At 39.1% G+C, this 130511-nt stretch overlaps 1 protein-coding gene across 6 annotated transcripts; it reads left to right on the top strand.

Moving 5' to 3' along the window:
* Nucleotides 1-17049: 17049 nt before the first annotated feature.
* Nucleotides 17050-108581, top strand: ptprz1a (protein tyrosine phosphatase receptor type Z1a). 6 transcript variants are annotated; one of them, XM_041996776.1, is made up of 31 exons: nt 17050-17289; nt 45819-45881; nt 49123-49302; nt 51639-51790; nt 56648-56743; nt 60820-60886; nt 60982-61139; nt 64175-64325; nt 68053-68237; nt 69081-69207; nt 72988-73025; nt 73110-73833; nt 74764-75309; nt 79598-79733; nt 83493-83581; nt 86183-86271; nt 88053-88073; nt 91631-91757; nt 92577-92656; nt 93894-94028; nt 94270-94404; nt 94990-95153; nt 95236-95371; nt 96840-96986; nt 98529-98622; nt 98711-98784; nt 99386-99502; nt 104134-104289; nt 105255-105397; nt 105490-105625; nt 107708-108581. In XM_041996776.1, exons 1-31 carry the CDS (start codon nt 17229-17231, stop codon nt 107849-107851), a joined length of 4671 nt encoding a protein of 1556 aa, XP_041852710.1. In that variant the 5' UTR covers nt 17050-17228; the 3' UTR covers nt 107852-108581. The 6 variants fall into 6 exon arrangements, with proteins under 6 accessions (XP_041852710.1, XP_041852706.1, XP_041852708.1 ...); XM_041996772.1 differs by having other exon boundaries at nt 73110-75309; XM_041996774.1 differs by having other exon boundaries at nt 73110-75309; nt 91631-91727.
* The last annotated feature ends 21930 nt before the right edge of the window (nt 108582-130511 follow it).

The raw sequence follows: 130511 nt of genomic DNA on the forward strand, positions 1-130511 counted from the left end.
GGGTCTAAAACTGTGTAGGCAGTATCTCTATATGCATAGGGACAAGGATAAAAGTCCAACTGGATACTTTTGATCTTGGGGCCCCAGGCAGCATCGCATTAAAAACAGACCTGATTCTGTGAATCCACAAATGCAGGTTAAAGCTCTATCATGCAAAGAAGAAACCACATGTAAAAAGGATCTAACTGCTGTCTTCTCTGGGGTAAGATGGATGAAAATGTTTCTTTCTGGAAACCATGGACACCGTGTTCTGCAGACTGAAGAGGAGAGGGACCATTCAGCAGCTTCCACATCTGTGAAGCTCCATCAATGCTGAAAAGTACATGAAGGTTTTAGAGCAACATCTGCTCCCATCCAGACAACGTTTCTTTCAGGGAAGATCTTGCAGATTTCACAAGACAATGCTGAACCACATCCTGCATCAATCACAGCAGCATGGCTTTAGATGCACCCCTTCTCCGTTTACAGACAGTCGTCAAATGAAGAAGGGATGTTACACCATGCTGAACATCACCCCGGAACTACTTTTTACAGAAGTGTTGCTGCCATCAGATTCAAAACGAGCTAATATTTTCCACAAAATACCAAAATGTCTCACTTTCAACATCTGATATGTCGTTTATGTTCAGCAGGGAATAAATTATGGGTTGGTCAGATTTTGTAGTTCATTTAATTCTGTTTTATTTATTTTTTACACAGAGACCCAACTTTGTCTTTTGGAATTTAAGCCTGGTACACAAATAATGATTTTTTTAATCTTATGAGATTTTTTATCTGGTCGAGACTTCACACATTAAGAAAGAAAATCCGGCATTTAACCGTTTTAATCATAATGTGTGTGGTGTGCTCTGTTAATCTAATCACAGAACAACACACACATGACAATGTTGTCCCGCAACTGATCTACAATCTAGTCCTCTGAGCCGGACAAACGTCGAAACGTAGAAGAACCATAGCAACAATCTGTAAAAAAAAGAAAAACAAGACACACAGTAACAACGGGAAACACAACACACAGCATGGAAGAAGATGTATAGGACGAGGGAATGATGGCGGTCTTGGGACTGTTGTTAACAGAAAAAGCCAGAACTAAAAAAAACATAACAGACTGGAGACGGCGTGAGCACGGGCTGTTTCCGAATGTGCACCCTACTCCCTACCTTGTGCCCTATATAGGGGCCACGCCATTTTGTAGGGGTGTCCGAATGTCCAGAGAGAAAAAAGTAGGGCACTCAAAATTACCCACAATGCATCTTGAAAAGTAGTGAGCATCGATGGTCATTAGATGGATCAATAAAGACCACAATGCATTGCGGGCAGACGCTCAACATGGCGCAAGGAGGCGAAAAAACATTTTTATTGAATAGATATGCAACAAGGAATAAAATACAACATCAGGAATAAAAATAAAAATATTTACACACGACTTTGGATTGGATTCATAATGACATCTTCACGCGCATTGTGGTTGCCGTGATGATGGCTGGTAGTCACGTGGTTTGCTGCGAGGAAAAAATAGTCAGCTTTGTGTCCGAATCGCCAAAAGAATGAGTCACTATGTAGTGAATGAGGGGTTAGGGAGTAGGGTGGGCATTCAGACACAACTATGGACTTTATTTACCTTCTTGTTCCCCTGTCAGCTCGCACTCTGATTGGCTACATTGCATACGATGTCACCATCCACGAAATCACAATGCACGAGTCGTCGGCGTTCATCAGAAATCAGCTCTGAAATATTGTTGTTCAATATTTCCAGTTGTTGGCTATGACCATTTACTGTCCATGGTCAGGAAGAGGCAAAATTGGGACAAAAACAGCCAAAAAATTGTAATGTGTGTACCAGGCTTTAGTTTGTACTTTTATGTAAGAGAACCTCTCTTTTCAGGGAATTAACATGTAAAAAATATTTCATCTGATATATTAGTTTTTTTTCTCTTTATTAAAGCCACAAATTTTAATCTTCCATATGTACAAAATAGGGCTGAGTATAACGGTGAGAACTGCAGACGATCGGCGCTTCAACTACATCACCTAATAGTGCTATTAACTGCTCTCATTTTAATCAGTGTTTTATCAAAATTTGAAGGGGTTTTAAACCAGCTAAAAACAGACTACACTAGCTTAGATCTATAAAACAATGAAGCACAGACTTCCTGAGCATCAGGCCTTCTCAGATTTACCACTTGTAAAGTGGCATTTTGTCTTTTCTGACAACAAAATACAAACATAAGAGGCAGTTTTTAAGTAGTGAGTAATATTAAACCAGAATTTGAGAGAAAGAAATGACAGCTGTTGTCTTTCATTCACCATAATTGTTTCCCTGGTTTTGAAGAAAAATGTCTCTTCAAAAGGAAATTCAACAAAGTCTTTAATGGAGTGACTGCTGGACAAGACCTGAACCTCCACTCAGAGATAATGGATACTTGGTTTTGATCATTCTTTGTTAACCAGACTTTCCACTCAAGCAAGATCACCCCAACATAAAAAGGAGTTTTATGCCTTATTTCACACTTCTCCAGCACAGAAAACACCCATCAGCTGACGCTACATTCAGAGGAAGAGGTATGTATGAAGAGGGAAGATTATAGAAGCTATTAAGATGAGTGAGAGAGTAAAAGATGAGTGTGATCAGAAAATGATTCTGGATCAGGGACTGGTCTGTTTTATTTTTCCTTGCTTATGTTCTGCCAGATGAAATTGGCAGATCCTCCACTGGGCTCCACCTGCTGGTGAAGCATCCTGGTTTCCAGCTTTTCAGCTTGCACACCAGTTTCTCATCAGACCATAACTGATCCACACTTGAGGAGCAACTCAAACTCCACTCTGTGCCAGATTATGTGTTGTGTGTGAGGACCCAAAATGTAGCCAGGAGGCAGAACGGTGCAAGTAAAAGCGTTTATTCCTAAATGCAAGACAGGGAACCAGACACGACAGGAATAAACCACAAGAATCTGACAGGGAGTAACTGAAAACCCAGGACCTAAAAACAGACTGACAAATTAAACACAGGTGACTTGAATAAGCAATCAAACAGGTGCACAAATGAACAGAAACCAAAGAAATAAAAAACTCAAACCCTAATCACCAAGAATAAAAAGTGGAAACATGACCAAACGTAAAAACCATAGAAACTAGACCAAGATCATAACCCAACTAAACATGACAAACCAAAAACAAACCATGACATTATGTTTGCAAAACAACTCTTCACTTGTTGAAGAGCCTTTTAACGACTGATCAAGACTAATCTGCTGGATCCAAGCTGGAGTTTAGGAGCTTTAATAGAAGCTATTTTCAAATCTATATTAGGTCAAATGAAAACAGAAATAACTGCCTCTTACCGCTAGTGACCTGTGTCTTCTGCAGAGACAGCAGCCCTTATTGAAGAGGCCAACAAAATGACAGACCCAAACTAAAGTAAGTATATTTTTCAGCTGCAAGGGTTGTATGTATAATCTTAGTCTCAGAAGACAGCTGGGACGTGTGAGATTACTACAAAAGTGTCAAAATCAAGATATGTTTTGCTGTGTCTAAAAGAACAACACATTACTTTCAGTAAAAACCAGAGGATAGCAGCCTCATTCATCTAGGAATTAGTAAAGTGGTCTTACAAATGAATATCTTGGTCTTAGGAATGAATAATGTAGTCCTAGGAATAAGTAAAGGAGTAAGTAAAGTACTGTCTGATGAGGAACTGTGCTATAATAGAAGGTAATAAAGTGAACCTGATCAGTTTTCCAGATGTTTTAAAAGAGGTAAGAGGTGTTGCGCAGGCAAACATTTCAGGAACCCATCAGGTGATACTGATAATCAACACCTCTATCAATAGTCAGAGTCAGGAGAATCCAGGGATAGCCCCCCGATTCACCTTAGAAACACCATGAAGATCCAGAAAGAAATGAAGCTCAAGATAGTCTATGATAGGAAGAGTGAAAATGTCACTATAAAACATCTGTTTTCATTAAAACCAGCAGGACCTTCATGATATATTTAAAACAGAGTCAGAGGGGAATATGTTTTTTTTTTGTTTGTTTTTTTCCATGGCCAGAATAAAACTTTTGACCACAAAGCAGCAAATGTAAGACGCGATTTCCATGATGAGGCTGCTAGCCCTGGTCCCCTTGGATGGCAGGTGCCGGCTCAGGCAGGTGTATCTTTAAAGCAATGTCTAGTTCTGGCAGCTGGCTCTTCGGCTCATCTGTGGAAGTAAGAGAACAGAGGTGAGAAACGCAGAATGGCTTGTGGAATGATTTTGGCAGTGAGGAAATGTACAAATGGAAATTATAAAATCCTCACAGGAATCCTCTCTAGAGAGCTGCAGGCAACAGGTGAACAGGTGATAGGCTGGAATGCAAACTGGAGGGATAACCGGGCTCAAACACTCAGATTCAGACAGGGATTTCCTAAGGTCCAGTGTTCCTTTTAGCCATCCAAACAAAGGATAACAAGCTTTGTCCAGTCCAAATTCAATCCAATAAAACAGTCCAAGATCCAAAAAAAACATGAAAGCCACAAGAATAAGGAGGCAGAGATTACTGGGCTGGGGCAGGCAGGTACAAAAATCCTGGAAGGGAGGTTAAAAACAGATTGAGTAGGGATGGATATGCGCAGATGATAAGGAGCAACAGAGGTGGGAAGCCTCAGCAATCAGTGCTTGAGGAAAGATGCCTTCAGAGGCAGCTGGGAAGGACCAACCTCTTACCAAGAGCTTGACACATATTTACAGTAGCATCATTTAACTTTCCAAGCTTAAAAATAAGTATTTCTGACTCATTTTGATGGCACAGTGACATTTATTATGTACATTCTTGGAGCCGTTGTTGCCCTCCTGTTTTCCGAGGATTAGAAATCACACCACAGCTTTTTTTCCTGCATCACTTTACAGCTTTACAGCAGCATTTTGCTTCATGGCATTGATTGTTTTAAATGTGCACCACAGCGGATTCAGCAAAGAAATCCAAGCAGACATTATTGAAGAAAGAGAAGAAAAAAACAGATAAGACATGAGTCAACATCAAACTGACTTTTACTGGCTGCAGAGATCTCAGAGAAGAGACATAGTTATGAATCTGTGTCTTAGTTTGTGATTCAGCAACCTAAACTTCACTGTCACACTCATCTAATGCATCATCTTCATCAAGAGGTCCTGTGTCAATGGGGATAAACAACGCAATGATTTTAAGCAGATTTAGTATTTGCACAAACAAATAAAACCTTACTTTCACGGCTTTGCAGTTTTTGGACTGCAGCTCACGTGTGCTGGCAGCATGCAACTCACCATGTATTTCAAGATGTGCTTCAAATCCAGCCTGGATTGTGTGAACAATGTCTGAGTGCAGAGCTCATTAGTCCTGGAGACTGTTAGACAAGATTCATAGAAATAATGAAATAATCATAGAAGTTCCTGCCTTATTATTAAGGTGATCTGTGAATTTCTATTCCTCATAATAAACGGTTTTTCCAACTGTACCTGTGTGTGTTTGTGTGTATGTATGTATGTGGAGCAAATGTAGAGGCTAATGTGGAGCATACTGGACCTCTTCTCCAAAAAAGGAACTTGTCAGTTGAGAGACCACTTAGTGCTCTTATGCACTAAGTGGTGTGTGTGCAGATAAAAGTGAATCAGACCTGCTGTTTCCTGAAGCCTCCTCCACTGGAGAGGCTGAAGAGGAGTGTTTTGTTTTGACACTGGTATGCAGAGAGCAACGTGGATGCACAAAGAAGCCAGTAATAACAGTTAATCTTCGAAAGGGTTCAATGGCTGCCAACCAACCAGCCGCCCAGAGCAGCCGGCTGTGATTCAGACCCATCGCAACAATAGCAGCAAAACATCAAAGACGGCGGGAGAAAGAAGCAGCTGGTTCCCATAACCTAAATCAACAAGGACTCTGCAGAAAGTAAACATGTAGAGTTAATGGACGCAGCCACATTTATGTGGATTGCTTCTTTTCTTAAATTAATTAAGCACCACTGGAATTATGGTTATTTTTACTGTTTCATGTTGGTGTTCAGATCTGACAGATTTTCCAGGAAGGAATGTTTGTTGTTTTACCTGGAATCCTGTCAGTCTTCTTCTTCTTTGTGAAATTTATTAATTTGATGTGTTTTCAACATGCAACTCAACCTCCACTCCACAAAATTGTTGAACCCAGTACGCATGTCTTGGGACTGTGGGAGGAAGCCGGAGTACCCAGAAAGAACCCACACATACACGGGGAGAAAATGTAATGACCTGGGAAACTTGGATTCAAAATAAGCCAAGACTTGGACTGAGCAATTGAAAGTTTTATTTTACAAAGGTAAGAAAAGAACCTGGTTTGATCGAGAGACAGTCCGACTGAGATGAGGTGCACCAGAGAAGGGCAGTAAGTGGCAACTAGGGCTGCTCGATTATGGGAAAAATGATAATCCCGATTATTTTGATTGAAATTGAAACAGGTGAGAAGCATGAGAGCAATCAAGAACAGGTGGAAGCAATCAGGCTGAGGCTTGAACCAGCAACCTTCTTGCTGTGAGGCAACAGTGCTAGCTGCCACATTACTGTGTATCTTGACTTTTACATCCTCTTTATTAACACTTTGGACAGACAGATATCACCATGTAGGCAGTTGGTGAGATGATGCTGTATGAATGCGGCATTATGATCAATAACATGTGTGTTGATGCAGAACATCATATAGAAGTACATTACTGGCACTTGGGCATCTGAGGTTTACCAGTTAAAGGTCAGTTTACATTGAAAATTTCTTAAAATTTGATCGCTTATGTTCAGGGTGGCACCTAAAGGGTCAATCGGATTCTGAGCATGGCTCATGCCTCCCCCCCAAGACCACCCCTTTGGCACCACCCTTGGGTATGAAAGAGGATCCAGACTGTTAAAAGGCAGAAAAAAAAACTATTTAGCTTTGATTAAACAAGATAAATCAATACACCCTCCAAAAGTTCACTTCCACATGCTGCATTTGTCATACATGAATGCTCTGATGGGCTGACCTGACCTGATTTGTGATGCTTTCTGACTGTATCAATGTCGTAAACACACGAGTCGCTAAACATGCTGCTGCAAACTTAACCTGCTTAATAGATGGATCACTTCAATCCTCAGTGAAAAAAAAAACACTGTGTATGTTTGACAATGTTCCTCAGAGGATGCTAAACCTGCTGCTGACTGATACCAGGCCCACTGAGCTTGATCTCTGACCTCCAGAGCAGGGAGGGGTGGTAACACAAGGAGGGGACGGGAGGGGTCGGGTGGTAGGTGTTTAATGACACCCGCTCTATTTTGTGCAACATGACCTCAATACCTCAATTCATGTATTGATGATGGTAGGAGAGACTGTCTGTTGTGACGACGTATTTGACTGCGATGCTGCTGTTTAAAGGATCTGTTCCCCCGTAATTAAGTAGAAATGTGAACTAGTATTTTGACATCTCTGCATCTTAAACAGATTTTTTTTCTTAACTTCCCACACAGTGCCTATCCTATCTCCTTGTGTTATACATGTATAAATTGCATTTGGTTCAGAAAACTGCAGCATATCTCTTAACACAAACAATTAAGTGTGATCACACCTTCCTGTGGGCTCCCCACATATTTGATTTTTGGCTTTTGTTGTTGACTTATAGGTCCCTTTTTTCTCAACATGCCTCCAAAATTACTTAAAACTACTGATATCTTGCCTTTAGTTGACTAGTTGAGAGAAGAGACAAAAGTCTGCAGCTCAACCCTCTAATTTAAAGAACCAACTGCATGTTTGGCAGACTTTAACAACCTCTGTTTTTAACACATTTCTATTCTTTGGCCTTTAATTCTGTGTGTGAGTAAGTTCTCTTTTCTTTTGTTTATTATTTGTGATTCCATACATAACGTTTCTTTAATATAAAACTTTTTCCAACGGGATCATTGTTGTTTGCTTTAAAAAGTGCTTTATGAAGTCGGGTGGGGTTGAAACTTGCCTGCATCTCTGGATGGATAAAATAACAACAAAAACAAAAAATAAAGTCACTTATCTGATGTCCTAAAAAAAAAAAACCCTTCTCAATGGTGCAAGCTTTATCTCATGTAATATAATCTGAGGGAGGAGACTGATTTTGAAAGTGAAAAAGGATGTTAATTTTTTTATCTTTTTGTCTGAATGTTGACTGTAAAAAGAACCTGCATTGTTATTGCATCATGGATTTTGTTAGTACTAGTACTTTAAACTGGAAACCAAAGACTTGCAGTGACTAAAAGTGTCATTTGACCATCAAGTTCAAAATTATACAGGTTGACATTACATTTATTTTTTAGCTTTGTTTACTTCTGTTACTACTGTATACTGTATAAATATTTTTATTTTGATCTGAAATGATTATATGTGCATAAAAATCCAATTATTCTATTTGTTTATTTAATTGGGACAGTGCAGGTTAATGAATATCAGAACAGGAAAGAATGGCGTGAACATGACGTAAACTTAATTATAGCAAAGAACGTCAATTTCAATCTGTAGTCCCAAGGCAGGGCAAAGGACATGACAAAATCAAGACCGTACAAGAAGAGTTAAAAGAACAAAATAAAAACAAACATACAGCAGTTACATGTAAACAACACAAAAATTTTAAATCACCATAAGCTTGATGTCCCTTAAACCATTTTTTCTTAAATATACTTTAAAGTAGAAACATGTAAAACCCATTTGTGTAGATTATACCTGAATTTACTTACTTCATTATAATTTGGATAGCTTGTTGAAATTATGTCAAAATGGCACCACAAGTTTCCGCTCATGGTATCCTGGTACCACTGTCAGGCCTCTGTTTAATGAAAAGGTTATTTAAAGGAGGAGGAGCAAGCCTATGCAGAACATTTTATATATAAAAAGCTCATTTTAGATTTAAACAGTTATAAAATCTATGAATGTTACTTTTTTTTCTAGGACATTAAAATAATGAAATGTTAGTGGTTTCTTGTCAAGAACTTGGAGAGCTTTTTTAAAGAGTAATTCTATTTTATTATCTATCCAACGTGGGGGCAAACATCCCTGAGTGTAAATACATCTTGGCAGCACTGACAATGGCCCTATGTGTTTAGAGTTCTGTACATTTAATTGAACAACTTTGTTTAAACATGACCTTTAAAAGATAATGTGGTCCAGTACAATCCCAAGATAACTGAATTCATTTACCATGTGATGATTTAAAAAGCCAGTCCTGAACCTGATTTACAGCAGGTGTAAGAATTAAAAGGGCTTTTTGGACGTTTTCAGCCTAACGTTAGATTGAAAGATTAACATTTGTACAAATGTAGTAAATCATAAATGGAAGTGGTCCAAGAGTCGACCCATGAGGGACCCCAACAGAAGAGTCAATGTAAGGATTTTTGATGTCAATAATACATTCACATTGATTATTTTTGGATTAAATTGATTTTATCCAAAGAATGGCCACTTAAACAAATAAAAATGAATTAATCTAGAAAGGAAATCCTGGTGGTTGACTGTATCAAACATCTTTAAATCTAAAAAGACTACACCAATACAGTCGCTTTTTTTATCAAGCAAATGTTTACCTTTCTCCATAATCTTTTCCAAATTGGATTTTTCAAATAAGAATAAGGTGTTTACTTTAACAATATGGAAACGTGGCTAATCACTAAAGCCAACTAAACTGTGATTACCACTCAGTTTACTTGAGGCCAATTACTTTATGCTAACAGACAGACATAATATTAGTAGGCCTCCTAAACCTTAAAATAGTAGAATTTTCATTTTATTTTTATTTTAACTGTTGATTTGTACACACTGTGTCACTGTTGTAGTGATGTTGTTTGACTGCTGTCTGAATGTATTCTCTTGTGGTATTTATTTATTTTCTTTTAATAAACAGCACTTGAATTTCCCTTTGGGATTACTAAAGTTTCAGAATCTGAAAAATGAACTCCACAAGTCAAACAGTGGGCTTATGTAAGTCACAAAAGAGCAATTATTTCCTAAATTTTCTAAGCAAACTTAATAAAAGTGCTCAGAATAGTGAGATTACTATTCTGTAACTAATTGTTTTGAGCTAAAAAAAGAGTCTTTCTATTGAAATCCTGAATTATGTCACAAATTAAGGCTCCTGCACACTGAGTTTCAAGTCCTTTCCACCAAATGTAATTTCATTTAAACACTAGGATATTAAGAAATCAGGAATAATTCTTGTTAGTTTAATTCCGGGTCATCCTGGCCACAGGCCAAAGTCTCCTTGAGCAGCATACTTAACCCCACGTTGTCACTAGTGTGTGCACTGTATATAAAAACAAAGAAGTGGTGAATGTGGCTTGCATTGAAAAGTGATGAAAAGACCAGGAAAGTGATGTTGAAGCGGGGCTGATTTACCATTGTTCTTTTATTTGTATTTCATTATTTCAACAACTTTGTAGGAACAAATATGAAAAATGTAAAACAGAAATAATGCTGAAACTATAATTAACTGTTAGATCATTTGTTTATCTAACGTAACAAAAATGCTGCAAAATAAAGAGGTCAGAAGAACCAAACCATAGTCTCATATTTAGGAGGCGAGTCCATCTGCAGAGAGCCATAAGCAGTCTTCAGGTGGAAAGACAGAGTCCTCCATCCCAGTCTCTGTTCCCAGGAAGTCTGAAACAGGTTCTCTTTAACAGATTCACACTCCTGGTACTATCTATCAACTGTGACCAGTTTCCCACTTCCTGCTGATGGAAACACATTCCCTCAGCATGATGCTACCACTACCATGCTTCACTGATGGAAAAGTATTATTGGAGAGATGTGAGGCGTTGTTTGTACCTGACAACGTGTTCTTTTCTTGATGGCTTAAAAGTACAATTTCTGTCTCATCTGACCAAAGGACCTTCTTCCAGATGTGTGTGGAGTCTTCTCCATGCCTTTTGACAAAATCTTTCTCCAGTCATGTGTGGTTACAGCTCCTTTAGGATTACCTTTGTTTTCTTTGTTACCTTTCTGGTTAACACCTCCTTCGCCCAGTATGAGTTTTGCCAGGCAGCCCTCATTAGAGGGGTTGATGGATTTAATGGTGCTCTGTGGGATTTTCAAGGTTTTGATTTTTATGTTTTCTATAACTTAATCATTAACCTGCTTGAACAGCTATTTGCCCTTAGACTACACACATGGACTAATTATGTGACCTCTGAGGGTAATGAGAAGCACATGATATTATTTAGTTTAATAGCAAAGGGGTTAAATAGATGTATGCACTACTTTTCTTGTTTTTTATTATATCTGCCAAGTTGGAGGTTATGTTTTTGGCTGCATACGTTTGTCTGTCTGTCTATTAGCAACATAACTAAAAAACAAGGGACAGATTTTGATAAAATTTTTAGCAAATCTCCCAAATGGAATAAGGAGCAAGTGATTAGATATTGGGGGTGATCTGGAAGTTGCTGAACCATGACACCATTGGATTTCAGTGTCAATCCTCAAAGATATTTCTTGGATTTTTGTAGTGTCCTTTAAATATGCCAAAAAGTTGTGTTGTGGTTGGCTTTCATAAACATAGCTCCACAGACAACAACAGATCGTTCTTCAAACTACTGAAAAGACACAAAAGCCCAGAAAGATGTGGCAACTATCTAGCAGCTATCAAGTGTGTCAGTGCTGATGGTTACCTGGAAGTCAATATTCAAGCAAATATTAAAAAAATTCAACAGTTTGTTCAGATCATTTTGTGACTGGTGAGTAAAACATTTATTTTTATATTACTGTTTAAACATTATGGTAGTTTTTGTGTAGATGCCAAAATATACCATGAAATGGCCGGTTACAGTAACAACAGCAAACACCTGTTGGTGGTTTTTGTAAAGTTCTCAGTGTTTCTTGTTAGCAGCTCTTTCATAATGTGACAGCAGATAGACATACAATAAAAGTATTCGTTCAGTCCCACTGCCACTAGCTTCGCCTCATATCTTTTTCTAGCCTCGACACTGAGTATCAATATGATATTATGGAAAATTTTCTATCAAAAACCGATGGAGAAACGATAAAACTATAAGAACAAGTTGCACACTTTAACACGGATGCTGGTATGATGCAGGGTTTGGTTTCACTGGCAAGCTGTTCATGGGATAATTTTGACATTAGAGCTTCTAACTCTAAAACTAAGCTCACAATCATTGCAAAAAAAAAAAAAAAAAAAAAAATACATTGGCTGGATGTACGTCTGCTCTCACTGAATGCTTATTTTTTACATTTATCTTCATTATATTTTACATATTTGGGTTTTCCTACATTTCTTTTAAATGGTCTGTACTTATATTCACACTGATGGTAGAAGCTGCCATGCAAGGCGCTCAACCACAACCCATCAGGATCTCTTGCTCAGGGACGGGATCAAACCAGCAACCCTTGGGCTACGGGACGACCACTCTGCCCACTGAGCCATTCTGCAAAAAAGATAAAGAAAAAACAGGAAAAATATCAAGGGTGTGAATACTTTTGTAAACTGCTGTAGAGGCCTTTATGAAGACTTACAAATTGTGTGTCTTATTGTTATCTTATTCTGTAGGCCAGTAGAATTTTGTTCTGTAGGAAAGGTAACAGCAGAGACTGAGGAACATCTGATGAATGTCTGATGTACATTACAATTTACCTTTTGTAGTGCAAATATTAAGTAAAGGCCTATGCTCAAGAACTTTTTTTCTGCTCCACACTGCTTGGGAGGCAATTTCTGCAAAGTCACAGCATAAAATCTGTAAAATGAACACAAATGTAACTGCACCTTCTTGGCTTCCTTCATAATTTAGTGGGCTTCTTGGGGCTATGAAGTCTCTTTTCTTGTGCATTTTGACCTTTGGGTGGTGTTCTCTCTCATCCAGTCTCAGAGTTGAGTGATGAGCATGTGAAATATGAGTTTTCTACAGACTGTTTTTACAGTAAAATATATAACAAGATGGATGTTTTTGTTTAAAAGGTTTTAGTGAAGCATGGCCCACTTTGAAAGGTAATGTTGATACTCTTGTACTTGGACTTTATATGATTTATAGTTAAATGTAGTTGTATCAGTACATAGAACAAAATTTGTATACATTTAATGAGATCTGACCATAACTTGTTCATGTCTACTTCAAAGTCTTTTTCAGATGTGGTATCTGGATCCAGCATTTTGAAAAGTCCCAGCTGGAAATTATGTATGCAAAAAAAAAAAAGAAAAAAATTCAAAAGGCTTAACAAAAACTTTTAAATAGACAATGATTATAATGAAATCAGAAATTTAAAAACAATGCAAAATTTTTGTTAATTGTAATGGTAATTACAGCCCATGTAACATCCTAATTACAGACATGCGTTCAGACAAAAGCAGAAGCTTAATTTTTTCTGTTGGTTTACTCTTCTGAACCCTGTTGATGTCGTACACCATAGCTTAGGTGGTTATTTGCAGGGACTGCATTCTGAAAGGGGGGTTAGCGTTTTCTCCTTATGAGTCCTCAGCTTCAACAGCAGTTTTGTAGGATTGAGATTGCATGGGACGTGCAAAGGCCAAAGTCTGCAACTGAAGTAATGATGACAAACTAGCCGACAGGCCAACACAGCTATGAGTTAACAAGGTAAGCTAACACAGATGCAAAGTTTACAGCAGGTCATCTGGCACAGAGAAGATTTGGCAAGTTTTTCATGGGCACAACCCACACACTCAACTCTGCTGCTCATCCCACAAATACATGATCCTCACAAATGTGGTTCTGTTTAGAAGGGAAATAAACACACTTTCCAACAGTAGAAGATTTATTACCAAGAAACATTGTTACAACAAACAATATTAGAAAAGAAATGATCCACCAAACACTGATGTTCTTTTATTGTGTTAAATTTAGTTGTTTGCCTTTGTTCAGCTCCTGTTGTACAGTAAACTCATTTAGTATCTGATTATGTTCTTTCTATTTATCTTGCACAGCTTTAGTTCTGCTGCATTCTGTTGATTTCTTAGTTCTTGGTTCTAGTTTCAGAGTGGTTAAAGTTACCTTTCATTATTGCCACATCGGTTGACTTTATCTTGTCACATGATCGCCACGTAATCAGTCTGTCCTAGTATTAATTACTGACCTACATCCACTCATCTAATCTACATCCCAGTATCCCTACTTGGGCTTCATTATTTTTTAAACTTAAATGTTCAGTCTTTGGATTTCCTGCGTCAGCAGCACCCGTCGTTTGGCTTAAATAAAAGTTTCTTTTGTCCCAAAACACTTCTGCTTGTGACAGTTTGTCCCGTCTCACTTTGTAGATTGTGACTTCAATTATTTCTCTCTTATAATGTAGCCTGTGTAAAAAGAAGTTGTTTTTTTTTTTTGTTGTTGGTTTTGTTTTTTAAAAGGTAGACCACAATAAAAAGTCTTGGACAGTTCGGAGCGTAGTCAAAGGATAATTAAAGAATATTTGCTTTTTAGTTTCACTACTAATTCATTCTTGGAAGAGTAATGGAAATAAAATGTAAAAAGTTTTTTGTTTGTTTTTAGTCTTGTTCATATTTTCAAGTCTGACTATTTATTTGTTTATTTAAATATGTTTTTCTGCTTCTTCTGCCCAACATCATGACAGCAGAATGCCGTCCATGTTGTACCGAACAAATATGCTTTGCCAAGAGGAGCTTTGTGTAAGCCTTTCCTTTTGCTTGAGTATTGTTCTTTATTTTTGTTATTTTTTTCATTTTATGCTATACCTGACAAGAAGAAACAAAGGAAAGGGGAAGTGTGAGGAAATGAAAAACAAAATAAAAATACAACAGAGAGAACACAACATCAACAACTCTAAAACCAAAACTGGAAAAGCAGACAAACAGTTTCTACACCTGAACTGAAACTCAATATAAAACATTCTACAGCCTCTGTAAGAAAACGAAGCAGACAACCATCGGGAGCACCTACCTGAAGCCAAGAAAAAGCATGAATACAACAATAACACCCGCAGCAAACCCTCTAGCTGAAGACCTGCACAACGCCACCTAGGACAGCCATCCACTATACTGTATATTAAAAACTCCATTTAAAATAAAATTATCTAAATAATTAGAGTCTTTGTAACTAATTAATGTTGATAAATCGCATTTAAATCACATATCAATATTTGTGCTATTTTAGTGGACAACTTAATTAATTAACAGACACTATCAATATTGTAAACTCTTGCTTTAGTAATGCCTGCAGCAGCGCCCGCTGCAAAAGTCCCCAATAAAACCAGAAAAAGTCCATTTCTTTTTAATAGCGTTGCTAGATGGGTCTGAATACTCACTAAATATAGCGCCAAAGTTGCTTAGTTGTTAGCCGAGCTCTGATGTGTGCACCAGTGTAATCATGGAACATGCACAAGCTCTGTTTGTTTTGTTTTTTTTTTGTTATTTTTATTTATTTATTAACATTTTATTTTGTATTGATTTATTTCTTTTATGTTTCTGTTATATTCTATGTAAAATAATATAAAAAATAATCTACAGAAAAATTCAAAAGGCGGGACAAACAGCCATGGTAACATCACAGAGCCACGCATAAGCCTGCTGTTATTTTCATGGATAAAACATTTTAAAAACATAACCCCAGTACACCCCATGACATTACAGAGCAACTGATCACAGAAATTAACCGAAATGCAGCTGGTCAAAACCACAGGGCCCACGTCTTGAACCACAATGTTAGATACACATAGGTTGTCCTTTGAAGAACAGATAAAGAGAGTTGAAACAGAGCTTAAATAGTTCAAGGACACAAAAAGAAAAGAAATTTCTCTGTAGAACATCCCTAAAGCTATGTATGGCTTGAACTGCCATTTATATGATTATCACCCCTATCATGAGGGCAATCATCTGTACCATTATCTTCTGTTGTAGTCCATCTTTATGATTATCACCTGGAGACCTGGGGCATCCTTTGAAGAAAACAGAAAAATAACAGCATAAAAGGATCTACAGTGTTCAGTATTTCTCAGGGACGACTCTGGTTTATCTCTGTGTGGAATAAAGTCTTCTCTCCAAAACTGACCATCTACTTTTTTTGACTGTGTGGCACAAGAGATTGAAATATATATATCCAAATGAAACATCTCAAATTATAGTAGAACAAGAATTTTTGTTAGTACTAGTATTACAATCAATGATAATGATTATTATAATAATTATTTTACTATTACATAATTAGATATAGTGGTGTACTGTAGCAGTAGTGGTTTATTATTGTTGTTGTTGACATTTATATTATATTATGTTATATTATATTATATTATATTATTAAATTAAAATTGTGTGTGTGTGTGTGTGTGTGTGTGTATGTGTGTGTGTGTGTGTGTGTGTGTGTGTGTGTGTGTGTGTGTGTGTGTGTGTGTGTGTGTGTGACCATTACTTCATTGTTACAACAAAGAAATAATCCAGAAAATGCGGTGGACAGTGTAAATATAAATGATGGAATTTAGACTACCCGAAACATTGTTTTTTATGAAACATGAGTGGAGCTCCTGCCTTTTTTTAGCCCCTAAAATGTTTCTGCATGTCCTTGTTTCCTCTTGCTTTTGCGGCTTAATTACTTCTCAGCCTGTCAGGAATATATTATGATGATCATCTGATGTTAGATGAACGTGAGTAAATTCAGAAAACCTGGATTGGTTTACAGAACTGATTTCAGTAGCTACTGATTATCAGTTGTTTGGGTTTGTTAAAATTAGCTAAAGATGCCCAGAGTATGAAGAACTTGCTGCATACAGGCCACTCTCCCACTCTTTCTTGTCTTCTGTCCTTTCCCCTACCTCTCTTTTCTTTTATTCATCTGTAACTTTCCCTTTACATATTTTCTAAGTTGACAATTTATTCAGTCTTTGCACTTCATAATGAATTTGACGTTCCCTTTTTTCTTTTGTAAAAACACTAATAATTACAGAAATCAATTTAGAAATTGCATAAAAATATAAACCTACAAATGATTTTGCACTTGCATGGTATTATTCAAATCCCAAATATCGGTTGTGTTGTTGCTGAGGAGGAACCGTGAAATGTGGGCGGCGCACCACCCAAATCTAGAGGCTCCAGTTCGGTCAGTCAGTCAGTCTGTACGGAGGAAAGCGGACGGAGTGGAGCGGCACGCCGGGACCCGGGAATTCCAGGCTCCCCATACCAACACGGACAGCCAGACCCCATCTAGCAGGAGAGCAGCTCGGCAGCATGGAGCTGTGAGGACTGCTGGTCGACGGGATTTGTTTATTCACCACATCTGCGACTTTTCCCCTCTTAATATGGAGACTACACGCTGTTGGCTACTACTGACTGGACACTGCATCCTCATATGCCAACTAGGTAAGGTTTGCTATGGCATGAGATCATCTTCATGGTCAGATTTTGCAAAAAGGTGGTTTTGAACTTGCTGTACCAAGTTTTGCAGTGAATGCGCAGCAGCTTCAGGTGCGCAGCGAAGTGAAGTGCGCTGCTCCGCTCCAGACAAACTGAAGGCACCTGCGTGTCGTTGGCGGCCACTTAAAAATTGCGCAGGCTAATTTCCTGAATCAAAATAAGCGGAATCTTGCGCAAAAATGTGCGTCTTTGGAAACATATCCAAAGTGCGATTCTCTTTAATAATAATAATAATAATGATAATAAAGCGTTTGTCCTCCCCAAAATGTGCTCATATTTTCTGTTAATAACCACTGCGCTGGTCTGTGGGATCGCAGATTAAACGTTATGAGGCGTGAAGTTTTGGGGGGGGGGGAAAGTTTGGACACGGTGGTCTGTCTGGTTTAAATAAGCGTGTCAGACGCTCCAAATCTGGTCGCAACAGTAGCGCCAGACTTGATCTTCAGACGCTTCCCGGAGACAGACGATGACGCTGGGGTTAAATCATCTACAAGTCCTTCAGAGATTCATGGGTAAATTAAGACAGTAGGCTGAGTGATAAGAAGTAAAGTTTCTGTGAACGCTAAGTTCACATCGGACTGCACCGCGTGACAGACGTGTGTTGAACTTGGCTATGACGTCATGTTTGTGTTGAGACTCGAACCGGTTGTGGTTCAGGTGGAAGCAAGACACAGTGTTCTGCCTGGATTTCAGTGGTTCGATCCTGACTTCAACAGATCACGTGTAGAAATGCATTTGAGCAAAACACTGAAGTCCTGGTCGCCTGATGGATCCATCGTGTGTGAAGATGAGGTAGAGGAAGAGGAAGAAGGCACTGCAAGCCAACACTACAGAATAAGAAGTGCCACAAAAATGTGTGTGAATGAAATAATAAACTATGAAAACATGTGCTGGATCTTTGTAGGCTGTGGTGAAGCAGCCCAGATCCCCAACATCACTTTAATGCCAGAGGATTTCATTACCTGAATAAAAGACTCTTAGCCAGAGGAGTCACACTTATTCAGTCCTGATTCCACATACACTCACCTCCAGTGGGCCAGACCAGTAAAATGAGACCATAATTACCTAGAAATAATGAAAACTCTACATTTTTCCATTACATGTAGGCTACATTATCAACAGGTAATGAGATATATTTGTAGAAAATATTACAAACATGAAATTTCTGAAGAAAAATAGTAAAGTTTTAACAATATTTTTACATCAAACAGTATAAACACCCTACAAATATATGTGTATATGCAATGTATTTGGAAATACATTTTCTAAACTTCACACATTCACATATTAAAGATATTGTAGATTTTTATATATATTTTACATTGTATTTAATATGTTTATCTATTTTATGCCTTCATTTATTTTATTATTTTTGTTCAGGTCAGATCAAAATGGATCTGCAAAATCGCAAAACACATTCGTTATTCCACATTATGATCAGAGTAACTTTCAAGCTCTAAAATTTATCTAAAAGCAGATTTGTTGGCTGCACATCTATGATGAGAATTTATTGTTCCACCACATCCCAAAGAGTATCTGTTGGATTGAGATGGTGGCTGTGGAGGCCGTTGGAGTCCAGTGAACTCATTGTCATGTTCTAGAAAGCAGGTGGAGATGATCTGAGCTTTGTGACATGGTGCATTATCCTGCTGGAAGTAGCATCAGAAGATGCTTCACTGTGGTCATAAAGGGATGGACACGGTCAGCAACAATACTCAGGTAGGCTGTGCTGGTTAAACCAGGCCAAAGATAGAAGTTTACAGTCACTAAGAAAACAACAACAAAACAAACACAATTTCCAGACATTTCCTTTAAACTGTTGTGGTCCACGAAAAGGTGCTGGCAGAAGTAAGAACTTCCAAAGGTCTTCCTTCAGTTCTGACAAGTCTCCCTGTGCCTGCTGATGAAAAACATCCCCACAGCATGATGCTTCCACCACTGTGCTTCACTGGTATTCTTTGAGTGATAAGAGGTATTGGGTTTGTGCTAGATATGTCTAAAAAGTTTAAATGTAGTCTCATCTAACCAGAGGACTGTGTAAAAGTTGTTTGGGGAGTCTTCCACATGTGTGGACAGATCCAGAAGTCTGTGCTGTGTAGCTTTCAGCTCCATCAGGGTTACATTTGGACTCTTTGTTGCCTGTCTGATTAATGTTGTTCTTAGCTCAGCTGTAGGTTTAGCCCCTAAGAGACAGTTTGTGGTGGTATCATATTCTTTCCATTTTGTGATGATGGATCTTTCCGGGAAGTTTCACTTTCTCATTTTCTTTATTTTATTTTTATTTTCTTAATTTTTTATATAACCTGACTCAGACTCTTTAAGATGGGTGTAATGAAAGATCCTATCAGGTGTTGACATTATACATGCTGCTGTGTTTTAAAGTAGGTGTAGCTGTGGTTTAATCTTCTTTGGGGGGCCAAAGACCAGAGAATAGAGGTCAGGTGTGTCAGAGCTGCCACTTAAGTATGTATGGATCTAAATTTGTTTTCTTTAATCAGAGCTTGACTATTGCAGTAGAAGGAAAAGCACCCTTTTGTATAGAACAAGTTATAATGTGTAGATCTTTTTGTTTTTTTTTATTATTATTTTTTTAGGAAAAAAAAAGGAGACTGGTGGCAAAGTGTCAGTCATGAAATTTTCTAGTTTGCCAGAAAGCAAAAGCAAAATAATTAACAACAACAACAACAAAACCTAGTTATCTCAGAGAGTCGTTGTCAGAATTTCAGCCAGCAGGATGAAGGGTAATGTCATACTGAATATTGTCGTAATTACAAGTTTGTCTTTTGATGGTAAACACACTCCTACTGGGGGAAATAATTAAAAAGAAAAACGACCCACGGACAGAAACAGATTTTTATGTTTATTTGTTAGCTATTTATTTGTTCCGTAGCCCAGAAGTTGTTTCCTGTTTCATGTGTTGTCCAAGTGGCGATATAATGTTGTATGGGCTGTAGCAGTGCAGTGGCTCCCAAACTTTTTGAGTCATGATCCTCATATATTACATATTACATATGTTGGTGGTGTTCAGCTGTTTTTTTTTTTTTTGTATTTTTCCATTGCACTCAGCCATTGTGTGGATAAAAGGACTTGTTGTTTCCTTAGTGGTGGGCATGCAGCAATTTGGTGCATTACTGCCACCAACTGGTAGAAAGTGTGGAGCAGAATGCCAGATGCAGCGACTGAGTTATTAATTGTGTAATAAATAGTGGATCATCCTGTGGCCACCCTCTAAATATAAGGCTTGAAAGCTATTAAAATATTCATAAATAAGGAGAATAAAGGTGGGTTCACTGGTTCAATGCTGTGACAAGGCATCTAGCCTGAAGGCCCAAAATCAGTCACATTTTTTTATGTGTCATGAGTAATAGTATTGTTTTTTATTCTCTAATAAGCCCTGGTAAAAAATTAGCACGTTAAGAAACTAAATACGTTTAATCACAGTTTGCATTCCAAACAACGCAGAACGTTTGTCTGTGCACCATTTAACGATGTTGCTGCTATACTTAGCAAGTTTCAGACCCATCTAGTGACTCTATTTCAAAGAAACGACTAGCAACAAATCTAAGGATTTTTTCTGGTGATTTTGGAGACTTCTGTCGAATGACGTGAAGGTGTGTTTACTGGTTCACAGAGAGCAGTGGTGCTGACTCAGGCCCCTCCCTCATCCAGCAGTGCTCACAGCTGCAGACAGAGCAGGAAGCGTTCACCTCTGCTCCATGAACAGACTGAAAATAAAGTTGCTGCTGGCTGATCCCAACGTGGCTTATCGTCAGATATTTATGCCTATTAGCGAAGAGTGTGGAGGAAACATTTAAAACGTACTCTAACATGTTGTAGACTGTTAATTAGAGAACAGCCGGAGCTGTAAAAGTACTTAAAATGTCAAGTTAACTTTAGGTCTGTTCTAATTTGACAGAGGGATTGAGGGATAATTTCTATTTTTTTAAATCCTGTTTTATATTGAATTGCAGTTAAATGCATTTTTCCAGAGATTACTAGAGGTTGAATTTACAACATAAATGTTTGTGTCTATTATTTTCAGTCGTCCACTACAATCCGTGGTGTGTCCGGATGCAGCAGCAGCGGTTACCCTGAAATTGACATAGTGTCACGTAGGCTAGCTGGGAGAGAGCAAGCGACCCCAACAAGAAGTGTGACAGTGTCTTTTGGGTCAGAGAAATTTGGCAAATTAAATATTAAAATCTATTTCTGTCCGTGGGTCATTTTTTTAGTTTAATTTCTTCTAATCAAAAGTGAAAAAACAGCCTGTTCTTGTTTATTTTGTTTTGGGTTTATAAAAAAATAATGGAAACCAAGTTCATTATTTTATTAGTCAACAATTTTATATTCAGCTGTTCATTTGATTAAAATGTTGATGAACAATAAAAACACAACATAACAATAAGGCATTTATGGAAATTTTGAACACATTTGTGTCCGGGGCGTTTCGTACATCATAACCTGACTGATGGGATTTGTTTACACGTGCAACAAAGCAGCAGCAGCACAGCCCGTAACAGATGGTCAGCATCCCAGCTTTAAACAAAGAAAATGGGAAACAAACCTGATTTTCAGTGACATTATGAACCTTAAGAATCTGTTTTTTTTTTGTTTGTTTGTTTTTTCTTTTTTTGAAAGTCTAAAATAGCCCACAGTTTTTAGTTCAGTGTAGTTTGGATCTAGTTCAGTTTTAGATTTAAGAAGCAACCAGTTCAGATTCTGTTATTGAGGATTACCAGCACTGCAGTCACCTCAGGTGACTTTTGTAGCGTTTCCTCTCCTTGGTTTTAATTTCCTTCTGTTTCTCACCACTTTCTCTCCCTTTGTCCCTTTCATTCATTTTATCCCTCCTTCTCCGCCTGACACTGCTGCAACTTGGCAGACGTCCCTTGCTGCCCCACTGGTTGTCTGACAAAAAAAATCATTTGTGACCGAGGGGATATTTGATCACCAGATTAGTGGGTATTAGGCTCATCGGCGTTCATTCAGGCATAGATTGGGGCCACCGCTTTCAATCCTACAGAGTCGGCCCGCTTTTTCTTTCCACCGGCACTATGACGAATGAAGGCTGGGGTTACATGGGGAGACAAGCCAACCTGTCCTGCGTCACCTCCTCAGCTCGGGTAAATTATGCTGTCAGAGAACAGAATTGTTCAGTAACAGCAGTAAAGAGGACAACTCCAGAAAGGTGGGAGATGAAGCGGGGCAGAATGAGAAGGAAGGGTGGGGTGCAAAGTAAAAAAGGGGTGAAAAAAGAGGAGGGGGCGGGGATCTGTCACACTGGGATGTTGGACTGGAAGTGTGAGAGCCCAGTATGTGAGGGAGGGTAGATGAGTGAATCGTCTCCAGCAGCTCCTCCACCACCTTCAGCCTGGAGGCCTTACAGACCGATGAAGTGCAAGTTAAGCAGCACTCCTCTCTTAATTAATCTTCGTCAACGCCCCCAGCCTCGCTACCTCCCACAATTTCACTGTCTGCCACCTCCGTTCCCAGACTTGGTTGTTCGTTTGTGCTCTGCTAAAAAGTATCCTCCTTAATAAGTTGTTTGGTCTTAGATTTGGCCTGTAAACTTTCAACATTACTGGAGAAATTTATCAGGTTATGTCTGCCTCTGCAGAGTTCAGACAAGACAAGTTTATTTTTTAGAGCACTTTTCATACACGAGGAAATTGAAAGTGCTTTAAAGAAGTAAATAAATCAGTGTCATATGAAAAGAATTAGGAATCATATTAGAACATTTCCATTTTAGCACAAAAAGCATAACTGTGTAATATGTAAATTAAACCCTTAGAAGCTGTACAGTGCAGACATTTTTAGCATAACTGTGTCATGTTAGATTCAAAGTTTAGTGGTTAACAGTGGTCCAAGCAGTGACCCCTGAGGGACTCCACACGTCTTAGTGAGAAGCTCAGTTCACACCCACTGATGAAACAACAAAGCACTTATCTTCAAGATCAGATTTAAAACAAGGTTTACAGGTGTAAGATTTTATGTAATTTTATATAAAATAGTGTATATTTATATAAAATGACTAGAATATGTCATTTTTCTTATGTTCATATTGAAGTTTTAAAATGATTGTGTCTTTCTTTATGATAAAGTTTTGAAAACCCACTAATCATACAATTATTTCTTTTTTTCATGTCATAGCTTTTTGTTTTTGTTTAAAGAATTGCCTGAACTTCCAAAGTATTTATTCCCATATGTGCAAAATATTATTGTTTTGCAGGTCAGATCCCATTGCCTGCATGAAGTTATCTACATAATGATACAAAGCTCTATCACTTGAACATTTTTATTTTTTTTGTTAATGGATGTGACAGTGGTATTTTTTGTGTAGTTACGTGATGCTGTGGTAAACCGCACAGCTCAGTAGTGTTTTCTGCCACAATATGTGCCAATTGTATTTCTATTAACAGACACGTAATGACATTTAATACACCAGAATAAGATTTTCTCCCACCCCCAGCCACCTCATTGTTGACTGCAGTGATGCTTTGTCCTCTAAGGGTGTGTTATGTACAGTTAATTAAAATGTCAGAGAGAGAGCTCCATTCGATTTGTCAAAACACGAAACAGTTTTCCACTTTGCCTCAGTCCATTTTTAACTTTAGTCCAGAAAAAACTGTGGCCTTTTTTATTCATTTTAACATGGTTTCTGATTAGCACGGCTTAGCTTTGTCATTTTCCATAATGAAAATTTCATAGACAAGCTTGCTGACCAAGTCTGTCTCTTTTCTGCTGTGACCTCAAAATTAACCAAATGTTAACCTCCTCTATTGTCATCATGTTTATATATTTTTTTATCCCACAAATTAAGCAACTGTCTCCAGACTGAGTTCTCTAATACGCCCCCTAGTGGAATCCTCATATAACAGCAGCAGTACAATTATCTTCACAACAGAGTCGGTTGTCTGCAAAAATGCAGAGTTAAAAAGCAAGAATATTCTCAGCCCTAGAATGAAGAGGATGTGTTTTTATAGCAGTAAGAAGTCCCTTCTATACATTATTCCGGGAAATTACCAGAAGTAGACTATCCACCATTTTTGTGGTGGTACTTGTGCACTTGTCCAAAGTAATTGTGAAGATCATTTTCTAAACACTACCGCTTACTACTTAAAAATGTCAAGGAAATCTGGGAGACGCAGTTCTTGGTTGCTCTAACAGCAGTGGAAAACTTCTGTTGTGGAAAAATGCTGAATGCAAAGAATACAGACCTTTAATTCACAAAGACTGTCCCTGTCTGGGACCTGTTGGTTTACACAGACTCCCTGGACCAGCAGAAGACAGCGATGTTCGACAGATGTGAGTCAAGAATTTTAAGAAAGGATTTTTACTCCCAGCAACAGTAGAGTAAATTGTGGTGAAAAGTTGTCAATCCAACACAATATTCTGGGCATCCATGTTGCTGTCAAGCTTAAGATGGTGCAACAAGTCATGTTTATTATGCTAGTTATTGGTAATGGACTAAGAGACATGGGGCTGCCCTGCAGCTGAGCATAAATGACTAATTTGATACGTACTGTGAAATGTTACTTAGCGTAGACCTGCACACAAGGAAAAAATATTTGGACTTTAGTTCTAACCTCACAGATAAATTTATTGTATAAGCATGACATTTGCTTAATATGTTTTATTGTTTGAATGTGAAACATGAAAAGTATTTGTGTTTTTGTTTTTGAATGAGGAACCTGCACGTACAGCAGATCGTGTCTAATTTACTAAACCTGATTAGGTTGTACTTCATGCTGGGCTGAGACATGCAGAGATTCTGAATGATGATGTTGGACCCTAAAATCAGACATGTTGGCAGCTTTATTCTCCTCACGGTTCATATAAATGATTTTATTCTAGTTTTCAGAGACAGCTATGAAATTGGCATGACCTACATGCTGATTAAGAGCAACACACACACAGACACACCGTTTCACTGCCTACAGGCAGATGTTCTGAATTGCTTATAACTCTATGAGAGACCTGTAGGTTACATTTTGTTGCTCATCACAAGCTAGGTGGTTGATGAAATACTCTGGAATACCTATGAAAAGAAACCGAATGAATATTTCATGTATTAAGATCATTGGTCTGCAGTGAATGACTACAACTAAATGATCTAGCTAGTACAGAAGTATTACAGTACTTAAACTGAGATGAGGAGGAATGTCGAGTGGACTTTTTTTTCTTGTGTTTCTCCTTTCTCTGTTCTGATTATTGTCATAACCTCTACCTAATTAACATGAAAAATTAAATCATTTCCAGATTGGCAGGTGCATGTTAGAAGCGTCCCAACAGCACCTTGTCACTGCTCTCCGCTAAACATACGCACGGAGTCCATTTTTGAAGGAGCATGCATCCAGAATGCGTCAATTTGATCGATGGCCAACGTCAGTCCTTGAGAGCCACAATTCTGCAGGTTTTCCAAATTTCCCTGCTCCAACACACCTGACTTAAACTAATGCTGATCCTTATAGGCTGTTGGATCCATTTAATTTGAGTCAGTTGTGCTAGGGCAGGGAAATTTGGAAAACCTGCATGATTGTGGCTCTCGAGGACTGACATTGGCCACCCCGTTATAGATGTTTTAAGGCTGTAAAACCCCTCACTACACACTTTATACACTTTTCTCAGACAGGCATGAACATTTTCACACTTTCCTCTCTTGTTTAAACACCCTCAAAGTTCAAACCTTCCTAGAAAAATAAGTCCAGTGTTATAGAATGAAACGCGCTGTAAAAAAAAACATGCAAAATTGCACTAAAAAAATCTGTGAAACTGAGAAGCTGCGAAAGGTGAACCGCGTCATAGCGAGGGACCACTGGACACTCATTCTGATGGCTTCAGTGTTCTTTCTGCACATGCTTGAACCACGTGGGGGTTCTGTGATGTGATGAGTTTCAGAAAAGACTTAAAAAATGGAGGCAGCCAAACAGAACTGGACTTTTGTGGATACATTTTCATTGAAAACTGAAGAGTTTGTTGGGCATGTCGAAGAATAAAAGACTTGTAACAATGAATTGTTCACATAGATATTTAGAACAAGAAATTATTTTGAACAAATTTAATGAAATGAGTACATATTGCTCATGTCAAAAGCATTTGGATAATATTAAATCTTTCCATCATTTAAACACACAACTGATCAGATCATTTTATCCAACGTCCATGTATACATGTCAGCTGGAAAATGTGATCAGATTGATTTGAATTGGAGATAACATAATGTCTATTTAAACGTAGTCAATGACTCCAATCGCTTTATGTCCTTGTCAAACATTCTTTTCCAGTCTGATTCATAATAGCCATGTTTGATATCTTCATGTAAAGATGTCATCACAGGTTATGTAATTCTAATGTAAGTTTGTCTCTAAGTTATTGTGCAGCCCACACCGGCCTGCTCTATAACACCCTGTAGCTGAAGTCCCTGTGGCCATCTGTTAACCTAGAGGCTGTGAACCGTTTTTATGTTAGAAACTTAGTTCTGGGAGCTTGGCAGTCTGGAATTATGATGTCAAGTCTTGTTTTTTCTCTTGCTTGAGCTGACATATTCTTTCTGTCCAGCTTCATTTCCCTTTTCTTTCCTCAGCTCTTAATCTCTCATATTTCTCTTTTTAGTGATTCTCTGCCACTGGCTGCACATCTTCTGTTAACCGTTGTCACAGCCTCATGCCTTCATCCTTCTACTGTCCCCTTCCCCTACCTCCCTTCCCCCCTTTAAGGAGGGGGTTTTTTAATCCTCCTCCTCATTATGGTCCCCTTTCATTTCTGGGCGGGTGGGCGATAAAGGGGGAGTCGTGGGGTTGTTTTTGGTTAGCCAACCATATTGTCTGCTGGTGTCCAACTGGTACTCTGTCACCACTGTCACCCCTCTTTTCTCCTCCTCCTCCTGTGTGCTTGCCACCATTCGGTGTGCTGTAATAGATGACTGGGCAGATCCGGGTGGCCTATGGTGCTTCTGAAAGAGGGGTCACTAACACCGGGGCCCATTGCTGGGGAAAATAAGTGAAGCTCCTGTAGAATATCTAGTGGAAGCACAACTGATTTGTACTTAACTTTTCTCCTCTTTTTCTACTCTTTTCAACTTCCTGTGAATGGATGGTGTCTCTTTGATACTGGATGTTGGATGGCTCGTTTCTAAAAGCTTAACAAGAAATCCTTAAAAAAAAAAAAAGGCGGGGGGGGGGGGGGGACATAAAGGTAACGTGGTGCAGTAAAAAGCCTTTGATAAAAGGCCTCGGGAGGCTTGGAAGACGTAGGTCAGAGAAAGTCCATCTCCATAAAAGGGCTGATAAGCTTCTTGTGAAAGGGATATAAATAGGTGAATGTTTGGCAGATGTTAACATGCACAAAACTATTCAGTGGGCCTCAATAGGGCTTTCAGTGTATTTAAAGAACATTTACATTTATATTTCAGACATTAGTCTGATCCTTTTATCCAGATCAACCTCAGATGAGTTCAAGCATTAGAATGAGCCCATAATCCTCACCTACATTACTTGTTAACAGTAGCTTGGGTTGACCTGCAGAGCGCTGTGTCAGGATTTAGGAGGCCTTAAAGCAATCAAATAACTAAGAAAAGAAATGGATATCTTGATTTTATTGACCCAACAAGGAAGCCTGAAGCATTACAGAGCCCATGGCATGGTTTTCCATGTTTTTTCCATGTTCCATCTGTTGTGTTAAAACAATGAATTTCTACCTTTAGCATTACTAAAGGCTTAAAAAACACACATCAACACACTGGCCACTATTCCATTATAGTTCCCGGATTTTCTTGCATATTCATATTTTCCAAGCAGTTTTCCCCTGCAAGATCAGGCATGTTATCCACCAAGTCATTTTAAAAGCGAAAGTTTTCATTTTGCAGATCATGTCTGCTGAATGTGATTAATTAGCATGTACTGTGAGAAATGAATAAAAGGAGAAGCTAGCAATGAGCAGGTACTAGCCATCAGTTACCAGGAGTAGGTCCTGCAGAGTGAACTATCATTAGCCAAAATCCACTTGGACACCACAGAGTGAGCAAACAGCTGATGGTGTCCAGGCTAGTTCACCTGGTCCTGTCCAGGTAGACTACCGCCATTCCCCAGCTGGCATCCACTTGTACAGGACCAAGTGGCCAACAGCAGCCGTTAACTAGCCCGAATGCCACTTCATGCTCACACAGATCAGGGAGCCCCAGCCAACCTTTCCCAGTTTCTGCATCAACTTAAAATTTCATGCTAATCCGGCATTTTAGGCTGTACAATTGTGATTCTGACATTATCTAACTTGGATCCCTGACAGAGTTGCTTTCAGTCATTATTCAGTGACTTTGTCAGTTGATTATTTGTTTAGTTCTTTGTGAGACACTTGGGTTTTTTTCACTATAAAGAAAATCTTTGTTTTGTATTTGATTATTTCCTCTGAATCACGACATTCCTGCATATAATTGGTTTTAACTCTGCAGGTCTCCTCATGCTACTGGCTGATTAACATCTAAAGTGGGTGCTGGGGTTACTGGGTGGGTGGTTACTGAATGGGAGGCAGCTGGTGGTACACCAAACCTCTGAGTGTCAGGAATTAATTTGGAGCAGTTCTTTTAGCGACAAATTATATTAATTGCTCAGAAGATGCATATCTGTTGGTGTGTTTTTTTCAAATATGTTTTATGTTAGGCCAGATCTTGAGATCAAAATAATCAAGATTTAAACAAGAAAACAAAGATGAGTTATTGGCTTGTCTAACGAGACAATGATAATGAGGGCATATCAGTGCCAATAGGGAAAATTCAGTATAAGTGTGTCAAGGTTAAAGAAGGACAAAACTATAAAATCCATAATTTCCTCTGTGCCCTACCACATGCTGCTATTTTCAATTAGGTCACTTCTTAAAATAGCCATGCATTCCCATCGCAGCACAACAAATGTCTGACTATTAATGAGCTATGATTGTGCTGATGATGTTCAGCCTGTTACACTGGAGCAGATGGCGGCTTCATGCATGTGAACGCGTAATTAGCTTTTGACTGCAGGTGTGCAGTTCCTGCTGCCACCTGGAGATGATGTAGTGCTGACAGTGTGGAGGTCTAGCAGACAAGGCAGGACATCCTGCAGAGGGACAGAGAGGACAAATGGCGGGTTGTCTGGATGAAAAATTAACTGCTGTTTTCTTTTTGTAACAAATTAAGTATTTTTTATTCTGACTGAAAAATATATATATTAGTACAGCCATGATTTACAAGATCAAGATTTGTTCAGACCTGGTTATGAGCTACAGTTGTCTGGAGGTCAAGACAGTAGTCAGGTCCAGTTATGTTAAAATCGCTCTTGCAGTGCATGTTATATTAAAGGAAATGTAGGAAATGTCAGTTTGAGGTGCTTGCTTGATAACAAAATTCAAAGACCCCCTAAGAACTTTTAAGAATATGGGAAAGGGTTGTAAACTAAAGAAACTGGCTGTTTCTTAGATCATGTCACAGCTGTTGTTTTTCCACTTCCATGGTTTTGTCTTTTCTTTGTTCATAACTGTTTCAGAGACCGAAACAGAATATCCCAAGAAAAATAATGTAGCCAGCTTTTTGATACTTGGCATAACTTTAATCCATACATTCAGAAAATCAGTTTTTATTCTATATTTACTGATGTTTAACTGAATAAAATTGATGCAAGTGATCAGAGTTTGTGTTTATAATAGACATCACTGGTCCAAAGAAACCAGTGATGTGCTGGGGGGTCTGGCCCCACAGGGAGGGGGGAGTAGAACTCTGATGGGGGGACCCAGCTAGGCTGTGTAGAATGTATAGTTTTTCCACTTCTAGCAAAACATGAAAAAATTTGTGAAAGGATTAATGGACAAACAACAATGGATCAACAACATTGCAACAATCACAGAAGAAAAGACAAGACAACAAAATATGACGAGACATACAGTATCTTGTCCTGGTTTTGATCAGTAAAATGGTGGGTAGGCCTAATGAAGAGAGACCACAAGGTGTCGTTTGTCTTACAACATTAGTAACTGACAGAATGAAGCGAAAAAAGTTACGACTTCCCCCTGGAAGCTTCTTATCCTCAACACAAAGAAAACCTTCTTGATTACTTCAGAATTAAACTACTCAGTTGTCATAAATAGCTAAGTTGTTTGACTAAAGCATCTATCTTGTCTCTACAGAAAAAGTTTGGAAACCACATTACCAAGAAATAAGGAATTCTGATATTGGTGTAATCAAGCTTATGAGTTCAACAGTTCAGGCTGCAGGAGACCAACCAACACAGGACCATTAGCTAACGCAGAGCCACTAGCTAACGCAGAGCTGTTAGCTAGCACTGAACTGATCTTAGTTTCATAAGGATCAGATGGTTATGTATGGGATAAGCTTTGTGCCACTGGGGAGCGAATCTGAATTCTTTATTTTTGAATTTGAATCATTCAATCTGAATCTGAATATGCCTGTTTGAATAATTGCTTCAAAAAACTGAATCCAAATGACCATATTTGATATTGAATCTTTGTTTTTTTTTTTAATGTGTATTGTGGTAAAGTTGAAACTTTTGTATTTGAAAAATTCAGATCTGAAATACAAACTTTTGTGCCACACATCCGGGACCTGACGTGAGGCAAAACTAGTCGATCGCAGATGGAGTAACGTCAGTTTTGTGCAGTTGTTCTCAACAGCTACAAGCAGAGGGAGGGCGAGGGGAGGGTGGCGGCGGGGAGAGAGAGAGAGAGAGAGAGAGAGAGAAATGGAGAACCGCTAAGATCAGAGGCCAGCCACTTTCGGCAGTTACCGTTTCTGCAATGGCACTTGCCGTTTCTGTAGCGGTAGTTACCGTTTCCTCAACGGTCTCAGCGGTTTGCCACGGTGGGCTGGTTGCAGACTTTTCTCATTAGTGGTAACTCCTAATACAAGAAAAATATGTGTAAGTTTGCACAGATTAATCTGCACCTCAAGTGACGTACATATGTGGACATCTATTCCTACAAGGTCCAGTATAATGTAAACTACAGGATCGATCCACATACCACCCTTTACAGAATACTTCCACATCTGATTCATCTGATCCAGAATGACAAGAATCTAAAAACAGAACAGCATAAAATCCTGCGCGATCAAAATGACCACCTGTGACCGAAATAGATCAAAACTGAAATCTACATAATACATTTTTTAAACTTGTTTAATGAAAATTCCTAGTTTTAGGGAAAGTCGGGGACCAGAAAAGCTTTATGATTTTATTTGAATGTGCAAATTTCAAAGATTTCAAAATTACGGTATTGGCAGTTCTGGTGTTAAATGCATTTAATGTATACAAAATAAAGATTTAGCACAATTATATTCACCACTACAGAACTGAACTGAAGGTAAAGTCAGCAGTGACATTTCTGTGAGGTGCTGAGTCAAAAGCTTTGGCAGAGTATCTGAATTGAAAAACAACAGGTCAGTGAGTGAGGTGATTAAGTGTGGTGGAGGGACGAGAGTCTGCAGGAGAAACTGAAAATCCTGGAAATTGTAGTGTTAATTGCACATTGCTCAAGTGCATCTTTTGTTTGACTACTGCTTAAGGGAAATTGACTTAAGAACCCCTATAAGGCATCTGATAATGATCTTATACTGCAGGTTTGTGTTCATTTTTTGCAAGTGAGGTCATACGATTCTTTAAAGTCATATTATAGCATTCAGTTATTCACATCCTTCTCCCAAACTGAGTGAGATTGCGTATGTAGGGTTTAACTTTGAAATTATTATTTCTAAAGTAAATTTTATCCAATCCAAAAATCAGTGTAACCCACCTATCAGAGTGGGTTAAGGTGGCATAAACAAACAAGACCATAAATATGGACTTAAGGTATGCTATTCTGACAGGGAATGCCAAACCGTCAGAACACTGGGCCTCCTGTGAGTGCTTTGGGACAGGGGAGGGGCTTACGGCAGCACCCACTGCTAATTGAGAACGGTAAATACGGTATGTGCTTTAATGTTAGTTTCAAAAAGTCTGCAAAACACTAAAGAAGGTAGCTATATTTGTCACTGGTCACTTTAAAAAAGATTTGCTAGAGACTCTAAATGCTTGCTAAATATAGTGACAAACTTGCTAAGTTAGTAACACAGCTTTAAGTGGGTTTGTGATTAAATGATCATCACAGCGCCCTCTGTGGCTGACTCTCAACATCACACTCAAACTGTATCTTTAAAGATGCTCTATGGACCTTTTACAGATTTCCTCAGTGAAGCGCCTCCTCCAGAAATGTACATAATAAATGTCACTCTGCTATCAAAGCAGTCAGGAACACAAAGGTTTTAAGGTTGGAAAGTTATGCAGTATGTCTTAGGTATTGATGTGAGCATGGTGTTAGGCAAGCCAAATGCTGTTAATGACTTTTCTAGAATGTCCAAATGGCCAGTCCACCTCTAGTTAACTGGACAGGTTTTAAATAAATAAAAGAGCTGAGATATTTTGTGTTTGAGGGTTTTTCATTCTCTTTTCCTCTAAATCCCTCACTTCTTGTAAACAAGTTGTGGTTTGAGAGCTCTTTTGTTTAAACATCCCACTTGCTCTGATGACTGACATGCAGTTAAACAGAGGGAGTTTGGAGATTTCAGCTGCAGGGTTTCTGGAGATTCATTCTTCAGCAAAGTCTGGCACAAAGCAAACTCTGGGCAAGTACCCAGCAGACATTTGGAGGCTGAAAAGGTGCTGAAGGGACAGCCTGCACCAGTGCTGAGAACTGCTGTAAATACAACAAAGAGAGTTAAAGTTAAGACAAAAACTGCTGTTCTGTTCATCTAAGTCCACCTGTTTTTACAACAAAAATTATTACTCTGTTTTTTGTGAAAGAGGGAGCACATATGTTTACAAAAGTAGTTTGCACCTCTAAAGTAGAGTTCTTACATGTTTTTATGATTTATATAAAGCACCTGTAACACATAAACTTTAACTTTCCAAAGTGCTCTTTAACTTTTTACACCAACTGGATTAAATAACGAAGCAGAATTTTATGACATTTGAAAGCAGATGGTTTCTTAGCCATGTTAGTACCTGTTAGGGTGACATGTCTGTTGGCTGGACCCCTGATTAGTCCAGACTGGAATACCTAGCAAAGTTTTGATAGACTGCTCTGAAATATTGACTTTTGTTCTGTAGCACCTTCAGTTTTATATGTTCCAGGCAGAATAATAATTCCTGGGCTCACTTTATTAAACACTTTGATTTGCAGAGATTCTGGTGTCTGTAATGAGTCTGAATTGTTTTGTTTTGTTTTGTTTTTTTTGGATAAAAGGAAGAATTTACAGTGATAACCATCAGTTAAACATTACATTAAATAAGCTTGGCAAGTAAAGGATATTAAGTTTTGACATTTTATTACAAATAACAGGCATCACAGTTTTACATGCCACGTGTTGCATACAGATGCACAAAATGGTACATTAGTTAAAATTACCCTGTAATGCTGCATGTATCATATTTGTAACATACAGTTTCTTAGACCTTTTGCATTATTTTATGGTAAAAACTTTGCTCAAAACCCTGTTATTCACAATCTGATACTTGTCTTCTGCCCCCTGATGCACAACAATAATTTTGATATATCACATAGTATTAAATGGTAAATATACAAATAAAAATATTTTTGTTATTTATTTCTTTTACATTTTGTTAAAGGGCCTAATAAAGACTTCAGATTTAAAAAAATAGACTTTTCTCCCCTTGATTCCTTCACACACCATGCAAAAGCTAGCTAATTGAGACCAAGAAGATCTTCACCTTTCAGGAACTGCATGCAAAACCTGGTGTGCAGTTGGACTTTGTGCATCAAGTTGAGTTCCAGGATGACAAACGACACAATGATGTTGGGTCGGGTTTCATCCTGGTATCACTGCCCGGTGAAGTTGCCATCAATAAAATGGTGACAAGTGCCTTGTCTGTGCAATACACCTGCCCAAACCCGACACTGTGCCACCTGTCTGTAGAACAACTGATAACATCTTGACAAAAAATGACCAGGACATTTTACCATTAACTGTACAGACACTTCCAATGATCCAACAACAGAAATTTCACACTATATATCCTGTTAACACCCTAAAATAAATAGAATAGTTTAACCACCTTATATGGTTTGCTTCAGTTGGTAACAAGTAATTGAATTAAGTTTTTCTAAGATACTTTTAATCAAAGTCAGAACGCCACAAAAATAAGACTATCCAAACAAAACAAAAATGTATTAATAAATATAAGAAAAGACATTGACAGTGTACAGTGTATTATTTTAAAGTTCTATTAGTTTGTGCAGAGATAGTCTTCCTACTGTCTGAACAGTGTTCTGTTTGCTGACTGTGATGAACAAATATTTGAGATGAGCTCAAGTAAAGAATAAAACAAACTAGTTCAGATTATTTACTTTTTAAAACTAGATTATTTAATTAAAAATCATTTAAAAATATGACCTTTTTAAATGTTTTTGTCTACATTAAAAGACTTTAATATCAGACTGTAAGCCAGGACGTGATCAGCCGGTAGCATCTTCGTGCATTTCATTTTCAGGCTGGTTATGGAGCAGAAGTTTTCTTCTCTTCCTCCTTCATCTCCTGCTCCTCCCGCAGCTCGGAGCTGGGCTGCTGCAGGAGGACGAGCCTCTTGTGAGCGCTTCTGGACAGGGGAGGGGCCTGCGGTAGCATACCTGACTCATTAAGAAGAGTAAATAAGTGTTTTCACGTCAGCCTGCCTAGCCAGCAGTGTCTTTTGGCATGATCCATGTAAGGTTAATTTTGGTTTGTGCATTTATATTTTGGTTAGATGTATCATGATTAAATGTTACTGAAATGGATAAACAGCTCAGGACATTAACTGTTAGGAATTTATAAGTTGTAAATGGTAAAAAAAAGTTAATCTTCATATTTTCCAACACAGTCTCACCTGATAAAATTGGCACCTAGAAATAAAAACATGCTGCCAAATAGTAACATATCAGCTGTTGCATCACTTTGTATTTAGGTTGACTGTAATTCTCAGCAGTCTTTCTAAACAGATTTTTCTTCTGTATTTGCAGCTGTTTTTGAATGCAGCTTCCATTTTGTTAAACTGGTTGGAAAATTCTCATCTAGGCAGCAAAAACAGACTCATTCAAAAGTAATCCCTCTTAATCATGTCACATGACCCACTAGAAGCACGTTTTGTTGTATTTTTCTGCAGCAATCCTGCCCTCTGCATTTGTTTTTGTGTTTTTTTTTTTTTTTGTTTGTTTGGTTTTTTTTTTTTCATTCTTTCTTTTTGGTCCTGTGGGATTTTTTTCAGCTCTAGCTTTGTTGACACCAGTCAGTCAGAGTTGTGCATGTAAAGACTGGTCAGTTCAAATTACTCCTTTCTTGGAGTTGAGTGTCAAGTGTGCATAATACCTGGTTACCACATGGATGTTTCAAATCCTTGTGTTATGTCACAATGTTTGACTATATAAACCAGATTCCCATAAGAAAAGTAAGGGCCAGGGTGTAATATCAAACCCATAGACCGATGTCTAAGTTAAACGGGACTACACGTAAATAAGTAGAGGTGTATGGCTGCAGCAGTTAAGTCCAGCTCTTTGGTGAAATCAGAGTTTGCCAGAGAGTAAAGTACTTTTAGAGGCATGGATAAGTGGACCATGAAATAGTCTTAGGACTTGCTGGAGGGGTAGAAGTTAACTACCCTATTTAGCGATCACTTCATTTGAACCTCCAGCTGGAATATTTGATGCTTGTTTACCTTGACCGGCCCACAGCAGAAAGCTGTGAGTGAAACCCAGATACTTCAACATCCCAGTCCCACGTTTGACATGTGAACTGGTAGATTTGTGAGTTAACAACTAACCAGTACACAAAGAGTCTAGAGAGGAAAGTAAGACTAAAAAAGACCCAAGCAGTGAAATACAGTAATTCAAAAAGTTATAAATATTTGTTCTGTCGACTCAAATCAAAATGCAGTGAGTGTGCAAGATAAAAAGCTATTTTATGCTATAAACCTCCTCAGTGTAAAGAGCTGCTTGTCCAAAACGCTAAATACTTCTGATACACAGTACATGTGATAATAATGAGCCTATTGCAAGTTCTTTACTCATGAAGATGTCCACGTAGTAATTAAAAAAGAGACAAGGAAAGATCTGAGTGATGGCATCGACTGACAAATATGATGTACAACAAAACTAGCGGCAGCTACAACAAGATGACATCATAGAGTCTGACAGTCCTTAGTGGTGGTGCAGATACACCAGTTCACAATCCCCTGTGCTGACAGTGTCTTAGACTGTGGCTCATGGAGCAATCAGTTCTCTGTACTTAACTTTTAAGCCTAAAAAGACGTCTGCATTTACCTGCCATTGTCAGGCATTCCTTTCAGCTGCTTATGGATAGAGCAGCTGATATGCATCTCCTCCAGGTTCTCATTTAGGTGGCGGAAATGCACAAATATGGATTCTTTATTCTATCATTTCTATATGTAAGACCGCTTGTCCACTCACCCACATCACAGAGAGTGAAACAGCTGACAGGTAGGAGATCCAGCATCACAATGCTATTCCAGTTCCAATTTAGACTTCAAGAAGGAAAAAGATATTAAAGCTGCAACCAGCAATGAACAGCCTTTGCACCTCTGTGGCACTCAGGTCTGTGTTGCGATGGAGGGCTGCAGCAGCTATTGGATTGATGAGTTCGGGTCCAGGTTTGTCAGTGATGTCACACAGACTGCTGCTGCTCTAAGTCCTGCAGCATTACAGGACACCCAGGGAAAAACAGACTGAAGTACATTAAATTATGTTCACATCGTGCTGATTTCACGGCTTCTTCAGGCTCACTGCAGTTAGCTTTTGCTATGGCTGTAAGTCGAGAATATATAATAATAATAATAATAATGATTGTTATTTAAAATAAAAAATTAAAGAATTATAATTTTATTATAATAACATTTTTTCTTTATTTAGTTACATTTATATTTATTTCTATTTTCATTTATTTATTTTTATTTATAGGCTATATAAGCATAGGCTGTATATTGTTTTACTTCCACGTCTTTTTACTAAACATGATCTTAAACCCTGATGCACAGCTGTTTTACATATGTAGAAGCTGTATTTCTATATTTATTATTATAAGTAATTAACAGTTACATTTAGTTTTTTATTATTATTATTCTTTTACATGGCATGATTTTAAAAAAAGAATAGGAAAAGTAAAAAAACAGCACCAAGGAGTTAAACATACTGATACGGTACCTCTAGTATGGCTTAAAAGGAAATAAGTCCACACTATCCTCAGATTAATTTGCCTTATCCCAAACTTAGCATTTGGTATTACACACACTACCCCCACTCTTTTCAGATTCTTGTCCCCATGGCATCAGGTGCGGAGGGGCAGGGATTCGGGTGAATGAAGGGTGGGAGAAGGATTGGGGGTTGTTACACATTCTGGCGTGGGCACCAGTTCTCACCCCAAAACACTGTGGATGTCCTGGTTCTTCCAGGCCTCAGCTAATCCTCTTATTCGGCGTCCGGCTGGGTGCTGTGGGGCTCCCACAGACTGGAGTACAGAGCATGCCACTCTCCACTAACTAAACACACTAACACAGTTGTGTTTTTTTCTCTCCATACAGATGCTGAGCAAGAGTTCTCACTATAATCTCTTCTTTTCATTCAGTCCTTACAGTAGAATGTAGGCACTTCTCCCAGCTTTTCTTCATCCTTTTCCGTTGCGGAAGAAACTTTTTTCTTTTACTTTCTTAGCTGGTCTCAGGAGTGTGTTCTTCAAAGCTGCAATGAACACGAACTTCATATGTTTTATAACCTCACATAGCTCCACAGAAATACCCAAACTTTTGTCTTGTTTAACTTTTTACTTGAGAATTTATATGGAAGAAACTGAACAATTTTAGAGCTTAATCAGCTGTCATTATCATTTTTATCTCCACTCCTCCCCGTCACAACTCTTCCACATACTTTTGTAGAAGCACCCACTCAAACCATCGCATTTTATGAAATGACTGCAAATCCCAGTTTGCAGAGTTAGATGTTCTGAATAATTTTTGCAAAATGAAAGCTTAGTTATTGTAAAAATTATCTTTATCTGAGTATCAACTTAGTCCAAAGAAATAAGACCCTGTTTGTTTGTAGTTTTTTACTCTTAAGCATTACATCTGATTCCATTTTAAATTTCTCCACAAGACAGAAAGCTTCCCAGAAGAAATAGTTCTAAAAAAAAAATCAAATAGTAATCAAATAAGGATCAAATGTGCAAGAAATAAAGTGTCAACTATCTTGTCAATAGATTCTTTTTAACATAAAGCGACAGAAACTGGTAAATGTAATAAAAGAGTTGTTCTCCAGTTTTCTTTTGAACATGGGTGAATTTCAGACTTGTAGTTGTTCTCTTTGTAGTCGTTACAAAGTCTCCAGAATATCTCATGTGTCAGGTCTTTTTACACCAGCGTGGTCTGTAAGTAAAACCTGTTGTACTGTCATATGACTCCTGTTTGTATTTCAGCCCTTTCAACAAATTAATTTAAGCTTGTGTTCCCATTATGTCAGGTTTAAGCTCAGATGGCTCATTCTGTACTTCCTTTACACCAGTGTTTTAAAACGCTGTCTACACAAACAATGTTGGTCTGTGTTGACTAAGATCAATGAGCTCTGGTCTTTGTCCCTCTTTGGAAAAGTTAAGTAAAGAAAGAAGCAATGGGAGTGGCACACTCCGTACAGTTAATTGTTGTGCATTCAGCACTCACGTGGATGAGATCCTCCGTCACTACTAGCTCACAGTTTCTCCATCTCTTGCTAAATTCTGACACAACCAATTTCATCTGCCTTAAACAGACTAATCAGACTCCTTAATTTCCTCCCCATTATCCAGCTTTGGTGACTATGTCTTGGAACATCAGGATCTCAAACCAACAGATCAGTATTAAAAACATCATGATATGTTATTATCAATAACCTTGTGCACAAAAAGACACCAAATGAGACTTTATCACTTGTACAAATGTGTGTCTCTGTCTCTGGCCAGCTAAGGCACCAGACACATGACTCTTACACCCATTCATCTATTTTGTATACCTACTTAATCCACTTCATGATGTTGGGAGTTCTGAAGCCTGTTCCAGCTGCCTGAGGGTTGCAAGTCCACCACAGAGCAAAGACAGACTACTCATGCTCAGTCCCAGAGCCAGTTTTTAGAATTGCCTGTTAACTTGCATGCATATTTTTGGATTGTTGGAGGAAGCTGGAGAACCCAAAGAAAACCCAGAGATGCACAAGTAGAACATAAAAATACCACACAAGAAGTCCCGAGGCTGAGGTTCAAACCAGGAACCTTCTTGTTGTGACACAACTGCATTTGGTTTTTCAGAGTATGAGGTAATACAACCCAATTCCAAAACAAGCTGGAAGCAAGTATTTAAAATGTAAATAAAGAATTGATGTCACAATGGTCACCCTTATCAATGTCCCTTGTGGGACGGGTGAATTCTGTCAAAATGGTCATTCTACCTAAGTTTTTATATCTCTTTCAAACATTGCCGCTTTTTGTCCCCCGCTCCTTTCTTTCAACAGCTGGACTCAGCTATATCCTCCTATTTATGGCAGGGCAAGCGAGCGCGTTTAAATAAAATCTGTCTCCAGAAATCTAAACTTAATGGGGGGCTTGCATTACCAAATTTCTGTTACTATTATTGGGCAGCCCATCTGAGGTGTCTTGCGCACTGGTCCTTTTATTATGAACAGCCTGATTGTCCTGACTGGGTTGCATTGGAGCTTTGTCCACATGATAACTTTTCCCCTCTGGCCTCCGCTGGTTCTGGGTTACCTCTTTCTTCTGTCTCCTTATTTAGTAACCCTGTGGTCAAACATTCCTTAAAGATCTGGGGCCAATTTAGGAAACAGTTCGGCCTTGGTAGTTTTTCCATTTGGAGCCCTATTGCCAAAAATCACCTTTTCCAACCTTCTATTATAGATCCGGGCTTTCAGCGGTGGCACCGGGAGGGTGCCACACGCTTCCAAAATCTGCTGATCGATGGTACCATAGGCTTATTTGCTCAGCTAAAAGAGAAGTTCAACCTTTCTGATTCACACTTCTTTCGGTATCTTCAGATTCGACATTTTCTCAATTCTCAATTGCCAAAAATTTCAGTTACTACAGAGACCACCACAGTGGACAAAATCCTGTCCCTAAATCCATCCAGTAAAGGCCTTATTTCTAATCTATACAACATTATGCTAGATCTTACTAGTCCTTCAGTGGACAGATTCAGGAGGGCCTGGGAGGACGACCTGGGCCTCACCATAACTGATGATGTCTGGGACTCTGCTCTTAGATTGGTTGACTCCTCTTCCCTTTGCGCTCGCCACCGGTTAATCCAGTTCAAAGTTGTCCACTGGGCTCACATCTCCAAGGTCAAGCTGTCCTCTATGTACCCTGAAATTGGTCCACTATGCTCCAGATGTAACGTTGTGGAGGCCACTCACAGCCACATGTTCTGGTCTTGTCCACAGTTGAGTAACTATCTAAAGTCTTTACCACTAGACTGGAACCAAACCCTGTTGTTGCCCTTTTTGGGGTTCTGGAGGGTCAAACCCATCTGAGTACTGTCAAAAAACGTTCTATAGCCTTTGCCCTGCTTCTGGCACGTCGTGCCGTCTTACTCAGATGGAAAGACGCCTCCCCTCCATCTCACTCACAATGGCTGCAAGATGTTATGTCCTGTCTAAAACTTGAAAAGACAAGATTTTCACTTAAACAATCCCTCGGCACCTTCGAAAAAGCATGGGGTCCCTTTCTGCGTACATTTCCGGCTCTAAAATGATGTACAATTGTAGCAACTTGGCTGCATGTTACATAATACAATCCGGGTCCTAGGTGTGATGGAGCGAACACAGCACTCTGGCAGTGGCAAGGGGTGGGTGTATTTTTTCAGGGCTTTAAAATTTTGTATTTGTTGTGTATTTCATTTTCACATATTTTGTTGCATTTTGAGTTTTGCCTTATCGCTGTCAATTCATTGGCTCTCTGGAAACTCTGTTCTGTAGTGCAGTGATATATTTGTACTTTGTTGATAACTTGAATTGTTGGCTTTTGGTGGCCCTAGTCCATATTCCTGTCACTGTATTGTTTACATACTTGTTTTACACCCAAATCATAGACATTGTGAGAGCCTACAATTTGCTGTTAAGGTTTTTCTACTATTATGTGAAAATTAATAAAGAAAACATTTTGATTAAAAAAAATGTAAATAAAGACTGAATGTGATAAATTCCAAATCTCATCAACCCATTTTTATTCCTGATAGAACATAACTTTAGCTCAGGAGGAGGAGCAGTCTTCTACCAACTAAAAAGTTGGTGGATCAATTCCAGATTAGAAACCAGGTTGGAAGTGCTTCGAGTGGTCAACATTACTAGAGAAGTGCTTTACAAGTACAATCCATTTACCAAACAACAAATCACATTTAAAACTTTGACATTTCATGGAAAATATGTGCTGATATGACATGATAAAGACGTCTGTAAGACGTAGTTCCAGGGTGATGTTTAGCGTTGTGTAGCATCTCCTCTGCTTCCAACAACTGTCTGTAAACATCTGGGAAGTGAGGAGACCAGTTGCTGGAGTTTTAGGAGAGGAATGTTGTCCTGATTCTCTGAGTCTTTTAATGCTATTCTACACTGTAGATGTCGGGATTTTCAGTCTTCATCATTTTTTTTAAATTGTTACATAACTTTTAGACCCAGTTTGTTGCAGATTAATAAACATCTGCCCATCTTTACATCTGAGACTCTTTCCAGTCATTGTTACCAACCTGTTATCAATTGACCTAATTAGTTGTAAAAAGCTCGACCAGGTAGTTTTTATTTGTACCAGATACTTTTCCAGCCTTTCGTTTCCCCTGTTGCAACTCTTTACAGATGTGTTGCTGCCATCAGGTTAAAATTATCTAATATTTTCCATCACATGGTAAGATGTCTAATTCAACATGTGATATGTTGTTTATGGTCTGCTGGAAATGAAACATGGCTTGGTGAGATTTATAAATTCATTATTATACAATGTGATATTATCAAAAAGTCAAATGGAGCATTTGGACGTTTTATGAGCCACTACATATCAAACAGAAGACATACATACAAACACTCTAAAAACAGTAGAATCAACTTTGGCTCTGTCCTCCTCCTATTTGTCCGCTTGTGACTTCATTCACCTGGTTCCGGACGGATAGGAGCCTTTGAGCTTTGGAAATGGAAATCAGAGTGTAAACAGCGGCTGACATGAAACACCTGTCTGCTCACCATCAGTACATCAGCGAGGCTTTAATAAAGTCTTTGTGTGTTTATGTTTGTCTGCCAGAGTGTGTTGACTTTACAAGGACTGTCTCAGACTTTCTGGAGGTTAATGTTAATGTTAATGATGCAGCTAGCCATAGTGCGCAGCTATGGCCAGTGGTAGTGTCATGTCAGTTTTATACTGTTTAGTGTGTGAGTTAAGTCATGCTCAACGTTGTAATGCTCCATTACAGACATGCTGCTAATTATTTTTATTTCACAATGTCTGAAAAAGGTAAAGAAAAAGTCTTAAAACATAGAAAATGGTGAAAGTGAGAAATTTTACTGCTTCATGAACAATGTTAGCTCATCTTATATGTGATGGCAGTTTAGATGGTCTCAAAAAAAGAAGGAGCAGAGTCATGTTTGCTGTTGCAGAGCATCCGTCTTTTATTAACAAAGACTTATAAACGTGCAGACTAAGGTTGCTAAACCTTTAAGAAAATAATTACATTCTTGTCTGATTTGGAAGTCTACCTTAACTGAAATCCTAGGGTTGGTTTCTTTTTGTTTTTGTTGTTGTTGTACTTTGTCTCCCATGATGCACCAAATGCTTTTATTTGGTAAAAGTTCAAGCAGGTCGTCCAGCAACTGAACACTTCAATATGAAGCCATGCTGTTGTGATATATGCATATATACATATATATATATATATATATATATATATATATATATATATATATATATATATATATATATAATATTACAAAACCTATGCCCATCTCTATCTGAGACTCAGCTTCTTTGTTGTGCTCTTCATTTACCCAGTCATGTTACTAACTTCTTCCCATTTAAACTAATCCAGCTGTTTCTTTTTAAAACCACTTACTTTTTCAGCTTTATATTTTCCCTGTCGTTTTTCAAGATGTGGTGCTGCCATCAGATTAAAGCAAATATTTTTAATGAAATGGAAAAATCACCTTTAGCAAATACTGTATGATGTTCACGCTCCATTATGAAGGTTATATGAGTTCATGAGATATGTAAATAATTTCATTGTGTTTTTATTTGCATTTTACACAGGATCCCAACTATTGTTTCATTGGGATTGTATTTAGATTTGTTGATTATTAATTAACTCAGATCCAAAGAACCTGTTGGTTTTTAGAGAAAAAATAAAACTTAAAAAAAAAAAACCCTCGAGATCGGGCAGGACTATTTTTGCCCTGGGGTCTAAAAGAGGTTAATCCCTGATTATAGAATAACTGTCTGTGTGTGTGTGTGTGTGTGTGTGTGTGTGTGTGTGTGTGTGTGTGTGTGTGTGTGTGTGTGTGTGTGTGTGTGTGTGTGTGTGTGTGTGTGTGTGTGATTAGTCTGGCAAAATTTGCTCTCTCTTCCTCCTTCAGTGCTTAGTATAAACAGGATTATCATCTGAGCTCATCTTTCTTCTCTCTGCGCTGGCTGGCATCCAGCCTGAGAGCCGGTGCTTTATAAGCCAGCAATGTGCACTGATCTGTACACTTTATATGACTCTGCGTCTGCTGGGCCGTACAAACATCTAAATATGTAAGACCTGCAGAAAACATGTAGCTGCTTGAAAGGTTTCTGGAAAATACACTGGTATCTGGGAGTGTATAAAGAAAAACAAACACGCCTAGCTTCACAGGAAAAAGTGAAATGATCACAAAAAATGTAAATGTTCTGTTTTACCACTGTGTAGTTAGTACTAGTGTACTATTTCATTCATGAGGAGCTGGACTGTGGCCCTTTGCTGCTACAAAAAAATATAAAACCATTGAAAAAAATGGTTAAAGCGTGTGTGTTGATGGTCACTGGTGATCTGTTTTGGGTTACTGTGATGTCACCAGACCAGGTGGGCTGCAGAAAGTCATCACAACAAGCCTGCTTTGTTGCATCTTGATTGCTTTCTGAAAGGAAACAAGCTTTTGCTGAGGAGCTGAGCTGTAACCAAAATGGGATGAATTTCAGTGCATCACATTGACTCTGTACTGTGGGCACTTTTCTGGAGTCCTGAAATATTGTAGAGATGTTTGGAGCAGTGTCACATGAAAATGAAAACATTTTCTCTGAACCTGATAAAAAAAAAGGTTAAATAAATAAATAAAACTGAGTAAACTCTTGTCTGGCCTGCTTAGAAGCAGTGTGTTTATGTGACTTAAGTTTGGTTCTAAGCTTCTCGGTGGTGTGGTGGTTAGCACTGCTGCCTCTCAGCAAGAAGGTCACTGGTTTGGGCCTCGGCTGGGAAGGGTTCAAACAGCCTTTCTGTGTAAACTTCAAGTTCTCTCACAATCCAGAGACATGCATGTTAGGTTAACTGGTCTTGCTAAATTCTGCCTAGGAGTGAGCATTAGTGGTTGTTTGGTTCTCTGTGTGGGTCTGTTGTAGACTGATGACCAGTCCCCGGTTTACCCTGCCTCTCTCCAGCTTCCTTGTGATCATGAATCAGAGTAAGTGGCATATAAAATAATTGAAGGAAAGTTCTGCTCAAGTCAAGGTCCATGACTCAAGTCCCCATTTCTGATGCTGCTTTCTGTTCATGCCACACTTTTGTGGATACACACAAATACATGAAGTACTCCTTTCAGTGCTTTCCAAAGCCTGATTATCTCACCAAGAGGCTCCTGGTTCATACTGACACTGTGATGGTCACTGCATAACATTTCCATAATTTAACTTACATTACATGAACTGTTTTGCCCATTTTACCTCAAATATATTCCTGAGCTGAACAGAATTAAAAGAAGAAAACAGGTTTTGTTTTTATAGAAGAAGTCTGCACACACCTATACAAGACAAGTTACCTGTGGGTTACCTGTGATCTGAGACGGCTGCAGCAAATAACGTGACAGAGTAATATGTGAAAGCTGACAGGTTTGTTTAGTCACATTAACGATGTAGCAAATCGAGTGATATCAGTTAAAACCTGTAAAAAAAAAAAAAGTTCTCTAAGACCCCAAAATTGATTTTTACTAAAGATTTTGTCGTTTTGGGTTCAGGTTTTTGGACTTATGATCTACAACTGTACTCTAAAGAAATCGGTGTAGATCCTGGTGGATAGTTACCTGGTTTGTAGAGACTAAGAATAAAAATAACTGCTTAACAAAGTCTTTTTGACTTCTGAAGCAGATTTTATGTTCATGATTTTTAAAAATGAATTGATAGCCTCTGGTGAAAACTCCAGTGATCATGTTTCTTTCTCTTGCAGTTGAAGGATATGCATACAGGAATCAACGCAAGTTCTCTCAAGACATCGACTGGTCGTACACAGGTGAGTCTCACACCAACATTTTCAGGTTACATACTGAACATGTTGAATGTTCTTAACAGAGGAGTCTACCTGATGATCTGCACTCTGTATCTGACAGCATCTGTGACTGCATGCACACTAGAGAAGATCACATTGGGCTTGGTGTTGTGCTTGTGTTTGATTTATTACCAGATCTGCAGAGATCTGCACTCTCTGGGTTACAACCTGGTCACAATGTGCACCATTTCCTGCGCATGGTCCACACTGTCAACCACACAAAAAGCAGATCAAGCTGAAAAAGTTGCATGTTAAAATACTTGTATTAGAAATTTATTTATTTTACCAGGTGAAGCATTAAGAACAAATCCTTATTTACAGTTACCAGTGTCCAGCAGGTTTTCAGTGTTTGCCTGCTCTAACACACTGGCCCAAGAGGTCCGCGGTTGGTCACCCCTGATATAAAACATGCAGGGCAGTGACTTGAGGAATGAAGAAATGCTGCTCTAAATGTTTGATCAGTTAGCCGGTTCGAGCTTTATTTTCAGCAGGTGGTTTTTAGTTGACCTACTGCCTTCATTTATGGAAGACCTGGATGTAGTTCTGGTACTTGTTTTGCTTCTTCTTCGGTGGTGTGGAGGCAGTCCAGTAGCTCAAAAAATGGACTCCTCACTTTCTGAAGCTAACTGATTATTTGGTTTAAATTCCATTCCTTTTTTTCTTTGGTGGTTTAACTGCATTGACACATAATAACTACCACATCACACAGCAGTGTGGCAGTTACCACCGCTGCCTCGCAGCAAGAAGGTTGCTGGTTCAAGCTTCGGCTGTGGAGGGCTTGAGCTCAGTGGAGTTTATATGTTCTCCCTGTGTATTCATGGCTTTTCTTCAGGTACTCTGGCTTACTCCCACTGTCCAAAGCATTTTAAATCAATTGGTTAATCACTCTAAATTCTCCGCAGGAGTGAGTATCTCTAAGTCGTTGTTTATCTCTCTCTGTTGGCCCAGCGATAGACTGGCGACCTGTCCTGTACCTGGATCTTACCTGCTACTTGCTGGAATAGGCTCCAGCTTGCCTTGACCATGAACTGGAATAAGCGATACAGAAAATAAATGAATGAAACATAAGTAATAGAGCGGACTGACGCTCAGGTGAACACGGCCTCTTCCATTGGTGATGTCATGGTTCACAAAGAAGAAACATTATTTTATTGGATTTTTATTCCCTTTTACAGTAGATGGGAATTACAAACTGGTTCCACTTGAGAACTGGTTCCAAATTTACCTAAGCATCAAACTCTGAACGCCTCTGAACGCACCAGTGCCTCTGATGATGCTGACAGATGCTGGCAGATGTGCTCTGATTTCTTTAGTGAGGCTCGAATAATGTGAAAAGCATGTGTACACATGGTCCAAAGAATTTTTCAGGTGCAATATTATCACCACACATTCTATAAATACTAGCTTGCATGTAGGAGGTGTACTCACATTTACTCTGTATGTGTGTGTGTGTGTGTGTGTGTTTGTAAGCATTGTTTGTGCATCTGATTCTTAATATTTAAGCACAGAATTGTGTATATGGTAGACTGTATTTCCAAAATTTTACCCTAAATGTCTATAATCTGTGGTGGTATCTAAAGGTTTGTTTCCCATCAGGTGAGTTAAAAGTCTAGTAAACTGGCCCACACAGGCCTGCGGTAGACAAGTATTTGCGTTTATTGTAGACGTGTAATTGCAATATTAAATTATTGAGCTGATAGGAAATCTAAACAAAGAGAAGTTTATCATTTAAAAAATTGTTTAGGGACAAGAGATCCACAAATTCATTGACTTAAGGAAACCTTGAAGGAAACAGGCCCATTAAAAGTTTTAAGTACAAACATAGTGATAAACCAGTGTTACATCATCATTATAATTTAAAAAATCTATATATGATCATTTTGACTCATTACAGTTACGTTGAAACTGTGATATTAAATAGGAATGTTAATATTTTCATCATAATTTTAATGTAAAAATTCTTAAAATGTGATTATTATAGCCCATTTTTTCAGGGATCCGGACCAAAGAAAAATACCTTTTTAAGTCTATGCATAAAATCAAAACTCTGAATACTAAATCTCACCTTCCTCTCCACCTGCCTCAGCATCTCGTCCCCTCTCTGAACTGCTTATAGCTGCCCACTGCCCGTAGTGATTGTAACTATGATGATGGGGCATGCAGGGGAATAAATCTGGTATGATTCTTTGTGATTTGTTCTGACAAATATATAAGGGATAATGCCTGATGAGGTGTCCATTATCAGAAATGAATGGACAACTCAGAGGCGTGAACCGTCTTCTTTAATGATAAAACCCATGTGAATTATAATTAAGCAGCCTTTCATGCTGTCTGTGTTAGCTCTGATGCTAAGTGATGCTAATATTTGTTTCTATTTTATTTATTTATATTTCAAATTTTATTTAACAGGGACAGCAGAGTGTATTTAAAAAAAACAACAACACAAAAGAACACTTTTAAATATGCCATATTTAGCCAAAGGGCTACACTCATTTAACTTTTCAAATTATATCACCCAGGCTGCAAGGAGTCAAGGAGCAATACTTTAATGCAACCTCGGGTCAAACAGTCACTAAAATCAGGTCATTGGTTTTAACTGACTTAAAAAAGTTTTTGTCTATCCTAACCTTGAATGTTGTAATTTATAGGTCTCAGGGATCAGTTGGGGCTCCCTCTTTCACCTCCTCTTTAGTGGTACAAAAAAGCATGAGCACAAGAAAACCCTGTGCATGTGAATCTTCACGCTGATGAAATTTATGATTTTATCACCACAGCATCACCTGACAAAGCCACCATTCAAGGAAGTTCAAGACAACATCTGTTCTGTGAATTAAAGCACGATGATCTCCCACAGATAATGTTTTCCTTCATAAAGTCCACATCATTATGGCATTATGGTTAATAACTTGCTTGGCTGGGTATACTGAGACAAAGATGGTATATTCCACTGAAACGCTGCAGGGTGAGCTATAACCGAGTGTGATTCAGCTGTGCAGGTGTCAGTGGTCACCGCGACGTGTTGTTGGAGAATTTGGTGCACATGGCAGATTTTAAGAACAAAAATACAACTTTAGTTTTACTCTTTTGTTTTCTGGGTTGAATAATCTGAGGCGTAATATTTCAGAGGCTTTTTGCTCAGCTTCCAGGAATCTGACTTGTATGGTGTCTGTTTTGTTTGTTTGTTTGTTTTCTGTCTGCCATCCAGGAACACTAAACCAGAACAACTGGGACAAGAAGTTTCCATCCTGCAGCAATGCCAAGCAGTCTCCTATCAACATCGAGGAGAACCTCGCCCAGGTCAAGCGGCAGTATGAGAAACTGAGGTTTGATGGCTGGGAGAGTCTAACGACGGACAGGACCACCATCAAGAATGATGGCAAGACGGGTAAAGATAAATACACACCGTGCAGGTTTAAGCATCTGATTAGATCCGACCCAGTTGTGTGATACTCATCCAGTGTATTTGTCTGTGACAAGTTTGACTTGTTCACTGTGTTCCAGATGATTCTGCATGTAGGATTTCGGTTAATGAACCATTCAGGGTTCATGTTTTATGTGGAAGATTTGGCTTGTATTGTTTCTCCATCTGTTGAGATCACTAACTAACAGTCTCACAGGTCTGTTCTTCACTTTCCATGTGAGCTTCATTATAGGAAAACCACTAAAGGAAGTTGTTCCACATTATTAAGACAGTCCCAGTTTGTAGTCTAGGGGAAAAAGGAGGGTTGGTGTTTCTGCAAATGAAAACAGTGAAATAGTTCAATGAAAACAGCAAAATTCAGGAAACTAACGGGCTAACGGGTTGGTTCAGATAAAGGCAGATAAGGAAAGTCTCAGAGATCCGCTGTTAAAAAGCAACTAATGAGCAGCAGCAGGCATCTGATGCTTCTCCATCAGGAAACTCCAGAGGCTGCAGCTGTACCTAAAGCTGTATCTGGGCCACCCTTAACCACTTCTCACTAAAACAAACATCTGCACTGGGCTAAGAAATACATGAAGACTTATTTTCAATCCCTTTTCTTCACTGATGAAGCAGTAGGTGGAGATGTGATGTTCCAGGCTGGAATGATGAGGAGTGGGATGGTAGGCTCCGTTAGGGTGGCTAAATTCGCTCAATTTAAAACTGACCATTTCCTGCTGTGCTATAAAAAGATGAAGTATCTTTAAAAGGAAGCTCTATGGTGGTGGGGAGCAGTAGACCTCCAAAGTGGGCAGGAACTATCGTGGCTTTCCAGGTTCAATGATAAGAGCTATTGAGGTGATCTCAGTCATCTCCATCTTTACATGTTTTATTTTGTGTTTGTTTTAGAAAAATGATCTTCTATGTAATGCAAAAAATACATTAAGTGAAGATTTTTGATTTTAAGTTTTCATCATTGGAAGTTTTGTTCTGAATAAAATCCAGATTATTATAAAATGTCATATACATTTTGGAAAATGAAAACTAATATCTGCTGTCGGTCACTCAGATTATTTAGGAGAAATGATTAAAAAAATGTATAAAAAAATAAGTTGGAAAATGTACAGTGTATATGATTACCAGCATTGGGTTTGTTACTCCAAAAAAGTAATTAGTTACTCGTTACTCATTATTTCTGTAAACTGTAATGAAATTACTTCACTAGCTTCTGCATTTGAAAAGTAACTTCAGTACTTATTACTTTACTTTACCATTTCTTAATTCACCGTGTAGACATGGACAAACATCATAGCCGAATCATCGCTGCCTGTCTGCAGAGTGTTTATTGTATATTGTAAACAAAATGGCTTTAAAACCATAATAACGTCCCTGTCTGTGGGAAGAAATGGACACACTTGTCTCATAATCATTTTATCTAGTATTTTTCTAAACCTGGCGATTCAATAGTCGACAGGGGGAGCATGTCTCCTACAATGAACCTGCAACTAGCTTGTTAATTTCTGTGTTACCAGCTGCTGCGCTCCAGGAAATGTTGAAAAAAGCTTAGCTTTTTTAGGCGGGTTGGCTGCTTGTTTAGGCGGGTCGGCTGCTTGTTTAGGTGGGTCGGCTGCTGAAGGACTCCTTCCACTGACCGGCGAGCAGGATCTTTCACCACCAGTTTGGACTGAAACTGGACTGAACTGAAAGAGATCGAGCAGCAGCATGCGCGCACCACTTAAAACAAATCGGAACTTTGCACATGGACAAACACGGCTCAAGTAACGCAGAAAAACGCGTTACTGTAGTCCAGTAAAGTAATTTCGTTACAGATATTTTAAGTGTAACACACTTACTTCGTTACCCAAAAACGTAATATTTTTATTTTGTAACGCTTTACCCCCAACACTATTGATTACTCCACCACGGTGGTGATCTTTAAACATTTTAAGATTGTTGTTTTTAGATTCTTTCTAGTTCAAGACATCTTGAGTAGCCAAAACCTTCAGAGTATACTTGGCTTAATAGGAATTATGAGTGAAATGAGCTGCCAACACCATGGCTGAGAAGTTCTTCCTTAGAACAGCATCACAACTAATTTATTTTAGATGTCAGATGGAGTTAAAATAACTCAGAATGGAACATGAGACCCTACAAAGACAACAGAACAGACAAACGAGGCCAAATTGATGGAAATCACAGGTTTAGGGTGAATCAGTCACCAGAAGAGTCCTTCAGTTGTAGGCGGATTTCTGAGTGTTTGTATGAAAATAATCTTTATTCCAACAATGTGCTGATAATGTTGGTTTACCCTCTGTTGTCAGTGGCGATTAATGTGGATGGAAACTTCAGTGTCAGTGGAGGCGGTCTAAAGTCAAAGTTCAAGGTGGGGCGCATCACCTTCCACTGGGGGAGCTGCAATGCCTCTTCAGTGGGCTCAGAACACAGCCTGGATGGAGTCAAATACCCTCTAGAGGTGAGATGACTGAAATGTGGCATGTTTTGAGTGTATATCTAAAGTATTTCTTTAGTGTTGCTGATTCACACAATTCTTTTGTCTTTCATAAATATTTGGCAGTTATCCATCCATCCATTTTTTATACCTGCTTATTCAAGTGCAGGGATGAGTGGGGGCTGGAGCCTATCCCTGCAGCTACTTAGCAAGAGATGGGGTCATTCAGTACTTAACTTCTCCTAAATACCTAAAGCTATACAAACATTCAAAGGTCACAATGTGCAGCTAATGCATGGGTGGTTTTACTTTTGGGAAGTCTGGTGTTTAAAGTTCGTAAGTTATTATTATTATTATTATTATTATTTTCTTTAAATTAAGCATTGAAATGAGTGGAAAGTCCTGATTAGTCTTTCTGGTTCATTTCTCTGAAGTCAACAGATCATGTTCAATCCCTTTACCTTCACAGAAGAGATCAACATGATCCAAGTGATCCACAAAAGTTTGGTGCTGGAAGTTTCATGGTGTGAAAATGCAAACCAGAAACACGCAGCACCAGAATATTTCTATCAAGTAATGGAGTTTTTTAAACGCCATAAGACCTCGGCACATCAGGGGGAACATAACACCACATGACATCAGCAGTGCCAGAACATCTGATTTCTCCATCCTCGGACCACAAACCATTCCCCAGTCATCTTCATCATCATCATTTACATAACTGTTTTGAAGTAGAAATCCTAGTTATTAGTCATATCTATTATAATGATTGCTAATGTAGTTCCATGCATATTTCATAGCAGTGGTTGTTAAATAAGAAGGGAAAGAGTACTTGTCACATATTCATGTGTACATTAATCTTTGGTCACATATTAAGAAAAACATTGGACTTATTTATCGTTTGAGGAACAATTTAAAGCCTTAATTCACACCTTATTTAACAGTATTTCTTTAATGTCTTCTGATCTGCAAGTCTGCAGACATTGCATTTTGAAAAAATTGAATTGTGTGTGTTTTTATGATTTTCTAGACCAGTGGTTCCTAACGTATCTTCCTTGGCGACTTCCTTCATGCAAATACTAAAACACCATGGACCCCCTGCCCCACTCCGTGCTGAAACCATGCTGGTTTTATGCTTTTAAAAGTGAGATTCTCACCATAAATACTGTATTCTGGCTGAATCCTGTCCTTCCATAAAGCCAAAGGGAAATTAACAACATGTAGCCCTACTTTTCTTTACTAAAATAGGGACAATGTGTGGACATTAATTACAATGGCTCTGAAAGTTCAAAGCCTCTGGGACCACTGTGCTCTTTGGGGGACCGCCTTGGGGGGTCCCGGACCCCAGGTTGGAAACTACTGTCCTACATCACACAATTCCCTAAAAAGGAACGGAAATTCAATTAATTGTTTAACACCTTAATACCTAAATTTATCTACAAATATATAAAAACAAAGTAAATATGAGGAAAATCTGGATTTAAAAAACAACAGAAGAAGAAAACATAAAAGTAAACATGGTTAAATATTAAATAAATTATTAACTATTTATAAATGAAGATAAATAATTCATAGAAGAATAAGTACATATATATGAGTGGGTAAAAGCAAATAGATAAATAAAATAAATTAGTTTAATGAAAAGAAATAGAATAAACAAATGCTAAGTTAAATATTCTTTCTCGGTATTTTAAAAATTGTATGTAAAACGTAGACTATTTCATTTATTTTTTATATCTATTTTATTTATCGATATTTTTTGAGGCAAATTAATTTCATTATTATTAAAAATCTCCATTTTTTTTACAGCATTTACATCTCAATGTTTGTTTCAGTTGGCAACCTCTGCTAGTCTTCCATGAACATAGTCTCACACGTCTGTATTTTCATAACCAGACACTCTGAGGTAAAGTTAACATATTTATACAAGGTAATGCAGAGAAGCACTAGGATTTGTTGAAGTTACATTAAAGTTGCATCTGTACCGGGAACAATCCCTCCATGACTGAGTGGGTGGATTCTCTTTAATTCAGCTTTATTTGTATCACGCCAATTCACAACAAAGTCATCTCAGGGCACTTTGCAGAGATAATCAATTCAAGCCGACTCATTGTCATCCAATTCAACAAACCCATTATTATTCCAGTTTATAATAACTGTAATTCATACTTACCTAGCTAAGGAAACTAATGGGTTGCATAAAATCGTGCCTGAGCATGCGTGGGGCACCAGGCATTAGCGGAAAGGAAAAAAACTCCCTTTAAACAGGAAACAGAACCAGGGAGGGTGGCCAATGGAGAGTTAAAGAAAAGGGATCAACAGGCCCCACATCTTTTAGCCAGCGATACCTGCTGAGAGAAGAGGAGAAATACAAGCTAATGATGCAAATACTGTCATGAATGTATACGTGGGAAATAAAGAACAAAGAGATGAAGATGGAAGGAAGTACTGAGTGCAACATGTGATGTCCCTTAGCAGTATGAGCCTATGGCAGCATAACAAAGGGATGACTAACCAGCCATAACTTTTATCAGAAAGGAAAGTTTTAAGCCTGATCTTAAAGGTAGAGAGGGTGTGTGTTTCCTGAAGCCAAACTGGGAGCTGGTTCCACAGAGAGGGGTCTGATAACTGAATGTTCGGCCTCCCGTTCTACTTTTAGAACCTCTAGGAACCACAAGTAAACCTGCAGTCTGACAGTGAAGTGCTCTGTAGGGAATACATGGAAATATGAGATCTTTGATATACAATGGAGCTTGGTCATGAAGGGCTTTATATGTGTGGAGAACTTTTTAAATTGTCATTCTCTGTATTCTCTGTCAGTTCAGGTAGCTTCTATGCCCCCACAGTGTGAGATATGGGAAGCCTTCAGGGACATATTTGTGTGGGCTGTGGACTCTGTGTGCCTCTGGAACAAGGACATGATAATTATGCTGTTTTTCAGACGAAGGCATACAGTTAAATCTTATCTAGAGAGAATCTACAGTACTGCATAACTGTTTCGTCATTCTTTCACTTTTAGGTCAAACGAATCAAAGCAGCCTCATACTACCCCCCCCACGCCCCACCCACCCACCATAGGGTCTAAAGTTGAAGGGGAGGGGGAAGAAAATGAACATATAGACTCAGAAACTGTCTTTTAATTTGAGGATAATGAGCTGTCCTGTGAACAGCAGTTGGCAGGTAGCACCTCACATCGGGGTTCAGCCAACTGTTTTGCTGAGGAGATTAGTAGGACAGCCAAGGTTCTGGATGTTGCCCCCCTGCCCCCCTTTACAGATCTCTCTGAGTTTGAAGAGGATGTGAATGTGCCTCCAGAACCACCTTCTAAAATGATGTGCAAAACATGCAATCATCATCATGTCAGAAACTTTCCAACATGCATGAGAAGGAGCGGATTGCTTCGGGGAATCACTCCCTCCAGTGGACCAGCCCCTCATTCCACTGATTTTCCCCTTTAGCTCCTGTTTTGCCCCAGCTGTGGAAGCCATAGTTTAGCTATAGCAGGAGAAAAAAAGATGATAAACAGCTTCTAGGGCACAGAAGTCCTCAAAATGCACCCCTTCTTACTAATAATTATTGTCAGGGGAAGCTTTGCCAGCTAGCCTCCCCTCACCGTAGCTATATGGTGACCTGGGACATGTTTGAAGAGATCTGGCTCAGAAGAGTGTTGGCACAATGTCTCTTTTCTCAGAAGAACAACCCTATGCCTCTAGGCTGCTTATGGGAGTACATGGCCCCTAGTTCTGCTCTCTGCCTTTAGTCCTTTTACAAATCCTTCTCTGAAGAGTGACAGTCTAGTCTCACACACAGGGCATGTGAGAATGGGCAGACTGGTTGGAGATGAGAGGAAGGCAACAGGAAGTCAAATCAGTGCTGGTTCCAACCAAGATCTGCAGAATAGCATCTCTGAACACACAACATGTCCAACCTTGAAGACCACTAAGAACAGGAAACTGAGGCTACAATTCACACACACTCACCAACACTGGACAATAGAAGATAGAGAAACGTTGCTGGTCTGATGAGTCTCTATTTCAGCTCCACATTCTGATGGCAGAATTTGTTGAAAACAACAAAAACGTGGATTTATCCTGCCTTGTATCAACGGTTTAGGCTGCTGGTGATGGAATGCTGTGGTGGATATTTCTTGGCACACTTTGGGCGCCTTAGTACCAACATGGCCTGTTTTAACCACCACAGCCTGAGTATGGTTGCTGACCATGTTCATCCCTTTATAACCACAGTGTAGAATCTTCCAGCAGGAAAATTCACCATGTCACAAAGCTCAGATCATCTCCACCTGCTTTCTTGAACATGACAGTGAGTTCACTGGACTCCAACGGCCTCCACAGCCACCAGAACTCAATCCAATAGAGCAGCTTTGGGATGTGGTGGAACAGGAGATTCTCATCATGGATGTGCAGCTGACAAATCTGCGTCAGCTGCGTGATGCTGTCATGTCAATATGGAGCAAAACCTCTGAGGAAGGTTTCCAACACCTTGTTGGATCTGTGACACCAAGAGTGAAGGCAGTTCTAAAGGAATAAGGGTTTCAGCCCGGTAACAGAAGGTGAACATGACAGAGTGAACAATGAGTGTATATAACATTCATAATCTGTACTGGGAGAGCAATGTCAGTGAGATCAAGCTTTTAACCATGTACAGCTTTGAAGATTAAATCCTCAATTTCATTTTTTCATTTTTATTTTCACTCTTTGAATCTGGGTGATTTATCGATGTGACCTAAATTGTTTGTGTTGCTCAAAATCAACTTGTTTTATTCCCTTCTTCATGATCAGATTTAAAAACTCAAAAAAAAAGGGGCGGTTTCCATCATAACAGGACTAACAAACATTAAGACACTTTTCTTTGCTTCCATAGATGCAGATCTACTGTTATGAGCCACATCAGTTTGACTCTGTGGATGAAGCCATCAAGGCCAGGGGCAGAATCACAGCGCTTGCTGTGCTGTTTGAGGTATGTATACACTATAAGGCAGAAGATTGAGCACCTTCATAACCCTTAAACTGCTTTATAGGTTGCATTTGATGTGATGTGTGACATTTTGGGAACATTTAGTCAAGTGCAGAGGTGAAACAGAACTGTGAATGTTTAGACATTGTCTTGGCAGGAAAAACCTCCTATGCGATTACAGCAAAGCTAAAGAAGCCTTTCACTGAACACACTTTATTTGATTAAAATGTTTAGAGCCTGTGAAGTGTCGTCCATAAAGGTTAGCAGCTCTTGAAATGTTGCATGCAGACGTTTGTCTAGAGGCTCCAGATCAGTCTCCCTCACCGAACAGTCTGTGTCATCAGCTTCCTTAAGTCTCTGGTTCTGATGCTGCTGCTTCAACAGATGACTGCAAAGCAGATTGAACTTTCTACCACTGACTTATTGTATATAAGTTATGCGCTTGCTGCAAACATTGAAACACCTAAGCTGCCTAAAGAAGTAGAGTATGCTCTGTCCTTAGTGTGTTTTCATTTTTTAAGTAAAAAGTGGTGTGTCAAGAAGGGCATCCGGCGTGAAATATGTGACAAAGGAATGTGCAAATACAACCTATGACTTCCATACTGAGTCAGATGGAAGTGGATGATTTGCTGTGGCGACCCCTGAAGGGAAAAGCTGAAAGGAAAGGAGTAATAAATCGACCCTGAATGCACCATTTGTTTTAGATTCCATTAAGAGCAGTTTCTGTCAGATGAATCATAGTTTACATTAATAAAGTGATGTCTAACTAATATGAAAAACAGAACAACTTTGAGATCTCCATCTAAGATAACCTTATCAAGTAACTGTGGACCAGTGTATATCATCATTGGCCCAGATGTCCATGCAGCTGTGCCAGATTAGTCTATAAGAATGGCCAGTTGTAGCAATTTATTAAGAAGATACAAAGAAGATAACATCTCTTCTGCAAAGAAACCCTGTTAGTTAATTGTTAAGTAAACTAGAGGGACCTCACAGTTTTAGTTAATATACCCTATCTGCAACAACTAATTTTAACCAGTCTTGTAAATGTAAGAATTAGACTGATAGCGAGACTCACTATGAAGCAAACTGCTGCTGATTTAAATGTTAGGGTAATCAGCTCTCACTCCACCCATGCATTTTCCCAGGCAGTGAAAAACTGACCTGTGTTTACCTGATAGGATGTCAGAGCAGCACTGCGCCAGTAAAAGAAACTGGTTCAGTCTGACATGAGAGCTGTTGGAGCTGTTTAACTAAGTTAACTTATCTGAGCCATGCCAGTGCCAGTCAGTTACTGCAACATCCCTACTTTTGTCTGGCCAATGAGAGGCAGGCTGTGTGTGAGAGAGAGAAAGAAAGAGAGTTTCTATGGTAATGCTAAATTTGCCTGGAAACTTTCTCACCTTTTCTCAGTGGTTCCTTTTCATCCATGTAAATTTGTGGCCCCTTTCTTGCATTTGGTAAACTTTTAGGATGTTTAGTGAGATGTGACCACATGATTCCTCAGTTTTAGCACTGTTTTAATGATCCAAACATATCTACTCATTCTAGTTGAGCTTGTTGATAGTTGATCTTACATTTGTCTACATGTGTATCACTGTTGCCTTTTTTCTATAGTTTCTATAACTTTTTATCGGTCTGGATCTGGAAATTCCACAGGATCTTAACTGTGAATATTCAGCTTTAACTGTAGGACTTCTAAACTCAGCACAGGTGTTCCTGAACACCAGTCCAGCCACTTAATTATGATGTTCCATAAATGCTGTACATTCGTACATTTTCTATCTATCTATCTATCTGTCTATCTGTATATATGTATATATGTATATATATGTGTGTGTATATATATATATATATATATATATTGAACGTTTTGTGAGTAGTAGCAGTAGCAGCAGAAATCCAGCCTTACATTTTTTAAATGTAAAGCTGGAAAACTGTCAGAATCTTTATAAATGAAGAGGATAAAATGGTTTTTGATTGATTTGATTCCTTCTGTGACAAAGTGCCTACATGTCCAAAAATAGCTTGTCTTGCCAAGGTAATGCCAAATTTGGATTTTTAACATGGCACGACTAATAACTAGTTGTTTCTGAGTTAACACATGAGTCCCACAGATTAACGTCTTTGTCTTAACGTGTTCATTTTGACAGCTCTAGTTTTTGTTTTTTGTTTTTTTTACATTACAGTATTTGATACTGTTATCAACATAAGTTTGTTTTAATATAAACTAGAAGAAAGTCTTTTTTCAGAGAAAGCATTTCTTTCCTGTGTTGATGGGACGGGGCTTCAGTGGAGCTGAAAGAGGGATGGTTCTCAACAGGGAAACTGGCTTTGACACCAGCACTCCTGACAGTCATTAAGGGTTAATCTGGTTCCATTCTTTCTTTTTTTTTTTTTTTTTTTTTTTTGTCAATTTCTTTTTTACAGATTTATTGGGCTCCAGTGGCCTTTATTGTACAGTAGGTAGACAACAAAGGGCCCAAAGTCAGGATTTCAATGTGGGCTGGCTACATCAATGAGCTGAAGCTTCTATCTATGGGGCAGCTGCTCTGCTAGGTGAGCTAAACACTATAAAAAAATCTGTCAAAATTTAATTTATATAGCACTTTTCATACTAAGAGCAGCACAAAGTGCTTTACATAGCAACAACAACTAAATATCCACTACACACACAAGTGTAGCTACACTTGTGTCGTTTTCCGTCTGGTCTTTTTGCAATATTTTTGTGACGGTTTAGAAAGTGAGTCTTAACTGTGGTTAGCTAGCCTCATCTTGCATAATGTGCATTTAAATTTGTTGTCCAGTTGTGTGAAATACTGCCGAGCTTCCCTTTGAGTTGTTGCTGTTGTCAACCTCTGCTCTGGTCTTTTGCTTCTACAACAGGTGCAAACTCTGGCAGAAACAGAGCTATAAACATTAGTTCCACATCTCTGCATAGCGAGACACATCTCGTACTGCCCCCCAAAAATAAATCAACTCTTAAAAATATTAGTTGACTGGGTACCTTTCCAACAAATCAGTTAGTTGTGCACATCTCTAATAAATGGATAAAGAAAAGAGAAAAAGAAAAGTGTCATTCTGGCATATTAACTAGTGTTGATTTATATTAACTGCAAATTTATCTCTGTCTCTTCTTTATACTTCTTCAGACAGTGAACATTTTCAGTGTGTGTGTGTGTATAAAAATAAATATTCTGTTTTCCTTTCTACACCCAGGTTTGTGCAGTCAAGTTGCCTTCGGCTTCACTGGCATGTTCAGACTGTTAGAGGCCAAGTTGGAACAAAACTCAGAAAAATTTCTGATGTGAAGCTGCAGGCTGTGTGTGTGCGTGTCTGTGTAAACAACCAGCTAACACAAAAGGGTGGTAGTAGATTGTAGTTTTGTGCTCCCAGCAACTTGACAGAGTAACTGGGCCATTATTCGATCTTTTACTTGTGAAAGAAAAGGTTATATAACCTGAAAGTCGCAGGTATAACGTGCCAGGCGCTTCCTTTCTAATGCTTTTTCTGCTTTCGTTCACCACTGTGAACTCAACAATGCAACATTTTCAAGTGTCTCGCATAAACAACACAGGTTACATTTGTCATGGGCTGAACCGTTGGACCGGTTTACCTCACGAGCTCTGACGTTAGTGGTTTTCTGAATCAAAGTCTTACTGTTTCCTTGCATGTTTATAACCTCCAGCTTGTCAAACTGAGCCTTTATAAGCAGGGTAGTGAAAACATTTGTTCTGCAATCCTTACTTGGCCAACAGGTTTCCTCTAATGAAGTGATTCCCATTATCAGGTTTATTTGTACAGGTGTCAGAGTTATGAACACAAAGTTCATGTAGCACAAGTGATTTAGAAAATATTTTGCTGAGTAAGTTATGATGCTTGAAAAGGAAACCTGATTCAGTGGTGTCTGTGTAAACCACAGCACACATGGAAGTTAAATAACTGAGTTTTATGTGCCAGATAATTTAATAATTGGCTGAATCGCTGCTGTAATTCTTCCTTTGTTTGTGTTTGGATGTGAAGAATATTTCTAAACGTTGGTTCATATGAAGCAAATACATTGATTTTCTTATTTTCAGACGAGCACTGAAGACAACCTCAACTACGCTGCCATCATGGATGGCATAAAGACTGTGAGCAGATATGGTACATCAGTTTATTCTCCTTCTTTTGGTTTTGGCTATAGTCTTTCATGCTTGCTTAAGTGTCTTTAATTACTTCATTTTTTATTTGTGGTCCAGGTAAGAGTGCTGAGATCGCACCCTTCACTCTGCAGGGTCTCCTGCCCAACTTCACTGATAAATACTTCATCTACAACGGCTCCCTGACTACACCACCCTGCAGCGAGCCTGTGGAGTGGATTGTCTTCAAGAACACGGTGGTCATATCTGATGAGCAGGTGAGAAATTAGGCTTTGGCTTTCCTGGATATATGTTTTATGTAAAGTTCTCAATACAACCCAGTGTTTGCTCAAGAGCAAGGATCTAAAACTCTGGTTAATGTTTACTGTCTTGCAGGTTGTAGATGTTTCACTGCTGCAACACACCTGACTAAAATGAATGGGTCATAATGTTGAACTTGATAATGGCTTGTTGCATCCATATAATTTGAATTTGGAGTAGAAAACTATTGAACAAAATAAAAAAAATTTTTTTAATATTTCTAAGAAAAGAATATTTGCTGTGCATTTTAAACAAGTTGCAAAATCTGCATTACAATCGATAAAGTTAATTTTGAGTTAGTTTTAAAGTCTAATTGTTATTTAGTTATAAACAAAATGTTTTAATCTGAATCAAGTGACTATTAGTCCAGTTTTATTTAACCAATTAAATTATTTCAAAATTGACTAAATCTATAGTAGATAGTCAACTATGATGTAAAATGCAAAACCAGTTCATTAGTTCTCAAAGCTTCCATTGAATTATGGAAGTCATTTTAACATAACACATCTATTTGCCTGTGATGAATTGAACTCAGTAGCCATCTGTTGTTACCTAATCTCTTAACATGAGGCCAATTGTGATGTATGGGGAAATATCCAGGTTTATAACATAACACGTTTTTTAAATTTGTGCAAGTTAGTTGTTGAATGATTGATGATCTCAGAATAATGGATCATTTGTTTCTCTGATTACTAACATTAATAGGTATGTATTATTAAGTTTGCAGCCTTATCAAAACATCTGCAGCTCTAATACAATGTTAGCATTAGCATGTTTAGCTTTTTAAGGATGGCCAGCATGCAAATGTTGCTTGAAATTAGTTGTGTTTTCACCAGTGATGGTTTCTTTACACAGTTTACAAAGCACCTTATTTTACTTTACATTAAATGTAAAATATGTCCATATGTCGTCTCTCTTCTTTCTCCCAGCTGGTAACATTTTGCCACTAGCTATTTAGCTGTCACTAGCTAGCTGTACCACCTCTCTGAGGTTAGATCAAATATGATCGCCTTCTTCTTGCCACACAGGGAGATTATATCTGATTGGATCTCTGTCTAACTTTACCCTTTCCACAAATCTAAATTAGCTCTGACTGGATCTTGTTTCTGCTGAATATTTCCAGGTTTTTTGTCCTTGTTTACTAGCTTCAAATTAGTTGTTGCTAAACTTCCTCACCGGAACACCTTGTAAAAATTTCTAAAGTGTTACAGCATAAAATCTACAGCTATTCTCAGAGGCAAAAACAAAACATTAGAATTTATTCTAATGTTTTTTTTTATCAATTTGAATTAAAACCAACTTCTTGCTAAAAGGAGAAAAATGATTTGCAAACAGAAAAACGATAAGCAGAGATTAAAAATATGTACACATTGTACCCAGGCCCCATGTCCTGCCCAACAACCGATGAAGAATCAGACTTCAGCTTCAGAGTTTTTGTCTAAGATGAAAAGGCAAGTAACACAATTACAGCAATGTCGGTAAACAAGCTCTTAGAAATGTGTCAGAAGAGTTGAAAGGAGGAATTATCATACCACAGTTAAAGAAAACACGGCAGTGAAGGGTGAGGCTGTCAACAGAGCGCTGTGTGTTTGTGTGTAAGAGACTTCCCTTCAGGCTGAGTATGAGTGACAACCATACACCGAACAAATACTGTCTTACAAAAGGTCTCTACGCTCTTCAAGCTATGGAAATGTATGGACATACATATGCACATACATGTGAAAACTCGCACACAAAAGGGTCTGAACAATAAGGTTGTAGCGGGACGCCTGCTGTGGTCCAGACCGTTTTTCTGTTCCAACGAAGACGCTGCTGTGAGGGAAAGAGGCTTTACACACGAAAAAAAAGTTTTTTTTCTTAACAAGTATTTACACAGTCCTCAACCTTCTTTAATGTTCCATGCACTGTAACTCAATGAGTGTACTCTCAACACTCCAATGGTCCTTTTTTTTTATCAGCCTGCACAGGGAGGCAGACACATTTAAGGTTTTATAAGTATCTGTACTACTATTAAAGCAGTTAATATGAAGAATAAATCATCCCAGATTGGATGTTGGAGGCAGATTGCTGGTTTCACCAACGCTCTGTGACATGTCCCAGCTGGTTTACATTCCAGCTCAGGTCACCCTAACTCAACTTAATAATTAGAATCACTATTTTTTTTTTTTAGCTCTGCTGTCACGTCAATTCATTTTTATTACGGTAATGGTTATTTTGTAACCAAGGGGAAGTGACTCACTTGGAGCAATTCCAGCATCATTGATGGTTTCTCTATGTCTCAAATGATTTGGGAAAAGCTCCTGTGTGCTGTTTTCAAGTTGTTTCAGGTTTATAGACAAGATGGCAAAGTAATTTACTTAGCTGTATTTACAATCCTATTACCAAAAAAGGTAGTACACTGTGTAAAATATTATCATTCCATGGAAAATATTAACTGATTTTGAATTTGATGGCAGCAACAAATCTATAAAAGGTTGGAACAGTCTGAAGTCTGTCTGAAGTCTAAAATAGTCTGAAGCAAAGTGGAAAACTGTCCTGTGGTCAGATGGATAAAGCATCTGTGAAGCTCCACTGATGCTGAAAAGTACATGAAGGTTTTGGATCAACATCTGTTCCATCCAGACAACGCCTCTTTCAGGGAAGACCTTGCAGATTTCAGCAGGACAATGCTAAACCACATCCTGCATCCATCACAGCATGGCTTCACAGGAGAAGAGTCCGGCTGCTGAACTGGCCTGCCTGCAGTCCAGACCTTTCACCTAAAGCTTCTTGAAACCAAAAATCCAGGACTGTTGAGCAGAATTCTGCATCAGACCAGAATGGGACAACATTCATCTCCTAAAACTCCAGCAACTGTTCATTAGAGTTGATCATTAGCTGAAATTACTGTCCACTCCTCCAGTTAACAATACAGTCAGTTTAAATGAAAAACTGTTATCAGTTGCAGGTTTTTGATTTATTTTTGTTACCATGCACGGCTCCTGTGTTGCAGCTGGAGATGTTCTGTGATGTGATGACGATGCAGCAGGCTGGGTACGTGATGCTGATGGACTACCTACAGAACAACTACAGGGAGCAGCAGGAGCAGTTCGTGGGTCAGGTGTTCTCCTCCTACACTGGCATCGAGGAGCTCTTAACACCAGGTGTGTACCATTTCTGTCATTTACACCAGTCGGCCACTAAGACCACTGACAGGTGATCAGAGACAGGGGCGATGTGGATGGACACTAGTGGTTGGTGTTAGAGAAGGATGGGGTATCTGGATCTGATGGAGTGCAACTGGACAGTTAATTAGCATTCAGCCCTGCATCATATGAGTAGTATTTGCAGGTATCAATCAGATAGAATTTTTAAAAGATACATGATGAGAAGTGAAGTAAAACTTTCATAAAAACAAGTCTTTAATCTAATCAGAAGGGTAACAGTCAGTAGAAAGCATGCAGCAGTTCTAAGGTGCGTTCCAGACAGAAAAGGACATGCTGCTTTTTATATGACTCATTATCAACATAACAGAAGACAGGCATCCAAATATCCCAAAAATCTAAATTCCATCACAAAGTAAGTGTGGGAACAAGAATCCATCCATCCATCCACCCACCCACACACCCACCCATTCATCCATCCATCCACCCATCCATCCATCCATCCATCCATCCACCCACCCACCCATCCATCCATCCATCCATCCACCCCAGGCTTCTTCCAGCTCATCCTGAGGCATTTCCAAGCCAGGTAATAGACAGTCCCTCCACCATTTCCTAACCAGCCATCTCATCTGGCTCCTCCGGATGTGGAAGAGCAGCATATCTACTCTAATTTCCTCCTGGCTGTCCGAGCTTCTCACCCTCTCTCTAAGGGAGATTCCAGAGACCCTGCGGAGGAAACTCATTTAGTCCACTTGTATTTGCGATCTTGTTCTTTCGGTTAGGTGACCATAGGTGAGGGTATGAACATAGATCAATCTGTAAATTGAAAGCAAAATTTAGAAATGAAAACCTCCAGAGGAAGGGTGATTGAAATTTTTCATAACAGTTCTATATGTGCCCAAGTGGGACTATTAGATTCAAATACATTCATAGAGTTCATGTTTCTAAAGCTAGCTTATCCACAATATTTCCAGATGGAAGACAGATGTCGTCAATCCCTGTGCAACTTTAGTTGCCTGTTTTTCTTTTATCCTTGGTTATCCAACATCTGGCAAACGTATTTTAACATATTGTCAGAGATTCTGAGGATGATACTGACTTCTGAATCTAAACGTGTCTTCTGAACCTTTGGTTGGGAACAAAAGGAGTTGAGCCAAGAGATTTTAGTGATCACTTGGTTAAAGGTTTGTAAATCACTTTAGTTGGTTAAAATCCTTCTCTGTTAGCGTCTGGATAAGTTAAAGCTCATGTGGTGATAAAATCCATAGCTGCTTTCCTGTCTCATTTATCTAGTAGTTTTAGACTAGATTTTTCCATGTTTTCATCTGCTTGGCCTTGTAGAAGCTGGTCTGAAGCAGCAGATTCTGTAGTTCCAGATACCAGGAATTGATCTGATGAGTATTTCTCTGATTCAAAGATTAAATATTTGTTGGATGACATTATAAAGCTTAGCTTTTTAAGATATTTAGAGCTGACCTCACATCTGAACTCTGAAAATAATCTTAATCTTCTCATACAACATTAGACATTTTGGCTTGTTTGACCACCACTTTGTTCATTGGAGGTTCACTATGGTTGTTTATTTCTAAACGTCTCTGGTTTTCATGTTTTTAGTAGCATAAAATCCATGAAAACTGGCAGATTTGTGGGTAAAAAGTGTTTCCCAGAGCCATTTTTTCCTAAGTGGCCTAAAACTCCCATATTCGAACCAATAATTTAGCAGCAGTGGTGGTTCTCCTTCAGGAACAACTAATCCTCTGGTCATATGTTAAATTTGTCATGTCTGTTGATCAGTAAAATCCCAAAGCATGGCTTTTTAGGTGTGTCTCTTCCTGCTGTTGGACCCTTGTCCCACCAGGTTGGTGGCAGTTATTGTGTATAAAATAACAGAACAGTGAGCTATAGATACAGAAACAGAAATCTAACGTTTTCTTTAAATGCTGTGGTTTCACTGAAAACCATTTAGTAATCGGCTGCTTGCTGAGACGAGATGATTCCTGTTGAAGTGCCTGGTTGGTTGTTCTCCTGGTGGGGTTTGCCCTCTAGTGGTCTCAGATAGGTAGCCACACATATCAGACCTGATTTCTGTTTCTAACAGCTGGTTGTTTTTCTAAATGAGCAAAACAAGTGTATAAATGATGGAATTTCTTTTTTTTTTTTTTTTTTTTTTTTTTTTGTGCATGTGGGTTAGCTGCTGTTTACATTCCCAGAATCACACCTCTGGTACCATGATCCCTCAAAAGTGAGAGGTTAAAGTACATGAGAGCAGAGATTCAGAAAGAAATTTGTCTGGGTTTGGAGACTCCTCCTCCTGTCTGCTGTCATGGATCCATTATTCTCATCCTGCCCATTTTAATCTGTGTTAATCCAGGACTTCACAATGTTTGTCCTGTGCATAATCTTCACAGTGCTAATCTGAACTTTAACCCAGAACCATTAAAACAACCTCTTATTTCACTTCTATTTTTTGTTTGTTTGTTGCCTAGTTAATAGTAGACTACTCTTGTAGTGTTGCTCAATTTAAGTAAAAAGCATGATTTAGAAAAATAAATGATAATGAAATACTGATTCTCAATTACAATTATTTCTCTTTTGGAAAAAAAAGCTTTAATGCTGGTGGTTAGTTTTTATTACTATGACCTTTAATTTAAAGCATAAATAAGAATTATATGAAAATGAATAAATAACAAAAAAAGATCAATAACTAAGAAAAACATGAAAACAAACTATTAAAAATAATAATAACTATAAATAGAGAGAGAGATAGATCAGAGAACAACTGGGGCTGTTAGTTAAAGAACTTAAAATGGCACTTTAACTTCAGGTCTGTTCACTCTTGACCAGGAATATTTTCCGGCGTCGCTGCTGTTTGTCACGTCCTGTGTGTTGGGTTTCATCTGGGTGGTGATGGGTTTCACCTGTCGGTGTCGTTGGTCGTGTGTCGAGCCCATTAGAGGGAAGCTTAAAAAAAAAAAAGGTCCAGCAGCAAGTTTGTTACGATGATGTTTTAATATGTGTAGACCTATCAGGTTGGTCTGCTCCTCAAGCTAGCATGTAGCTAGCAAGCGAAAAATGGACAGATTTTTGACAACAAATAGCTTAAGGAGCAGACCAACAGCCCTGCCCTGGAGGACTCTGCTGCAAAAAACACAAGAACTCATGGTCAACTAAAATCCATACAGAAAAATGGCCATGATTGCCCGAACTGTGTCCTCTTTGTCTCTAGAGTCCCACTAGTGTAATCACACACATGCACGAGAGAGGTTCGATTTCTTTTTTTCTGTCCTTGGTTGAAAAGTTTATTATTCAATGCTGAAATGTTTGTTAATAATTTTCTTATGCTAAACAAATGTAATATTATTGAATAGTGAATAAAAAGTAAGAAAATACATTCTAAACATATGTTGTAGCATTGTCTTTGGGTTTGGGGTTCCCCAGCCAGAAGCTAATGTTGTTTGAGGGCCTTAGCATGGAAAAGTTTGGGAAGCCCTGCTCTAATGTATCAGCTGCCGCAGTTTGTTGACTACAGTAACCTCATTGGGTATAAAGGAACTCTCATAGATCTTTTTCTCTAAAGTGCCGCCCTGAGGGGAGTAACTCAAACTCTCTGTGAATGGGGTGTCACTGGAGTCCACAAGATGCCTTCTGTAACCAAGCTCGATCCTTTAAGCCCGTAATATCGAGAGTATCTACAGGATTTCAGTTTGTGTTTTGTTTCTGTCAGTCTGCAGTTCAGAGCCAGAGAACATCCAGGCGGCGCCCTACAACCTCAGCAGCTTGCTGGTGACGTGGGAGCGTCCTCGGGCAGTTTACGATGCCAGCATTGAGAAGTACTCAGTCACCTACCACCTGGTCAATGCAGAGGAATCTCTCCTGTCTGAATACCTGACTGACGGAGATCAGGATGTGGTGAGAATATCTTCACCTTCAAAATATAAATGACAATTTCCACCAAACAACTTTAATGTTTCCTCCCCTGAAATCTAGACCATTTAATAAGCCTGAATTTGCAGCTTCTGTCTTAAAATTTAAAGATTTTTTTTAATTGGCCCAGAAAGAAAATCATTATAGAGCTTTAGATGATCGGGGTCAGTCGCTGCAGGATTATCTTTTCAGAAACAGGAATTTAAATAAAAAACATACAAAAATACTCAAATCCAAACCAATTAAATCCACTAATGAAAATGTAATTAAAACCTTTTTCCTTGTTGTTGTTGTTTGTATATCATTTGGTGATATTTACAGTACACTGGGGTTTTTTTCCACATAAGGCCACTAAGGTAAAATAATGTAGAGGAAAAGGTCCTAATTAGTTTTAGACATGCTTCATGGCAGAAATGGCAGGACCTTCCAAAAATCCACGAGTCAAGTTTTTAGTGGCGCTTGTGTATTTTTCAGATTCATCATCGGTTGGTTCAGAGCTGGGCTCAGAACAGGTTTTTCTTGTAGATATTCTCTCTCAGACTCAACAAAAATATGAAGAAAGAACCCGTGAAGGCAGGTTGTATTTTCCTCCGTGCTTTTTCTTTTCCTTTGACTGAAGAGTCTTTATTCAGCACTATTAAGTGACAAAGTAGAAAGAGAACTAAGTCTCATTTATTTATTTATTTTTTTACATAGATTAGTATTATGTTTATTTGATGAATCCATGCATCACTGGTCGGCTGTTTTTCTGTAATAAGTTGATATTAATTTATTAACTGTCCTGTATAAGAATGATTAAATGATTTAAACTGTTAATATTGTTACCAGGGAGCAATTCTTGATAACCTGTTGGCGAACAGCAGCTATGAGGTCCAGGTGGTGGCTGTCTGCACCAACGGCCTGTACGGACGTGTGAGCGACTCAATAATCGCCGTCATGCCCATCGACAACCCTGGTAAGAGCGACCGTGCCCGACCCCAAGCGTAGTTCAGCAGACCAACTGTAGAGATCTCCTTTCTGTCTCTGTCATTTCACTTTGTCTGGATGAAAGCTGAATTATCAAAAGCTTCTTTTCTGGCTTCTTAAAAAATAAATAAGAAATATAGTAGAAATTACAAAAGCGAATTTTGTATATATTTTTACAATAATTCAGAATTTCTATCTGCTTTACTTTAAGTCAAACTTGTGACTTTGTCAGTCATTATTGATCAAAATCTTCTAGTGTCATTATTTAAAATAAAGGGAGAAATACAAGTTATTCAGAAGTGTGAACTTTCCCTTTTTTCATTTGCTCCTCTGTTCTGTACATACGTTGTGTACAACTCCAACCATATTTCTCCGTTCATCCTCCCTCTAAACCAGGGGTCACTAACTCTGCTCTTCGATGGCTTTTAGGTGTTTTCCCTGCTGAAACACACCTCATCAAGTTATGCATAAGCCACTTAATGACCCAGTGATTTGAATCTGGTGTGTTGCAGCAGGGAAAACATTAAAACCTGCAGGACGGTAGCCCTAAAAGGACCAAAGATGGCGACCCCTGCTCTGAACCCTGCTACAAGTTTTAGATGCATATATATTCCTTTTCTATACATTTTTCATTCCTCCTCCCCTATACATACATTTATATCTAAAGGTTAGGGGTGGGACTTGATTAAAAAATTTAATCTAATTAATTAGAGCCTTTAAATTTGAATTATTATTGATTAATCACATTTTAATGCATAGCAATATTTGCCCCAAAAAGCAACATTTTTTTATTTAAATGGATTTTAGTGGATGGCTTAATCAGACTTTAATATTTTAAACTCAAGTTCTAGTTATGTCTGAAAAAGTGCATTTAATTGCATTTCAATTCAAAACATTAAAAAAAAGAAATAGAAAATATCTCTGGCCAACAGTGAATAGATCTAATATTAAATTGTCATTTTAAGCACGTTAGCTGTTCTCTGATTAGGAGTCCACAACATGTTACAGTACCTTTAACTTATAAAATGTTTGTGTCCACACTAATCATTATTAGGCATTAATATCTGATGGTAATTAATAAATGTAATTAATGCATTAAGTCCCACCCCTAATAAAATTTATATATATAGAGAGAGAGAGAGTCATACTTAAGTTTCACTTATTTTCTTCTGTTTTATTTGACTTTTCTCTGTTTTATAATCCTGGCTGTGTTTAAGATGTCAGCGCATGTGCAGTTTGTTGTCACTGGGTCATTTTTGTCGTCCTTTCTTTGTCACTTGGAATAATAAAGCTTTGTTTTGCTTTTATGGTGCACCATCTGCTTCTTCTGCCTCTCACAGTAAGAGAAATGTTTGTATCCACGATGTAGCTGTTTTTGTTGACAGGATCTAGAATAACTAACTTTGTATTTCAGCTGGATTTAATGTTAAATAAACTAATATCTCTTGTTACGAAGAAAAGAAACTCCCCACGTCCTGTTTTGGTGTTGCTTGCATGAATGTATAGTAATCTGCAACATTTTGGATTTGCATGAACAAATGTTTTATGTGTGTTTGCTCAGTTTACAAGCAGAAGAGGCCACTGTGGTCGCTGAGAAGGTTTTTGACAAGACAAACATAAATGCTGCAATGTTTAAATGTGACAGCAGCTCATCAAACCTCCCAGCTCTAACAAACCCTAACAAAAATGCTATATTTACTTTGGGGATGGATAAAGATGTTTTTTCTCTATCTATGTTTATTGTGTGAAAACAAAATCCTTAATATTAGTTTCCTTTACCTTCGGAAGATCTGCAGATCATGATTTTTCTTTTCACCTTGTCTTCTTGTAACTACTGTTCTGCTCTTCATCAAGGAATAATTAGTTTAAATGCAAAAAATTTAATTAAACCTTTTGCAGCATCAACAATAATCAAATGTTTATTTAACAAATTAAAATAGCATTTTTCGTTATAACTCCAATTTTCAAAAAGTTGGGATAGTGTGTAAAATGTAAATAACACTAAGTGTAATGATTTATAAATCTGTTGAACCCCCATTTTATTTCCAGTTCAACTTAAACCACATATCAGATGTTGAAACTAAGACATTTTCTTGGAAAATATTAGCTAATTTTGAATCTGATGGCAGCACATCTGCTAAAGGTTTGAACAAACGACTGAGAAAGTAGTCGTTTGCAGGTTAAAGCTCTATCATGCAAAGAAGAAGCCAAATTTGAACATGATCCAGAAACACTGTTGTCTCCTCTGTTACACAGCTCATTTAAAATGGTCTGAGGTAAAGTGGAAACTGTTCTGTGGTCAGATGGATGAAAATGTGAAATTCTCTCTGGAAAACATGGACACTGTCCTGTAGACTAAAGAGGAGAGGGAGCATCCAGCTTGTTATCAGTGGACCGGTGAAAAGCTGCATCTCTGATGGTTTAGGGCTGCATTAGTGCCTCTGGCGTGAGCAGCTTCCACATCCATGAAGCTCCACCAATGCTGAAAAGTACACGGAGGTTTAAGAGCAAAGAGATAATGTCTCTTTCAGGTAAAACCTTGCAGATTTCAGCAAGACGATGCTAAACAACATATTTCATCCAGCATGGCTACACGGGAGAAGCCAGGCTGGCCATTTCCATGAAGTGGTAAATTGTCAAAGTTTCAACATCTGATATGTTGTTTATGTTCTATTAGGAGAAAAAAAATTAGTTAAGATTTGTAAGTCATGACATTATGTTTGTTTTTTTGTTTTGTTTTTTTGTTTTTTACATTTTACACACTGAATCGAGTTTGTAGGTTTCTAATGAGTTATTAGCTGTTTATATCACAAGTTACTAGAAAAGATGTAATATTTTGAAATAAAGGGAAAAATGAAGATTTAAACAATTTAGATTTTACTTGGATGTACTCCTTTGTTAAAAATGGATTAAAATGAGTCGTGGTACAAATATTGTAATGATTTTATACTTCTGTTTAACTTCACATTTATTTTCACTAACACTTTTCTGTCTCACTGGCTCTTAATACTTTAAAGTTTCAGTCAAAATGTTACTTAAGCCCCTTTTCAATCCCAACTTATTACCCTCAAACCCAGTTCATTAAACTTTTAAACCTCCACCTCATGCTTCACAGACCAGTCTGACCTGGTCTCCATGATGTGTCACTTAGCCTCACACAGGTAAGAGCTGCACACCTGCCCCCCCTCAATACGCCCACTGTGTGGTGTGAGTCTGAGCTCAGTCAAACTGGGAGGCATTTGCTCATTTCATGTGATGGTTAGAGTTTACATACTAAAAAAACAAAAAGTTCAGACTATCGGAGTTTGTACTTCAGATTCCCTTTTTCTGACTCGTCTGCAGAGATGAGCCAGAAAAAGAAATTTGATAGAAACGTTATGAGTTGCAAATGCTTGTTGTTTGAGGATTTCTTTTGTTTGTTTCCTTTAAAAGATCCGTGCATGAGAGTACGTAGTTTCTAGCATGCAAGTGTCGGTCACCACTTTGTATTGTCTCAGTGAAAAAAATGGAGTCTAAATGAAAGATGATGTGTGTAACCTTTTCTTTTTATCCCTTTTTTTCCTCATTGTTTCACCCCTCCTTTATTAGCAACTTTCAGATTTGATGATAATTTTCAAGTTTGAATCAAGGACATGGTTCTTATTTTAAAGTTTGTGGTTTCACCTTTTTTCAGTGTTTTACTAATTGTTTTATCCCTTATAATGTTGTGGTTAAATTTGCTATTTTATGATTTGTAGAAGTTATTTAAGTTATTGTTTTACTTTTTCAGAAAATGCATTGGATCCAGATTCAAATGAATTTTATGAGGTAAGAAAACTCTTTTTTCCCCTCCTTTTTTATCATTTAAACATACCAGTTACTTCTCACTGCTAAACCTGCTGTCACCCACAGGACAACTATGAACCTGATCCGTTTTGGAATGAAGTGAACCAAAACAAGAAAACTGATTTAAGTTGGAGTGCCTCTAACTCACCGAGGACAACAACTTCTCCACCGCCTCTTTTACCCTTACCTGATGTCAGAGCTGTGACAACAGAGTTGGCTCAAAAGAAAACCACCACTGAGCCGACTCCTCTCAGATCCACCCAACCAGGTCAAACATCAGGCCATTCTCAAAGAATGCACTCGCAGCCACAAGAGGTTGCTAAACCACCAGAAACCAGAGGAAGGGCTGTCCACAACAGCAACACTCTCTTTTATGTCTCTACCACCACCAAAGGACCATCAACAGCTACCTACACGATTCCTTTACATGCCAAAATAAGTCCAGGAGGTGCTTCAGAAAAAGCAGAAGATGGTGTACGCACCATATCTCCAAGAGTCTCTAGCACAAAGACAGAAGATGTGAAGAGTGTTTCTAAATATGTTCCCACCACGACCACAGTGGCATCTCAGAGTGAAGACAGGAGAAGCACATTATCAACATCATCATCCTTCCAGCCAGAGACCAAATATGGTTTGGTAGGATCTGTAAGCGAAGACATCACTACTTCACCTTCAAGTGAAAGCATCCCAAAGAGTCCAACAAGTCCCAGCATGGCTCATTTCTCATCTACAACAATCTCTGTTCTGTTGAGTGGTGTTCTCTTGCAGGCGACGAAGTCGATGTCCAACGGTGAGCTCATCTCTTTCTCCACCTCCTCTTCCTCCTCCCCTCTGTGTGACACCTTGGACCCGAACGCCACCCCTCCCACCTGCTTGCATGACCCTCTCTCCTCGTGGCCTGTGTTGTCTGCCTCTGCAGTGACCTTCAAGCATGATGCTACTGCAGCGTTGTCTAGCAACGACCTGGCTTCTCCTCCAGCTGCCACACTCTCTGCCTCCACCCTGCCTCACCTCCCACACCCTTCTCACCCCCTGTCTGGTTTGGAGGCTAACTCTGTCTATCCTGGTGTGGGTTTTGATGATAGTGGTAGTAATGGCGATATGCTGTCTCAGTCTTCAGTTGATCCCTCAGCATTTAGTGATACTCCTCCACTTCAAATAGGGGTGGGTCCGTCTGGCACCACTGTTGCGACCAAACTGTCTGAACCTTCCTGGGATCTGTCCCTGTCAGATATCTCTCTTTCCCTCAGCCCTACACTACAGCCTTCAGTTCTTCTCTCTAGTGACTTTGCTCTTTCTGGTTCCACTCCGGGCTTATCCAGACTTGTATCAGCTGGTTTTGAGGACTCGAGATATGCTACGGGGGGAACAATAACATCTTTTCTCCCTGAGATCCGTGGTGATGGGTTTCCTTTAGCTAGCGATGGGGACATAATGTGTGGCTGTTCTCTGGAGCCTTCAGCATCTTCATCCTGGCTGCATGCCTCTCCTCATGTACCAATACCGTCACCAGCCTGGGACTTTTCTAGCCTAGAACTTTGCTCTGGGGTGGACCATATTTCGGCCTCTGTTGATATAGACATCCTCCCACACTCTCTACCGGTTGTGGGCTCTGATGGTCTGTCTTTAGACCAGATGTTGATCTCCCATAGTGTTGTTTCTCCATCATTGTCCCAGTTTCTCCAGTCTACCCATAGTGACCTGCATGTTTCTGTTGCAGCCACAGTGTCTGCCAGTATGGATTCTTGGTTGCCATCTTCAGAGAAGATGTCTCCCCACCCTTCCTCACCCACAGTCTCCTCCTCCTTACCCCCAACCCCAAAAGGACATGTGTTAGATACTAGCAGCAGTGCGTCTGGCTCGGCCATCTTCCCTGACTCTCAGGAAGGCATAGATCAAGAGTGGGACAGGGCTCAAACCTCGGCTTCTGGGGAGAACGTCCTCTCTCATTCAGCCAAAGTCGTTAAAACTCCCCCTCCGTCTCCGTTCCCGTTTGTGGAATCTGGCCAGAGCCCAGATGAACTGGAAGAACACCCTTCTGCTTTCTATTTTGAAAGTGGGAGTGGCATTTCCATAACTGCAGAGGTAGGAAGCACAGCAGCACCAACGTTATCCTCGGCAACCTCCGCTTCACCCTCGCTGATGGGCGTTACAGAGGAGAGCGGCTCAGGGCAGGGCGAGAGCCTCTACGACAGTGAGACGTCGTCCGACTTCAGTATCTCAGAGCGTACAGAAAAAGGTTCGGAGAAGGAAGAGCCAGTCGCAGGTAAAAAAAGAAAAGAAAAGAGAGCGAGAAAGAGACAACAAACCCTACAACTTCAAAGAATCAGAGGAGGTTTTTTTTAGTTCCACATAAGCATAAAAAACAAGGCACTTTAAATGATTGATTTCAAATCATATATTTTAACATTTTCAAGCAAAAACATGTTGTTTACTTTAGCTCCAAGGAATAAAGCCCACTGTCAGTTTGTCAAAGAATGACATCTTTTCTTTAGAAATACTTTAAACGGCCACCAGAGGGCAGTAGTGCTCTTTAAACATTCAGCTGGTTTACATCAACACTTGTTTTTGACATAAATTGAACCTTACACATGATATTTCTAAATTAATCATCTACTGTTCAGATTTTATTTACATTTGTAGAAATTTATGAATTATTAAGTTTTTATAAAGTGTTTCTGGTTTCTGTTAATATTGAGGATGATTTTTTTACATACACAATAACCAGGATAACGGAAACTTTATATAAAAAAGGAATATTCTGGTGTTTTGTATAATGAATTACAGTTTGTTTGGTCTGTTTCTGTAGTTGTGAGATTTCCCTGTTTATTTTTCTGAATGTCAGCAAGTCTTGTTTAGGTGGATAGGTTGCCCATTACAGTAGCCAGTAATATTTCTGTGTTGGCCTTGATGTTTTAAAGATTATTAATAATATTGAAAAGCTTTCATTCCTTTGCCAGTTTGCCCTCCACATATTGGTTTGAAACCTTAGTGGAGGCTCTAACAGTAGCAACAATATTTTAAAATGGTTTTTAACATTGTGTTATCTAAACAACATGGTATAGAAACGACTGAACTAGAACAAAGAGTATTGAGACATATTGTCTACCTACAGAAATTTAATCTTGTGACGTCTCAGTTAAAGGTGTAGGGTTAGAGGCTGTTGGATGTTGTTCATGCTGCAAAATCCTTTTTTTTCCTCTCTCTCTATCAACCATAACACCTGTTTGTGTCCAAGGTCAATGACAGGCAGACAAAGATCTGTTTGCTGAAGGACGTGGTGGATGAGTTTATAGCATGTAGAAATCACACCGCAGCTTCTTTATGAACGAGTTAAAAGGGCCGATCCAGCCATACATGACTGATCTGGGTCAGTTAGCGCAGAACAGTTCACATATGACAAACAGCCTCCCGATCAATGTTAGTCCACCAGTTTTCCTTCCTGGTGATGATACAATGAAAGAAGGAGCTCAGCCATTATGCTGCATGCATGAACCAGCTCGGGTGTGCACGTGTGCAGGTGGGATTTGATCAATGCGCCCTCACATAAAATGTGATGGACTGTTGATCAGGAGCCTTTGTGTGTGTCTATTTTGTTGGTGGTTTAAATGTGACGTGTTTATTGTTGGGTTATAAATAGTTTCTGAAGATATCTGAGATCTGACGGTCAAAGCTGGGACAGTTTGAATAGAGACACACATAACACCTCATAGTCTTTCTGAGCCTTAAACATAAACTTATGGCTCTGGTTTATCAAACATCAGTGTATATTATATCCTTCCAGGATTAATAAATCTATGCAGAATGAGAGAAACTTAGTTTTAGGTTTCAGTCAATCAATACATCAATCAATCAAGCAATCAGTCGGTTTTTTTATAAAGCATTTTTCATACGAAACAATTTGTAAACCAGAAGGGACTGGGACAAAAATCGGCCCTGGCATTTTGGCCCATATACGTACGTTCATGTACACAACTAATCTGTGAGCTCCCTTAAATGTGAACATCAACAGTGCAACTTCTGAAAGCCACTAAAACGATGCAGTTAGCAGGAATCTGTGAGAGTAGACAAGTAAAATACCTTCCAAAAAGTGTTGTTTGTTAATAAAATAAAACTCAGAACATTGATGGATGTTTGGATTTTAGAGCAGCTTCATCCTACTTCATGTTTTAAGGAGAAAGAAAACAAAAAGAACAGATGTGAGAAATGATGAATTAGATGAAAACTATTTTTAGTTAAGTGTAGAAACAGTGTGTCTGCTGCTGCTCTTCTCTTCTATGTTATATCAACCAGGTTTAACTAAAGATTGAATGGAGATTATTATTGTTATTATTATTTATTTTTTGTTATTATAATGATGTAGTCAAGTCCAGAATTATTGGATTTTCTGGTAAAGAGGCAAACAGCTGCATCAGTATTTACATATAGAGCGTGTTTTCTTTTTTACATTAAGTGTAGGCTAAATAAATAAACAATATTAAAAAATGTTTATTTATCCAACACCTACACAGAAGCTGCCTGTAACATGTTTTAACCCAAAAGTATCGGACTAACACAACCAATAACAGATAGACCGATAAAGAAAATCTGAAATTTGCTGACTCACTGTTAACGTTGATGAATGACGGTTAGAAAATAATGTTTTCACTGCCAATGAAATTATTTAGTTCAGAACAAAGAGCTAAATTTAAGATTTGCTCTTTTAACCTGTAAACACAACCAGTTAACCAGTTAATAAAATGGCTGCTTCATTGGTGTGTTTTCATCACTTCATCATAACTATGTTCACAGCTAACTACGTGTTCACCGTTAACTAGTTGTTCATCGTTAACTACGTGTTCACCACTAACTACGTGTTCACCATTAACTAGTTGTTCATCGTTAACTACGTGTTCACCACTAACTACGTGTTCACCGTTAACTAGTTGTTCACCACTAACTACGTGTTCATTGCTAACTACGTGTTCACTGTTAACTAGTTGTTCATCGTTAACTAGTTGTTCATCGTTAACTACGTGTTCACCACTAACTACGTGTTCACCGTTAACTAGTTGTTCACCACTAACTACGTGTTCATTGCTAACTACGTGTTCACTGTTAACTAGTTGTTCATCGTTAACTACGTGTTCACCACTAACTACGTGTTCACCGTTAACTAGTTGTTCACCACTAACTACGTGTTCATTGCTAACTACGTGTTCACCGTTAACTAGTTGTTCATCGTTAACTACGTGTTCACCACTAACTACGTGTTCACCGTTAACTAGTTGTTCATCGTTAACTACGTGTTCACCACTAACTACGTGTTCACCGTTAACTAGTTGTTCACCACTAACTACGTGTTCATTGCTAACTACGTGTTCACTGTTAACTAGTTGTTCATCGTTAACTAGTTGTTCATCGTTAACTACGTGTTCACCACTAACTACATGTTCACCCTTAAATAGTTGTTCACCGTTAACTAGTTGTTCATCGTTAACTACGTGTTCACCACTAACTACGTGTTCACTGTTAACTAGTTGTTCATTGCTAACTACGTGTTCACCGTTAATTTGGCTAATATGGATCAGACTTGCTGGGTTTACTGGGCGTCTTTACTCGGAACAGAACCTCAGTGATGTGAAAGCAGTGCAGCTTACTTACCACAGCTTCTACCATCCTTATCATCATCATTCACGAAGGTCCCCTGCGGTGGAACTGTCAATCATTTTAGGAGCTTTATCAGTCCTAATAACAAAATAATAATAATAAATTATTCATTTTTTTATTGCATTGTTTTTCCGTGCCTCCTCTCTGTTTCCTGTCCTCAGGTCTGACATGTTACTTCATCCACTTGCACTAGGGCTGGGAGGATCAATCCAAATATCAGTAGTATCGATATCAAGTCCAATTTCATTATTATTCAATACCAGCGTGAAAAGATCGTTATTTTTCTTGTACAGGGCTTTGGGGTCAAAAAGCCAAATAATGTGGATGAGAGCCAACCAATACCAATACAATACAATAGAGTTACTTTATTATTTTCTTACATTTTTAAAGCCAAAATCATTCAATGATTGTGAAATTTTAAGCAAAAAAGTATCGGTATTGGCAATACTTAAAAAAAAAAAAAAAAAAAAAAAAACACACTGGATCCAGGTGGTGATCCATATCTCCCCCAAACTATAGTCAGTTGTTCCTTATTCCATATTGGAGATTTCCTGAAAATGTCATCATTTTGTCCATTACTTTTTGAATTATGTTGCTGACAGACTGAAAACATAATCTCTGCCTTGGCGGAGGTAAAAATAATGTTTTTCATGTTACATTAATCGTTTAGATGTGGAAACACAATATCACTAACAAATCAAAGAAATCTATCGTAATTTCTCTGCTAAAAGCATCACAAATCGTAGCTCATCAGAAGAATACACCAGTCTGGTATTATGACATTTACGTCTGCATCTGAAAATAATGGTTCAAATTTTAGTGAAAACTACAAAAAAGACGCATCTCAGATGTTCCTTCTTCCTGCAGCAGATTTAGTTTATGCCCTCTTATTTCCTTTTCTCCAGATGCAAGTAACAGCAGCCATGAGTCGAGGATCGGCTCCATCAGGGAGAGAGAGAAGGCGGTGGTTCCTCTGGCTATCATCTCCACCCTCACCGTCCTGAGCCTGATCATCCTCATTGGTATTCTCATCTACTGGAGGTCAGTACTGCTGTAGATTTAAATGCATGTTTCAGACACAGAGAAACCCTGGTTCTCCAGACCCAGGCCCACCTCTGTAACCACTAGGCTACCGCTTCCCCAATTATTTTAAAAATATCATTAAAAAGATTATTATAAAACCACTGTTATGCCTCATAATATCATGAGTGTGATGGCTGAAATCATTTACCAGTTAAAGAAAGTGTTGCAGATTAACAATATTCACCTCAATCAGACAGGTTTTATTTGTCTTTTACTTACATCAGACAGTGTAAATAAAAGTTCTTTAACATCTCTAAAATACAAATATGTTTTGATTTTCTTTATATTTGTGGTCAGGTTTTTCAGATAAAAGAACATCCAGCAACATGAGTATGAAACTGAGATAAAAATTAAATGAAAATGTTCGGTAGAGCTCATTAAAAGACCTTTTTATTTATTTATTTATTTTCAAATATATTTATTTACTAATTTTGTGCAAACAATACAGAAATGCTGTAGTGCTGCCGTTGTCTAAACTCCACAAAAAACTTAGGAAATGTGGTGTAACAATTAGCACCAGCGTCCTGGTTCAACCACCACAGCCGACCTGAGTATTGTTGCTGACCACGTCCATCCCTTTATGACCACAGTGGAGCATCTTCTGATGCTACTTCCAGCAGGATAATGCACCATGTCACAAAGCTCAGATCATCTCCACCTGCTTTCTAGAACATGACGATGAGTTCACTGGACTCCAACGGCCTCCACAGCCACCAGATCTCAGTCCAGTAGAGCAGCTTTGGGATGTGGTGGAACGGGAGATTCTCATCATGGATGCAGCCGACAAACCTGCAGCAACTGTGTGATGCTGTCATGTCAATATGGAGCAAAAGCTCTGAGGAAGATTTTCAACGCCTTGTTGGATCAAACCCAACCAGAAGAAAGTTCTAAAGGACAGAGGGGTTCAACCGGGTACTAGAAGGTGGACCTGATATAGTGGCCACTTTGGTTTCACTGTGTGTCCCAGTGAAAACAAAAGTTTTTTTTGAATACTTTGGAAGGTGTGACTGTTTTTGTCATATGAGCAAAAATATGACGCGTGCACACACACACACACACACACACGCACACGGTGGTTTGTCAAACAGAGATTGTCACATTTTCCTGGAAGCGTAATCTCTGCAAACATGAGCTCAATCTTTGTCTTACATTGTGCTGAGTGTTTTTATTCGTGTGTGTTCACCATCAGCGCTCTCAGAGAGAGTTGTACCTCTCATGTCATCCTGTTACTCCGCCGCCGGCGACCAGCAGGAAGCCGTTCAGCTGGACCATCCCCTTCAATTTCATTTCATTGCTGATTATGGATTTATTTCAAATGACCTCAGGAAATGTCATTTTTCATTAGAAGGATGGATTTTGACAAAAATTCTTAAAAGTGATCAATATTTTCAGAAATCGTTCAGTAGTTCTTGTTTTTCTGAAACACGGAAAATCATGTGACCCACTCAGACCACGAAATAACCAACTTTAAAAATCCAATCAAAGACATGCTGTGATGCAGTGTAAACACTTTATTTTTCTCTAACTGTACATATCTCATCTGCCATGCCAGAGATTTAACATCCCGTTCTTGTTTTGCGCTCTGCTTGTTGTTGTATCTACAAGATTGAGCAGTGCTAAGCTGGTGATAATCTGAGGAGCAGGAGGATTAACCCTTCGTGAAGGATGTGTCTCGGTTGCAGCACTTTGAGCATCCACTTATTCAAGTGTGTCCAGAAAAGGTCAATAGATGGAAAAGGACATCTGCCTGATTATGTTCAGCGTAAGGAGTTGTGTAACTGTCTTGTAAAGCCAATCCTGCTCTAATATCGCCGCTATTGTGTCTTTTTTCACTTCCTTGTGACAAGATGTTTGTGCGTTTGAGGTCAAGCAGTATTACAGGACTTTACAAATCAAATCATAGAGTAGCAAAAACATGAACATGTACAACATGCAGCTTCTTTCTGGAAATGTTCTTCTCACTTATTTCCACAATATTTCATTTTTCTTCCTTTATTTATTACTATTGTAGCACTTTCATGTAGCCAGTTATGGATCTACGACTCATCCATCACGTCCAGTTTTAAGGGGGTATGAAGCAACAGTCAAAAATCTGAACGTCAGGCTTTAAAACAAACACAAACAGCTTCAATTCGCCCAAACAAAAACAGAAATGTGCTTTTTTAGACATTTGCCCCTAAACATTCAGTTAAATCCATGTTAAAAATTTTCTTTGTTTTGCCAGAAGTTCCTGCTGAGAAATCAATCAATATCACCAGGTCTCAATACTAATACCTTTTATTTGTGTCACCAATAACAACAAAAGTCACCTCAAGATGCCTTAAATATACAGTTCAGTTTAATCCACATGTAGTCCAATTAAACCTCTTTTGCTGTAATCAGATTATAATCCACTTAAATCAAGTAAAATGTTAAATGCACTATCATAAACAATGACTACCAAAAGAATTAGAGCAAATCTCTGAACTATTATATTTGATTAAAATAAATTGTCTTTCAGAAGATCAACCACGTTTCATTTTCTTGCTTGTCCAGCTGCACACAACTATACATATATTTATCAGACACTGTTTTAGTCATCAATGAGTATTACAATTTGAAGTTAGATGTTTGTTGTTCTGCAATTTAGAAATTTAATATATTGATTAAATAACTAGAAGCACTCAGAGGGCAGACCTCCTTCAAACTATAGGGTCACTCATATCAGAAAACTCCAAAAGGCCCAACAGCCCACCAATACCCCCTTTATTCTAAAGCTTCTGGATCATTAGATCCAAAATTTCAACATGATCTGGGTCAATAAATGTTGTTTATAACATCTGCCATGATGTCACTTTGTAATGTTTCTGATGAGTTAGAAGCTCTAATGGCAAAATTAGCCCTTTCTCCTAATAGTAAATTTTTATTTTAAATATTCCTGGATCCAGGCGGTGATCTGGATCACCCCCAAAATCCAATCAGTTGTTCCTTCATTCCATTTCTGACATTTCCTGAACATTTAATGAAACTCTGTCCATAACTTTTTGAGTTATGCTGCTAACAGACGACAAACAGGCAGCCGCTGCCAAAAACATAACCTCCCCATGAAACTTAATATACAGACGATCTCAGATTATAGTTTTGCTTTTAAAGGCTGAGCAGTAACAGAAACAGGACAATTACGGTGAGATCACGATTAAAGGGGATGAATTAGCTCAGAACGTTCAGAGCAACCAGAAGTACTGTGTGCAGCTGGAGTATCAGCTGGTAGACCTTATGGTAGAATATTTGTGTTTTCCCAAAGTATTGCTCTTTAATCATAGAGCTGAACCCTATTTTCTGTGTGCTGGTAATCTGTGATGTCCATTTCTGGCCAAGATGGCACAGGTTCATCAGAGGCGGTCTCATCCGTTTAAACTCATGTTGAGGATTTACAGAACAGATTTTTTTCCTGTGTTTATGGGAAGATTAACATGTTTTTGCCTAAATCTGGGCTAACGCTAAATCCCATGAAAACAAAGGCGTTTCTGCCAATCAGATTCAGTCTGGTTTGCTGGTTTTCTGTTATTTTTCCTCTTCTGTGTTCATGTTTTCTGTCTTCAAGTCAAATACATAACGTTTTTTTTCTAAGACTTCTTATAGATTAATGGAAATGATGCATCTCAGTCGCTGCACTTTCTATATTTATTATGATATAATTAGCTCTCTTTAATAAAATGTGGGGTTTTTTGTCTCCAGGGTGTGTTTTCAGACGGCCCACTTTTACATTGATGACATCTCGTCGCCCAGAGTCATTGCTGCCCAGTCCACTGCTGCGTCAACATGTGGTAACCCGGACACACAAACCAAACATTATCAGCACTTATCTGTTAGGAACGGCCCTCTCAAGCAAGAATACTGTTAGAAACTGATGATAACTGTGCAGCCCCTCTGGTGAGATTCAGTTCAGTTCAGCTTTATTTGCATAGTACCTCCTCACAACAAAGTCCTCTCAAGGCACTTTACAGACATAATCAATTCAAGCTGATTCATTGTGATCCAATTACAACAAATCTACATTAGTCCAGTTGCCAATTTGTAAAATAATTACCTAGCTAACACAAGCCTGGTAATGACCCAGTAATCTGAATCAGGTGTGTTGAAGCAGTTTGTTTGTTGTTTTGTAGGAAGCAGTTCAGTTAGATCGTTATCATTTATTCCAAGTCATAAATATCCACGTTACGTGTGTGTTATAGCCATAAAAGAACTCACCCACTATCTTCTGGCCATAGGTGTTTTTATCAGTTGCTACGCATAACTAACACATGGTTAACCCTTTAAAGCTCATACTTTTTTTTTTTTTTTTTTTTTTTTTAAACCTGTCTTGTCCAGCATCGTTGCAAACAGAATGATTGTCTGGCTGCCGTCTGGTGCTGGGCAATTTTACTCTATCAAGCAGGGATTTATACTACATGTATAAAGTCCCTCTTGATGACATGAAAAACTTTATTGAATCAGACTCTTAATGCTGGACTCGACCGGAGGGGACAGAGAGAGAGAGAGAGAGAAAAGAAAGTAGAAAGAAGAGGGAGGGGAGAGAGAGGGACAGAAAGGGTGTGGGGAGTGCGGGTGGGGACTTGAAACATCATACAGAAGACCATGTAATCCATACTACTTACAACATATATAGCTACGATCATCCTAGCCAGTAGGTCATTACACAACTAGTTGATAATAGTAACAATAATAATAATAAGAGTAAGAGTAATAATAATAATAAGAACAGAAATAATAAAAAAAAGAAAAAAAAAAATATGATAATAGATATAAGTGAAACTGCTGTATTCAAGAACACGCGCAGAGAAACCTGTGTGGATGTGTTGGAGAACTCGGCCACACGGCGACACAAAGACTGTGTGGAGACGTTCAGGAAGGAGTGACCATGCAGAGTGATCATGCAGATGCCACCTCACTTGAACAGAGGCCAGAGTCAGGCCAGCGGTCCCGAGACCCAGGCCACCAGCCCCCCCGCAGGCAACAGATCCCGACCGGTCCACAGAGACGACCACTCGCCCGCCCAGGAAGGCAGCAGCAGGAGACCCCAGCAGGAGCCGCCCCGCGGACACAGGGCAGCAGTCCCCGACCCCCCCGGGCACCGGCCGCCCGGGACAGACGGGGCAGAGGGCCCGGGCCCAGGAGCGCAGGGACACCCCCCTCCCCCCACAGGCCGAGGGCCAGCACGCCACCGGGGGGACCCGGCCCGCCCAGACGGCCACCACCAGAGGCCAGCCCCACACCCCAGCGCCCAGCCGCACACCCCGAGAACCAGTCCTGCCCCCCCCCAGACCAACACACACACACACAAACACACACACTCTCCTTCCACTCCTCCATTCATCCTCCCACGCATACACCATTCAACCCTCACATACTCTGTACTCCCACACACACACACCATCCTTCCTCCCACACACTCACCATCCTTCCACCATACACTCTCCCACACCTACCCCATCCTCCCACACATACACCATCCTCCCTCTCATACACCATTCATCCACCTTCACACCTCCCACACACACACACACACACCATCCTTCCACTACCCATCCTCCCACACATACATCATTCTCCTACACATACACCGTCCTCCCTCTCCTACACCAAACATCCACCTTCACGTACCCCATCCTCCCACACACACACACCACCCCTCCATCACCCACTCTCCCAAACATACACCACTCCCCCACACACACACCATCCTCCCTCCCATACACCATCCATCCTCCCGCACACACACCATCCTTCCACCATCCATCCTCCCACACACTCCCCCATCCCTGCACCATACATTCTCCCACACATACCCCATCCTCCCACACATACATCATCCCTCCACCATTCATCCTCCCACACCCACACCACCCCCCCTCCCACACACCACGCATCCACCTCCACACACCCCACCCTCCCACACACCATCCCTCCACCACCCATCCCCCCACACCCACACCACCCTCCCCCACCCCCCCCCCCCCCCCAACACACACACACACAAACACCATCCCCCCACCACCATCCTCCCGCCACCCCACGCCGCGGGGGGACAGCCCCAGCCAGGAGGCGAGGAGCTCATACTAACAAAAAAAAAGACGAACATGTTTGCATTCCTTTTTCCTTTGGACACTAATGTTGTAAACTGTTTTTAAATAAATTGTTTGCGATGACATTAAATAAGAAAATGTTGTAGTTAAATGGTCAATATGTCAAACAGTAATGAGATAACAAATGCTTACTTTGGCCAATACATACCCAAACCAAGAGGTAGTGATGACTCAGGCAGGTTTATCTGCATAAATTTACCATTTTTTTCTTCTTTTAAACATTAAAAGAAAAGTACAAAAGAAAACTTGTTTTTCTTCTTCTGTGAATGTTTGATTTTGTAGATGATGAACAAACAACTTTTCCAGCAAAGGACTTTGTCCAACATGTGGCTGAGCTGCACAGCATCCAGGGCTTCCAACAAGAGTTTGAGGTATGGAAACAGGAGGCTGAAAAACGAGCAGTTTTAGTAGCCTGAGTGTCGTCATGTTGTCTGCATGTAGCATGATGATTTGTGACCATGTTATGTGAACTGACATCATGCAGGGCTGCAACAATACATGACTAAAATTAATCCTAATGATGATGACGTACATAAAACTGTCCTCACAGTTACTAAGATAATAAAGAAAATGTTGCAGTCCTTGTCATGTGGTGTGAGAAGCATCCATTAACTCTCATGAGTAACGTATCGGTTGTGTTTCGTCGATTGACCTGCAGCGCTCTCAATCGATCAAATCACTTCAACCGAAAGAAAAGTCGGCACAAAGGCAGCAAGATGTCTGGGACTACTGTGTGTTTTAGCTTCAAATGTTTTCATGATGGTGTCAAATATAGTAAAGTTCCTTTAAAAGTATTAAAATATTACAATACAAACCCATGAAATTACTCCAATAGAGCACATTCCATATAAAAATGGAAAATATACAACCTTTTGTGAAATAAGGAGTTTATTCAGTCTTAGTAAAGTCATATTAATTACAATATTTTCTTCCAACTAAAGGAAAATCCGTCAGGGTTCAAATTATTTGGAATTAATTATTTTATTCCTTTAAATTTTCTTTGGTTAAAATAGTGCTGGGCAATAATAAAAAAAAATTTGAAATCACAATTAATTGTAAGATTCTCTATAATTATTCACATTGTTAGGTGGCGTTTGATGTAAAAACACTTATTTCTAAAAACAAGTTGCTTTTTAACGGTGCTATTCTCTTTACACTGTTAAAATATTTCCTGTAAATCTCTATTTAAACAATGTAATCTGATAAAAAAGGATTAAACTTTCAGGAGTTAAAAGTCAGCAGTTGAATATCAAAGCTGCGTGAAGCTACCTTCTGTCTAAACACAGGAAACAATATCTGACAGGACATTTCAGTCAACGGGCGTTTCAAACTAAGTATTTTAATTATGAAAAACAAAGTAATGTTTAGAGAGAAAAAGAAAGATAATGACCTTGAACGTGTGCAAATATTCAGTTAATATACAATTAAATATTTTTGCTTGAAATTCCTGTTATGACATAAGCAGTCAGAGATCAAATTATATAATCAGTAACAAGGTCACAACATGTTTAGTTCAAAGCTTAAAACTTTAAAATAAAAACAAACGCTGTAAAAAGTTTTCTTGCCTTCACACTTTCTTTACTAACTCTGTGAAACAAGCGCGGTACATCGGGAACGGCTTTTCCCTGAGTGTGCGCTTGTTTCTTGTGTAGAGGCGTGGACAGAGACCGGTTCATGTGAACGCTGCAGCAGGTCATCCTGCAGAGGCTGAGACACCAGAGGATGGTCTTACTAAGCCAGTACCCAACCCTAAACATACACATACATACAAAAACATGTAAAAATAGAGTAATTAAAACTGTTTTGAGGTTAAAAACAGATGTTAAGAGTGAGTCACAGTCACAGCTCTGTGACTGATAAAAATGTGTTAACGTGCTTATCTCAAATTTAAATTAACCGTAGCAAAAAGTAGGACCCGTTACAGTTTGTTCCTCTTCAACTACCAAAAACTAATACACGTTGTTATTAATAACTTTTAATTTAGGTTAATTTCGCCTTTGTGTCAGCTCTTTCATCTAAAAGTGATCCTGTGGAGTTGTTTTCTTTCTGTTGTCTTTCATTTATTTTTTGTTTTGTTTTTGCACCTCTTGTGTTCCCTGTGTTGTCATGGAAACATTCTGGCTGCCTCTTCCTTCATCATCCTCATCATTAGATACTGAAGGAGAGTTATGAGGTAAGACACTCTCCTCCAGAATAAAGAAGTGTGTGGAGACACTGATGGATGCTGCTACTGCATGTGATTACGTTGTACGTGTCATATGAACAATAAGTATGCCCTCTTTCATATTTAAGGCTTGATACATCAGCATCATCTGGTCTGGACCTGGTCTACATCAAATAAATGCAACCTCAGATGGACAACAACGCACGTTACATGTTTATTAGGCCCAATAAATCCAAAAATGCAGAGCAGTATGTGAGACATTTAGTACACCCTTATAAAAGTACACACAACATGCATTTCACTATAATTCCTCTCGTTCTTTTCACCCACAAATCCAAAGTAAGTTCAGAACTTCCACAATATAAACACTGTCCTCTCGGCCATCTTGCCAGCTGCACACTGACATGTGCAGAACTGACTTCCTGCTGAGCAGAAGAGACAGAGCAAGTCTGGGGTTTTCTTCTCTGAATCTCTCTTTTTAGTTTGTGTTCTGGCAACAAAACCAAATCCTTATTTGAGAAAACAACTAGTGACAAATAACTTGAGTTGCAAAAAGAGAGCTGTTCTTGCTCCATTGAATTGGGTAATTAGTTTTTTGTTTTACCCACTCTGTCTGCATTTAAGCACTTTTTGTTAGATAAATGATAATACATTGTTATATATTCTCTTCATATTCAGCTTGTTTCACTAAATTTTCAGCCTTGGGAGCTGATGAATGAATATAAATGTGTACATGCAAAAAGTTTAGATTCATCAGAACGTATGAACACATAAAAAAAAAAACATGTGGTGAGCAGTCATGAAAATGAGCTGACTTTCCTCCAATCTCTGACCTTCCAAGCACCAAACTGCAAAACACAGACGTCTACAAAGTGTAAAAACATTGCACATCAGTCACTATAGTGTCTTTGAATTATTACAGATTCTTTAATTAAATACACAATTATTTTAATGATTGTAGCCAAACTACTGAACTCTAATGAAATTTCGTAATTTGGCGACCCCTCTTCAGCCTCGTCTTCATCCTGTCTCTTCTCTGAGCTGTCTCCAGCCAGTAAAAGTCAGACCAACCCTTACAGAAAAACCGCATGTTCCACATCTTATCTACATGAACATTTTCCAAAACCATGTTTCCAGATGTGTGACATGTAGTTATAAAACATGGTTTTGGAACATTTTCATGTGGGTCACATGTGGTCCAAATATGTTGCATATGTGGGCTACATGTGAAGCACATGTAAATGTTTCAAAACTATATTTCCATATATGTTTTTTTCTGTAGGGAATGTTGACTGTCTTTTACTCTGTCCCTTTCTCTCCCCTTTACTTGATTCTTACAATAATGTCCTCTTGTTTTTCTTTTAAATCTGCCATGTCCATCCAAAACCGCCAATGTGTTGATATCTAGTTGGTGATCCGCTGCTGTACAGCAAAAAAACAGCTGCCACATGATGTTGTGGGCTGGGGAAAAAAGAAAAATGTAAAGTGTGGTTTATCAGCATGGAAATGCAGGATGCTGCAGGTCCCGGCATAATGAATGTTAGAATGCCAATAAAACATGCCGGAATCACATGGTTTTAACCCATAAGAACCTGAAGTGACATATTTGTCACATACAGTTTCTGAGACATTTTGCTTCAGTTTATGGTATAAACTTTGCTTAAAATCCTGTTGAACACAATCTGATACTTGTCTTCTGCCCCCTAATAGATACCCAGAAGCAGAAAACCATATTATAATATTTTTAAACTATCACATGGTAATAAATGTAAATTTATTTGTTACATTTTGTTACAGTATAATAATGACCTCATACTTAAAAAATTGGACTTTTCTTACCATTTTTTCATGGGTCGGGCCTTTATGGGTTAAGCTGGGAAACGTACGTAGTGTTGCTTTAATGACGATTTAGTAAAACCCAACCAAAACTGACCTTCATCATCTGTTCCAGTTTGCAGTTACCCCACTGCTGCAAGTAAACAGAACGCAACATTTTTTTTCTTATCTTCTCCTTTTGCAGAGAAAGCCGTCCAGTCCAGGACCATAGTTTTATGGTCCTGGACTGGACGGCTTTCACTGTTCATGTGACTTAAGACATATTATAGGAAGTTCGGAAGTCCACAGCTTTACATGACATTAATGATGGCCAGGAGGTGAGGCCCATGGATCCATATTTTTCAGAGAGCATTTGTAAGGACCCCGACAGATTGTTGGACCTCCATTGTCAGGCCTTTGGGAAACAGAAGGTCCTCACAGAAGTCCACCATCATCTGGTGTGGAGACACTGGGTACTCTCTAATGAGCCTCCTTTCCCCTTTTCTCTGACTCTGCTTGACCCAAACGGACATGAGGCGGGGTCTCCTTCGCACCACACTCTCTAGTTTCTGTTTTGCTATGACAATAATCATTACTCTTTGCAGTTGTGTACAATTTTACAACTGTCTGTCCTCTGATTGGACTGCATTAACTACTACAACACGCTACCAATTCACTCTGTCTGTTGCTGATCCGTAGGATATTTTAAACACGAGACCTCATTTAACTTGGGACCAGATGGTTTTGAATGATCTGATACATGAAACCTTCAAATTGAAAGAGGGTGAACTACCCTTTTCACCTAAATGTAGCTGTGTTTTTGTCTCTTTTTGAGAAGGAAAATGCTTCCTAATGTTAAAAATATTAAGGACAATGCAGGTTCTCGTTGATATATGGATTAATCCATGAGTAACACAGTCTGTTTTATTTTTAGTTTCTTTATCATTAAAATGTCATTTAGCTCAATAAGCATGAAAATTAAAATAAATGTGCTTCCATGTTTGACATAAAGATGTACTTATAAAGTCATAACTAAGACCAAAGACCCACCACAGACTCATAAAGCATCGTCCTGCAGGTGCTGAAAGACCTCAGCTACCTCAGAAAATAGAGGCAGCTTTGGACATTCCTGTAGACGCTTTTCTGGGTCTCATTACAAACAAGAAAAGTGGCGCAGCAGTAATCCGCCCAAGTTTAGGCAAAGGAGCATGTTCACATGCGTAAGAAAAGAGTGGTGGCATTAATCCCTTCGCTCAGATATACTGAAAACACTACAAAAAATTCTTTACCCAGCTCTGTAACTTTTATTCTACAAATCCAAACATGAAATACAAGAGAAAGTCAAAAACCTGACTAGGAAATGCAGACATCTCATTTGTAAAGCTAGTTGAGAGGAGGAGGTGAATCTGTTAAAATACTGGTGTATCATGAGTTATTAGGATATTAATTGTTACCATCTGCTTATGCACCAAACAACTTGAAGTCTGGGTAAAATTCAGAGCTGTAGAAGAGATCAACTGAAGAGCTGAGCATTTTTGGGGCTTCACAGAATCCACTGGACCAAACCGGTGTGAGGCATTAGAGGGGGTTAGTTAACTGATTATTAGCTGAATGAAACACTGAATGAATCTTGCACTATGAATTTAATACTGCTCAAAATTATAAAGCAATGTTCAGGTGACTCTTTTTCTCCAGATTCACCTGATTTCACACACACACTTTATAATGTTTGTGTACATTCTGATTTCTAGGAGGTGCAGACGTGCACGGTGAACTTGGGGATGACCACTGACTGCTCCAACCATCCTGACAATAAGACTAAAAACAGATACAGCAACATCTTGGCCTGTGCGTACACATCAATACACACCAGAATATGTGAGATTTAAAGAATTTACTGTATGTTTCCACCTAAATATGAAATGTTGACACTCCGTCATTTATTTGTGGAGGAAAATGGCGTGTTGTGCTCAACCATGTGCCTTTATGAGGTGTGGGATCGAAACTAACAGACAACTGATGCAGTGTCATGATTTCACATCAAAACCACTCTTGCAGTGTTTGAAGAAAATCATAGTTAAAGCTAAAATAGACATTTTGCAACGCTACCATAACCCTACAGATTTTTCTTTTCACAAAGGAAAAATCTTCTATGAAAAGCTCCTATAGAACCGGTACAGATTCTTTTTTTATATGTAATAATATGTAATTATTCAAATTGCTTTAACATTTTAAATGAGGACTTGATCACTTGCTGTCACTGTTATTATTTTTAAAGTTATTTTCCATGTAATACATTTTAGGTGGCTGGGGATTTTATTTGAAGATTAGTCTTTAACATGCTAAAAATCAGTAACAAAACGGATTTTGATGCATGTCCTTTTTATTCCGTGTAGTTTCAGATTTAAAATTTACTTCCTGTTTAGGTCCTTAGAGGACAATTAGGTCTTCCCAAAAACTATCATAATAACATTATAGATTAATATTTATTCCATCAAATTTAATAATCTATTTCAGTGTTAATGAAAACATTTATTTTTGCCCCTCTCTTTTTGCCACCATTATCACCTTCCAGCATAGTCCACTGCTGAGACATTCCCAACAAACATAATTGATTAAGTACTAAACATTCCTTAAGATTTAAGTCGTTTTCTCCATTTTGATCTGACAGGTTATTTTTTCTTCTTCATCCCTCAGATGACCACTCTCGGGTGCAGCTTTCACCGCAGGCTGCCAGAGAAGGGATGACGGATTACATTAACGCCAACTTCGTGGATGTAAGAAGTTTTTAGTTTTTAAGCTGCTGCAAACTCATTTCTTTATATTTACCCCCAAGGCTCATTCCTGTACATTCACTCAGTCAAAACATTTTACTTTCAGAGCTGCTCTGTTTGCACCTCATATCTTTATAAACAAAAGTCAATGTACCCTACCACCAATTTCTAAATCTATTCATGAGATATAATATTGTTAGAAGTGACCTCCATGGCGCTCCATTATGTTTGTACCCATGTCGTTAAAACCTCTCTCCCTGCGTCTTGTTGTTGAGTGAAAGGCAGAGGCCACATAAAAAGCCCCCACAGCAATCAAGGCCTCTTTAGAAAGCCAACATACAAGTTACAAAATTGGTAAAAGCACGTTGAGGATCTCTCCTTCTGCCACTTTTGTCTGTGCCTCGCACAGCGACGGAAACTTCATTCTGTCAGTCATGTGAAGGTTACTGCAGCATTAAAATATGTGATTAAATCTCTGCGGAAAATCTTTGACACTCTTTTGAATTGGTGTTAACGTTTGTTGGATTTTAGCCTTCTTTTCATCTTTGTGGGAAAAAAACCCTGTATTGTCCTTGGATTTAGTTTCATTTAGTCATTTTTTTGTAGACATTTCTGTTTGTCTCCCAAAAGGGTTTCATGAGTTTTACCCTCAAGACCCTTCAGAACAGGAAGAGGAGCTGCAAGTTAAAAAGAACAAACACTAACAGCATGATAAAAATCAACAAAAAAAACCCTCAACTCCTCAAATCTAGTCAAGAAGAGACGTAATCGAAGGAAATTCTTCTGCTGTACGTGGAGAACCTTTTTATACACAACACAGTCAACTACTAGATTCAGTCTACACCGGTCCCAGCGCCAGGACACGGGAACGGGTCGGGAACTGATTGCTCATGTGAACTGTATTTATTTTATTTATTTATTTTCAATTTCTTATTGATCATTTTTTACTACTATTTCCTGATTGCACATACTCTATCCCAAAATGGAAGAGGTTGGAAGCCTTTTGGGGCATGTATGTGTTTTCTGTTTATTGTTTGTTTTGTTTTTCTTGTTTTTTTTGTTTGTTTTGTTTTTTTTAAGGAAATTCTGCAGCGTGTGTTTTTATGTGGGGAAACACATCGTGATGGCCTTGTATAACTAAGAAATTTCTGTCTAAAACCAAATAAATAAAGTTTGGTAAAAGGAAAATCTACAGGTGTTTTTGGTTTTGCAAACCTGATGTAGCTGCTGTGTTTTTCAGGGTTTTAAGAGTCCACGTTGGTACATCGCTGCTCAGGGTCCTCTGAAGACCAGCATAGAGGACTTCTGGAGAATGATCTGGGAGCAGAATGTCAGCATCATCGTCATGATCACCAACCTCGTAGAGAAAGGACGAGTGAGTGATCAGATCTGAAGTCCAGTCATATTTTCTGAAACTGTCTTTTGTGCTTGTAGAATAAAAACATTTATCTGATCTGACATGAGACATTGAGGTCAACATCGATTAAAAATTATGTTTTACTACGTTTAATTCTAATTCTAATTTTTTCTTGACAAATACCAAAAGGCTTAATTTTCGTTGCAGTTTTTTTTTCACAGCTATCATTCCCCAAAGATGATTTGTGTTTGTCCCTCAGAGAAAGTGTGATCAGTACTGGCCAGTGGAGGTCCAGGAGGAGTATGGCAGCTTCCTGGTGACGGTGAAGAGCACCAAAGTCCTCGCCTACTACACCCAGAGGACCTTTACCGTTCAGAACATCCACAATAAAAAGGTCTGCTGGTTTACACAAAAATAGTAGGAATAAAAACTAAACAGACCAAAACTAGACTTGTCCAACTAAAACTGAGCAAAAGTAAAATTGTCAAAGTTGGATTAACCACCCAGGTCATGTGTTTAGAGTATTAAGAGTTTCATTAACCCCTCAGCTAAACTAAAATGGGCCTTACTGGTCTGAACATGCTCCAGTGGTCCTTATTTTTTGCATCTTTTGTTAAAACAATAATGAGTAAGTGTGTTTGAAACAGCTTTCCAATAAGACACAATGACTAAAATTAGAAAACAATTTCACATCTTTTTTGTTTTTTCTGTCAAATTGGTAAAAACATTGACCATAACAACTGAAAAGCAGTCCATTAAGATCATATGCCAACTCATAACCACTTAAAGTATTTAAAAACTGTCACTCTGCTCAGATTAAATCTAAATTTTATAACAAGATTGCCATTTAGCAAACTTAAAGATATTTATTTTGGCCAATGACATGTTTTAGGCCATGTTTAAATTACATATTAAACATACTTTGTTGAGACACTGTTTTCCTGTTTCTGAGTTCCTCATTCATCTCATCCTCTTGCAGGGCTCCCAGAAGAAACAGGGTAAGGACCGGACGGTGACGCAGTACCACTACACCCAGTGGCCGGACATGGGCGTCCCGGAGTTTCCTCTGCCACTGCTCAGCTTCGTCTATAAATCATCCAGAGGCAAGACAGATGACATGGGGCCAGTGGTGGTACACTGCAGGTGAGATGAAGCCATGCTGTCACTGCCATCTTCAGCTGAGCAAACTTCATCAACATGTTTTTCTTACGTTGCTTCTGCACAGTGCTGGTGTTGGCCGAACAGGCACATACATCGTCCTGGACAGCATGCTGAAGCAGATAAAGGAGGAAGGCGCTGTCAACATCCTCGGCTTCCTTAAACGCATTCGTACACAGAGAAATTATGTGGTTCAGACTGAGGTCAGAGCTCAACGTAAAACATTTCAGTCCTCTATGATTCTTACTAGACGCTGTCTGGCAAAAGTTTTGAAAGATGTTTGTGCATACCTGGAACATAGCTGCACAGATTGCCCTAGGAGGGTTTGTTAACCCTTAAAACTTCGCTAGATGGTCAGTTCCCTCTGAGCTTTATCACTTATATAGTCAACCATTTCTTAGGAACGGTAATATGCAACTCTGTGTGTATTTATCAGTTTTGCAATAAAAATACACCACTGGTCATAAGTTTTGTGAAACTTTCCCATATGTCAGACTTACCGGAGAATAATATAAAAGTGTCCGTTTGTTTTTGTTTTTTACATTTTATTCATGAAAATAACGACAGGCTTATACATGGCCCTGTAATTTTACCATGGTGGTTTGTCCCACCATCTGCTCTTGACTTTTTCTGTTGATCACAAAATACTTTGTTGACGTGTCACAGCTGTCCCATTCTCTCCAGATAGCTAGCTGACTAGCAGTGTTGCCAGCTCCTCTGTAAGAAAAGTAGCTATTGGCTGTCCTATAAGTTGCTAAAAGTAGCTAAATGACTAAATCTAATTTGCATAATCAACCTGGTACATTGAAACAGAAGCTGCACCTGAGTGGAGGAATAATGTAAAAATGACGTATTCAATCGCGTATTCAATATTTTCTTTGTTTTTTTTTTGTTTGTTTTTTTAATTAAGTGTCAACAACAGGTTATAGTAATTTTAACTATTCATTTAGCCTACATTAATAGGCATTAATATCTGTTGGTAAGCCTGAGTGGGAATCACCCAGCATCAGTTTTGTGCATTTCATTTTCAGGATGGTCTTAGAGCAGAGGGGAACATCTTCTGAGTCAAAAAATAATAATAATAAATCAAAAAAGGTCCTTATCTGACTGCACCTATGAGCTGCGACTGCAGTTATGTGATGACCAAGCCTCTCATGAGTGCTTCTGAAAGGGGGCGGGGCCTGCAGCAGCACTGCTGCTCACTGGGAAGAGTAACGACACCTGTTTCACGTCAGTCTCCAAAAATCTTCACTAACACCAGAAAAAGTTGCTACATTTGTCACTTGTCGCTTAAAAAAAAAAAAAAAAAACTGGGTGAAATAGATCCAGTAGACTACTGTCTATCATCTTCTGTCAGGAGTATTGTATAACTTTAGCCACTTTGACCAAAAGCTGGAATATACTCTGTTGGACGGGGGGTAGAACAAAATGTGAGTGAATGACCAGAGGAGGAGTGAACCCCCCGAGCAAATCTCACCCTGAAGATATCCTCTTTAGAACTAAGACAGAAGCTTCCAGTCTTAGTTCTACTGAGGATTTCTTGGCACTTTTATATTTTTCGTCTCAGTTATGACCCCTAAAAAGGAATTTTAATAAAAAATGTAAATATCTTATGGTAGCAATGTTTGTCTTTGTTTGTCTTTGTCTAAACCACTTCTCCCCTAAATGTAGGAACAATATGTTTTCATACACGATGCGTTGGTAGAAGCCATCTTGTCTGGAGAGACGGAGGTTATGGCGGCTCAGCTGCACAAATATGTGAATGAGCTGCTGACCACGGGTCCTGCTGGGAGGACGCAACTGTGCACACAGTTCAAGGTGAGCCGCTCAACAGTGACTCATTACCCAAAATCCTCAGAGACTACAGCTTAGAAATCAAAAGGGACTTTTGCTTTTAGAATTACTCGTACACAGCAATGTGCACTATAATCAAGGATAGCAGTCTGATGAGTTTCCAGAGATTAAAAAATCCATATCATTTGGACAAAACAGATTTCTTTCAATACCCACAAGTGAGAGGTTATTTTTTGAATGAAATTCAAAGTTCTCCTACATCATATGGCTGTGTACTTAAAACACAGAAAGGGCTACAATTCAAGAAAATCTTAGTATTACTTAAAACTTAATATATAAAAGATAAATGGGAGAGAGAAATACAAACCAACAACTAACTCCAGAATGTGGAGCGAGTTTGGTGAAAACATCAGATTCTTTATTTCAACCAAAATAAAAAAGTAAACTAAAGCTAATCTCCAGTGTTGGAGGGGTGTTGGAATAGGAAAAAACATCATACATGTGTTTTGGTAGTGTCTGAAACTGCAAGATTTTTTGGAAAAATGTAAACTCAGTTATCAACAAAGTCCTGGGCTGTGAAATACTAAATACTATGTAACTTAGTTATATTACAAATTGTGTTGAAAAATGATATTGTTAATAGCAGCATCAAAACGTGCAGGATAAATGGGACACAGTGAGTGAACTACTCACCTTTGATGTTAGTTTCTGCAGAAACCTCAATTAAAGCAGCTCTAAATCTCCAGAATTGTCCTATCAGTTACTGTTTACCAGGCCAAAACCCGAACAAGTTTAGCGTAGACATGCTGGAAGGCAGCACGGTTGGTGCTGGAGCTACGGACAGGACATGGAAGCTCCTGTAGCGTCAAATGATCTCAGACAAAAGCTTCAGACATAAAGTAAAAGAAATAAAAAAAATAGACATTGGATGTAATTTGACATCACAGTATCAAACTTGTTTACATAACTTGTGGGTAAAAAAAGATTATGGACAGTTGTTAGCTAATTTTAAATGACGCAACAAAAATCTAAGGGATTATACTGAAAGAGATTTTTGTGCTAAAGTTTTTTAAACTGGATAATTGTCCCAAAAAAAAGTCAGGTCAGGTGAACATTGATCATTGGAGACTTTTTGTGTAAACTGTGACATATTTATCAACACTGATTGTGTTCACTGTATCTTAAAATACTGCATGCATCAACAAAATCAGACAAATCTCAGATTTCCAGCGACATGTTGTGTGCTACAGAGCGGTAACTGAAACCCATCTCTTAACTTATTAGAATATAATCTGGCTTGACGCCACTGTAAAGAAAGGACATCTTGGGGATCCTTCCACACCGGCAGTCACCACGACCACAGAGGTCAGGCGGGGGTCTGGTGCTGGACCATCCAGCCACCCAGACAAGAGCTATCTCCATGGCAACAACCCTACCCTTAGCTCTCTTCACTTGGGATTACTTTACCCAGATACATATTGGCACCAAATATGAAGAGATTTACTGACTGCTGCTTTACTGATTTATTTATTTTCATGTTTAATTGATGTTTTATGTTTTGCATAGATGGTGTGCCATTCAGGGGTGAAGCAAAGTGACTTCTCTGCTGCTCTCCAGGACTGCAACCGCAGCAAGAACAGAAACTGCTCTATGATTCCTGGTGAGCCTGATGTACTTGTTAATAAGCTCATTTTAATGAAATCTGCAGCACTATGTGAGATAAACCGTCTCCTTTTCTGTTTTTGCAGCAAACAAGTCGCGAGTACGTCTTTCTGTCACAGCAGGAGAAACGTCAGACTACATCAATGCCTCATACATTTCTGTAAGAGCACCTTAACTCTGCTCAGAGTTAATTTGACCCAGAGTCAGATTAGAAGATGAAAATCCATTTGATGAGAGCTCCCTTTGCACTGTGTAAAGTCTCTTTGAGACTTTCAACTCTTCTTTTTATTAATCTGTAGGCAGTGTAGCATGTTAAATACCTTCATCACTTTATGTAAAAGTCACAATCAGCAAAGACCTTCAACATCTCTGCAGCAATTTCAACACATTAAGTTTTTGACCTGAATTAACATAAAGGCTTTAGCTACACAAGGTTAACCACGCAGAAAGAGGGAGAAAAAGAGCTTCTACCCACTTCTTTTAACTAATATTGAAGATGCTGAGAAGAATTTGTTTGACTTTGATCTTTGTGTAAAACATTTTTCTTAGCTATTGACAGATAACTGAAGACTCCAGCAATATTATACCTTCATTTTCTAAGAAATATGAGCTCATCACCTTCTCCTCAGCTGTGTGGCTGTGACATGAGTTCTGTAATAACAGTCTGCCATCAAGTTACATTGCAGTATTTGTTGAGTCTTAATTCATCTTCTTCTTTATTAGGTTTGCAGAACTAGTTTTAAACTGTCTTGTTTTTGCAGGGTTACAGACGGAGCACTGAGTTTATCATTACTCAGAATCCTTTGCCTGGTACCATAAAGGACTTCTGGAGGATGATATGGGACCATAATGCTCAGCTCATAGTGTCACTGCCTGGGGTGAGCAACTCGTTTTTAATTAAATTTAATTAAATTTACACAAATCACATTATTGACCAGAGTTGTTTTTTTGGTTTGGGATGATTAAGTTCTTCATAAAACGTGTATTAAATGTATGGCCATGAGAAACGGTGACTGTGTTAATGTTAACCTTTCACTTCTGTTAGCCAGCTATTATTTATTCTATATTTAATTTTAGTGGACAGCCTAATTGAAAAACAGACACAGACATTAATATTGTAAACTCAAGCTCTAGTAATGTCTAGGAGAATGCATTTAATTGTATATTAATACAAATTAGTAGAAAAAGATAAAGAAAATATCCCTGGCCAAAACAGTACAGACCTAAAGTTAAAGTCCCATTTTAAGTACTTTAACTGTTCTCTTATTAAGAGTCTACAACGTTACAGTACTTTTAACTTTTTAGACGTTTTTGTCCACACTCTTCATTAATAGGCATTAATATCTGACTGTAAGCCAGAGCGGGATCAGCCAGTGGAAACTTTGCGCGTATTATCATCAGTCTGGTCATGGAGCAGAAGTGATCCTGTCCTACTTTGACTGCAGCTGTAAGCTGGGTGCTGCATGAGGACCAAGCCTTTGTGTGTTCTTTTGTACGGGGGAGGGGCCTGAGTCAGCACCACTGCTCAATGAGAAGAGTAAACGATACGTGCTTTCACATCAGTCTCCAAACGTTTCCAATTACACCAGAAAGTTGCTGGACTTGTCAATAGTCGCTTATTTAAAATAGAGTCACTAGAGAGGTCTGAAAACTCACTAAATAAAGCACCAAAGTCGCTAAGTTGCTGGCTGAACTCTGATGTGCACCAGTTTAATTGGTGTATCAGCTACCGTGCACTGACAAACGTTCCACATGTGCAATTTTTTTTTGTAATTTATTAATTCTAATTAATGTGTTAAAATCCAACAGTGTAGCAGTGCTAATATATTTAAATGGTAGCACAAGATTAGTTTTAAGATAATATGGGGAAACTATGTCATATTTCATTTTCAATGACTAAACAGCTGAATTTCCTCATCCGCATGTCATTCGGTTCTGCAGAGGCCTGGTAAAGAGCCATTCATTTGACTCAGGTGTGTTGGAGAAGGGATGCATCTAAGTTGCAGGCGAGTAAATCTCGAGGACCAGACTTAGGCACCCCTGCACTTGGTGATCACACGTCTCTCTCATGTGACCACAGTTTTCCTAGCAGTGGATGTGGGTGTGTATTAGAGAGAGGAACACAATAATTTCCTTTCTTACTCTATGACCGCCCTAATGAAGTCTTTTCCACCCTCTGCCCATGTCTAAAAGTCCAGCTCCCTTTACATATGTGAATAGGTAAGTCCCTTTCAAACATTGTGAACAATCACTACCTGGCAATACATCCACTTGAGGGCAATGCAGGGTTCAGACTTCATTTCTGAGTTCAGACGTCAGTTGCAGATATCAAACATGGTGATGGTGGAGGGCACCATGTCTGGTTTGGCTGTCCTGGGCTTGGTGCTCTGTGGACCTGCTGGGCCTTTGTGGCCTCGGGCTCCCCCCATCCCCCACTGATGCTTCGGGGTGCGGTGTGATCACGGCCCCCTTGCAAGCACACATTTCTTCCTCGTTGCATGGCCACACACGCACGTTCACATGTGCATGCTCACAAACGTGCTCGTCTCTCCATCTGCTTCGGACTAGATGTTGCTGATGTTCGTGTTTATGGGACTATAAATGGTCAAGTGGACGTCTGTAATAAATATTCAGCACATCATTTCCATGATGGCTCGGGAGGGAAAAAGAGTTAAAGGTCCCATATTATGCAAAATTCACTTTTTAATGGTTTTGGAACAGTCATACTGGTCCCCCCGCATGTGTAGGAGACCCGTAAGTGTGAAACTCTTTCAGGCGCTCTCTCTCCCCCCTGCTCCACCTCTAGGGAAGTAAGCGCTGAAATGAGCTTGTTTGAAAGCGTGTACGTTATGACGTCATAAGGGACAATAACCACTCCCCACAGAGCGATGGACCCGTCTACCGGCTCTCAAAGCCCGCCCTCTAAAAATCACCTAGCGCACAGTGTTTTTCCCTCTTCGGCAACCCTCGTTAGCGGACATGGCTAAGCGACAGAAGCACTGTTCTGTTTGTGGCTGCATAAATGAACACGAAAACGTTTTTTTACTTCCATCCACTGAACCCACGAGGACTGAGTGGATTAATTTTATTTTTGGAGGAAATGTACCCGGAAAACTTCCAAAGGTTTTGCATGTCTGTGGCCAGCATTTCAAAGAGGACTGTTTCCACAACATGGGGGCATGGAAAGCAGGCTTCGCCAACCGTTTGAAGCTGAAGCCAGGTTCAATACCAACTGTCCGTGACACAGCTGGAGAGGTAAGAGCTGGCAGTTATTTTATCGTTTCGGTCTTATTAGTCTGATAGCTTGAAAATATATTAACCTGTCAATCACCTCATGACGGGCGATGCGATGGGCGGAGCCAACAGCTGAGCTGCTCCACCAGGGTTCCGCCCACCATAAACGGCACATTTCTGAAGCTGCTAAAAAGAGGGAGGTGAAGAGAAGCCGCTGCACTCAAACTGAGGGTCGATTTGTCCATACCATGGTGGAAATATTTCATTTAGATATTAATGAATGGTCTCAGATTGGGAATAAAGTGTATAATATGGGACCTTTAACACGTGAGGTAGAGATCTTGATGGACCACGTTGAAAAATGTAAAAATGTTTAATTGGTGGGAACGGCGTGGGCATTACTGGTGTCAGAAAGGCAGAATCGTGGCAGCAGGTGGCTGATGCTGTCATCACAGTGTCAGAAGGGAAGACATGCCAGAGGCATTGAATGTGTGACTGAATATCTCAGTTAGCAGGGCATCCGTCTCCCATGCGGGAGGCCGAAGTTCAATTCCCAGAGTGGTGAATCGCTTTGGAGAAGCGTCTGCTAAATGACATTAATGATTCCTGTAATTTGTTTTAATTTATAAAATAAATATGTATACATTTGAGATTGGCAGTAGTTTATTTAGTTTAAATAATATTTCCTTCTAGTTGCTGGTTGCTCCAACTTGGTGGGCGGTGCTCCAGCTGGGTGGGCGGTGCTCCAGCTGGGTGGGCAGTGCTCCAGCTGGGTGGGCGGTGCTCCAGCTGGGTGGGCGGTGCAGAGGGACACAATCACCTCTATTAACCAGGTGGACAAGGAGTTACAGGAAATAAAGACCGTCTTGACAGAAACTGGGACAACAATAACAACATTGTGTAAGAATAAATAAAAGGAAATCCTCCTCTTGTGTGTTTTTAATTAGCGCAGCATCACTTCTAGACCTCCAGCCTCCAGTCTGGTCCCGCTCTGCTGGAACGAAGGACCAAAGCTACTTTCCACACTGACTGCTACATGCTGGCAGCAGACTGGCTCCTTATTTATCTGGATGGATTTTATAAGATGGAAGTTTTGTTTCACAATGACAAAACATATTTAACCCCCCCCCCGAGCTTGCACTATTAGGAGAATTATTATGGAATGTGCATCTTATTTCTGCAAACAACTTTAAAATCTAACATGTGGTGTGAAAGGTAATAGTGGATTGTGCACAAATGTCTCACATTTCACATCATTTCCTCAATTTTATTCTGTACTGGTGGTGTCGCAGTTTTCCGTTTTCTCAGATTTTGTGCGTACGCCTGAGTCAGAGTTGCTGTGGAGATAGGAACATTGGCGGGGAGGGAGGTCAGAGTCGGAAAGCTGGCTGGCCCAGTGCATGCACAATGCGTCCAACTCCAAAACATCAGCAGCTTAGTCGCCCCACTTATAAAAAAGAAAACAGGGTTCATTTGTACATTGCAGGGGGTTAAAGTTTTAGGCTGGTCACTTAGCATTAGCGTTAGCATTAGCTGCATCAGCAGTAAAGCATGACTTTATATCAATATATCATTCCACACCTAAAGCATGACTTTAGGGGTGGAAGAGGGGCTGGCTTATTCAAATAGCCTCCTGTGATGACAAAATCCCAGGAGCAAATTAATATCACACATTGGCAAGAGTTTACCCTTGTTGGTGGTTCTGGGCCCAGATGGAAGAACTCAACTGTCTTAAAACGAAAGGCTTTCAGGTAAGTTAACACTTCGGTCCAACACCAATACACATCTTTTAACTTGAAAAAGTGCTATTTCCAGGTCATCTTGGAGAAAGCTCTGATCTTCCTTCAAGAAATCAGTTGAGTTCATTCACACCATGACAGAGAGAACAGTTCCACTAGTCTGTCAAAAGGCCACTTAAATTGAGGATTAGCTGTCATCTGAGTCTGGGAAACCACCCCAAAATCTTGCAGATTGTATCTTTATGCAGAAAAATTTGGAGATATGTGAAAAAAAACAGCCTCAATGTTTCTTGGGGCCCGAGAACACTGTTATCAGTATTACCCTGAAAGTTGGATTTCCTCCTGTTTGCTCTGTTACACATAATGAGAGAGTGTGATCCTCTCCTCTATGGATGATTTGTATTCATTACTAATGTTATCACCAACTGAAACCAAGTAAAAGGAGTCCCAGTACTACACACAGACAGTGTTCCTTTAAAATCATAAAGATGGATCACAGGGTCATTTTTCTGTCATGTGACTTTCTTTGTTTGCAGATGAATGGAGAAACAGAGCCGTGCATCTTCTGGCCACGGAAAGGTCAAACAATCAACTATGGGATGTTCACCATCACTGAGAGGAGCGAGACTAACATTTGTCTGTCCAATGAGGACATGCTGGTAGTCCAGGACTACGTACTGGAAGCCACACAAGTTAGTCAAATGTGGAACGTGTTACACCACAAATCATTTTGGTCCAACTGATGATAGAATATATAAAGTCTCAGTTCACCCAGCTCTCAGACAATAACAGTATGATTTTTTGTTTTTGTTTTGTTTTTAATAGTTTATCTTATAGATTTTCTTAATTCAGGTTGAGATCTGAGTCTTACACTTAGAATAGAAATACTTTATTAATCCCTTCGAAGAGTCCTCAGGGAAATTAGAGAACTTTGGGGACTTTCAGACTATTTGCTAAATGTATATGATTGAGTGATGTGAGCAAAAATCTGAATCTGTTGGAATGATTAACTCGTTAGAAGTAAATTATTTTCCAAACTACTGTACTGATTCACATGTTCAAACTACTAATCTATACATTACACTACTGATTCACATGTTCAAACTACTAATCTACACAAAGCTATAGATTCACATGTTCAAACTACTGATTCACATGTTCAAACCACTGATTCACATGTTCAAAATACTGGTTTACATGTTCAAACTACTAATCTATACATTAAACTACTGATTCACATGTTCAAACTACTAATCTACACAAAGCTATAGATTCACATGTTCAAACTACTGATTCACATGTTCAAACCACTGATTCACATGTTCAAAATACTGGTTTACATGTTCAAACTACTAATCTATACATTAAACTACTGATTCACATGTTCAAACTACTAATCTACACAAAGCTATAGATTCACATGTTCAAACTACTGATTCACATGTTCAAACCACTGATTCACATGTTCAAAATACTGGTTCACATGTTCAAACTACTAATCTATACATTAACGCTACTGATTCACATGTTTAAGCTACTGATTAACAAGTTCAAACTACTGATTCACAAGTCTAAACTACTAATCTAAACATTTAAGATACAGATTAACTTGTTCAAGCTGCTGATTTTTACTATACATCTCTGTTCACCTGAACAGGATGATTACGTTTTAGAGGTGAGACATTACCGCGCCCCCTGCTGGCCAAACCCAGACAGTCCCATCAGCCAGACCTTTGAGCTGCTTAGCCTGGTGAAGAAAGAGCGCATTGGCAAGGATGGCTCGATTGTCATCCATGATGAGTAAGACCTTGACTATTTGTTAGCATTATATTTAGTATGATGACAGCTTTTGGTTTGATTGTTGTTTCTGAGATATTTCTTTGTTCTTTCAGTGTTGGGGGAGTCACAGCAGGAACTTTTTGTGCTCTGCTGTCGCTGACACACCAGCTGGAGGCTGAAGGGTCAGTTGACGTTTTCCAAGTGGCCAAGCTGATAAATCTAATGAGGCCAGGAGTCTTCAATGATATCGTAAGGCTTTTGTCTGTCTGACAATGGGTTGGCATGAGCTAATGTGCTGTCCGTTACACGCTTTGTGTAACTTACACAATTAATTTTTAATCCCAGTTGTAAGGTTACGATTTGATCTCATTCACACTTTTTTTCAGTATTAATATCAATGCATTCAAGTTAATAGCTGAAACAAGAGACATAAACATAAATTCCATATGTTTGATAATGATCTCCATAACAAAAGAGGGGATAATGGTGATCTTATGGCCATGTGACTAGACGTTTGTTTTACCACATTAATATGCAAATTTATGCAGAAAGGAACATTAAACTCTAGTCGGATTGTGGAATCCATATGGGATATACGTACTGTTAGTCTTAGGCTGATCTTGCATTGTTCTTGATCAATGAATTATATTGCTCTAAAGCAGCATAATGCAGACAGAATCGTGTGTCATGGTGTTAGGACAATCAGCCAGGTTTCAAAAAATCATTTATTAGAGAACAAAAATGAAAAGTAAAATTTAGACTTGTTTCTTTATTATTTGATCAAGTTCACACATCTTAGATCACTAGGAAATGAAAATATGGCCCACATTGTGAATTTAAATCAGAGGAAAATGTAAGTTATAAATCTGCATTTTTAAAAATTTGTTATTTCACATCTATTATTTATGCAACTATATTTAATTCATTTGGGAAAGATAATTGAATTTTTTTTTTCTGAATTATAATAAAAAACTGAAAATCTGTTTAGTTGTTTTAAATCTTTTAAAGTCTTTTAAGTGTATGTAAAATTAATCTTAGTTAGTTAGTTTTAGTTTTCTTAGTTATTACAAGAAAACTGAGCCTTTTTTCTGTTCTTAAAACTCTTAAAAAAATCCTGTAATATTTAACCACTTCATCAAACTGCACAAATCTCTTGTAAAATGAAGTGACAGACCTCCAGACCACGTTGTCTGTTCTCCAAAATTATTCCTTCCAGCAAAACAACAAACAACCATTTTCTATTTTACAAATGACATAAATTCAAAACATCTGTCAGAGATGTTTCTGCAGGTTTTGGCTTCATGTTACACTCAAATACATTAAAGTGTGGAATTAAGTTTTAGTTGTAGTTGTTTGAATGAAGTGTTGGAATATTTGTATTGGAACAACATTCACTGTTTCATGTCTATCTGCATCAGAAGTTCATTATATAATTTATAGCAGAACTAGTCATTTTAAATGATGAGAAACACACAAATTTGCAGACACAAAAAATTATAACAAAAAAGTATTAATTTGTTTCTGCAGAACAATGTGAGTGTCCTTCAAAAACCATCAAAAGCACTGCTTAGACCTTTATTTTTACACCGCAGAGAAGGATCGGAGCAACATGTTGCAGTCACCTAGGTCTTAATCAGACCTGTGTTCAGCCTCACTAAAGAGCCAGACCTCACCCATGGCCTAGCTTACTGGTCAAGAAGTGACAGCATCAGAACTAGAAAATTAAAAAGTAAGAAAGAAGGAGAAATATAGATTGATGAATTGATTGATAAATTAATACAAATGAAAAAGACTGAAATAAAAAGGAGAGAGAAATTAAATAATTAATTAGTAGAATAATAAATAATAATAATAATAATCGTAATAATAATAATTAATAAATAATAAATTAAATAAATAAACAAATAAAATAAACAAAATTTTTAAAGGAAAAATATTAATGGGAAAATGAGGAAATAAATAAATTGCCAAATTGTTAAAATAAAAATGGAAATAAAAAATTAAAAGGGGGAATAAGTTAATAAATAGGTTCTTAAATAAATGAAGAAAAGAACTAGAGGAAAATAAATTAATTAATAAATAATCCATTTAAATTATACATATATGAAGAAAATTTGAAAAAGCAGAAATTAAAAAAAGAAATCATATATACTCAATTTAAAAGATCCCAACTTTTAGATATAAAATATATTTAATCAAAAGTCACCAAGAAAAGAACTTTAATTGCTGAGTTTCCCATTGCAGCATCTTTTTGTACAACCACCTCCCTCTCTGTGACACATTCCCGGTTTTGTGTTGGAAAAAAAGCAGTAAGTCAGATCTGTTTTCCAGGAGCACTACCAATTCCTGTACAAAGCCATGCTGAGTCTCATCGGGACACAGGAAGACGAGGAAACGCTGCAGTCGTCTGACAACAACGGGACCATCATGGTGGGAGCCACCAGCACCACAGAGAGCCTGGAATCTCTGGTGTAACTGGCCAGGGGAACAGAAGGAACTGAGTTTGAAAACAGCATTTTCTCCTCTTCAGCCACCAACACAACTTCTGATGCTGCAGCGACTCGCTTCAGAACTCTTGCTGTTTGTTTTCAAAGAGTTTCTTCTTCGTTGGTATTTGTATAATGTGTGCCTTTTTACATTCTTCATCCTAAACATTTAACTTTGATACAAACTGTAGATTAACTGTCCAACTGTTTGATATTGTACCTTCCTCAGATGTTTCACGTTACTAACTCTTTTTAAACTTTTGTATTTATTGGCACCAAATGGGGACAAAAAGGGAAAAGTTTCATCTTAAATTAAACTTTGTTAGCTCGTTTTTTGTAGCGCTTTTGCACTGAACTCTGTATATATCTTGGCAACAGTAGCAGCAGTCTTCTAACAAATTCAAATATTAAATAAGGGCCTGGAAAAATAATAATAAAATAATAATATTCTAATGTAAATAATATTATGGTAATCACCTTGATGGACCAAATTTCTATTTATACTTTTAGATTTTTATTTTAGTATTTTTAGTGCATATAAATGGTTTCATTCTCATTGCTTAGCTGGAGAATATTAATGTTTTTATACTTTTTGTAACAAACTAACTGTGATGCATGAGATAGTCACATTTGTGTCTTTTTAGCTGGATGTGGAAAACGGCTGGATTATTGGTAGGGGATTAAAATTAGTAAAAAAAAACAAAAAAAAAAAAAAAAAAGAAGGGAGAGAAAATGTCTGTTTTGTTTCTGTGTGGAGCTACAGTTAGAGCAGTTTCACAATAAAGTGTGTGACGGGCGGATTTGTCAACAGCTCCAAGACGACGGTTGGCAAGAAAACAGCTCAATATTTTCTACTTCCAGCTCACAGTTCTTCGGTTTTCTACTTGGCATTCAAAAGTGGCATTAAGTTTGAATACTGGAGCCCCAACTGAAAGAGTTGGGATGCTGTGTAAAATGTAAATAAAACCAAACGTGATGATTTACAAATCTCATCAACCCATATTTTATTTCCAGTCAGAGACTGAAAGTGAGACATTTTACCATTTCGTGGAAAATATTAGCTCACTTTGAATCTGCTGCAGCAACACATCTGAAAAAAGTTGGAACAGGGGCAACAAAAGGCTGGAAAAGTAACTGGTACCAATAAAAAAACAACTGGAGGAGCATTTGACAACTTATTAGGTTAATTGGCAACAGGTCAGTTACATGGAAAGGATCATGTAAAGATGTAAAAAATGGACAGAGGTTTACTAATCTAAAATAACTGGGTAAAAATAATTGTGGAAAAACTTCAGAAAGATGTTCCTCAACGTAAAGTTGTAAAGACTGAAGATCTCACCATCTACAGTTTATAATATCAAAGGATTTAAAGAAGGAATCTCTGTGTGCATGGGACAAATTTGAAGGTCAAACTGGATGCTGGTGATCTTGGGGCGCTTAGGCAGAACTGCATTAAAACCAGACGGGATTCTCTTCTGGAAATCACTGCATGGACTCAAGAAAAAAAAATACATGGAGGCTTTAGAGCAACATCTGCTCCCATCCAGACAACGTCTCTTTCAAGGAAGGACTTGCAGATTTCAGCAAGAAAATGCTGAACCACATCCTGCATCAAAACAGCATGGCTCAACAGGAGAGGAGTCCAGGTGCTGAACTGGCCTGCCTGCAGTCCAGATCTTTCATCAATAGAAAACATTTGGAGCGTCATGAAACCAGAAATCCAGCAACCAAGGTTCAGGACTGTAGAGCAGCTAGAATCCTGCATCAGACCAGAATGGGACAACATTCCTCTCCTAAAACTCCAGCAGCTGGTCTCCTCACTTCCCTACAGAAGCGTGGAGCTGTCACTTAAATAAATAAAAAATAAATAAATAAAAGAGAGACCTTCTCGCGTTATAACGTGATACGTTTTGTGGTGAAAATGTGGACCATAAATCATATTCGTCTTGTATGGGGAATCTGTGCGTGTTATGGTCAGAAAAACGTCTACTTTACCAAATGGGATTAAGTTGTACTTCACTGTGAGATTTGGTGAAGCTTGGAGGACACTGACCTTTAAGCAGACAGGACTACGTCTTTGTGTCTGCAAATGATTGCTCCCAGTCCCAGCGATGCATATAGATCATTTATCATTATCATTTTTTTTAGTTTTCAGGTGACAGCCATAGTCACTGATACATGTTCTAAACCAAAAGCAGCACACACACACTATGGCAACGTACTATGATCTTGACTGCCCCATGTTCCTGTGTGTACAACAATAAATCAGAGTAGAATAATTCATCCTTGATAAAAATAAGTGAAATGTTTCTGCTTGACAAGAATAATCTCCATAAAATGTATTTTGAGGCAATATTTCTAGGTCATAACATTTGCATTCAGAGGCTACGGATTCATGTTCTTAGAATAAAATTTAGCATGTTATAATGTGATGTTTGACATTTTTATAATAAAACTTATCACGTTATAACATAAGGTCCCTTTTTTTTTTTTTTTTTTGAGTGACAGCTCTATGCTTCCATTTGTCCCTGATGTTTACAGACAGTTGCCATCAGATTCAAGATGAGCTCATATTTTCCATGAAATAGTAAAATGTCTCCGTTTCAGCATCTTATATGTTGTTTAACTTTTATTGGGAATAAAATATGGCTTGATGAGATTTGGAATTTATTTACATTTTACAATACTTACAATTCAGTAAGATATACATGCTTGGTGCTGACATGTTTTAGTTTTCATGGGTCGTGGTTTCGGTCGTGTCCCCTGAATGCTGGTTTACACAAATCTGCAGCCTACACATGTGCTTCCATCTCACAATTTTTAACCCTGAATTGTGACACTGCTACATCATCTTCCTTAGAAACGACACTTTTCTGCGTGTAACATGTTCAAAGGTATTTGAAGTGAAACCTCATTCTGCAGAGAGAGCGTGGGCAGATATAAAAACATAAGCTGCATGTCCATATACACAGAGCGCCGTGAGTTTCATGGTACATTTTCAAGTCAAACTGCTATTTATTTATCTGTCATGGGATCAGCCTGGTCAGTGATGAATTGCTGCAAACGTGTAGCACCTGACAGACTCGTATCCTCTAGGTAAAGGCTTAAATTAATATTTTAGTTTGTTAAATATCTTTTTTATTTAGAAAAATGTTAGTCACCATTATTAACGGCGTCAGTAAAAGCTGAAGAAATTACAAATATGTTTTTGGAAAGATACAAGTTATTTATTGTTAAATGTCTTTGGGAGCAGTAGTTACTATTACTTTCTACTAGCTGTCTTTAATCAATACTGAATTGACTATAATATGGCATCTAAATCCAGAGACACAACTAACAGAGGTTTAATTTAGTGTCATTGTGGCTTTCATTGATCACAGTGACAGTCCTTGATCAGAGATGTCTTAAACAAGTCTTGTGAGCGCAAAGAAGAAGACAATATTATTCTGATACCCCGTCTACAATGCAAAATAAAAAAGACATTGTCCAGGCTGGATAGTAACAGAAGTGTGAATGTACAGCTAAAATAAAAAATAAAAAATAAATTAATTGAATCAACGAGCCTATCCATGGTAAGTGTGCCGTGACAAATAAATGTGCTCTCTTAGAAAGTGTTGAGACTCCAAAATAAGATATAAGGGGGGAAAAAAATTCTATCAATTATTTAACTCATAGCTTAATAGATATAAGTTAAATATCTACGCAATAAACTACAGGTCATAAGTTTTGGGAAACGTTCCCATATTTCCCAGAACTTATGGCCAGTAATGTATTACTTATTAATTTATTTATTAATTTTCCATAACTACTTTAGTCTCTTCAGGGTTGCTGAAGCCTCTACCATGGCAACAGGTGAGGCTCACTCAGTACCGGTTACCAGTACATCATGTACAGTACATACATGCAGCGTGTACCAAAGGCCAGTGACTGTGTTTCTATTAGCATTTATTCACTTCACTAAAAATGACTCGTGTTTTTATCCTCTTAGAATGAACCATTTATATCTACTTGCCGTGGGTCCACATACATGGCAGCTGCCACTATTTTTACTACGGTGTCTCTGATGGGTAAACATCTGTGTGTGAAGCTTTAAAACTGCAGTACCAGCTTTGGTAGGTGCTAGAGCACCATTTGGGATGACTAACACCTTAAAATGACCACCGAAGAAGCTCCTTGCAGCTCAAGATGGAGGATTGAATGAATAAGAAGATTTGATGCAATCTTTTGGTTTCCTTTATTATTTTATGAATTAGTTTATATGAACACAGTTATAATTTGGACTAAGGAGGATCTTACAATGGATTTGTTTTAATTGGATTATAACTAGACTACAGTGAATTAGATTGAATTAAATGGTGTCTGTAAAAGTGTCTTGAGATGACTGTTGTGAATCTGGGCAGATAAAGCTGGGCTGAACTGAACTGGATTACCTTAAGTGCTGCATGATAGTGTGGTAGTTAGAAATCCACCTCAGCAAGAGGGTGCATGGTTCAGATCTAAGTGCAGATCCGAACCTTTCTGAGTGCAGTTTGCATGTTGTCCCTATGCATATGTGAGCTCTGTCCGGGAACTCCAGCTCTGTCCCACAGTCAAACACGTCTGTGTTACGTTAATTCCATCCATCGCTTGTCTATGGCTTATCTGAGCTCGGGTCATGCAGGCGGCAGCTTAAGCAGGGAAGCCCAGATTTCTCTCTCCCTGACCACTTCTCCCACCTCATCTGGGGGGATCGTTGGGTGTTCCCGAGAGGGGTTTCCAGCATGTCCTGGGTCTTCCCTGGTTCTTTCTCCCATGGGATGCTCCCAGAAGGAGGTCCCAGGCACTAAAATGAATGATCCAACCTCAGAAGAAGTGAGTTTGAAAGATTTAGTGAGGGTAAGGCTGTGAACTCGATGGCGGCCAAATGCTTCTGAAGCTACTTCTAGGGACTTCTCAGGTTAATTAGTGTCTCTCAATTCTCCCTGGGAGTAAATGTAAGAGGTTCTCTGTACATCTGTGTTGGCCCTATTCTAGGTGAACCCTACCTGTTGCCTAGCAACCTTACACGGGAATAAGTGAGTACAGACCAGTGGTCCTAACCTGGGGTCCCTGACCCCCTAAGGGCTTGCCAGAAATCACAGGGCACCTGTGAGGTTTTGACTGTACAGAGCCTTTGTGAATATTAAAAATCAAGGCCACACACCACTTAAGGTGCATCCACTTAAGTTTTTTTTATCATCTGGATGTTTTGTTCACATGGAACCAGGGTTTTGGGAGTCTGTATTTTTAAAACCAGGTCCCAAAGTGAATAAATGAGGGTCAACAAATCAGCTATACAACATTTTAAAACAAATATCTTTGGTCGAAAATAAAAAGCCCAAACTTTGTGCATCCAATCCATTTTCATCCATGTACTGTGCAGTTTAGTGAGGTCAGTGAGCTGATGCAGCCACAGTAGTGGAGTAATTGATGTCTATCAAGGTAACTTTGATTTTTCCTGCACCATTTAATTAATGAAGCATGTTGGAGAAACACCACAGTGAGGATGATTAATCACAATTTAAAGAATGCTGATAGTTACCTTGACTTCAGTTTTATCAAAGAACAGAAAAGAACTTAGCTTGAATGCGTCATTTGTGGCAAGGAGCTAGCTAATGAAAGCATAAAGCCAGGAATATTTTCAGTACAGGGGGTAGTGGCATTAAGGATGTCTTCAAGGAAAATTGGTTGGGAACCCCTGGTATAGAAAATGGAAGGATGGATAGATCACCTTCGACTACCTTTCAAGCACTTTGACACGACAAAGAAATCATAGCTGAATGAATGAGTGCTGCTGAGTTTGATAGGGTATACCATAAACCATATCACCGGAGCAAAATGAACAGACGACAATCCTTGGGGAATCCTTTTTTTTAGGCCATGTGGTAGATTTGTGCCCTAAACAATCATCCTGTCAGGACCATGATTGTGCTCAGCATAGATCAGAATAACTGACCCTGTGTTTTATGAGATCCAGTAATTCCCATCAAGATGTTTCAAATAAGCAGCCCATGCTGAGCCGACAAAATTCTAATTCTTGGTTTTCATCTCAAGACATAATCAAATATTGCAAGAAAATGCAAGATGAACTGACATTTTATACCTTTTAGTTGATGATTTGCTACACAACTTACAACAGCAGCTTGTGGCTCAGCTCCTCAATCACCAGCCTCGCAGACAACCAAAGGTCAGAGGTCACACGGTCCAGACAAAAAGATGAGGCGAGCATCTCTATCTGAATATAACAGGACAGAGGTGTAAAAAAAACAATAAAAGAACGAAACGCAGAGAATGAAGACATCACTAATTCCAATTCTAATGAAAACCGAGTCATGTCCAACCTGTGGATTATACATTTTCCCTTAATGGAGTCATGCTTTAATCCCTGCATGGAACCGGTTATTCCAATTAATTTCCCACGTGTTAATCCTGGCTAAGACACCCCAAGAAATATGCCTTTTCAGGCTGCAAAAATAGGTCAAGTGTCCAGACATCATCTTGACCTGCTGCCATATCCACAACTTCATTAGCATTTTTGACTTTTCATAATTACATGCCCAATTATCCCGCGTTTGGTGGCCTAGTTTGCATGGTTGCCTCCAAATCAAGCAGAAGCAAGGTCGATTGTCTTTTTTCGTTGACACAGGAGTTAGCTGGTGCCTTGTTCCAAGACACCGAACCCTATAATAACTCCTTCTAATAGGCCCATCAAAATGTGATCCTTTTGTTTAAAATTTTATTAAATTTTAAATGCAATGTTATCAGTTGCAAATTTATAAGATATTATATCAAACTTTAAAATAAAGAAAGAGAAGTCGCTTAGAATTTCACACCAGAGCAAATCGTCGCAACCTTTTTCAGGGTGCGCTTGTTTTACTTCACACCGTGCCTCCAGACTAGTTACCAGGTTTTTGTTTTGTTTTGTTTTGTTTTTTGTTTTTTTTCTTTTTTGCTTATTATAATCAGTTTAGGGTGGAGTGTGGAGTCACTGTGTCAAGTAAAACAAGCGCACCTTGAAGAAGGAGAGGACTATTTTTTTTATATAAATATATATTTAATATTTGAGCATGAAAACCAGAAATCTTGCTCTGAAAGCAAAGAATTGTGCTCTTGATTAAAGATAGGAAAATATCCCCATAATTCTTCAAAGCGGCAAAACAGCAGACCAGACAGTTCTTACCTAATTTTAACAGTCTGTTTGACAGCTTCCCAAAGCCTCCTGCAGAACTGGACCAGAACCTGAAGCAGCATCTTTCAGATGTGAAGAAAGCTTTGTCTGAAAACCTGCGGAGAAGTTTGTGATCTTGCAGGGAGAAAGCTCCACGTTGGCTCTTGGTGAAAAAGGCTGAGCAAGGACAGTGATTGTGAATGAGACTGCAAGAGTTTGACTCAGCAGCGTACCTTTACCACTCCTTGATATCTTACACAAAGTTCTACCTTTTAAAATGTGATTATTTATTTTTAAGGACGGCTCCCAGCCATCGTTTGGCTGTAAATCTCCACAGTGGTTTGCTTGTGACCGTATTACATTCATTTCATATAATACAATAAACCATGTGAGGTCCCGCTATTTTGTTTTCTGAGCCTACCTAATTTATTTGACCATGTGCTTATGATTTTATTTATTTATTCATTTATTTATTTCTATTTATTAGTTTTTTGTTGCCTCTTGTTCAGTAATAATGTTCAATGATAACGTTCACAATACAATCAATCATAAAAAACGATTGGCCATTTTGTTTTTGATGGTGTTTTAGCTGAGATTTGATTTGTTTCTCCACAGATTATAAATGCATTTCAGTTTAAGTACTCATTTTAAGTATTCCTTTCAAGTATTTTAAAAAAGAGAGATGGTTTTTGGAATATAAAGCATCTGTCTTGCAGCAAATAATTAAATCTAAATTAACTTCATTGTACTTTTAGTGCTTCCCCTACCAAGCAGCCTGCTGGCATGTTTTTCATTTCACAAATATAGGTATGATGGTCAAAATATCATTAAAATTGCTCATTTTATGTATTATAGCAGGGGTGCCCAAGTTCGGTCCTCGAGATCTACCATCCTGCAACTTTTAGATGCAACCCTTCTCCAACACGCTTGAATCAGAGGTCATCTGCATGTCATTCAGCTCTGCAGAGGCCTGGTAACGAGCCAGTCATTTGATTCAGGTGTGTTGGAGAAGGGTTGCATCTAAAAGTTGCAGGATGGTAGATCTCGAGGACTGGATTTGGGCACCCCTGTATTATAGTATCACAATTTTCAGGGGGTGGACACTTCAGTTCCTTTTATGGAGCCCAAAATCCCTGGCAGTGCCCCTGGAACTGGGTCTCACATACATACCTGAGGCATGTATCTGTGAGCTCATGCATGTTTACCAAACCTTTAATATTGCATATGATAAAGTTTACCATCACTTCACCATGTTGCAAATCAAAACTGGCAGCACCAGAAAGCAGGATTTAACCCTTTAACACCTAATGTTTCATTTTAGATAAATAACATACTAATACTGAGACCTATCAGCATGTCCATAAACTGCCTCCTGCCGATGAACTGGGTCTCACATACGTACAGGTATGTACCAACACCAGAAAGCAGGATTTAACCCTTTAACACCTAATGTATTATATTAAATTCATATAGTTTCTAATACCTATTTGTTTTATCAATTATCTTAACTATAGTTTGAGACTTTTTAAACCAGAACACTCTGCTTACCACTTCATGTGGGGTGAGTTAAAAAAAAGTAAAAAAAATGTTTGTTTGGTGTTTTGTTTGTTTTATTTGTGTTTTGTTTATTTGTTTTGTTTATTTGTTTTGTTTTTGTTTTATTTTTTAAGCAGTTTTATAATAATCTTATAATAATCATTTTAATAGTAAAAAGACGAATGAACTTAAATATCTAACCTTCATTTTTCACAACATTTTTCACAACATTTTATATCATGTTTTACATTTTTAGATTCACAGAAGTAAAAAAAAAGGATTGACCATAAACCATAGTTTTGTTTTGGGTTGTTTGTTTTATTTAAATTTTTTTTTTTTTTTTTTTTGTTTTTTGTTTTTTTTTGTGAGGGGATAGGAAAGGAGGAAAGTGAAAAAAGAGATGTGGTTAAAGGGTTAAGAGTAAAGGGAATAGTGAAAGACCCACTGAGCACGAGACACAAAAGTTTGGTTAAAAATTGTTTTCTTTTTTGATGACTGTGGCTGTTTCTCAGCTACAATCACCTCTGTCGTTGTGTGGCTGTAAAATTTCTCTTGAACTATACAGCTACACTTTCAGGGAATGAATACCTAATTATACCATTAAGAGTACAAAGGAATATCACTGGGGTAGAACCCTTAAAGGTAAAGCTGAACCCTCTACAGCACAGTTTATACTTCATAAAGACCAATACTGTCCCTCTGGGGGCCGTCTGGTCTTAAGGTAAAAACTGCACTGTTAAGGGAACAGCAGCACCTTTGAGGGTACCGCCCCAGTGACAATCCATTTAACCCCTGAAGGTACAATAAAGTATTTATTTTCTGAAAGTATAAACAATAACAGAAATCTGAAAATCAATTTAGATGTCTTTGTGACTTCTTTTCAGTCAAATCGTGTTCAGTGGGAGTGAAAGGACAGGGATAGATGGAGAAAGTAAGCATATAAAAATAAATAAATAAATATAAAAAATAAATATATAAATAAATAAAAATAAAAAAATAGGGGTAGGTCTTCATGCCAGAAATTCTTTAGCGTCCAGCGCAGAGGTTTTTCTGGCTCACAGACGTCTTTTAGGCCTGTTCTTTGATTAACATCAGAGCTTCTAACTTCTCAACTCTTTTCAGTAAGCTCTCTCTGAAGCATTTTTCCTCTCGTGCATTCTTGTCTTGATACTTCATCAGAGAGGATAATTCTTCTAGAAGCTCTGACTTCTGACCTTGCTGCTGCCCCTGGTCTTCCAGTTCTCTCTCCGACTCCATCGCGGATCTTTCTGTGGAGGTTTTAATTTCTTCCTGCTCAACCAGGAGAAGGTGCTGCTCCCACTGGTGTTTCTGCTCATCCAGTTCCTGCTGGGTTTTCACCAGAGCAGACTTTATTCTAGCATTCTCCTCCACCTCCTGGGCCAAGCAGGTCTCAGCTCTTGATGCCTTGGTCTTCTCAGCAGTGAGAGCTGCTTCTAGCTGGACCACTCTGCTGGAGACGTCTGCATGCTGCTGATGTTCTTTCTTCAGTTCAGCATACAGGATGGCTTTCTCCTTCTCAGACACGGATTTCTGAGATTCCACTTGTTGTTTCAGCCTCTTCAGCTCAGTCATGAGAGCTGTTTTCTCATCACTGGTCTCCCGTTGTTGATCCTGGAGCTGAATGTGAATCTGGCTCAGTTCGGTTTTGGCTTTGTCCGTTTCACGTTGCAGCTCGGATACCGAAGTCTCAGCCAATTCTCTTTTCTTTTTCTCCTCCTGGAGTTCTGCCTCCAGTTTCTGCACCTGCTTAGACGCTGATGACTGCATGGTGTTACTGTTGTTGACCTGATTTTGCAGTTCCATTAGCTGATTCTGCATCTCCTCATGTTGTTTCTGTAGCTCTGCGATCTTTTCATCCTTTACAGCCAAGGTCTGATGGAACTGGAGCTCTGGGATCATCAGCAGACTGGAGCTGTGAGGGATGTTCTGTTCATCAACAAGGTTCGTGTTGACAGACTGGCTGTTTGTTGGTTTGTTGACCAGCAGAAGTTTGAGGATTGGATGTGGATCTGCGGCTGGAGGTGCTGGCAATGAAGGGATCGGCTCAGGCTCTGGTTCTGTTGGTGGTAAAAGAACCACAGATTCTGAAGGGACCCCAACAGGGATTTCTGATCCTGGGTTTCCAGATATTATTTGGGGATTCTCCAGGTTTTCAGGAATCTTGAGGTCTTCCTGGTCCTTGTCTATGTGATGTTCACATGTTTGACTCTCTGCCTGTAGCTGAGGGACTTCCTCAAGATTATCCTGATGGTTTTTGTCCAGGGGTTCTAACGGCTGATTCCAGACAGGTGCCAAAATGATATTCTTCTTACCCCTCTTGCGTCGTCTTCTTTTACTTTGTTGTTCAGCTGCCTTTGGCTCTTTGATGACAGACTTTATTTCTTGTGGACCGGGTGTTTGATTCTCCGACGCTGGTTTGGTGGTAGTCTGTACAGACTGTTGTGCAGGGATCGGAGCAAGCGTGTTGGATACAGGTGCTTGCTCAGAAAGACTTGCTCCAGGTTGGGGAACCTGGTCTGCAACAGACTTACTGACAACACTGTTGGTTTCCATTACAGATGAATCTTCAGGTTCTCTGACTGGAGGCTGTGCAGCTGAAACAGTGTTAAGACTTTCCAGCTCAGCCTTTGTGTTGTCTTCCTGTCTCCTGTCTGTTGGATGTTCAGGTGTTTGACTCTCTGCCTGATGACAGGACTGATTTAGATTTTCAGGCAGAGCATCAGCAACTTCAGTCTCTGATGGTGGATGACTGGAGATTTCCTCAAGCTGAACTGTTGTTGGTTGTATTAGAACCAAAGGTTCTGCAATAAGTTCAGCTGAGATTTCGGATCCTGGGCCTCCAGATGTTGTTGGGGGATTCTCCAGGTTTTCAGGAATCTTGAGTTCTTTCTGAGTCTTGTCTATGTGAGATGTTTGACTCTCTGCCTCAGTGTTCATCAGAGCACCAGAGTAAGACTCATCTTTGTCCTGGACATTTGATGGATCTTTAACCAGCTGTGGTAGCTGAGGGACTTCCTCAAGATTTTCCTCATGGCTTTTGTCCATGGATTCTGATGGTAGATCCCAGACTATCTCAGGTCTACTTTTCTTGCTTTTTTTGCGTCGGTTTCTTTGACTTTGCTGTTCTGCTGCCCTTGGCTCCTCAATGACAGACTTTATTTCTTGTGGAACGGATGTTTCATTCTCTGACCTGTCTGTTGGATGTTCAGATGTTTGACTCTCTGCCTGATGACAGGCCTGATTTAGTTTTTCAGGCAGAACATCATCAACTTTAGTCTCTGATGGTGGATGACTGGATTCTGCATCTTTGATTTCATGATGTTCCTCGGCCTGTTTACAGGACTTGTCTGTGTTTGCAATGACCTCAGTTGGAATTTCTGATCCAGGGGCTTCAAATGTTTTTTTCTGGGGATTTTCCAGGTTCTCAGATTCCTTGCCAACATCAGCTGTGGTGTCGTCTCTCTTACTCTCGTGATTTTCAGATGTATTTGTCTGCAGTGCAGGGAATTCCTCACTGTTCAACAAAACGCCAGAGTTAGACTCACCTATCTCCTGTAAGGTTGATGGGCCTTTAGGCAACTTTGCATGGAGCGGAAATCCCTCGATATAGTCTTCATAGGTTTCATGTATCGTTTCATACATCGCTGTCCAGTTAACCTCCGTAGATGAGTACTTCTTCTTCTTGCGCCGTTTCTTTTTTTGTTGATCTCCTGTTGCAACTGGTCTCTCATAATACAGTTCTGCAGGGACTGCAAAGAATATTTTAGATCCAGCTTCTTGCTCTGAAGAAGTTTCTCCATCTTGTGGAACCTGGTCTGCAACAGGTGTTGTAACAACACTTTCAGTTACAGCCGCAGCTAAATGTTGTTCAGCTTCTCTGACGGGAGGCTCTGCAGGTGAAACTGTCTCAGATCTGTTTTTGTGATCTTCAGACGTTTTTGTCTGCAGATTCTTCAGCAATGCACCAGAGTAACTCACCTTACCTCTGTCCTGGACATTTGATGGCTTTTTAACCAACTCTGGTGGCTGAGGGACTTCCTTAGGATTACCCTGATTTAGGTTTTCAGGCTGAGCATCAACAACTTTAGTCTCTGATGGTGGATGACTGGATTCTGTAACTTTGCCTAGAACCAAAGGTTCTGCAGTGAGTTCAGTAGTTATTTCTGATCCCGGGCCTCCAAATGTTTCTTTCTGGAGATTCTCCGGGTTCTCAGATTCCTTGCCAACATCAGCTTTCTCCTGTAAGGTTGATGGGCCTTTAGGCAACTTTGCATGGAGAGGAAATCCCTCGATATAGTCTTCATAGGTTTCATGTATCGTTTCATACATCGCTGTCCAGTTAACCTCCGTAGATGAGTACTTCTTCTTCTTGCGCCGTTTCTTTTTTTGTTGATCTCCTGTTGCAACTGGTCTCTCATAATACAGTTCTGCAGGGACTGCAAAGAATATTTTAGATCCAGCTTCTTGCTCTGAAGAAGTTTCTCCATCTTGTGGAACCTGGTCTGCAACAGGTGTTGTAACAACACTTTCAGTTCCCGCCGCAGCTAAATGTTGTTCAGCTTCTCTGACGGGAGGCTCTGCAGGTGAAACTGTCTCAGATCTGTTTTTGTGATCTTCAGACGTTTTTGTCTGCAGATTCTTCAGCAATGCACCAGAGTAACTCACCTTACCTTTGTCCTGGACATTTGATGGCTTTTTAACCAACTCTGGTGGCTGAGGGACTTCCTTAGGATTACCCTGATTTAGGTTTTCAGGCTGAGCATCAACAACTTTAGTCTCTGGTGGTGGATGACTGGATTCTGTAACTTTGTCTAGAACCAAAGGTTCTGCAGTGAGTTCAGTAGTTATTTCTGATCCCGGGCCTCCAAATGTTTTTTTCTGGAGATTCTCCGGGTTCTCAGATTCCTTGCCAACATCAGCTTTCTCCTGTAAGGTTGATGGGCCTTTAGGCAACTTTGCATGGAGCGGAAATCCCTCGATATAGTCTTCATAGGTTTCATGTATCGTTTCATACATCGCTGTCCAGTTAACCTCTGTAGATGAGTACTTCTTTTTCTTGCGCCGTTTCTTTTTTTGTTGATCTCCTGTTGCAACTGGTCTCTCATAATACAGTTCTGCAGGGACTGCAAAGAATATTTTAGATCCAGCTTCTTGCTCTGAAGAAGTTTCTCCATCTTGTGGAACCTGGTCTGCAACAGGTGTTGTAACAACACTTTCAGTTCCCGCCGCAGCTAAATGTTGTTCAGCTTCTCTGACGGGAGGCTCTGCAGGTGAAACTGTCTCAGATCTGTTTTTGTGATCTTCAGACGTTTTTGTCTGCAGATTCTTCAGCAATGCACCAGAGTAACTCACCTTACCTTTGTCCTGGACATTTGATGGCTTTTTAACCAACTCTGGTGGCTGAGGGACTTCCTTAGGATTACCCTGATTTAGGTTTTCAGGCTGAGCATCAACAACTTTAGTCTCTGATGGTGGATGACTGGATTCTGTAACTTTGCCAAGAACCAAAGGTTCTGCAGTGAGTGCAGTAGTTATTTCTGATCCCGGGCCTCCAAATGTTTTTTTCTGGAGATTCTCCGGGTTCTCAGATTCCTTGCCAACATCAGCTTTCTCCTGTAAGGTTGATGGGCCTTTAGGCAACTTTGCATGGAGAGGAAATCCCTCGATATAGTCTTCATAGGTTTCATGTATCGTTTCATACATCGCTGTCCAGTTAACCTCCGTAGATGAGTACTTCTTCTTCTTGCGGCGTTTCTTTTTTTGTTGATCTCCTGTTGCAACTGGTCTCTCATAATACAGTTCTGCAGGGACTGCAAAGAATATTTTAGATCCAGCTTCTTGCTCAGAAGAAGTTTCTCCATCTTGTGGAACTTGGTCTGCAACAGGTGTTGTAACAACACTTTCAGTTCCCGTCGCAGCTAAATGTTGTTCAGCTTCTCTGACGGGAGGCTCTGCAGGTGAAACTGTCTCAGATCTGTTTTTGTGATCTTCAGACGTTTTTGTCTGCAGATTCTTCAGCAATGCACCAGAGTAACTCACCTTACCTCTGTCCTGGACATTTGATGGCTTTTTAACCAACTCTGGTGGCTGAGGGACTTCCTTAGGATTACCCTGATTTAGGTTTTCAGGCAGAGCATCAACAACTTTAGTCTCTGATGGTGGATGACTGGAGATTTCCTCATGCCGAACTTGTGTTGGATTTTTTAGAACCAAAGGTTCTGCAGTGAGTTCAGCTGGGATTTCACATCCTGGGCCTCCAAATGTTATTGGGGAGTTCTGGCTTCCAGATTTCACTGAAGTTTCAGCAAATTTTGGTGCCTGAGGAGAGGGCACCTCAAAGATTGGTTCCAAAGGTTTACGTCTCCTGACTTTACCTTTTTTATTTTTCCTTTGATCTTCTTGGAGTTCTCCTTTGATTTTAAGATGTTTCTCACAGTTGCTGGGCTGATCTGTGCTTGTAAGAAGTTCAGTGGGGATTTCTGATCCTGGGCCTCCAAATGTTATCTTCTGGAGATTCTCAGTGTTTTCAGATTTCTTGCAAACATCTGTGCCATCTCTCTGAATCTCTTCTTTGTTATCTTCAGTTGTTTGTTTCTCAGCCTGAAGACTGGGCTGGTTTATGTTTGCAAGACGTTCAGCTGGGATTTCACATCCTGGGCCTCCAAATGTTTTCTGGAGATTCTCAAGATTCTCAGATTCCTTGCCAACATCAGCTTTCTCCTGTAAGGTTGATGGGCCTTTAGGCAACTTTGCATGGAGCGGAAATCCCTCGATATAGTCTTCATAGGTTTCATGTATCGTTTCATACATCGCTGTCCAGTTAACCTCCGTAGATGAGTACTTCTTTTTCTTGCGCCGTTTCTTTTTTTGTTGATCTCCTGTTGCAACTGGTCTCTCATAATACAGTTCTGCAGGGACTGCAAAGAATATTTTAGATCCAGCTTCTTGCTCAGAAGAAGTTTCTCCATCTTGTGGAACCTGGTCTGCAACAGGTGTTGTAACAACACTTTCAGTTCCCGTCGCAGCTAAATGTTGTTCAGCTTCTCTGACGGGAGGCTCTGCAGGTGAAACTGTCTCAGATCTGTTTTTGTGATCTTCAGATGTTTTTGTCTGCAGATTTTTCAGCAATGCACCAGAGTAACTCACCTTACCTTTGTCCTGGACATTTGATGGCTTTTTAACCAACTTTGGTGGCTGAGGGACTTCCTTAGGATTATGCTGATGTTTTTTGTCCATGGGTTGCGATTGTAGATTGGGGACAGGGCCCATAGAACTGTTTCCCACAGTCAGTCCAAATGTAACTTTCTCGACGTCCTTACGTTTCTTTGAAACGTTGCCCGGTTTAGCCTGAGTGTTACTCTGGTGTCTTTTGTGAACATCACAGTTCGACTTCAGAGATGTAGGTCTCATGACCGTCTCGGGTTGTCCACTGTGGACTTGATCTATTCCATCTACTGCCATTTTCAAAACAATTGATTTGTATTTCCTTTCTCCAAAAACTGGAATCGGGATGCGTAACGAGATGTGTACTGAGATGCGTTCTCAAAGTGTACTGACTTGATGACGAAAGCAGGGGGTTTTATAGGCACAGTTATGTCACAATCATCAAAGCAAACTTAGGCTCCGCCCTTCAGCTAACTACATTCTATAACTGTTGCTAGACAACACCAAACTGGTCTCCACCCCTCAGAAGATTCCATTAGATATTCGAAGACCTGTTAGCTGTTGCCTGGCAACAGCTGCAATTCAGTCTCTGCCTGTATGTAGCCAAAGTTCTGCTGAGAATTTTTATCATAGGAGCACATCAGAAAATTTCCATTTTCCATTTTCCATAAAATTCAAACTTTACCGACTCAAACACCAGGTCTGAAGAAGATCAGACAAGCAGTTGTTGGTTTAGATGAAAACCAGACTAACACAGGTTCCTTAATCTATTTGTGGTCCTTGTTTTTTTTTTCCTATGTACAGTAAATTTGTTTTGTAGAAATTTAACCTTTTTAATCCCAGTCATCATCCAGACATTATTTTTAAAGGACAGCCTCAGTTGTCAAATTATGAGGGTAAAATCATGTAAAATGAATTAATTAATAGATATAGCAGCATGGTAGCCAACCAAAGCAACAGGACAAAATTGATCACTAAGACACCCAGACAGGCATTAACATTTTCACACTTTTCTCTCTTGTTTAAGCCCCCTCAAAGTTCAAACCTTCATAGAAAAATAAGTCTAGTATTATAGACACAGAACACAATGCATTATATAAAAAAAAAAAAAAAAAGTATGCAAAATTGCACAAAAAATATCTGCGAAACTGCAAGGCCACAAAAAGTGAACCGCAAATATATATATATATATATTTATATATATATATGTCTGAACCCCCTCAGCCAAATAATCCCCAAGACTGGCTATGGATACCGACTCAAGAATGCTTCCACCATCAGTCACCTCCTCTACATGGATGACATCAAGCTGTACGTCAAGAGCGAGCGAGACATTGACTCACTGATCCACACAACCAGGATCTACAGCAATGACATCGGAATGTCATTCGGACTTGAGAAGTGTGGGCGGATGGTGACAAAGAGAGGGAAGGTAGTCCATACAGAAGGGGTCTCACTCCCAGACAGCAGAATAGCAGACATTGAGGACAGCTACAAGTACCTTGGAATCCCACAAGCAAATGGCAACCTCGGACAGGCCAAAAGCAGCCACAGACAAATACCTCCAACGAGTAAGGCAAGTCCTAAGGAGTCAGCTCAATGGCAAAAACAAGGTCCGGGCAATTAACAGCTATGCCCTGCCAGTCATCAGATACCCTGCACGAATAATAAGCTTTCCAAAGGAAGAGATTCAGATCACAGATGTGAAAACACAAAAGCTCCTGACCATGCATGGAGGGTTCCACCCCAAATCCAGCACCCTGGGACTGTACACTAAGAGCAAGGAAGGAGGCAGAGGACTAGTGAGTGTCAGAACCACTATCCAGGATGAAACATCCAACATCCTTGAATACATCAGGAAGATGGCCTCAACGGACAAAGTGCTCGGTCTCAGGCAGTGGAAAACAGATCATGTGGTGATGGAGGAACCATCATGGGAGGAAAAGCCCCTCCATGGGATGTACCACCGACAGATAACTGAAGTGACTGATATGGAGAAATCCTACCAATGGCTAGAAAGGGCTGGACTGAAAGACAGCACAGAGGCACTGACCATCGCTGCACAGGAGCAGGCCTTGAGCACCAGAGCAATAGAAGCCCAGATCTACCATACAAGACAAGACCCCAGGTGTAGACCGTGCAAAGAGCTCCCTGAGACAATCCAGCACATAACTGCAGGGTGTAAGATGCTGGCAGGGAAAGCTTACAAGGAGCGTCATAACCAAGTGGCTGGTATAGTGTACAGGATCATCTGTGCAGAGTACAGACTGGAAGCCCCGAGGTCAAGGTGGGAAACACCTCCGAAGGTGGTAGAGAATAACCGAGCTAAGATCCTGCGGGACTTCCAGATCCAGACCGACAAAATGGTAATGGCAAACCAGCCGGACATTGTGGTGATGGACAAACAGCAGAGGAAAGTCGTTGTGGTTGACATCGCAATACCAAGCGATTGCAACATCAGGAAAAAGGAACATGAGAAACTGGAGAAATACCAAGGCCTGAAAGAAGAACTTGAAAAGGCCTGGAAAATGAAGGCAACAGTGAAGCCCGTGGTCATTAGAGCACTCGGGGCAGTAACCCCCAAACTGGAAGAGTGGCTACAGCAGATCCCAGGACAAACCTCAGACATCTCGGTCCAGAAGAGTGCAGTCCTAGGAACAGCCAAGATACTGCGCAGAACCCTCAAGCACCCAGGCCTCTGGTAGAGGACCTGAGCTTGGATTTATGAGAGACCCCCAACCGAGGGTGAGGGGGCAAATTTTTTTTTTTGTAAATGTATATATATGTATTAGTGTGTGTGAATGGTTGTTTGTCCCGTGTTGGCCCTGCGATGGACCGGTGACCTGTCCAGGGTGTACCTGCCTCTCACCTGTTAATGCTGGGATAGACTCCAGCTTACCCGCGACCCAGAATGGACCAAGCGGTACAGAGAATGAATGAATAAATGTATATGTATATTTATATGTATATGTAAATATATATATTATTGCTGGGCAACTTTTAAAATTTTCCACAAATATCTACATCCCTTAGAAGAACGGCTTTCTATACTCTTTTTTATAAAGACTTTATGTTTTTCTTTATTTTGAAACCTAAATATGGAAATAAAAATGTGGTTCTTCAAAAATAACAAATATCCTATGGTGGCTCTTCATTAAAAATATATATTATGTTGCCTTTTTGAAAAGTCTCGTAACATTTGCAAGGAGTTTTATTTAGCTGGCTGAGGGAAAAATGGCTTTTTGGATTGGAAAGGCTGCAGACCCCTGCACATAAACAGATTTAGAGGCAGTTTTCTCTTTAAACAGCAACAGTTAAATATTTCTTATATATCTTTCATATATATTTATAAAATCAAATATTTATGAGAAAGAAGGATGAAATGTTCAGGATTTACTAACTAAAAGGTAAAAAATCAGCAGGATGAGTTTAAAGCTGTGAAGCTGCTTCCTTCTAAACACAGAAGGAACAATATGTGATGAATATCAGCATCAGGTGAACAGACAGAAAGCAGGATGAGAATCTCACAGCTTCTAGATGGTGAGGAGAGAGAAATATTCACAATATGCACAATAACTTCCATCCATGCACCTTCACTGCTTCATTATCCAGATTTCTGGCCTATAATTTCTCTAACCTTCATTCTTAGCATGACTGTTTAGTTTAACACCTCTCTGCCTGCAGCCTCCACTACCACCGGGAGTTAAGGGGTTAACATCTCGTTTCCGGGTGTAGCGTCAGATCTGTAGATGTAACTGTAAACATGTGTGGTGTCCACAGAAAGACAGGCAAGGCAAATTTATTTGTATAACCCATTTCATGTACAAGACTATTTAAAGTGCTTTACATAAAACATTACAGCAGGGTGCAGAAAGCAATGCAAGTGCATAAGAAAAACAAAGATTAAAATAAATAAAATTAATGAAATAGAAACAGAAAGAAAAGACTAAAATAAAATAGATAAAATGAAAGAAATAAAGTTCCAGTGTGGGGAAAGACAATATTAAAACATTATCAAGTTTAAAGGTAAATAAACGGAGGGTTTCAGCTGATCTGAGGCTTTCTGGGAGTTTGTTCCAGACATGTGGAGCATAGAAGCTGAATGCAGCTTCTCCATGTCTGGTTCTGACTCTGGGAACTGATAAGAACCTGGAACCAGATGACCTGAGGGTTCTGGTAGGTTCATAATGGGTCAAGAGGTCACTGATGTATTTTGGTCCTAAACCATTCAGAGCTTTATGGACCAGCAGCAGACTGTCACCTTATTTAGCTGGATGTATTTTACAGTTTTGTTTCGCAATGACAGAACATATTTTAGTGGTTGAGGTTCTTTTTAATATCATCTCCCTTTTTCCTGAACATCCTGTTTTTTGTGTGCACTATTAATTTGTGATTCCCTTTATGTGTTTCTCAAAGTTAAGGTCTGAGTCCATCCATACACCCAGATTTCTGGCCTGGTTGGTGGTTTTTAGGTGTATAGACTGAAGCTCTGTGGTGACCTTTAATCGTTTCTCTTTGGCTCCAAAAACCATCACCTCAGTTTTGTTTTTGTTTAACTGAAGAAAGTTTAGACACATCCAGTTATTAATCTCCTCAAATGAAAATTAGGCTCTCTTTATGACATTTTTGGCATCTAGACCACATTAGACCAGGTCCTGTGAGAAAACTACAGCACTTAGACTCTTCAAACCTGGACTGAAATATCCTTAGTAACATCTAGATTCATTTTAACAGTTTCTAATTTGTGAAAATGAAATAATTTAAATTGTATATTTCACAAATGTTACCCATCTGTGGCATTTTGTTTTTCTCGCTGATCTAGAAAAGAAAGTCTAAACTGGACAGAATTTTTCCAGAGACAAGATAAAATACAGCTGCAATGTTTAAATAAATAAATAAACTTTAAAGATAAGTTTGTCTGAACTTTAAATTTTTTTCTTTTCATAAAGAAAACACTGTTTCTCAACTTTTAGCCTGACAAGCGCTCGCCTCATTACTGACTTATGAATCTTTATTTCTTGTGTTTATGCTATACTTTTCGGAAATAGCGGCTGTTTTTTTCTCTAACCTTTCTTCCATCTGGCCCTGGTCCTCCTCCACAGCCTCAGTCCGTGTCATGTTCCAGAGCCTGTAGTGTTCCTGGATTAGCCAGACGTATTTCAGTCCAGATTCCTTATTCAGCCCTGGATAAAGTATTATTATATAGAGATGTTTTTCTCCATGCTTCATCATCATTAGCCTATTTGAAAGTTTATTTCTGACTTATCTTTCCATGAATGTGTGTATTATCTCAGACCCCGCTCTTCCTCTCCTGCTCATTCCTGACTCCCATCTGTATTCAGACCTTCTTCACCCCACTTCAATAAAAGTTTTTCGTATAGAAGTGCATCAATAAATTAGATGCACTCTGTTGTTTTACCTCTACTATGTGTTGTAGCCCTTTAATTTTTATAAAACCTCTAGTTTTCATATAGACAATAAAATGACCCTGTTTGGTTTAAAGTTTGTTTCTGGGAGCCTTCATCCGTCCCCTGGAAAACTTCCTTGTCCTTAAAGTTCATTTCTATACATTTGATTTTTATTAGGTTTTAGTTATCATTTTGGTCAAATGTATATCCTTCCTCGGTTCACCTGTTGACCTGAAAGCAGCACATTTAGGATAAGTTTGACCCTGTCCCTGGAGGTCATGGAGGAGACTTCAGGAGAAAGGTGTTTGCAGCTGAAAAGAAACTCTGACAAGTCTGCGATCATCTTGTCCAGCTGAGCATCATCGTCAAAGATGGTCCCCACTTTTCCTAATGAGACCTCTGCTCAGCTGCGACAATGACCTGAACAATAGAAATAAAAAGAAAGAAAATTTGTGAATTTTCATAAATACCAGCTACTATCTGGTGAGAGATGGAACATCCTGGACAGTTTGCCAGTATAATGAACATGTCCTAAAGGAATTTAGCTTCATAAGATTTAATGAAACTCATGCTCACCCTCAGCCTTTCCTCCACACCTTGACCATCAGGAATGAATTTTACCAGTTGTTTTTATTTTGCCTTTCCTCGCTGGTTTCAGCTGCTTTGCTTCTTACAGACCAGTGACAGTTTTGTTGTAGCCCCAGTCCGTGGAATACCACAGAGTGGTTCGCATCACCCAGGTGAGGGTGACTTTTCAAGGATTTTGGAAAGGAAGGGTAAACTGACGGAGGTTATTAAAATTAGTGGGGTCTAAGCCAGGTTTTTTAAAGATTGGTGTGACTGTAGCGGTTTTGGATGATTCCAGAGATTAGAGAGGAGTGAATGTTGATGAGGGGAGCAAGTGAAGAGAGGAAGGTTTTAACAAGAGCTGTAGGGACTGGACTGAGCCGACATGTAGAGGGTTTGGATTTGAGGGTAAATTCAGAGATGGCTTAGACAGAGGAGAGGATAAAGCTAGAGAATGTGGTTATGGGGGATAAGCAGGGGCGGTGAAGTCTGCAGCTCCCCATGCGGCCAGATGTTGGTGAATATCAGAGAGTTTTTAGACAAAGAAAGACATGAGCGAGTTACAGGAGTCAGTGGATTGCATGTGGTGGGGAAGAGTCGGGAGGTTTTGTAATATTGGTGAGGAGAGAAGCCAGAAAGCTTCTGTTTCTACAGAAATCAAAGAAAAAGAATTACATCATTCTAGCTTGCCCTGTCCTTGCTAAAAGTATGTCTGATATCACACTCAAGATGAAAATACCTTTTGACATGACTGTCAGCAGCATGAA

This window comes from Melanotaenia boesemani, chromosome 10, assembly GCF_017639745.1.
Source record: "Melanotaenia boesemani isolate fMelBoe1 chromosome 10, fMelBoe1.pri, whole genome shotgun sequence".
Lineage (NCBI taxonomy): Eukaryota > Metazoa > Chordata > Actinopteri > Atheriniformes > Melanotaeniidae > Melanotaenia > Melanotaenia boesemani.

Coding starts and splice junctions, on each gene's coding strand:
- ptprz1a (XM_041996772.1), top strand. CDS start 17,229: ATGGAGACTACACGCTGTTGGCTACTACTGACTGGACACTGCATCCTC. Junction 73,026..73,109: donor ATTCAAATGAATTTTATGAG/GTAAGAAAACTC, acceptor TGTCACCCACAG/GACAACTATGAACCTGATCC. Junction 86,272..88,052: donor GCTTCCAACAAGAGTTTGAG/GTATGGAAACAG, acceptor CCTCATCATTAG/ATACTGAAGGAGAGTTATGA.